We start from the raw sequence: 141,843 nt of genomic DNA, 5'->3' as shown, positions 1-141,843 counted from the left end.
AGCACTTGTCTGAGAGAAGTTAGTGGGTTGTTCCTTCCATTTGACTCCAGGGTCCCTTCCAAACCATGCATTAATGGTGATTGCATTCTAACTCCACCTGTGCCACCACCTGTCTCTACCTCTGTTGCTGTCGCTTGGAGAATTGTCGCACTGGTCACTCTCACAGTGACTCCTTAGGTCAACAGGTATATATTATACCAAGTCTTCTCAAAATATGTCCCCCCTGATGCCCAGCTGGGCTCCTCTGGTGTTCAGAGAGCAGTTACACTGGGAGAAACTGAGGAGCTGAAATTGACCTTGGCAATTATACTTTCTATTTCCATCTTCTTCTTCCGTGGCCCCTAGAGCACTGGCTGCAGTGAGTCTTGGGACTCCAGGCTGTCAGGCGCAGGAGAAGGCAGAATGCTTCAGGTCACTTGTTCCCTGGGGTGAGGGCCAGAGACGCCTGCAGTGCCAGCTCCCCTCCACCATCCTGGTCCCCTGTGGCCTTCCTACCATTGACAGCAGAGGCAACTCTCAAGCTGGAGATTTCAGTAGTTGCCCAGGGATGGCCTCCTTCCCCTCACCCCACATACTCTGCCCTGTAGGCTGGGAGTCAGAAACAGATGGGGTGGGTGAGAGGACAGGAAATTGCAGCCAAAGCCACAAGGTAGAGACGGAAAGGCAGAAGAGGAAATCTCCCCATACCCTGTGCCAGGAAAGGTGGGCCCTGAGGCCAGGGAAGAGGCCAGGCTGGCCCACCTAATAAAAGTAAAACAACCCAAACAATTGAATTGGAGAAGTGAAGCAACCATCTTCACACTCGAGAAGAGAAACAGAGTTCATACCAGTGAAAGGAGTGTGTAGAGTATAAATGTATTTTTAAAAACAAAGTAATAATCTTTTTATTGAGGTGATATTCACATGATGTGAAAATACTAATGATAGTTTTGTTTGTATAAATTTTTGGAGGATGAGATGAAGAGGAAACTAAAATGACACATGATAAAAGTGAACCAGGAGGCTCCCTCTCGTGGAGGAGAGGGAAAGCGTTGTTGAAAGTTCTAGACCCCATGACAGTGGGGTGAGGATTTGGGAGATGATCTTCGTCCCCAGCACCATGGGCATTGGAGAGAGACGTCCAAGAAAAGACTTTCTATGTTAGGGATGGATGGTGAGTTTTTGTAACATAGTGCCTAGTATCTGACTTAAGCTATTTCCTGTCCTGGAGGACCATTATCTCCTGCTGTCCCCGATACTTGAGTGAAGAGTAGTACACAAAACACACTTGTGTGTAGTGCTGGGACAATGCAGGAAGGAAGTCTTTGTGTCGTACTGGGGGAAAGGACATCAGCTTGCCTCTGACAGTCACCCATCACATCCAGGAAGTCCCCACATATTGTGTTGGGTTGGCAGTTTGGGTTGTCTGTACTTATGAGACATAGGAGATCCAGTTATCTTCTGTGGATATTAAAATTTAAGCAGGATGCAAGGCTGATGGTATGATTTGCACCACAAAACCCAAAATCTACTCTTGTGGTAGATGATGTCAGCCTGGTGTAATATGATTTGAGCTTGTATTACTAAGTTATCCAATTAAAAGAGAAGAGCGCAAGAGAAGAAAGGAACTGAGAAAAAAAACAATAATGAGAAAACAATTAACAAAATGTTAGAAAGCACATAGCTATCAATAATTGTTTATAATGTAAATGGACTAAACACTCCAAGAAAATGATATAAGGTGGCTGAATGGATTTAAAAAAACAACTCATATATATGCTACCTACACAGACTCATTTCAGACCTAAAGATACACAGAGAATAAAAGTCAGGGGATGGAAAAAGATATTCCAGGCAAATTAATCTATGTGATACAGCACATTAACTAAATAAAAGATAAAAACCATATGATCACTGCAACAGATGCAGAAAAAGGTTTTGACAAATTTCAACATCCATTCGTGACAGAAAAATAAAACCTCTTAACAAAGTGGGCGCAGACTGAACATGCCTTAACATAACAAAGGACAAACCCACACCTAGTAGCTCAGTCAGTAATGATAGTTGAAACCCTCTAAGGCCAGGAACTAGACAAAGACGCCCACTCGGGCCACTTTATTCACAGCACTATTCAAAGTCCTAGCTGGAGCAGTCAGAAATGGAAAAGACGTGAAAGGCCTCCAAACTGGAAAGGAAGAAGTGAGACTGTCACTGTCTGCAGGCAATGTACCGTAATAAATAACTCTATAGACTCCACCAAAAGAACTATTACAATGAATAAATGAATTCCGTAAAGCTGCCTGAGACAAAGTTAATATGCAGTAACCTGGAGATTTCTATACATTCATAGGACTCTATCCAAAAGAAAAAATTTCAACTCCCATTTACAATTGCATCAAAAAGAATAAAATACCTCAGAATAAATTTCACGAAGGAGGAGAAAGACCTGTAGTCTGAAATCTATAAGATACTCATGAAAGAAATTTAAAAAGGGAACAAAGAAATGGAAAAATATACCATGCTCATGGATTGAAAGAATTAATATTCTTGAAATGTCCATTTTACCCAAAGCAATCTGCAGATTCAATGCAATCCCTATTGAAATATCCATGGCATTTTGCACAAAACGAGAACAAATAATCCTCAAGTTTGTATGAAACCAACAGCGCCCAGAAGAGCCAAAGCAATCTTGAGAAAGAAGAACAAAGCTGGATGTATCAGATTCCCTAATTTCAGACTATACTACAAAGCTACAGTAATCAAATATACGCAATAATACAGCAATCATTTTATATGGTTACTACGCTTATCATGCCGATCATGTTGTAATGTACTTGGTGTCGGATCACTCTGTTGCACACCTGAAACTAACATAACTGTGTGTGTCATCTGTACTTCAATTTTGAAAAGCTATTGATAGACGCAAAGATTTCTTAATTAGACAGGAAGACCACCGCACATACGTGAAAAGAATGACAAGGGTATTTCAATTATTTTTTCACACTCCAGCAAAAAAGAGAGAGAGAGAGGAGGAGGGGAAGGATGGTCATAATTTAAAGGGCACATAGCCAGAATAAAGACCTCAAAAAATCAATAATAAGAAAACGTACACTTTTTATTTTTAAATGGGCACGAGTCAAAAGAGGCATTTTACCAAAGAAGACAGTCAGGGGGCTAAATGTCGTTACTCATCAGGGAAACGCAAGTTTAAAAGGCAATGAAAGACTGCAGCAAACGGATTGCAGTGTTGAAAACTGAACATGCAGGTGATACAAGCACTGCCAGGGTGAAGAGAGATCAGAACTCCCACATGTGACGGTGGGATGTAAATTTATTTGATTGCTCAGGAGAACTCTGTTGGTACCTTCTAGAGCTAAACAGATGCCTACCTTATGATGAAGCAGTTCCATACCCACCAGGGAAAAAGTGCTCACTCTCCTGTTTTTTGAAATCACGAAATTCACATTAAAATTATCTTGAAAAGCCAAAAATTGGAAACAAATGCAATGTTATCATATTTTAGAGCAGATACAAAACTGGAAGTACATTCACACATAAAATACTATGTTAAAGGCAAAAACGATACCAAAACCAAAACTGAATTCTCGATACATGTAAAATAATGGATAATCTGAAAAACATAACATTGAGAGGAAACAAAAAAGTTGGCTCTATAGGGACAGAAAATGTACAGCCTGGCACTCAGGGCGCCATCATACCTGACCCTGTGTTCTCATCCACCATTATCACGTTCTGTCGCTCCTGGTCCTCCTTGCCCAGGTGCAGACATTGGTGCCTTTCCCCTCACCTTCCAGGCTGTCTCACTTCTTAGCACATCCCCATCTGAGCCGCCCACCTCGTTCTCCTTGACATGAGATGTGAGAACTGCTCCTCACTCTTCCAACCCCAGCCCAGCCCCCTTCTTTCTGATAGCGTGGCCTGACCAGGGGTAGGTGGGAAGAATCCATCTGTTGACTTGATAGTAGAAGCGGGGTGTGTACATGTGTAAGCATTCATCTAATTGTACTCTTTAGATTTGCATATTCTGCTCAATTTCAGTCTGGCATCAAAAAAAGATGACTAAACCAGAAGTTGAACCCGACCAACCAAAAATAATGCCAGATGAAGATATAATTTGTTCTGCAAACTCCTACAGAGACAGTAAATGACAAGATTGATTTTTTAGTATTATTATATTGCTTAGAAACATTTAAATAATGAAATGTGACATTTTATACTATTTATTATGAGGTCAGTAACTATTTTTTAGTATTTTAAAAATTCATTCATTAATTTTTTTTTATGGCGGTCCTGGAAATAGAACCCAGGACCTCGTGCATGCTAAGCACATGCTCTACCCCTGAGCTATTACCCTCCCCCACTGAGGTTAGTAACTTTAAACCAAAAAAGAAAAGCTGTGTTCCTGACTCTAGTGTGTGTGGATGTCCACGTTGATAGGGAAGTTTTGGGGACCAGAAACTTGAGTGTGAAACAGGTAACTTCTGGGTGATGAGAAAATAAGCCTCAAGATTCCCTTTGCAGAGCTAGGGATGGAGGGAGAGAAACAGGGCGGGAAGGCAGGGTGTAACAGGACCAAGAGCAGAGGCAGAGCGGCAGGCTGGCCATGGCACTGCAGAAACAATGCAGCAGGCAGTCGGGGTGTGTATGCGATAACCGTGTTTTATTTTCTGTCTCTTAGGATGTTTTGACATCTTAAAAAACTTGCTGGCCTGGGAAGGACACTGCCTCCCAGGGTCAGCCAAGTCTTCCAGACAGAAAAACTCTGCTGGGAGCTCATTTTCTCAAATGCAAACCGACCAGTTTCTACCCCATAATCCCCAACCCCCCCCCCATTATCTACCCCTCACACGACAAAGCCACTACTTCCCCGACCCAAAGTCATCCATGAACAGGTAACAGGCTATTTAACACCACCCCTATAGCCCAAAGCCCACCAGAATTATTCAAGCTAGCAGATCCTAAAGTATTTCCCTGCCCAGCATCGCCGTTCCCATGGAAACCCCAAGAAAGGCTCTGGCTGAGCCTTCCCTGCAGGAGCTCCTGCTTCCTGAACCTGGCGCTTCCTGCTTGGCCCTACCCCGCGTGACGTGACAGCCACTCTGGGAAAATGTCACTAATAACAGTCTCCTTTCAGTGGTATTGACGCTCTGTGTTGTCACGCAGTCACCTCCACAAATTAAAATCTCGTGGGTACAAATGAGACAGGGTTGGAGTGGAGAGTTTCCAGGGAGAAGCTGACGGCGATGTCCCCGTGTCTGTCCTCCGGACTCCGGGTCCACACCTCAGTCCCGTCTTGAGAAGGAAGGAGGCTCAGTCACACCTCTCAGCCCTGCTCCCTAGTGGCCTCCACACCTGCAGAACCAACACGGTCTCAGGTCAGAGAGTTGGGCACTTCAGCTCCAGGCAGAACAGGACAGCTCAGCGCCACCTAGAACTCGGGAGCTAGTCACCAGAATTCCCTGGAGGGGGACAGGCATGCTCACCTGGTGTAGTATATCCAGGTGAGGCCGTAGGTGAGGAGGAAGCCAGCCCCCATGAGGGCTCCTCGGATCAGGGTGAGGACCAGGGGCCAGGAGCCCTGCTGCTCCTCACACACACAGCTGCAGGAGGGGGCATTTTCTGGGGAAGGGGAGAGGCGGGTAAAGTTCTGTCCCCAGACCCTCCCATAGCCCAAACACCTGACCAGGCTGCTTGCCCCCAGCACCTGTCCTGCAACTCACTCCACGCAGAGAGGCTGATGGAGACATGCCGGGAGCCCAGCACGTTCTGAGCTTGGCAGGTAAATTCTCCTCCATCTGCAGCCCCCACATGGGGCAGCTCCAGGACGCCGGGTGCTGAGGGCTGGGAGGGACTCAGGGCTTTTCCATCTTGGAGCCAGCTCAGCACAGCAGGAGGGTTGCTGTCAGCCACACAGATAAGGCGCAGGAACTGACCCTCCAGGACCGGGAGGGAGGTGCCATCGCTCAAGCTCTTCAGGTCTGGGTGAGACAGACACAGCCATGTGGGTGGAGCTGCGAGGGCTGTCTCTCCCTCACGCTCCCTGCAGAGCCGGGAGGAGAAAGGCGGGCCATGGGACAAGTCCCAGGGATGGCTTATTTGAGGCTAAAGAGGCAAAGACCCTGGTGGTCAGGCTACCAGAAAAAAAAGAGAGCTGGTCTGAGGTTGGCAGGATAAGAAGTGGGTGAGCAGCCTAGATGAAGATGTTCCAACAGTAGAGACCACGTGGAAGATGAGGGGAAAGGTATCTGTGCCTGCATCTTGGCAGGGAGGACCAGGAGCAGCAAAGACACCATAACAGTGGCAGAGAAGGCAGGGTCAGATATGCTGGGGCCTTGAGTGGCAGGCTGAGGGCATCGGGCTCTTCTCTGGGGTTACTGGAAATGTGAGTAGGGGAAATACAGAATCAACACCAAGTCGAGGAAGACCCTGCTGGGGCCAAGTGGGACCTGAATGGGAGAGACTCGACAGGAGGCAGATAGGCTGAGGAGGAGACTGAGGCAATGGTCCAGGGTCCAACAAGACTGGAGCTGTGTCTGAGGCCAAGGGCAAGGAAAGAGGGAAGTGATTTGAAGTGAAGCTCTTGAGACTCACTGACTCATGGGAGCAGCTGGTGAGAAAGGGCGATGTGTAGTGATGTCCAGACCACAACCGGGTTCAGTGGGGGATGGGAGCCCAGCTGAGAGGCACCAGCAAGGGATGACTAAGTGTGCAGATTGCTGCCTGATGTATAAAGTAGTGGGAGGCATCAGGACAGGGTCAGGATGGGGATGGGATTGCAGGTGGAGACTCAGGATGGGATAAGTCCGCCCAGGAAAGTGGGGAGATGTTGGAACGGGCTCCAGGGCGGGAGTGAGAACACAAAACGCTCCTGGAAAAGAATGATGAGGTCAGAGGTGAGCATGGGCGACTATCCTAGGAGGCGAGGACAGACAGAGATTCAAGAAAGGGGAGCAGAACCTGGAGTAGTCCACATTGCAGACACGGAATGTGAAGTGCTGGTTTGCAGGGGCTGGAGGGGGAGGGGTGGGGAGGTCGTGTCAGCTGCGTGTGCAGTTTTGGTTCTGCAAGATGGGAAGAGCTCTGCGGATTGGGTCCTTCATCCTGCTGAGCTGTGCCCTTATAAATGGTGAAGATGGCAAATTTCACTTTATGTGAGTTTTACCACAATTAAAAATAAAATAAAAAACTAAAGAAAAGGAAAGGGAGCAGCCAAAAGTAATACTGGATCCGTGGGAGTGAGATGTTGCTGGGAGGGTGGGTGGATGGCGCGCCCAGAGCCAGGGGGCTGAGGAGTGAGGGACGGTCTCATCTCCAAGCCCTGAGCCCCAGGCTGGCTGGGACCCACTCCCATCACAGCCCCAGGGAAGAGACACCTTTCTTACCCGTGGAGTTCCCCTGGAGTAGTCTGATGGTCATCAGCTGTGGAGCATCTGGGAAGGAAAAATGGGGCGAAGGGCAGGGAGGGCATTAGTCCTTTACCCCAGGAAGGGATGGGGCTTTACTTACCCCAGTCTCCTCTGGGAAACGGATGCCAGGACCGGACCCTCCTCTTGCCACCAGTGCCCTCAGGGACCCGGCCGTCCCTCCACACTCACAGGAGACATTGAGCTGGACGGTCCTCTCCAGTGTGGTCCCCTGACCTCCTTGGAGTTTCACCTGACAGGTCAGGTTGGTGCCATGGTCCTGGGGCCTCGGCGTGAGGGTGAGCACCGAGCTGTGGAGCGTCTCTGGGTCCACTGCATCAAGGGTGTCCCCCGCCCAGGAGAACCAGAGAAATCTTGCCCCATCGCAGACGACTGGCAGGCTGCAGGTCAGACTCGTGGGGCGGCCAGACTGCAGAGGCTCCAGAAAGTGGATGTTGGGTTTCTCTGTCAGGGCTGAGGAGGAGAGAGGGAGATGCCTGGGCCCCAGGGGGTGGGGACCCAGAGTGTGACCCTAAGAGGGACCAGTGCCTCGGGGCCCAAGCTCCCCCCGGGGCCTGTGCCTCCTCTGAACCCTCAAACCCCAAGACTCCAAGCACGGGGTCTTCCTGTGTCCTGTTCCTGTTCTAACAGGGGCGCGGGCGGGGGTCTCCACGGCCCACGGTCCTCACTGGGCGCCCTGCCATACCTGTCACCTGCAAGTTCAGCGTATTTCGGTAAGTGTATTTCTGAGGATGACTTCCTTCCACTCGGAAGAAGTAGGTTCCCGAGTCGCTCATCCTGGCGTCTCTGATGCTCAGGGAGCAGTCGTCCCTGCGGTTCCCGAGGAGGTGGAATCGGCCCTTGGTCTCTGCCTTCGCTGGTCTTCTCGGGTCGTTTGTGGCCACAGGAGCACTAAAGTGTACGTTGTCCCCTTGGCGAAACCAGTAGATGAAGGGGGCGAACCACTCGCTCCCCGGGAAGGAGAAGGAGCAGGTCACGTTGGCGCCCAGGCACTCCTGCACCGTCACCGACTCCTGCACTTGGAGGCCGTACCCTGGAGGCTGCTGCAGGGACCCTGGGGGGACACAGAGGCTCAGCCGCAGTCCCCGCCCCTCCGCCCCCCGTGTCGCCCCCCGCCCCGGGCCACTCACCCCCCCACAGCAGGGGCGGCAGCAGCAGCAGCAGGGGCCCCATGTCCGCCTCGGCCAGGGCAGAGCCCGGGCGCAGGTTCCTCTGCCAGGGGAGGAGACGCCCCGAGGAGGAGGCCCCAACAGGAAGCCGGCGGGTGACGGAGAGAGGGAACTCTTACTATCCATGGAAGGGGAACTGAGAAATCATCCTGTTCCCCTTTCTCTGCGGTTTGCAGCTTCAGACTGTGAGCAACTGAAATGTGAAAGCTTGTCGAGTTCTTAAGGTCGCATGGCTGCAGCCCTGTCCCCATGCACCGCTATCTACACGGGGAAGAGAGCCTCACCTGGCCAGCTCCCTGTGGATCAGAACCTCTGGGCCCTCCGGCAGATCACAGAGCAAATCCATTATCACGTGATGGGAGGAGCCCAGGCTGAGGGTCCAGTCGGTGGAGGCCTGCCACCTCCCCCCCACCCCCATCAGGAGAGGAGGACCGTTCTCAGGGGCAAATGTGTCGGGTGGACATGACTTGGTCCACAGTGGTCACGAGAGATGTGGTCCCCACCAGTGACCCTGGAGCCTCCTGACCCCTTGGGTTTGAGTCCCGGTTCCCATCACTGTCCGCATCCCAGGTAGGCTCAGACTCTGGCCCTGGCATTGATTCCCAAAGCAGACCTGAGAGCTGGGGGTTTGGAATGTGGAAGTTGAGAGCATGGCGTGCCTGGCTTGGCAACAGACGCCCACCTCCCTACCACCTCACCTGTCACCTGTTCAACTTTACCACAGTTAGTTAGTCTCTCTGTGCCTCAGTTTACTCATCTGAAAAAACAGAGACACTACCAGAAATGCAGTGTGAGAACTAAATGAGATCCTATATGTTAAACGTTCAGGACTGAGCCTGGCACTGAGACTCATTCATTTGATTAACGCTTCGTGGACACCTGCTGTGTGCCACACCCCGACGTAGGGGCTGGAGAGACAGCACATGATGAGCTCTTAGGATGGAAACCGTGGACCCAAAATCCGAGCAGGAAGACCAATATTTAATAAGAAAGTTAAGCTACACAATCTCTTGGAGAACGATTTAGTCTAAGGGAAAAAAAAGGAAAGCAAAGAATTGTTGAGGACAGCTGAAATTTTTTAAAATGTGAATTGGGGCAGGCCTCCTGGAGAAGGTGACTTCTGAGTAAAGACATGAAAGAAGGAAGAGAATGACTCCTGTCGATATCTAGGCAAAATTCATCCCAGAGGAACAGTGCATTCACAAGTCTCAAGGTGGACATGAAGCTGTACACCAGGAATTTGACACATTGTAACTGACTATGCTTCCATTAAAAAAATCAAGTCATGAACCTGAAAGAGATCACAAAGGGTGTGAGTTTAAATGAAAAAGAGATTGAGGACCATCTCCAGGGGTTCTGTGAGCTGGATATCAGCCCCAGCTCCCTGCTGAAAATAACTAAAAATACAATAATAAGTAAAAATACACTAATAACTAAAAGTACAATTTCATTTTAAAATGAAAAATCATTGTAACTCTTTTTTTAGTTGAAGTATAGTTGATTAACAATGTTGTGTTAGTTTCTGGTGTACAGCACAGTGATTCAGTTCTATATACATATATTCTTTTTTAAATTCTCTTTCATTATAGGTTATTACAAGATGTTGAGTATAGTTCCCTGTGCTCTACAGCAGGACCTTGTTTATCTGTCTTGTATATAGTAGTTTGCATCTGTTCATTCCAAACTCCCAGTTTGTCCCTTCCCCTACCTTTCCCCTCTGGTAACCACAAATTTGTCTTCTAAGTCTGTGAGTCTGTAACTCTTCTTAAGACAATTGAAAGGCTGACTAGGGAAAAGAATTTGCAGTCCAAAATCTAGGAGAGGATGGAAACCCAGAGAGGGAAGCAGAGAACAAAAGTCACACGTGCCCTGGGGGAATTTTGATCATGGAAACTTGAATTTGGGGGTTTGTGGACCTGAGGATCAAAGTCAGGCTAGATGTCACAGAAGGGAAAAGCTAGGGGCTCAGGGTGACACGTATTTTCTGCGTGGTTTCAAGCCATGTCTAGGGGCACAGAGAGTAGAGCAGAGCCAGCCCTTCCCTCCCCCACCCCCACCCCCACCCCCACCCCCACTTTGGGGTTACACAGTCATTAGCACAACATGCAGACAGAAGGACCCTGATCGAGCAGAAAAGGAAGTCCTCCCGTCACATCTCCATAGTAGAAAGAGGCTGGGCTGAACAACCTCAAAGCCGAGAGCCTGCCCGGGAACGAAGCCAGCTACAGGGTTAACAGAATTCTTTTTAAAAAGGATTTTGGCATCGCTTCTCGGCCTTTTGGCTAAGATCAAGTGTAAAAAGGATTTTGGCGACACAACATTGTAAACTGACTATACTTCAATAAAAATACGTTAAAATTTTTAAATTTTTTAATTAAAGAAAAAGAAAAAAAGATTTTGGTGACACTGACCAAGCTCCAGAACCCTCTGTGCCTGAAGCCAGTGTACTTCAGAACTTTTTAAGCTACGTGAGTCAACACATTGGTTATGTTTTCTCCATCAGGCCAACTTGAGGTGGAAAGATCTCGTGTGGGTCAAACACGACCTCATCCCAACCACCAGGCTCACCTTCCTTACCTACGCAGCATCTGAAGCTTCTGAGAACCTCCCCATGAAACTTGAGACTTCAGCTTCGCCATTCACAACGCTTCCATGGACTTCTGGGAAACACACCGACATATGTTGGTTGGTTTTTAGCAACTCCCTTTTTGATGCTGGGTTTTTAGCAACTCCCTTTTTGATGCCTGTTAATACAAAGTGAAAATGACCAAAACCTGCTGTAGAAATAAACCAAGATCTATGTCTTAGTCAGTTCAGGCTGCCATACCGAAATACCAAAGATGATTGAGCCACTTGAACAAAAGGAAATTATTTATGACAGTTCTGGAGCCTGGAAAGTCCAAGATCAAGGTGCTGGCTGATTCAGTTCCCTGATGAAGGCTCATTTCCTGGCTTGCAGATGGCCACCTTCTCACTGTGTCTTCTAGGAACAGGGAGAGAGAGAGACAGAGAGAGAACACTGGTCTTTCTTGTTATTATTCTAAGAACACTAATTTCATCATGGGGGCTCTACCCTCATGACCTCATCCAACCCTAATTACCTCCCAAAGGCCTTACCCCCAAATACCATCACATTATGAATTTGGGGGAGGACAAAAACATTCAACCAACCAAATGCAAACAAGCAGGGGCTACATGGAGCTTGCTGTGACAAGGGAGCCGGCCACCATCACTTTTGTTTCGTCAGAGACTCAAAGGCAGGCAGAAGCGTGGGAAAGGTTCCTAGAGGAGAAAAGAGAAGGCTTCAGGTGTGCTCTGCCTGGGGGCTGTCAGCCTGGGGAAGCTGGCGGTGGGCTGCGTGGACGTGGAGCATCCCACGTGATTGGTTGGGTTGTGTATTTGGCTTCCTCTGAGCCGTACTGAATTGGGAGCAGAGACGAAAACTAGGGGAGCTGTGAGTTATTATTCGAGTCCTGTCCTTCTGGGGCTGATTGATATAGGGGTTCTTGTTTGGTTTTCTGAATAGATTGCCAGGGGGATGTTCTGATGTGCTTCTAAGTCTGACTTGTCAATAGCAAGCCAGCATCCTGGGCTGGTTTCTGCAGACAGTAGGTTGGTTTTCTGGGCTTGATGCTGCAGAGTGTGGGTGAAAATTTTTACACATGGTCTGAGATCCTCTGTTTGCACATTCAGTCTCTCACAGTGTCATAGAACAATCTCCACATTCAGAGGAAAAACCACAAAAATCATCTCAGGGAGAGGATCTATAGACCTGTTTTCGAAAACAAATCAATTACCTTCTGGAATGTCTAAACAGAAGGCCTGGGACTAGTCTGGGGGTTGAGCTAAAAAAATAGGCTAAAATTTCTGTGCCTAACAGAATCACGTGAATTCTAAAATTGTGGCTTCGGGAAACAAAGACTGCATTGATCTCAGTGGAAGCGGAGGTCCACTGAGGGAGTGGGACCTGGTCTTCTGCCACGACAGCTGAGGTGCCAGCAGCATGATGGCAAGAGAAATACAGCTGTTTTGAGGCTGCATGGGGTGGAGATTGACCACGGAGATTAATATCCTACTTAGGTTGCTTCCTTTTTTGTGGGTCCATTCCCGGCTGCCATCCCCAAACATTTAATATGTTACATATTACACCACTGGATTAATAGTGCTGGGGAAGGCAAGAAAGAAGTTTTTGTTCCCATACTAGGGGAAAGGACATGACCACAAATGACAATTAGGAAAATGTCATCACCTATAGAAACCCTCTCAAATATGCAGGGTTGGCAGTTCTGGATTTCCTATATTTTTCTGGCATGGGAACTTCAGATGTATTCTCCAGATATTAAAGTCGTGGAGGGCTGCGAGATTTGGGGGACCTCCGTTTGTACCACGCATGATGCCAAAATCCCTGACAATATCAATCTGCCTATTAGGACAATGTGGACATAACTGAGGGTGGAGCCAAGATCAAAGGCGTAACCACTGTCTGAGGTCGCGGGACAACGTCGTGAAGCTGAAGTATGAGGAGGAAATAGTGTAGGGCTCCAGCTAGCATGAGTGCCAACCCTAGGAAAGATGGCAGCCACACATGAGCAGCAGTGGGACAACCAGACGCCTGTGAACATTTGGCTTCCCCTTGATTTGGCCTCCAACAGGCTAGGTCTAGCTCGTACTTTGTGTTTTGTTTGGCTGAAGCAGTTTGGAGATATTTTAATTGATACAATATTCAGGTATTAGGCGATATCTCACAATAACGTGCGAGCCTTCTTGAAAAAATTGGAAGGCCTGGCATTCTTACAGAGCAGCAATCCGCTGGGGCGAAATGAGAACAGACCTTCTTTACTCAGCTGTACTCCCCACCAGGCGCTATCATCTCCCTCCACAAAAGCCAAATCCAGGTACTGTTGGTCAGAACACTTGCCCAGTTGTCTTCCTCACACCGGTCTGCTTCACTCATTTACCGTAACTGCCTTGTCTATTTAAGGATTTGATTTCAGAGGCCCTGAACCTATCAAAAAAGAAAAAAATCCCACAAGCTATAGGCGGTCTATAATTGGATTTAGCCAAGGTCAAGTAAGCCTTGAGAAAGAGAAAGAAACCGAAGTTCAAGCCCTCCCCCGCTGGATGTGGTGAACTTGTCATTTTAAACATATTTTAGAGGTTAAGTTTACAGAAACCATGTCACACAGTGTAGATGTGCAAGGCCCAGCCTCTAACAAAAATACGCAAAAGAAAAAAAAAGAAAGAAAATTAAAATGACGTAGTAAGAGACTTCTGATTTCAGCCCTGACATTCAAAATTCAAGTGTCATTCTCATTATTACAATGAGAAAAGGCTGAACAAATTGGGAATCAATGACTTTTCTTAGACCCATCGGAGAATTTAGATCACAGAGCAAGCCACTACCCCAAAATCTACAGAGACTGGCAAATTCAGAAAGTTACAACCGAGATCTCTTTCTCTCTCCCCCTGAACTTTCTGCTCAATTTTACTGTGAGCCTAAAACTGCTGTAAAAAAAGAAAGTCTATTAAAACAACAACACTACTACTAGAGTCTGAAGAGACAAACCAAGTGCAGAGCAAGGTTTTTGACATGACATAGATGCTGGAATCATCACACAAGTAATTTAAAATAGCCGTGATAACTATGTTAAAAGTTCTAAAGGAAAAAGTAGGCAACATGCAAAAATAGACGGTGATATAACAGAGAGACGGAAGCTCTGAGATGGATTCAAAATGAAATACTAGAAATCCAAAACTCTGTAACAGAAATGAAGAATGTCTGGTCTGCCTGACCAATAGAAAGCGCCCTCCTTCTCTCCTGGACACTGAGATGAGTCCAGGAGGGTAAAGCTCTCAGTGCCTAGGGTCTGGGCTCAGAGAAGTATTGACTTTTTAAAAATATTGAATATTCTAACTCATGAACATAATACATCTTTTATTTAGGACTTCTTTAATTTGTCTCAGCAACATTTTCCAGTTTTCAGCGTAGAGGTCTTGAAACTATCTTGTTAGTCTTACTTTTAGAACTATTAGGGGGGTGCTTTTTTCAAAGTATTGTACTTTTACTCTTAAAACAAATGAGACGAATGAACTTATTTACAAAACAAAAACAGACTCACAAACACAGAAAACAAACTTGTGGAAACCAGGGGGAAAGGGAGGGGTGAAAAAGGAAAATATATATGTATAACTGAATCATTATGCTGTACACCAGAAAGTAACACAACATTGTAAACTGCTCTACTTCAATTTTAAAAAATTACATTATTGTACTTTTAATTTAATGTTCTGATTTTGCTAATATAAATATAGAAGTTATTTCTGTATGTTGATTTTAGATACAGCTACTCTGCTAAATTACATACTGATTCCAATAGTTCGCTTGTATATTTTATATTTCCTATGTGCACCACCCTGTCATTGGAAACAGTGTTGTTTCACTTCCTCCTTTCCAATTGCTATGCCCGTTATTCCTTTTCCTGCCGCACTCTAGTAATTTCGTTACAATATTGAGTTGAAGTGGTTGGACTAGACATCCTTGTCTTTTCTTGACCTTAAGGGGAAAGTATTCAGTATTTCACTATTTAGTATAACTAGAAGCCCATGCTACAAAAGTGCGGTGAATCCAGGGCTACTACCAAAAAATTTCTAGAGCGTAGTTTGTATTTGGTTTATATACAGGTTTTAAAACCATTTTTAATTCATCCATCACAAGTTAACATTTGGAAATATCTCATAGCAGTTTGTTTGGGTTTTTTTTAATTCTAACAAAAAATGTGTTTTATTTTAAAATGAAGTATGGTCAGTTTACAGTGTGTCGATTTCTGGTGTACAGCGTAAGGTTGCAGTCATACGTATATACCTTTTCATATTCTTTTTCACTACAGGTTACTACAAGATATTGAGTATAATTCCCTGTGCTATAGAAACTTGTTTATCTAACAGCGTGGGGGGTTGTTTTTGGTTTTTGTTTGTTTGTTTTAGAGGGTAATTAGGTTTGTTGGTTTGTTTGTATAAGGAGCTGAGACTTGAACCCAGGACCTCTCGCATGCTGAGCATGTGCTCTGCCACTGAGCTATTTCCCTCCACCCCCAACCCCCACAGCAATTTGAATGGCTGAGTTCTCCTGAAAATTTTTGAATGTCTGGCATTCCCATGTGAGAGAAATCAGCTGCGGCTGAGCGGGAACTGCCGGGCTTTATTTTGCCACATTCTCCCACCACGTGCTATGTATGGTCTCCTCTGCACTGATGCCAAAGCTCAGGTAGCATTTGTCAGTATTCCTGCCCCGTTGTTTTCCTTACCCCAGGCCTCCTACACTCATTTTCTATACCTGCTTTTCCACTGTCGGGGCTTGATTTTATATTTCCTGGGAAAATAGATGCAGCCCCACCAGGCAAAAATTCCCCCGGCCAGAGATTCACGCTCTTCTTTTCTCACGGGTGGATTTCCTCAAACCGAGGCAGGAAGACAATCAAAGTCCAAGTCCGCCCCCTGCTGGACAAGGCGCACTCAGCATGCTTGACTGCTAAATCAAGGAGAGACCCAAGGTCTCCAATTCCTTCCAACATATTTTGACAAATAATAAAATGGAAAAGAAATATAGCATGAAAAATTATAAAGAACATTTTAATTGATTAACTGTAGGAATCAAAAAATAGTGGACCGTAGAAGCTTCCCACTTATTGGAAATTAAAGAAAATTTTCTTTTTGGATGTAAGCAATGATAAGACAACAAAATCAAAATGGAACTAGAAAATCATGGGGAAATAATTAAGGAACAAATAATGACAATTAAAAATTAAAATAACTTCTCCACCATCCTACGTGCGATTGAGTTTGGTCCTCGCCATGTCTTCTCACAAGACTTTCAGGATCAAGTGATGCCTGGCCAAGGAACCAAAGCAGAATCGTCCCATTCCCCAGTGGATTCGAATGAAAACTAGTGATAAAATCAGGCACAACTCCAAGAGAAGACATTGGAGAAGAACCCAGCTGGGGCTATAAGGAGCCGCACATGAGGTGGCACACATACGCTGTGTCAAGGTCACGTGCATCTTTCCGTATCACTCTGAAGACAGTGCTACTGTCTGAACAGCTGGGTGTGTTTCGGGACATGATTTTTCTCTTTGTGCCAGTGTTTCTGCCCTGTTGCTTTGGCCAAGCAATAAATATGTGGGACGTTTTGTTGGAAAAAAATTAAATAGACGTAAGAGCATAAAATACAATACTCGGCATACAGAAAATAAAAACCAGTGGTATAGAGTCCAGGGTTGAGATATTCAACCAGGATGCAGGGGAAAGAGCCAAGTGTGAAAATGATGAGTGGGAAGAGGGTAGCTCTGGGAAAACCTAATTACTTACAGAATCCTTTGTTCAATTCATTACTAATAAATTCTGGTTTTTTAAGTGAAAAAAAGTGAATGAAGGGCCACAAATAGCCAATTATCCTTCTTTGTTATGGGTGAGTTGTATTCCATTACATAATGCTTGCTGCATCTCCGTTATCTATTCAACGATTGATGTGCACTTAGGGTGCTTCCATATCTTGGCCATTATAAGTAATGTTGCTGCTAATAGCAGGGTGCATGTATCTTTTTGAATTAATTCTTATTTTGTGGCTGGCTTTATTTCTTTGATAACTATGTAAGTTTAAAAATCTAAAGCTCTAAATGTTCTTAGAAACAATGAATAGTACATATATGTAAATTTAAAAATACATGTGCAGTGAAAAAAATGAGCTATCAAGCTATGAAAGACATAGAAGAAACTTAAAAGATATATTACTAAATGAAAGAAGCCAGTCTGAAAAAGCTGCAAACTGTACAATTCCAACCAAATGACATTCTGGAAAAGGCACAGCTACAGCAACAAGAAAAAATTGTGGTTTCCAGGGATTTGGGGAAAAGGAGGGAGGGAAGAATGAATAGATGGAGCACAAGGGATTTTTAGGGCAATGAAGTTATTCTGTATGATACTGTAGTGGTGGCTACATCTCATTATGCATTTCTCAAAACCCATAGAATGTACAACATCAAGAGTGAATCCTAAAGTAAACTATGGACTTTGGTTGATAATAATGTGCCCATGTTGGTTCATCAATTGCACCAAATACACCACACTAATGAGGGATGTTGAGGGTAGGGGAGTATATATGTGTGGGTGGGGAGGGCTATGTGCGAACTCTCTGTATTTTCTGCTCAATTCTGCTGTGAGCCTGAAACTGCTCTAAAAAAAACCGTCTATTAAAAAAAAGATTCAGTCAAGGTGCATTACAAAATTCATTACTAATAACTAGAAAATTTGGGATAAATGGATGATTTTTTCAGGAACATGAAAATAACAAAAATAATAAGAAGAGATAAACATCTTAAATAGATTAGTAATTATAAAATAAACTGACAAGCTTATATTAAATTTTTTCAAACTATCTACAGACAGACAAACGCTGATTCAATGTAAACTAAAGATAATAATGAAAAGCTCCCCAGTGACCTGTATGATAGAGCCAGCATCACATAACATAAAAGTGTAACAAGGTAGCACAAAGAATTTTCAACTATAGATAATTCTCCCCATTGATAGGAAAATTCCAAATAGATAACTAGCAGTAGAAATCTCCAGTAGATTAAAAATCTATTCCATGGCCAAATGGACATTATCTAAGAATATGGACAGACATGATTGAATATTAGAATACCTGTTAAAGTAAATCTTCATTTTATTAAAATAAAATTGTATTTATTAAAATGAATCTCCATAGGACTATGCATATCACTTCGTTACCTGCTAAAAGGGCACTCTTAAAATTCAGGTATTATTTGCAACAAAAGTCTCCTTATATAGGATTATTTCCTTAATCTAGAATTCTATTTACCTATTTATCTATCAGGTCACATAAAATCAAAGACAAGTTAAATGCTTCCACACTGGCCTACCCCAGGATGTCTCTTTGCCATTTTTACTCATTTCCAAAGCAATCTCATCTAGTCCAAAAGCTTTAAATATTGTCAAAGATTGATAACTTATATCTTCATCCTGGTCCTCTTTCCAGAACTCCAAACTCATAAATTTAATTGCCTGCTTGGGGATCTAGCAGGCAAGTAACTCATCATATCCAACCTTTACTCTGGATTTCCACTCCAAGGATGCTTTTCTCAAAGTCTTCCCCGTCTCAGTAGATTTTCCATTTTCCAGCTGCCCAGGCTGAAGATCTCAGAGTTGTCTTTGTTTCTTTTCCATCTCTTACACCCTACATCCAGTTGGAAATCCTCAGTTCTACATTCAAAACAGATTCAGAACTTGTCTCCTTCTCCCTCCCTCCCATCCTTTCTCTTCCTCTTTTGATCAGTAGAGCTCAGGTGTGGCCGAGCAAGACGGCAGCCTGTGCAGAGTGGTGGCCTGGAACCGGGGTGTCTCAAACAGACTGAGGAGGGTGTCTACCCAAGAATATCAGAACCTCATTTAGGTGAGGAGAGCGCTCAGGGTGGGGTGGGGACATTCCCAGCTGGGGAAACAGAGTCGAACAGGATGAGAACCATCACACTAGGAAGAAACAGTGGTTGAAATGGGGAACTAGTTACACTTAGGGGAACTAATCAAATAGGTAAATACATTGTGGATCATGGATTACAGGTTTCCCTTTCTCAGAGAAAGGGTTTACACATATGAGAAGGCAGAAAACCTGAATGACCCAAGTGATATTGAGTTGGAACTAGAGATAAAGGAGTGAACTCATGAACTGCAGTGTTTTATGAATGAATTAATGAATGGGTTCAGATGAGAGACTATTTCCAACCAAGTCAAGAATGAGACAATTGATGCCTGCTACTGTTACCTTGTCCAGGCTCATACTGCTCACTCCACAACAGACCAATAAATCGACAGACGAGTTGTTGGGGCAAGGAATAGTGACTTTATTCAGAAAGCCAGCAGATAGAGAAGATGGTGGACTAGTGTCCCAAAGAACCATCTTGCCCGAGTTAGAATTCAGGCTTCTTTTATACTAAAAGAGGAGGGAGTAAAGTCAAACATTTCTTGTTTCACATCAGCCCCGGAGGGGATGCATTAATTTCTCCCTTCCTGCAGTCATTCACAGGGAAGCCTGGTCATGATGTTTCCTGTGAGCTAAACAAAGGTATTTTACGCTCATTACCTGGAAGGCAGTGCTCCCAGCGATGGGCTGTTATGTACAATTTAAGCTTACAGGCAACATTCCTTGATTGTGATTAACTTGTAGTGAAAGCAACAGAATACAAAGGTTATAGTAGATGAAACAAATCCAATATGAGTCGGGTTTGTTCTTCCCTATTACACGGTCACAATTATTATTTAACATTCTAACAGTGGGGATCTTGGTTGCGAAGGAAACCAATTTGGGTTAACTTAAGCAAAAAAGAAATTCATTCATAAGACATTGGGCAGCTGACAGATTGGATGAGAAAGTTAAAATACCAAGTTTAGAAAATGGGTCAGAACTCAAGGAAACAATGAAAGGAGAATCGTTGCCAAGTTTGCCGAAGGACAGCCTGGGTCAGTGCCAGGGCCATCAAAGTGAGCACTGGACCTTTCTTGATGTCTTTATAAAGTCTCAGTATGAGTCCGGTCAGACACCTGCACACTAGCCACTAGGCTTCAGGGAAAGCAAGAATCTAACTTTTAGGTCCATAGTGGTAGGAAGTGGAACCTCACCCAGGGGTGGAATTTCCAAACCAAGAAATACAATTCAACTCCTCAGTGCAAAAATTGTTCTGAGAGTGCTAGCTGAATGCAAGTATAAAATAGAACCAAATAAGGGATATAAATACTAAGAAGGCTGTATCCTTATTATTTGCAATTACTGTGATTGTACATATAGGACATTCAAAAGTAACTGGAAATCTACTAGAAGCAATATGATAACTCACTAAGGTGTCAAGTCACACCACAGTTTTTCAATTTTAATGCTACTGACACTTGGAACTGGACAATCCCTTATTCTGGAGAGAGAGGAAAGATGTCCTGTAGGATGCTTTGCCACATCTCCATCCTCCACCCTAGGCAACCCTTACTAATACACCCATCCTCCAAGGTTGCAGCACTCACTGGCTTCGGGCACCATCCTTCCCTTCCTTCCCCCATCAGATCTGGGGGAGGAGGGGGCAATGGCTTCCCAATGTTGGGTCCTTGGAAGCCATTGGGTCCTTTACCATCCCTTGTACTTAGGTCTCTCGCCGTCCTTTATTGGACCTCTTAATCCTGCTGCACCTCTGTCACTAGTCCCTCCATTAGTCTATGTTTAACGAGGTCCCTGACAGTGGCATTAGTTTTCTATTGAGATCCTGACTGATACATCTGCCCACTGAACCGTTTTCTTGCCCCTGTCTCTCAGGGATCAGTTTCCTTCTGCAGGTGAAGGACCTTATTTCAGAGAGGGTTTACATTTGCTCTTCCATTTGGCATGGTGCCACTTTCATTTCTCTCCCCCCACCCCTATCCAGGAGTCAGCTGAATACCTCAGCTCATTTTATAATCAGAGATAAGTAAATGCTCACTGGTCAAAAGCAGCTTGGAACGCTCTGCTTACTTCTCTGAGTTCTAAACTTCAACTGGGAAATTCCTCACTAGATTGTCATAGCTTTCATGATCTTGTGAAGACTGTGTTTTAGTATTTTATCCAGCACTTTTTTTATACTGAATATTTTTAAAATTTTTTAAAATATTTTTCTTGAAGTACAGTTAGTTTACAGTGTTGTGTCAATTCCTGGTGTACAGCACAATGCTTCAGTCACATAGGAACATACATATATTCGTTTTCATATTCTTTTTAACCATAAGTTGCTACAAGATATTGAGTATAGTTCCCTATGCTGTACAGTATAAACTTGTTGTTTACTGGATTTTGTGAGAATCCTCCTGTATTTCAAAATGAGAAACACTCTGCCAGAGCTCAGTGGGTGTTTTGTGTGAGTCGATGGGTTTGTAGATGTAATTCTTGGTGTATTTGTGGGAGAGGGCGAGCTGTGAGTCTCTATTCCGCCATCTTGGCTCTGCCCTCTTATTCAGCACTTTTTGTTTTCAGCAGTAAAGTTGATCTAAATAACCTAGCCCACCATTATCAAAAATGAGAAAGCCCTGGTGGGGTGTATAGCTCAGTGGTAGAGTGCATGCTTAGCATGCACAGGTCCTGGGTTCAATCCCCAAGACCTCCATTAAATACATACATACATACATACATACATAGAAATTAAGGACCACCCCCTCCAAATGTCTAAAAGCAAAAAAGAGAGAGAAAAGGCCTGTCCTCTCTTGTGGATTTTTTCCTCAAGATCTTTGCATGCACTGCTGTTTTGCATAATCACTTGGGAAGAATCTGTTCTTAGGTCTTGAATAAGAAATATGAAGATGGAGCAAGGCCATTGACTTTCAAGATATCATTGTTGTATCAGTTATCTCTTGCTCCATAACAAATCACCCCCAAACTAAGCTTCTTAAAACAACATACATTTGTTATCTCATAGTTTCTCTGGGCCAGGAATTTGAGCACAGCTTATCTTGGTCTTCTTCTCGGTTTCACAGTTTCTCACTAGGCTGCAATGAAGGTGTTGATCCAAAGCCTGTCTCATCTGCAGGCTCTGCTTGGGAATGACTCATTCATTGGTTCCATGCAACATTCAGTTTCTCACAAGATGTTGAAGTGAGGGTCTCAGCTTCTTGCCAGCTGTTGCCCAGGGGATTCCTTCAGTTTCTTGCTACATGGGCTTTCCAAAATGGTAGCTCACACTATAACCACTTACATCACTGCTACATGAAAGTCAAGAAGGCAACAGGGATGGGGGAAGGTATAGCTCAAGTGGTAGAGCGCATTCTTAGCATGCATGAGGTCATGGGTTCAATCCCCAATACTTCCTCTAAAAATAAATAAATAAGTAAAACTAATTACCCACCCCCAACAACAAAAAAATAAAAGAAGAAGGAGAAGAAGGCAATAGGGAGCATTTGCTAGTAAGACAGAAATCCAGGTCCTCTGTAACCTAATCTTAGAAATGAAATGGCATCTCCTTCCTTTCCCCATATTCTACGGGTTATAAGCAAGTCACCAGGTCCAGCCCACACTCAAGGGGAGTTAGATTAAATGAGGACCTGAATATCAGGAAGTAGAGGTCACTGGGAGCCAGTTTTGAAGGCTGCTTACACTGTAGAAATAATGTCTGAATTTCCATCCCTGTCTCAGCTTCCAGTGGTGGTAGTTACACACCAATTTCAGCACCTTGGTAGGAGCGGAATGATAGCAAAGTTTTTTTTTTATATCGTGTGAAATACTTCCACTCTCAAAACACATTGGTTTGGCTCCTTCAGTAAGTTCATCAAATAAACCAGTTTCTCTATAAACGACTCTCGACTCTCAATAATTCCTAATATGTTAGTATTGTCTTCTGCAGTATATCTTGTTTTTTTTTTGTTCAAGTACCACTTCGTTATTTTTGTTTTTATAGAAATATAGTTGATTTACAATGTTGTTAGTTTCAGTGATTCAGTTATAGATGTATGTGTATATATCTAGATTCTTTTTTCAATTTGTTTCTATTATAATATATTATGAGTTATTGAGTATAGTTCCCTGTGCTATAGAGTCAATCCTTATTATTTATCTATTTTATATGTACCAGTGTGCATCTGTTAATCCCATACTCCCAATTTATCCCTCCCCCATTTCCCCTTTGGTAGCCATAAGTTTGTTTTCTATGTCTGTAAGTCTGCTGTTTTATAAATAAGTTCATTTGTACCATTCTTTAAGATTCTACATATAAGTGATATATGATATTTATCTTTCTCTGTCTGACTTACTTCACTTAGTATGATAGTCTCTAGTCCCACTAATGATGCCACAAATGGCATTATTTCATTCTTTTTTTCCTTTTTCAGTTTTATTAGGTAGAATTATTACAGTTTTATTTCATTCTTCTTTAATAGCTGAGTAGTATTCCATTGTACATATATACCACATCTTCTTTATCCAGTCATCTGTCGATGGACACTTCAAATGCTTCCATGTCTTGGCTATTGTAAACAGTGCTGCTATGAACATTGGGATGCAGGTGTCTTTTTGAACTAGAGTTATCTCTGGATATATGCCTAAGTAAATATTTATGCCTTTAATACTCATGCCAACACTCACTCTATTTCCTGATTTGTATAACTATTTGGAAGTTTTCAAAAGTTGTTCTGGGATGTAAAAGGCATAGTGTAGTGGACAGATTTCCCCCGCCCCCAAGACTGAAGCATTCGTTCCTTCAGCTGCTGGGAGTGTTGAGGGCTTGGAGCTGAGTGTCCCCTCCCCCAGAGACTGCCTTCAGTGGCAGGAAGCCACCTGGATGGTCACTGTCCCCTTCCTGGGGGCTGCCCATATCCAAGGACTAGTAAGTGTGTAAGGTAAAGGTCCAATTCTCTTGCCAATTCAAGACATGTCTTTGGGGCCATCCAGGTGCAGTGCTCCTGTGGGATCGGCTGAGACCTCCGTTATGACTGCATGATAGTTCAACTTCTCTTGCTGCCTCGTGCTGCTTCCTTCATCCCCTTACAAGTGTTAAGCCTGAGAGCATGCCCCAAATAATTTCTTGAACTCTAAGTTTGTCTCAGACTCCTTTTCCTGAACACCCAATCTGCAGCCCACAGCCTCTCACCATCATCATTAATTATTTCCTCCTCTTACTCCTGTAATTATATAATTACACACATACACACAGAGTTATGTTTCACCTGACAAAATCTTACCCTTGAATGCACACACAACCTTTTCACTCCAAGTTATGCTAGGATGCTTAAATCTAAAAGTGACCATTAAGATCTCAACGTAAGATAGGAACAATCGGACTTGCTCAATATGACGGAGGTTATGACGCTGATTAGGTGCGATGGTAATCCAATAGATCACACATTCATCGCGCCCACCCAAGTTCAGGGCTGCCAGAAATGACCTTCACGTCGGCGTTCAGTGTCTCAGCCTTCAAGAAAGAGTGAGATGGGGCTGCAGGCCCATAGAAAAGTCTGAACAGTTACCAAGGCTGAAGCTCAACTTAAATGTGAACCAGATATGTGTATATTCATGTGTGTGTTTACTTAAGCATAAACTAAAGGACGAAAAGATGTTAATGTGGATACTATATTGCTTTCCTAGGAATTCCATAACAAATTACCACAAACCACGTGGCTTAAAACAACAGAAATCAATTCTCTTACAGCTGTGGGGGCAGAAGTCAGAAATCAAGGTGTCAGCTCCCTTGAAGACTCCTTCCTTGCCCCTTCTGGCTTCTGGTGGTTGCCAGCAATCCTAGGCTTGGAGATGCACCGCCCTGGTCTCTGGCTCCATCACCACATGGCCTTCTCACCTGTGTGTCTCCTCTTTGCATTCAAACCTCTCTCTCCTTACGAGGATACTGGTCATTAGGTTTAAGGCCCACCTCAACCCAGTATGACCTCATCTTAACTTGATTATATCTGCAAAGACCCCCCCCCCAAGGTCACATTCACAGGTTCTGGGGATTAGGACTTCAACACATCTTTTATGGGGAATGCAACTCAACCCACAACAGATACCATACACGATTTAGGGTAGAGAGGCATCAGGGAGTCAAGAAAAGGCAATCAAAGGGAAAAGGCTGGGAGGGAGAGGGGAGAAAGAATGTAGTAAATATATCTCTGTAAGAATAAATTTTCTTGTTTATGTAAAATTCTGTGCATGGACAAGAAGAAATTAGAATAAAGAGCCAGCTCTCATTTTTTGTAGGAATAATAACAATAGATAATCCTTTTTTTGTGGTTTACTATGTACCAGATGCTGTTTTAAGCACTTCACATTTATTAATTCCTTAAATCCTCATTTCTCAACTCTGTGCTGTAGATATGATTATTATCATACCCATTTCACAGATGACAAAACTGAGGCAGAAAGAGACCTAGTCCATAAAATAACTGAGCCAAGATTCAAACTTAGGCTTCAAAGTCTATGCTCTTAAACACCTTGCTAGACGTACAATAGAATTCTGTTCTTGGAAACCAAGAGTAGTCAATGTGCATACAAATACTTGCATGTTTTAAAAGATATTAAATAAAGTGTCAAGATGAAAAATGAAATCTTAGATTTTAATCAGCTCAGTGGGGGGTATCACAAATGAACGAATGCTCTGATTGGCCTGGATTGGGTCACACGCTTAGGCTACGTGTTTTGGGGGAGGGAGAAAGGAAGGGCATTAGTGCTAGAACATTCTTATTAGAGTCACCAAGAGTGAGTTTCTCACAGGAAAGAGGCTCTAATACCAGACGAAGGGAAAGTGGAGGGCAACTGATGAGCTTGAAAAAAGGACACCCACCCCCTCTCCGGTCTCCTTGGACCTCAGAGCCACCTTCCCTCCCTCCTGCTGAGATGATGAGAACAGAGGAGCTGAAAGCCCTTTACCGTTCAGCTGAACAGAAGGCGTGGCCCCAAGGGGAAGAGAAGGCTGTGGAGAAACCCTCCTTCAAAAATTACACCAGCCCCCGCATCCAGGAAAGGGTTAATAGCGGGACTACAACTTGTCATCTTCTTCCCACCCACCAGCACCACGCACACAGAAAAGGTGCCCTGTCCCCATTTCCTGCAAGTCCACCAGGGGCAAGTTGCCTTTTGGGATTATTTAATGGCCCAACAGGAGCATCTGTTGCATTTGGATCATCTGGTCTTTTGGATGCTCTGCCAGTCTAAGGATTATCGCACCTGTGGGGATTAAGTGGTGCCGTAGGATGATTGTAAGTTTGGAGTTCATTGACACAACATTGTAAAACTATTATAAATCAATAAAAATTGTTTTAAAAAAAAGTTTGGAGTTCAACCCCCACATGGAAGGATTCTCTGACAGTGCTGTAGGATAATCCAGGGCCTGGGTTTGATCCCTCACATGGAAAGATTCTCTGCTGTCTGAAGTTCCTCCTTATCTGGCGCCTTCTTTTCTACAGCATTGATAAGGGAGTCCTTGACTGAGACCTACTTCCAGGCAAGTTGAAGTGTCCTCCTTGCTCACAGTTCTTGTCCCAGGAACTTGGGGATGGGCCTGTGAAGGGCAGGATGTTTCTATTTTCCACTGGCATGCTCTTCTGAGGGATAATAAGAAAGGCGGAACTCGTGTCTCAGGAGTTGATGGGAAAGGTGGTCCCTGTATCTTAAGGGCATGGGAATTATGGATGTTGAGTATCAAGGACTGACAAGAACGTTGCACTGACAAGGACTGACAAAAACGTGTGCCGATATCTGATAAAGAACGGTGGAGCCTGAGTCTCAGGGATTTGTGGGAACTGCAGCAGCTAAGTCTTAGGTGCCAAGGGATTATTTACCCTGTATATCAAAGAATGTTGGAAACAGTGTTTCCTGTGAGTCACTAACCAATGGTAATGAAGGCTTTACGTTTCAGGAACTAAGGGGAATTAGGTTCTTTTATCACAGAGGCTTAAGCAAGTCCCAGCCTAACCCATAAACCATTTGTTATTCATCCATCCCTCCATTCATTCGTTTAGCAAACATTCTCCTGAGCCCTTGCTCTGAGCCACACCTTATGCTGAGTGATACTGAGGACACAGAGATGACTCAGACCTTGACAGTGCCCTCAGTGAATTCCCAGAGACAGAACCAGACATGGAGAGTCACAACCCAGCGGGATCAGGGCCAGGACAAGGAGACAGCAGGGTGGTGCAGTTACTGTCCTGACCTGACTGCAGGGCATCTGGGGTGAATGTAGACTGACAAGTAACTCTGGATACCAAGTCAAGGCGCAGGGCCTGACAAAAGGTCCTTTTATCAGATGTGAACTTGTGTGCATAACAAGTCTAACCAGTGCTGGGTCACAATCCCAGGTAAGTTGCACATTTTCACAGAGGCAGCCCACTTCCAAAGAAAGGGCATTGAACTTACAGCCAGAGAGTCCTGGGTTCGAATCCTGTCTGCCATTCACTTTGTGGGCCTGGGAAGTCATTATTCACAACCTCAGTTCCCTCATCCTTGCGTGGAGGTAAAAGAGTTCCTAACAATAAGATTGCTGTGTTGACTGAATAATATAATGTGTAACAAATACCTAGTACAGGGCCTGTCCCGAAGTAGACAAGCAATAAAGGGTATGGCTGTCATTATTATTATTGTATCATTAGCACTTAATGACAAAATTTAAAGAACCTAGAAGTAAGGATTTATCAAATATTTGGGTTCAGAGGCTTAAAGGCATTGGGAGAAATCAGCAAAACCAAAAAACAAATAAACAGTAATTTGTATATTCATAATCATTAGTTTCTTTATGTTAAAAAACCCCTCCCAATTGACTGAATAAGTATGGATGAATAAATTTATACAGTGGAATACTATACAGCCACTAAAATGAATGAGGGAGCTCTATGAGCACAAATATAGGATTGTCAGGATTTGCTGTTAAAAAGTAAAGTAATAGGATCCCACGTGGGGACCAAAAATGGGGAGGTGGTATAATACTTGTGCATAGGTGTAGGGAGCTCCTCTGTAAAAAGAAATTGGTAAGCATAAGCTGGACCCCCCCACCCCGGGGCAGGCGCGCAGGGGGCAAGGACAGGGTGGGAGGAAACTGCATTTTTCACTGTTGGTGCCCCAGAACCATGTACCCATCATTGCCTGAATGTCTTCCCTAAATGTTCCCCGACACCTAATGTCCAGTTGGTTCCAAGCTGCACACAGCATCTTCCCTCTCCTGTACCCTCTTCTTCCTCCTAGTTCGACTTCAGGAAAAACTCTGGTCCTCTCAGTGTCTGGGCAAGACTTCTGGCTGTTCTATCTCCTCCACTTCCTCCATCCCCATCACCCACCTACAACCTGTCAGTCCCCATCCCTCACATTCTCTGCCCCACCCACCTCTTCTCTGTCCCCAGGGTCCCAGCCCCTGCTCAGGCATCCTCCTCCCCAGCCTCCCAGCCGCCAGCAGTCTCTCCCCCTCAACTCCTGCCCCACGGCCCCAGAGGAGCTTTCTGACACCCAGATCTAACCATGCCCCTCCCCTGGCTCACCACTCTCCCCGGCCGCGGGTCACCCTCAGGAGAAAGTTCCTAGCCTGGCCTTCCCAGCGCTAGGGGACCTAGCCCCGCCCACCACCTCAGCCTCGCCTTCCAGGCTCCTTGGCTCGCGTCCTCTAAGGCTCCGGTAAGACTTGACGGCTGTGCTGTTCTCCCAGAATCGCCCCCTGGTTTCCTGCCTTTGGGCCTCTGCTGAAGCTGTGCCCTCTGGCTGGAACGCCCTTACTGCTCTCGCGCCCGCCCTCTCTCTCTCTCTCTGCCTCTCGGTTCTGGGAGGTCATGCCACAACCACCGCCTTCTCCGGGGGTCCTTTCGGCTGTCTCCAGCGGAAAGGATTCCTTCCACCCCTGGGCTCCCACAGCCGCTGGTCCCTCCGTCTGTCATACCCCGATCGCCCTGGATTGGAACTGTCTGCGTCTGGGTCTGTCTCCTCCATCAGATTGTGAGCTCCGTCTGCAAGGGCAGATATGGGTCTGATTCACCTTTCTGTCCCCTGTGGGTGGGTGGGTGGAGAGACCCAAACGGAGGGAGGGGAAGGAGGCTGGGAGAGCAGAAAGGGGGAGAGAGAGGTGGGGGGGAGCAGACCCTGATGGGGTGGTGGTGGTGGGGGTGATGTAAGGAGAAAGAAAGGGACGCGGAGACAGAGAGAGAGGAGAACGCACACGGCCAGAAGGAGGCAGGCGGGCAGAGAGAAGGAAAGGGAGGAGAGGTGGAGGGGACGAGAGAAAGCGGAGAGCGGAGAGAGAAGCGGCCCCGGCCGAGGGAGGAGGGAGGGAGGGAGGAGTGGGAGCGCCGCCGGCCCAGCCGCCTCCCGGCCCCTTTTGTCCCTTCCCTCCTCCCTGCGTCACGCTCCCCGGCCCGGCCTCCCCTCCCCGCTCCCTCCCCCGCCCCGCTCCTCCTCCCCGGGGCTGGATGGAATTTTTTCCCCTGGACCGGGGCCAGCTCCGGGGCAGGGGGGAAGCCAGGCCGGACTGGGCCGGGCAGTGGGGAGGGGCTGGGGCGGGGGCCCCCTGGGGAGGGGGCTGGTCCGGCGGGGTCCCGGGCGGGGGAGCCGGGCCCGCAGAGCCGGGAGGAGGCGCAGGCCGGAGGGAATCGGGGAGGAGGGAAGGAGGATGGCGGAGACGCCGGGAGGAAGGGGAGAGGCCGTCGGGCGGCAGAGGCGGGGAGAGGATGGAGAGCTGTCGGCGGCGGCGGAGCCTGGCTCAGCCCGGCCCGGGGGCTGCCCACGGAGATCCCTTCCCCCTCGACGCGGGAGCGGCGGAGCCGTGAGTCTGCAGAGAGGGAGGGGGTTGGGGCCCGGGGCCCGGACTCCAGGGTCCCTAGGGGAGGAGGCGGCCGGAGGCCTGGATTTCTAGCTTCTAGGAGGAGGAGGGGGCTGGGAACCCAGACTCCTGAATCCTTGGAGGAGGGGACTGGGGGCCTGGATTCCGGGGTCCAGGAGGAGGAGCGGGCAGGGACCACCTCCTGGATTCCACTGGGAGGAGGGAGATGGGGCCGGGGTAGCTAGGTTCGGAGCTGGAGGAGACTAGGGCTAGATGCCCTCCCGAGCCCTCAGGGAAGGTGGCGGGAGAGAGTCTGGCACTGGAGGTGCCTCTGGCAGCGGAAGGGTTAACGTCTGGCTGGAGGGGAGGGGGAGGGGCAGGGAAGGGGCTGCGGGGCTTTGAGGGGTCAAGGGTGAGCCGTGCAAGTGGGAGGGGGCCGCAGAGGAGGGAGGGAGGTTGTCTGGGCTGCCAGACGGGCCAGGGTCAGCGGCGGGGGCAGGGGATGTCTGGCGGAGGAGAGGCCCAGCATCCAGGCTCCCTTGGGGACCCGGGATTCCAGGCCCCAGCCCCCTCCTCCCTTAGACTTGGGAGTCCGCAACCCAGCCCCCTCCCTCAGAATTCCAGAATCCGAACCCGTAGTCCCCTTTACCCCAGGATCCAAGAGTCTGGGCCTCCAGCCTCTTCTTCCCTCAAACCTGGGGGGGGTCCACATTCCAGCCCCGACTTCACGAAACCCTAGAGTTTGGGGCCCCAGCCCCTGCCTCCCCTGAACCCAGGAGTCCCCACCTCCTCCTTAGCCCCAGCTGGAGTCCAGCCCTCTGGGGGTTAAGGGGGCGGGGCCAGCTGGTTGCCATAGTGCCAGACTGTTTGGGTTTGCTCTCTGACCCTTGGGGGCTCCCCAGGGTCTGTGGAGAGGGGGAGGGGGACCCAGACCTGGGGGAAGTCCAGCGCCAACCTTTTCCCCAAATCGGGCCTCTGGGCCCGGGGAGTTCGCGTCTCCACCAAGGCCTTGCCCAGTGACCTTGAACAAGTCCTGACCCATCTCTGTGGGCCTCAGTTTCCCCAAGGAGAAATTTGTTGGAGGAGTGGGGAGATGCTCAGGTCCTACAAATCTTTAAGATTCTCCGCTTCCCCTCTCTTCTCACCCCCCTCCTCAGGCCCCAGGCAGCCCCGGGGCATGCTGGGAACCTAGGCCTGGGCTCTGGGCCAGGTTGTTGTGGGGGGGGCGGGGGCAGCCTCCTCCCTTCCCCTTCCTCCCCACCTTGGCCTGACTCTCGCCCCCGCCTGAGGGTCTGGGAGGTTGGGAAGGAGGGACGGGGGATGCGAGCTAGGCCCGTAGACCCGTCTCTGGCCCCCTCCTCCCCCTTTCCTCCTCCGCCCCCTTCCCGCCTCTCCTCCCCCTCCTCAGCAGGTCGCTACCCCAGCCCTGGGCCCCTTCTCGAACCACCCCCACCCCACCCCCAGCTCCAGACCTGGCTCTGAGCTGCTGCGAGGGGGAGGGAGAGAGGGAAGGAGAAAGAGGGAGAGGAGGGGGGGAGGGAAGGGAGGAGAGAGACCTAGGAGGGAGGGAAGGAGAGAGGGAGAGAAAAGGAGAGAGACAGAGACGGAAGGAGAGAAGGAGACCGAGAGATGGAGAGAAGAGGAGGAGAGGGAGGGAGCCGGGCAGAAACAAGGGAGTGGGGAGGAGAGGGAGACAGGGAAATTGAGGGAGAGAGAGGAGGAGAGGGACAAAGACCGAGGGAGGGGGGAGGAGAAGGCGAGGGTGAAAGACAGAAGAGAAAGGAAAAGAACGAGAAAAGAGAGAGGAGAGAAGGGAGAGAACCAGGAGGGGAGAGAGGAGAGAGACGGACTGAGAAAAGGCCCTGGGAGGAGAAGGAGGAGAAGGCAAAGCGGAGGGGGAGGATGGGAAGGGCAGAGCCAGGGAGAAGCACACGGAGGCAGGAGGAGATGGAGACCAGGTAACATCGGAGCCGAGAGTGGGACCGAGCTGCGAGCGGCAGCAGAAAGGGACCGCGGGACGTTGAGAGAGAACCAGAAAGGTGGACATGGTGCGGGAGACAGTGAGAGCAGCACAGATCGAGCCCTGGACAGGGGCGTAGGCTCTCAGGTGCACAGGCTCAGCCCAGGGATGGGGAGGGCGGGTGCTGGTCCCGCCGCCTGGCAGGCCTGGCCCCTCCCACTTACCGGCCGGCTGTAGCCAAGCCCCTTCCTTACCCCTCTCTGGAGCTCAGCCTTCCCACCTGCAAAATGGGGGTGCTCAGGGCACCGAGTGCGCCTGCCTACAAGGTGACAGGGGCCTGGGGCGGAATCAGCGCTCAGGGCTGGTAGCTGTCAGTGTTGTAAATGATGAGAGGCCAAAAGAAGGGACGAGAGTAGGGGAGAAAATATCCAGAAAGACTTTGAAGGTTTTCTATACCGTGGGCAGCCTCCACCCTGGTCTTGGATTGCCATATCTGACAGGTAGGTGGGGAGCCATGTTGCCCAAGGGGCCAGACTCCAAAACAGGTGAGGTTCCCTCTGACCCGGCCTCCAGGAAGCCAGGCTGTGCCTTCTCCAAGGAGGCAGGCCTAGCTGGACTCCCGGGTTTGAGGGAGGGGGCTGGGGGCCTGGCCTCCTGGGTCCCCTGGGGAGAACGGGTCTGTGGACTTGGACTTCTGAGTCTGAGGGAGGAGGGAGCCTGGATTCCAGGGACCTTTGGGGAGGAAGGGTCCAGGGGCCTGAACTCTTGGGTCCGTAGTGAGGAAGAGGCCGAGGGACTGATTCCTGGGTTCCTTGGGGAGGAGGGGGCCGGGGGCCCGGAATCCTGGGTCCTGGCACCCACCCGTAGAACCGACCTTGCGGGGCCTTCGCCGCACACAAGCTCGTGTCTGTGGGTCCGTGTCGGGGGCTCACCATCGCGGCTGGGGCCTCCCCGGCCCTCCCCGCCCTCCCTGGCCCTCCGGGTCCCCGTCTGTCCGTCCATCCGTCTGTCTGTCCACCTGCCGCGCCCCCCGGGCTGAGGTAGGAGGTTGTATAGTTGAGGAGGACACCCACGGAGATCACTATACGGCCTCCTAGCTTTCCCCAGGCTGCGCCCTGCACGGGACGGCCGGGCGGGGACCCCCGACCCGGCTGCCCAACCCGCCGGGCTCAGGGGGCTGCTGCAGGGACCCAGGGAGGAGGAGCTGGGCTGCCCCTCCTGTCCTCTCCCCTGCATTCTTTCCTCCCTCTTCCCTCAAAGAGTTTCTCTCCCATCAAGAAATCTCTGTTTTGCTTTCTCGCTCTGTCTCTCCATCCTCCGTGGAGTCTGCACTGTGGCCTCTCAGGCTCTGCCTCCATCCGCCTCTCACTGTGCTTTCTGGGTCTCGGACCCTCCCGATTTCTCTCTGTGGCTCACTTTCTGTCTTTCGGGCGCTCGAGGTGTCTCTGTGTCATGTCCATTTCCACCACACCCCCTTGCTCCACCCCAGGGCCTGGCGGGCCCCCCTGCACACCGCACTGCCGGCCTCTGGGTCCCTGAGACCCTTTAACCTGTGAGGACGTCCAGGGTCACAGGTGAGGTTCTTGGGAGCCTGGCGTCCGGCCCAACCACAAGCCTGGGGATTGCTGGCCTAACCCCTGACCCCTGACCCCGCACATCCTTCCCCCTTCCTCCCTCAAAACCCTGAACCTGACATCTGATAGGCAACTGAAACCCGACCTCTGACCCCGTATCATGAGCCCCTCCCCCACCCTGTGGTGACCTCACAAAAGTCACCAGCTTCTCCCCAGGCCAAGACCCTCCGCTATGGCCCTGCTGGTCCCAGCAAGCTCTGTCCTGTCTGCCCTAGTGGCCCTGACGGTCTTCAGGGCCTCCGCCTGGGCCTGTCTCCTCTGCTTCACGTCCTACAATGAGCGCCTCCAAATCTGCCAGATCTTCGCAGGCCTGGAGAGCCCCAACCTCGGGAAGTGTGAGGAGGCCTTCACGGACGCCTTTAAGGGCCTCCTGGACACAGAAATCAGTGAGGAGACCCCCACCATCCTCCAGGGCTCCGAGGGGGTTGGCGGAGGGAAGGACCAGAGAAGCTAGGGGAGCCTGAGGGGGACAGAGACTCAGAGACAGGAGGATGTAGATAGGGGGGGACAGGGACTCAGGGGAGGTGAGAGACCAGTGAGGACAGAGATTGAGAAAGAGAAAGGAAAATGTTTACACTGGGGACATGGTATGGGGGGAGCTGCTTCCCCCAAGCTGCTGCCTCCCACCCCCAGACTACGATGAGCGAGGCCACTTGCACGATGCCTTCACCCAGATGACCCACTTCCTCCAGGAGATGGCCACCGCCCAGGGTGAGTGGGGCAGGGATGGCAGCGGTGGGAGGTGTGGGTTTGGAGCCCCCAGGAGACAGATGTTTGTGCGCAGAAGGCCTGGAACTTGGCAGTGGTCTCTGGGGAGGTGGCGCTGGGAAGCCCAGTGAGCTGGGCTACCTTGTCGGGGAGGAGCAGGGGCTGGTGGGGGGGCGAGGGGACACTGCAGAAGTACCTTAGAGTGTGAAGCCCGCTGGGATCAGGGAGATGTAAGCTCTGACCTCACTGGGTGGCTTGCCCTCTTTCTGGCTGTGAGATTCTGGACCTGTCACTGCCCCACCCCCACCCACCACCCTGGGCCTCAACCTACCCACCTGTAAGATGGGACAGCCTCCTTGCCTCCCAGGACAACCTTGGAACTCAGTGAGAGGCAGGGACCCCTGATGAGACAGACTTCAGGGAGGAGCTCTTCCTTTAGTATAAAATGCACATATTGCCTAGAGTTAACAAAGGGATTCCACATTTTTGACATGTGAGGCTATTAGTGGGAAGGGAGACAGGTGGAAACAGGGGGAGAGAGGATCATTCAGGTGACAACCGTGCAGGGAGTCAGGCACCCAGGACAGCCCTGGAGTGGGTGAGACCCACGCGTGCAGCTCTGGAGAGATGTGGGCATGTGGTGGTGGGAAGGGACCTCAGGGCTGGGGCAGCCCTCATGGCCCAGCGGCAGCATGAGCCATAATCACACCAGGCCACCATGATCACATGACACAGGATCCCCCTGGTGTGTTGGAGACTGGAACTGTCAGGGGTGGGCATGTGGGAAGGAGACCTGACTGCTGGCTCTTGTGCAGTATCACCGGCCACCTCAGTGGTCCGGGGCTCTGGACTTACCACAGCACCCTTGTTTTATCACTCCTTTTGCTTCCTGATCTTGCCCACCAAGCTTTTGGACAAAGCTCCCCAAGGATGAGGAAGTTCCCACCTCCTCCCCGGGAAGGGCACTCCAAGGGGCCAGCATGGGGAAGACTTTAGCTTCCGATCCCCGTCCCCAAAGTGAGAGCTGAGGAACTCAGGGCTGCCAGTCAGGGAAGGGGGACTCAAGACTCCAGGAGAGGCCCTTTTTCCCCCACAGAGACCAGCTTGTCACAGAAGGTTTTGAAAAGAGTGAGAACAAGTCCAGCTCCGGGGGTCAAAGACCCTCTTGGGCTGTGTGGGGGACAGACTGGAGCAGGGGAAAGAGCGGAGGCTGGGAGGCCCGGATGGAGGCTGTGGTGACGGAGGCCTGAGCTGGGACAGGGATTATAAAGGTGAACATCTGAAAGGCAGCAGATCCATGAGTCCAGAGTTCAGCTGGGAGTCAAGGGAGAGTTGAGACTCTGTCCTGAAGGAGCTGGGCCGTGAGCTGGGGAAGATGAGGTCAGCTCTGCATGTAGAAAGTTCCTCTGGTGCCCATATGGAGGACGGACTGGAGGGAGAGACTGGAGGCCGGGAGAAGCTGGTGCAATACATTCCATAGATATTTATTGAATGGGCCACATTCAGGGGACACAGCTGTGACCAAAACTGCGTACCACCTGCCCTGAGGTTGCTTATATGGGGGGGGGCAGTGAGGGGGAAACAGAAGAGGAAGGAAATGGGGTGATCATTTTAAATAGGTTGATCAGGGGAGGTGCAGATGAGAAGGTCCAATTTGAACAAAGACCTGTACTGGCTGACAGTGAGAGCTTGGCAGATGATCTGGGGAGAGAGCTTCCAGGCAGAGGGAAGAGCCAGTGCAAAGGTCCTGGGGCCAGTGAGGCTAGAGTGGACCTTGCAGGGCAGTAGTTCTGCAGCCTCACAGTATATGGCATAATCCCCTGGGAGCTTATTAAAATGATAAAAATGCAGACTCCTGGGCCCCACCCTCCGGTTTCTGACCAGTAGTTCTGAGGTGGGACCCAGAATGGACATTTCTAATGCATTCCCAGCCGATGCTGCTGCTGGTCTGGGAAGACAGTTTGAGAACTGCTGTTGTGGGTCCTTAGACTGAATTCAGACAAGGTGCTCCCTCTTTCCAGCTATATCTGGTGAGCATTAGTTCAGCCAGTCTCTTCGGCTTTTGCTCACGATACGGGGAAGCCCTTGGAGGATTTTACGGACAGAGAGATGGGGAGGATCAGACTAAGGCCATGTGGGTCAGGGCAGAAGCAGAGAGACCAGTGAGGAGACAGTCAGTGATGGTTTGGTCCTGTTGTGGTAGTTCAGGTAGACCAAGATGAAGCTGCCCCCTACATAGAAGACGCTGTGTCTGCAGACTTATTTATGTTAATTATCCTCCTAAAGAATATCTTTGTACCAGCCCTGCGAGGTGGGGGTTTATAGCCCCATTCTCCAGATGGGGACGTTGGGGCTCAGCTGGACAGTGGGGACAGACTCAGAGATATCTGGACCAGTCCTATGTGGAATGAGGGAGATGGACGATTCCTGGGTCTTTCTCAGATGGAGGACCCGAGAGATGGATGTGCTGACTCAGAGCAGCTCCTGGTGGTGGCCGGTGATACTGTTAGTGTAGGTAAGGCATGGAGTGGAGAGGGTGGTGTAGGGAGAGGGCAGTGTACCACAGGTAATGGTCACAAGTGGACCGCCTGGGTTCCAATCTAGCTGGGTGTCCTTGGGCCCCCTTCCTTGATTTCCCCATCTCAAACCTGGGGATGGTGATACCAGATACCAGTTATAATATGTCAATTTTTGGTGTACAGCACAATGTCCCAGTCATGCATATACATACGTATATTTGTTTTCATATTCTTTTCCTTTAAAGATATTGAATATAGTTCCCTGTGTTATACAGAAGAAATTTTTAATCTATTTTTACATATAGTGGTTAACATCTGCAAATCTTAAACTCCCAAATTTATTCCTTCTGTCCCCCTTTCCCCTGGTAACCATAAGATTGTTTACTTTGTCTGCAAGTCTGTTTCTTTTGTAGATGAGTTCATTAGTGTCCTCTTTTTCCTTTTCTTTTTATTTTTTATTTTTTTTAGATTTCACATGAGTGATATCATATGGTATTTTTCTTTCTCTTTCTGGCTTACTTCACTTAGAATGACAATCTCCAGGCCCATCCATGTTGCTGCAAATAGCATTGTTTTATTCTTTTTTTAATCACTGAGTAGTATTGCATTGTATAAATATACCACGACTTCTTTATCCAATCACCAGGCACCATTCTAAGTGCTTAGAGACATTATCCTATGCAATCATTAAGTGGTACTGGGCCACATAGTTTGTGAGGGGGATGCTTTTACATTGTATGACATAAGTTCTCCCCACCGGCCCTGTGAGGTTGATACCAATATTGTCCCCATTTTATGAATAAGGAGACTGAGGATCAGGATGGTTAGATACTTGGCCAAGGTCACATAGGGAGGAGGACTTGTGATGCATACCTCAGGTGTGAGACAGGTGTACTCATAGAGAACTCAAACTCAGATGATCAGAAACAGTTGAAGTTCCTAATCTTTGGGGGAGACTTTATAACATCCACCTGCGCCCCCTTGTGGTTCACTTAGCATCCCCCCCCCCCCCCGCCCCTTGGCCTCTCTGGGTATTTCACTCCATCCCTAGTTTACTACTATGCTTCACTAGATATATGACATTCTCCCCTGCCCCATGGCTAGCTTGGTATATCCCACACACCCTCCCCATGAGTCATTTGGTTTGGCCCATAGATATTCCTTGGATGCCTTCCCAACATCCTGGCCACTCATTTGAGCACCCCACTCTGACCACATCCTCCTTACCAGGCTGCCATCTCCAGACCACATGCCTGCCTTGTGGCCAAAGAGAGACCTCTAAGTCTGTGACCCCTCGTTTTGAACCTGCTCCCTTGCTTCAGTGCCCCCTCCCTCCAGCTTACACCCAATGACCATCACTTCAGCCAGTCTCCTCAATTCCCTCCCTTTTTGTATGGTTTTAAGTGGCAGAGGAACCTGCAATGGCTTAAACAAGCTAGAAGTTCATTTCTCCCATATAAAATAAGTCTTGAGGTTGGCCCTCAAGGCTAGCATGGCAGCTCCATTTTCTCTGGGACCTAAGCTTCCAGATTTCTGCTTTACCATCCTAGGGTATACCCCTTTTATCTTCATGGTCCTATGTAACTGCTAGAGCTCCAGCCCTCAAACCCAAGTTTCAGGCAGCAAGATGGAAGAAAGGGAAAGGATCAATAAAATGGCATCATTTCTCTTTTAGGGATACTTCCTGTAACTCACACATGACCCTTGCACTTATATTACAGTGATCAGAACTTGGTCATAGGACCACCCTCCCATCTAGGTCACGTGACCATGGTTGGAAGGGAGGCTTTTAGCTGGGGTGGGGAGTGGGGCAGGGCGGGGTGCTTTCCTAGCTGAAAATCAGTGTCATGTTACTAAAAAGAAAGTAGACACCTTGAGGCAACTGGCAATCTCTGTGTATTAGTTTGCTCAGGCTGCTGTAACAAAATACCATAGACTGGGTGGCTTAAATAACAAATTTGTTTGTTCACCATTCTGGAAGCTAGAAGTCCAAGATCAAGGTGTCAGTGTTGGCAGGGTTGGTTTCTTCTGAGGCCTGGCTCCTTGGCTTGTAGATGACTGTCTTCCTTCTGTGTGTGTCTGTGTCCAGATTTTCCTCCTCTTCTAAGGAAATCAGTCATGTTGGATTAAGGCCCACCATAATGATCTCATTTTGACTTAATTACCTCCTTAAGACTCTATCCCTAACTATTACATTCTGAAGGCCTGGGGGTTAGGACTTCAACATCTGAATTTGGGAGGGACACAGTTCAGCCCATAACAACACCCTGTCCCATTTCTGACTGCTAAAACCATCTCCACCAGTAAATCATTCCAGCCATCCGCTTGGAAAAAGCCAAAAAACCTTATAGTGTGGAGGCCATTATGATGGTCAAAACTCAAACAGCCATAAGGACAGAGAATATAAAGGGAGTGAAAGAGGAGTGGAAATGAAGAGGCTAGGGATCCTGAAAAAGTGGTGGGTGTGTGCCCTCTCTAAAGGGGCTGGCTGCTACTAAGCTCCAGCTAATGCGCCTCATGGAAATAGTCTGTGTTACAGCTCTTCCAAATTCTTTAAAGGGATGCCAAACATTTTATTTGACTTCCCCAAATTTTATATGATGGCAACTGGTTCATTTTGAAAAATACTTACCAGGCCAAATATAACACATCCAAAGTCTGGACTGGGGCCACAGGCCTCCAGTTGTGGTCTCCATTCCAGTTGGATCCTGGAATTCATTCTTCACATACCAATTGAGCACTTTCTAAGACTCGGGGCCCTCTCCTGGGTTCTGAGAACACAGTGCTAAAGAAGGACAGGTTTGCTTACTTAAGAGACAGGCTTAGCAGGGAGGTATAGCTCAGTGGTAGAGTGAGTGCCTAGCATGCATCAAGGACCTGGGTTCAATCCCCAGTACCTCCATTATAAATAAAATAAATAAATAAAATAAATAAAAACCTAAATACTTCCTCCCACCCAATTTTGTTTTTTTAATTTTTAAAGGCTTAAATGATCACTATATATATATACAGAAATATTTGGAAACTGGTGAGAGCTCTGAAGGGGGCACTGGTAGAGACAAAAATAGGGTACTGGATTCAATTAGATCTGTGGTCAGGGAAAACCTCTAAAGAGGTGACATGAGGTCTGACATGGAAGATGAAAAGTAGTGGGGGGAAAGATGTGCTATGTACAGAAGCCAGCATGTGCAAAGGCCCTGGGGTGCTAGACAATATGGTTCTTTTCATATTAGGGGTAATGAAAGGTGGGTAATAGGGATGGAGTAGAGAGGGAGAGGAGACTAGGCCTAGTGGGCCTTGGAAGAAATTTGATCTTCATGCTCCCCTTTCCCCTCAACAAGATAAAGTCAGATGATGCAGAAGGGTTCCATCAGAGAGATAGTCCAGAGGCAGCAGAAGGTAGGAGACTTGGGGACTTGTCAGCCTTCTGGCTAGACAGGGTAGGAGGAGCTGAGAAGAGGGATGTGGTATATACCAGAGACCCGCGGGTGGAGAGGGACTGGGGAAGGGGCACAAACACCATGACGACAAGTTCTACAAGTTCAGCCAGCCTTGGGGAAGTGTGTGTACTACAAGGACTCCCTCCACCCTCCAGGGTCCTTTCGGGTCGCCTTCCCTGATGCCGCAAAGAAAATGCAAAAGGTTATATTACAGCTTAAAGAAGGTAAAATAGACCATCTCCGTCCCCTAGGCACAAACACCACTCCCGCGAACCCCATCCGCTTCCTTCAGACCAGTCCCCCGGCCCGATCTCGTCCCTTGGTGGGTCACTCCTGACGCCTCTTTCCCTGCTTGGACTTCTCTGGGTCCGGCCCCACCCCTCTAGCTAGGACCGCTTCTTAAGACAGTCCTGTCCCAGATTAGCCTGGACTTCTTCCTGGATCTGTGTCTGGCCCTGTGTGCTCGGTGAAAAGTTTCCTTTCCAATTTGGCCTCTAGTGGGCTGCTTTTAGTCCGGCCACACCTCTAGCTAACTCCCCTAATTAAACCCTGATCCCTCAGAGGATCGCCGAGGATCTAGGCCTGCCTCGGTGGAATACACCAGGACTGGCCTTGTCTCCTTAGTGCCAGCAGCAGACCTGCCGCCCTTGTCCCCACACCTGGCCTTAGATGCTCGCAGCAGGCCTGTGCCTGACCTCTTAGCGGAATGTTGCAGGCCCCGCCCCGCCTACAGGTGGAATGCTGCAGGTTTGACCCCGCCCCCTAGGTGGACCGCGGCAGGCCTGACTCAGTCCCCTCGGAGGAATGCACCCGGCCCAGTAACAGTTACTGTAGGGAAGCTTCAGGTGGGCACCTCCTGCGACTTACAGGGTAGTAATTCTTCCTCTCTCTCCACAGCCCAAGCCTGCATCCCTCCCTGTGGTAAGCACTTCATTCAAAGCTCGGAATTGCTGGGGGAGGTGGTAGGGGCCGCTATAGGGGACTGGGAGGAGTGGGAGAGCACAGGTGGGTCTCTGATCCGAAGGGGGCCAATAAGAACCCTGGAGAAAAGTAAGTACACCCGGTATTGTTCACACCTCATAAAAGGAGGGCCCGAAAACTAAGGCAAACCAATAGGAACCCGAGAAGCCGGAGACTGGCGTGAGGTAGCAAATGTGCGCAGGGAAGGCGGGGCTCAGATTCGGTCTGGAGAGTAGAACCCAGGGAGATATTTAGACCTTAAGGTGGCCGAAGGGACCCGGGCTGGGGAAGGCAGATGGAGCCCAGACCCAGCTTTCCCGTTCCGTAGGACTCCAGGAGGTCGCCCGGCGTTTCCGCTGCCGCGGGTGCTACTCCACGGTCTGCGACCTCCCGCTGGACTGCCCAGGTGAGGGGCGTGGCCTTGAAGGGCAAGGAACCTGACAAACTGGAGGAGGGAGCTGAGCTAGGAGGTAGCTGAGCTAGGAGGGGCGTGGTGCGGGGCGGGGCCTTGACGCTACCCTGTCTTCAGTTAAGGACGTGACAGTGACTCGGGGTCAACAGGCTATGTTCTCTTGCACTGTGAACTTCCAGCTGCCGAAGGAAGAGATCACCTATTCCTGGAAGTTCGCAGGAGGTGTGAGTCAGGGCGGGACCAGCGCAAAGGGTCTAGGGGGCGGGTTATACTTCCCTGGAGGTTGCGGAGTCTGGACGCAGCGGGTGGACAAGCTCTAGGGTCTCGGTCCAGATTCAGACTTCGTGCAAGGGGAGGGTTCTGGCATTTAGGGGAAGAGTCAAAGCTCACAATGCAGAACCAGAAATCGGGTAGTTATCCGTAAGGGTTTGGGGCAGGATTGCAAATATTAGGCCTATGGGGCGGAGTCAAGACTTAGAAGGCGGGGCTATGCGTGAAGAATCGCGCCGAAGAGCTGAGGGTGGGGCCGGGGCTCGGGAAGGCGTGGCCTGGTTCGGGGGCGGGCCTTGTACCTAGCGGCTGGGCGAGCCGGGCGGAGGGAGTGTCTCCTGTGCTTGGGGCGGCGTCCCGCTGCGCGCGCCGCGTCAGCCCTAGCGTCCCGCAGATCCGGACTCAGGACCTGTCCTATTTCCGGGAGATTCCGCGGGCCCAAGGATACCTGGCGCGGATCCGGCCAGTGCAGCCCACGCACGGCGGGACCTTCTCTTGCGTGATCACGCACGACCAGCGACCCCTGGCGCGGCTCTACTTCTTTCTTAACGGTGCGGGCGGGGCGGGGCTGAGCGACGAGAGGGCGGGGCTACGGGGGTGGGGCGCGCGCCCGGCTGACGTGCGCGCCCCCGCAGTGACGGGGCCGCCGCCTCGCGGGGAGACGGAACTCCAGGTCTCTTTTCGGGAAGTGTTGCGCTGGGCGCCTCGGGAGGCGGAGATGATCGAACCCTGGAGACCGAGCCTGGGCGAGCTGCTGGCCAGTCCCGAGGCTCTGACGCCGGGCAACCAGTGCCTGCTCGCGGCCGCTGTGGCGTTAGCATCAGCCGGTGTGACCGTGCTGGCGTGGTGAGTCCCCCGGGACCCCGGAGTCCCACATCCGGTTCTCTCCTTCCTCAGACCCGGGAGTCTGGGTTCCCAGCCCCCTCCTACTCAAGAGTCCAGGCCCCCACCCCTCTCCTTCCTCAGACCAGGAGTCCTAGCCCTGTCACCCACCTTTGGGTCCCAGGCTCCAGGACGCAGATTTCTGGCACCCGGCCTCTCTCCCTCCACACATAGACAAACACTTTGTTTCCCAGGATGTTCTTTCTTTTTTTTTTTTCACTTTTTTTTTTTAATGGAGGTGCTGAACCTAGGACCTCATACATGCTAAGCATGCGCTCTACCACTGAGCTTTCTATCTCCCCCTGCAGGATATTCTTTCGATGGTACTTAAGCAGCAGCTAACAAAGGTATATTTTTCTTCCTTATCCGATTTCCATCCCTAAAATAAAGAATATATTTCAGCTCTCTAGATTCTTTCATCTTTGAAGGCGGTCATATCCCAAATACGCCTAGGTGAGCAGGCCGCCACCATGACAATAATATACACGGCTGTCACAGTTCGAGCCCAGACCCCTCCCCAGATTTCTGGCAGGATCCTGGACATTTCCACCTGCAGGCATCACCCTCAAGTAGAGTCCTTGATGTCACCCTGAAAGCTGCTTCCTCCTCAAGACTTTCCTGCTGTCATAAAGGGCACCACCATCCACCCAGCTGCCCAACGAGAAACTAAGCTGCATTTAATTCTTCCTCCACTTCCAGTCTTCCAAGTCTCAGCCTTCTCAATTCCTGACTCTCTCGTGGAGTTGTCTTCTCTCTGTGTGGTCCCAGTCACCAACATCTTTTTCCGGGAACAGTGTAGTAGTGTCCCCATTGGCCTCCCTGGCTCCTCTTGGCCTTGTCCCACCTCAGTCCATTGCCCACAAAACAGCCAGAGTAATATTTTGAAGTTTGTCAAATTGGGTCACTCCTCTTACCAGAACCCTTCAGTGCCCCTCCCCCCCCCAATTGCCATTGGAACAAAATCCAGTTCCTAGTCAAGGCCTTCAAAGTTCCCCAAGGTTCTGGCTAACCTTGGCTTGCCCCACTCTTTGCCCTTGATCTTTCTACACAGTATAAATGGCCTTTGCTCATTTCTTGTATTCATCCAAATTCTTCTTATTCTCTGCAGGACCTGGGTCCATGCTGTTTTCTGCCTAGATTAATATTTCTTCCCTTTTTGGTCTAGTTAAGTCAGTTAGGATTTCCCTTGAACGGCCTTTACATGCATTAACCCATTTATTCCCCACGACAGCTCTCTGTGGGCTGGCACTGTATTTATGGGCCTGACTCTACCTCCCTCTCATCCCCCTCTTAGCCCCACTGGCCTTCTTTTTTTTGGCCCTTCAACATGCAAAGCTCAGTCCTGTCTCTGGGCCTTTGCACATGCTGTTTGTCATACTTGAAATGACTTTACTCTGAACCTCACAAAGCCACCTCCCTCTCACTGCACAGGTCCCAGCTCTAGTGTCACCTTCTCTGACAACTCCCCTCACCCCATAACTGACCTCCCCTTCTTTTACCTTGTGCATAGCATTCCTTCAGGCCTAATGTAAACTTCTTTTTTAATTTGGTTTCATGCCTTCCCCACTTGAAAGGTAAGCTCCTTCACATCCTTATTCACTGATGTGTTCCCCTTCACTGATTCATTCAATCAGCAAACAGTTACTGAGCGTTTACTATGTGCCATGCATTTTCAAGGCCCTGTAGAGACAGCAATGAAAAAATCAGAAGAGACAAAAATCTGCACCTTCAAAATGAGGGAGACGATTAATAGATACAAACTGTTATGTATAAAATAAATAAGCTACAAGGATATATTAAACAGCACAGGGAATACAGCCAGTATTTTATAATAACTTTATTTGGGGGGTTGTAGGTTTATTTATTTATTTTTTAATGGAGGTACTGGGGATTGAACCTAGGACCTCATGCATGCTAAGCACACACTCTACTACTGAGCTATACCCTCCTCCTATAATAACTTTAAATGGAGTGTAGTCTATACAAATATTGAATCACTATGTTGTACACTAAGTTGAAACTTATATAGCATTGTAAATCAACTATACTTCAATTTTTTAAAAAATCTGCACCCTTGTGGAGTTGAGATTCTCGCTGATGGTCAAAAAATAAACAAAAAAATTAAGCAAAAATACACATCAAGTCATATGATAATGGGTGTGATGGAGAAAATAAAGCAGAGAAGCAGAGATAGGGGGTGTTGGGGGAAGAAGGGTAACAATAGGATCTTTGGACAAGGTCTCACTGACAGTGACACCATGATAAACTTACTTACAAAACAGAAACAGGCTCACAAATAAAAAAAAAAAAGAAGGAAAGAAACAGACTCTCAGACAGAGAAAACAAACTTATGGTTACCAAAGGGAAAGGGGAGTTGGGGATAAATTAGGAGTTTGGGATTTGCAGATACACACTACTATGTGTAGAATAGAAAAACACACTATGCTGTACACCAGAAACTGTCAGAGCATGGTCAACAGTACTTCAATTTAAAAAAAAGAAAAGGACTTACAGGGACGGTGTAGCTCAGTGGTAGAGCGATGCTTAGCGTGCACCAGGTCCTGGGTTCAATCCCTAGTACCTCCATTAAATAAGTAAATAGACCTGATTATCTCCCCGCCTCCAAAAAAATTAAGTAGGTAATGAAAACATTTTAAAAAGGACTTGAAGGGGATGAGGTACAAGCCATGTGGATATTTGTGTCAAGAGCTCTCCAGGCAAAAGAAACAGCAGGGGCAAAAGCCCTGGGGCAGGAGTTTGCCTGGTGTGCGGAGGAGTAGCCAGGAGGTCAGTATACCAGAGCAAGGCTTTAGGAAATGAGTACGCCATGAGGTCAGAGGGAGCACAGGGGACCAGTTCACGCAGGACCTTGGCCACTGTAAGGTCTGCATTTTCCTCTGTATGAGATCATAGTGGGTTTTGAGCCAAGGAAGGTCATAGTGGTATTAGACTGGACTTACTCAGCTCCTGCATGGATGACAGACTGTAGCAGGGGCAGGGGTAGAAGCAGGGATCACTGCGGGTGCTGCGATCATCCAGGCAAGAGATAGCAACTTTTTACATTTAATTTGGGGGGCGGTAGGTAATAAGGTTTATTTATTTATTTATTATTACTTTTGGTGGAGGTACAGGGATTGAACCCACGACCTCATGCATGCTAGGCACACACTCTACCACTGAGCTATACCCTCCCCCTGAGATAGCAACTTAATAATTGAGGGAAGAGTTGTGGCTCGGGGACAGAGTGGTGACAGGGAAGGTGAGGAGCAGTTGTTCTAGATCTGTCTTGAAGGTAGAGCCATTGGGATTTGCTGATGCATCAGCATGTTGGGTGTGAAAGAGAAGGGTCAAGGATCCTTTGTCTGGACAGCAGCAACGTCCAGGAGAACCCTCTGACATAGGGGACTGTTCTAGATCTGCCCTGTCCAGAATGGCAGCCACCAACCCCATGTGGCCACAAAGCACGTGAATTATGGCCAGTGCAATTGAGAAAGTGAATTTATAATCTTTTATAACTTGATGACATAAATCTAAATCATCCTTCTGTGACAGTAAAAGTCATTGGAGGCTGTGTCCATGGATCTTTAATTCTGGGTCACACCCTCTTTGTTTATTTGACTGAGAGCTCCTGGAAGGCAGGCTCTGCCTCTTGTTTTTGTATTTTCGAACCTGGCGAAATGTGTGGAATTCAGTAGGAATTTAAATGTTTTTGTGACAGATTGACTGAGTCAAAGAATGAAAGAACTGAAAAAAGAACTTAATTTAGTCCCACATGGTGATGGCCACTGTTGTGAACAGTGCAGCTGTAGCATTTGGGGGCCTGAGCAGCTGGAAGGATGGAGTTCTGTTTCTTGAGATAAGGGAGACTGTTGGAGGAGCAGATTGCATGGGGATTGAGGAGGATAGATTGGGAGCTGGGTCTAGTATTAGGTATCCAACTGGAAACATTTTGGAGGCAGTTGGGTACACAATTTAGGGACGAGATCTCCTCTGAAGATGGAAGTTTCAGAGTCCCGTCCCCAGACATGGAGCATGGATGAGGCATTCATGTACAAAAGAAATAAGTGTAGGTGGATGAAAGAGGTGGGTGAGAGGTTTCTTTTTAATAAGTCAGCAACATGAAGAGGAACCCACAAGGAAAACAGGGATGGCAGGGCAGCTGTGGCATTCCGGAAGCCATGTGAAGAAAGCATTTCAAGGAGAGAGTGATCAACTGTCTCAGAGGCTGGATCATAAAGCCTATTTCATGAAGCAAAGGAGATTAGTGTTAATTTTTTTTTAATCTGGTTTTTGGTTGCTGCCTGTACTTCATGTTTTCTTCCGTAAAGAGCTTTGAAGTTTTGATCTGTGCTGTTGTTATGCCAGCAACCGTGTGTGTTAGATGTGTGATGCATTTTCTCTTCTCCATTTGTGTTATGTCCTTTAACAGAAGGCACAGCTGAGTCCCAGCTAACTGGAGTCACTTTGCTGTTCTGCTGCTTGTTGCATGCACGTAGGAATGGGCAGCGAGCTCCTTTCCCCTTCCCCAGAGCCGTTTGATCTCTCCCAAAATACACCAGCAGCCTGCTTACTACTAAACTCAATCCAAAAGGCCTTTAAAAATACAGTGGATATCTTTTTTTTTTTTTGGACTAACCAGCTTACTGACATTATTTGAAACTTTTGAAACATAAACGGAGAGGCTTTTTGTTGAGACACTGTCAAAACAATTTTTTGAAATGTTCCTGAAACTCACATGGATTTGAAGATGAAAGGATGTTACTACCATCCTTATTAGTCGTTGGGAGGAGGAAAAATATGACTTTATTCCACCTGAAAAATATATACAGGCTTATATCTTTTATTGTCTAAAACAATAAGCTAAAATGAATTTCTATAATTTTAATTTGAAGATTGAATAAATATTTTTCATAAAGATAAAAAAAACTATCTCAGAGGCTAATGACTAGGAAACAGGAAGCCTGAGAATTGGCCCTCAGTTTTATCCACATGGATATCATTGATGAAACTGATGAGCAATTTTCATGGAGCAGTATCTTGTAGTAACCTATAATGAAAAAATATGAAAAGAAATATATGTATGTGTGTGGTTGACTGGACCGTTATGCTGTACACCAGAAACTGACACAACATGGTAAACTGACTCTACTTCAAAAAAAATTTTTTAAATATATAGTATTTATTCACTACTGAAAAAAAAAAGGACTCAGTGAGAGTCAAAATCATCTGTCATTAGAGAAACACCAATCAAAACCACAAGATACCACTTCACACCCACTAGGGTGGCTATAGTCAGAAAGTCAGGAAATAACATGTCAGGTGTAGGATGGAGAGAATTCAGAACCCTCATATTTTGCCAATGGGAATGCAAAGTGGTGCAGCCGCTGTGGAAAACCATCTGGCAGTTCCTCAATACGTTAACCATACAATTACCGTACGACCCAGCAATTCCATTCCTAAAGAATTCCATCTAAGAAACTTAAACCTACGTCCACACAAAAATCTGTACATGAGTGTTCATAGCATTATTCACAGTAGTCAAAAATGAAACTATCCCAAATGTCCATCAGCTGATAAGAGGATAAACAAAAGGTGATACATCCCTACAGTGGAATATTATTTGGCAATAAAAAGGCATCAGTGATACACACAGCAACATGCTTGAACCTTGAAAAAGTGCTAAATAAAATCTGTCAGAAAAGAACACATGTCACATGAATCCATTTATATGGGATGTCCAGGATAAACAAATCTGTTGAGACAAAGTAGGCCATGGTTGCCTAGGGCGTAGGGATGGGGGAGGAGAGGGATGAGGAGAGTGCCTGCCAATGAGTATGGGGTTCCTTTTGGGGGGATGATGAAAATGTACTAAAATTAGACCATGGTGATGGCTGTACAAATCTATGAACTTACTAAAGCCCATTGAATTAGACGCTTTCCATGGGTGAACTCTGGAGGAGAGAAACTAGAGACAAATATAGACAGCTCTCAGGGAGATTTGCTGTTAGAAAGAGCAATGTGACTGTCGCTCAAGGAGAAACTGAGGCCAAGACAGGGTGTCTTAAAAATCAGAATAACAGCACGTTTGGATGCTGATGGAAAAGATACCGTAGGGAGGGAAGAATTGATGTTGGAGGAGCAGGTGGGAAGAACCTCTGGAGGGAGATCTTGGAGTAAACCAGAGGTGTGAGGTCTAGTGTCAAGTGGAAGGGGTTGGCACTGGCTCGGAGCACAGATCGTGCGCCCTCTGTAATGGGGGAAGGTGGCCTGCGTGGGCACAGTTGCAGATGAGTGAGAAGATGCAGAAATGGGGACCCTGCATTTTCTTCTTGTCACCTCTGTTTTCTCAGGGAGCCAGGACGGAGGTTCAGGGTGAAGTGATGGGGAGGGAGGGTGTTGAGGCGAGACCATGTGTTACCTTTCTTAAGGAATAAGGGACTAGATGACTGGATGGATCAGGAAAACTCCATCACTGTGCCTAACAGTTTCGGGCAGGTAGTAGGGGCTCCGTAAGTTTCTGAAGGAACAGTGGAGAAATTCCACCCTCACAACAACCCTGATCCCAGGGATTCATCTCTCTATTTTCTGAAGAGGGAATCGAAGCTCCAAGGAGGGAGGGTATCTTGTCTAGTTTCAAACAGCTGGCACCCAAGACTAATCCGAGTGCCCAGTTCTCGACCATGCAGTCCCCTTTGTTCTCAGAAAAAGGCGGGGGGGAGGCTCTGTAGAAAATAAATAAAATTCTTTATTATGATCCTAATCACATAGTACAAATGGAGATTAAATAAGAACGGAGAGAAATCAGGAGTCCCAGGACAGCATGGGGACCCCTTTCTCCCTGCCCTTAAGCATCCACATGTACCCTGAGCAATAAATACCCGTCCCCAGAGACCCGGAAGTCCCAGCCCCCCCGCCCCCAAGAGTCCAGGCTGAAGAGTCTTGAGTCGACCCCTTCGCTTCACAGAGGACCACCCCGCACGTTCGTGGCTCCGCGGGTGGGGAGGGACACCCCCGAGGCAGGGCTCTCCCCGCTCCTTGAGCCCCCACCCCGAGCGGGCACCCCGCCGGCCCGGCCTCACACTTGGACGCGGTAGCCCCCCGCCCGCCGCCGGCAGAGCCGCCGCACGCCCACCCAGTAGAAGGTCAGCATGACCACCCAGTAGCCCACGTAGGCGCCGGCCCCCGCGGCCAGGTGGCGGGCCTCGGCCGCGCGGGACGGGCCGCTCCAGTCGGCGCGGGCCTCGTGCGCCACGCTGCGGACCAGGCCCCCGAGCAGCAGCAGCGCCCAGAGGGCCAGCGGCAGCAGCGGGACGTAGTTGGCGGCCAGCTGGCGGCGGCCCGACGTGCCCCAGCCGCTCTGGTTCATGGTGGCCAGCGCCAGGAACTTGGCGGGCAGGAGGCCGCCCATGTAGAGGGGCGCGTAGAGCGAGAGCAGCAGCATCCGCGCGCAGCCCCGCAGCCAGGCGGCGAAGGCCGCCTTGGCCAGCGCCACGCCCTGCACGCACAGCAGCACCCAGAGCAGCGCCCACGGGCGGCCGGCGTAGAAGAGCCGCAGCACCGTGGCCGCCACGAAGAAGGGGAAGAGGCCCGAGACCACCGCCTCGTAGGTCATCCACGCATGGTGCCGGTGCCACCACAGCGCGTTGTACAGCCACTCGCGGAAGTACGACTTGGACCAGCGCGTCTGCTGGCTCAGCCAGCGCAGGAAGGATGACGGCGTCTCCGAGTAGCAGCGGGACCGCGACGTGTACCTGGGCGGGTGGGAGGAGACACGGCCGTCAGCAGGAATCGCAGGCAGGAATGGCCCCTGGGGCGAGTTTTCGCAACCTGTCTGGGCCTCAGGGTTCTGCATAACAAATGGGGTCCTTGGGCTGTGTAATCCAGAGAAAGAGGCCAGAGGAGGAATTCAGGCAAGGCTTTACTGGGACTCCTGCTGCTGCAGCAGGTGGGGGCAAACACAAGTGACAGCTTCACTTCCCCACCCCCCAGGGAGGGAGCCAGCGGGCCCCTTAAATGGGGTGACGGTGGGGGCCATTCAGTGGGTCAGGGCAGTGAGGGAGCGGTGGCTTAGGTGGGCTGCACGCCCCCGTTGTAGAGCTGTGCACAGGGATCATGCTTAGTGCCCTGTCTTTGCTCCCCTCGACGTCGCAGTTGAGTTTGGGGCTTTTTTTTAAAATGGAGGTACTGGGGATTGAACCCATGACCTCATGCATGATAAGCATGGGCTCTACCACTGAGCTCTACCCACTCCCTGGTTTGGCTCTTTTGTATCTTCTTGTTCCTCATTTGCCCCAGCTGCGCATGCGTGCACTTATTTTTCGTTCCTTACAGTTTCTTTGTATTCTGTTGCTGGAGGAGATGCTTGCCTAGGTGCAAGCACTGGGTAAAGGGTCCCAAGTCCCAGCCTATCTCATTCTCATATGTAAAATGGGGTAAATAATGGTTCCTACCTAATAGGTCATAATTGAATGAGGATTAAATGCCAAGTGCTTAGAACCAGCATATAGTAATTGCTACTTGAGGTAGCTACTACTATGACTAATGCAACTATTGGCATTACTAATATCATTGTGGTGACTGACACTATTACTAATACTATCACTAATCTATTAGGAATCTGTTATTAGCAGGCCCCATGGTGAGGGACACGCCAGGCATGTTTCCTACCTAGGGTAGCCCCTGTGTTAGAGTTTCTCAAGGGAACCATTAAGCTCCTTTCCTGTGGCCCTGGCAGACATTACTAATCAATCCCTCCCAGGTTCTTAGCCAAGTCCACACAAAGCTAGAATCCCTGTATGGAACGTCATCAGCTGGCCTCTGGCAGTCAGTGTCTTTGGAAGGGTCAAACTGTTCTATCCCCACGGGCATTACTTGACACTGTCTATTCTTCTTCCCCTATGTCACTTGGCATCCTCAGTGACCTCCCTGCTAACCCTCTTCCTCCCTGCAGTCTGTACTCAAAACAGCTGGGAAGGATCCTGTTAAAGCAACATGCCACCCCTCTGCTCAAACCTCCCCCCCCATGGCTCCCTCATCTTAGTTCACAGTTCTTTCTGCAGCCCACAAGCCTATCATGCGTGGACCCCCCGATTAATTCTCCATCCTCTCTCCCATTATTGCTCCACCTGCACTATTTTCAGCTTCCATCCCTCTCTTACCTCAGGCACCTTAATTTCACACTTCACTCCCTCCCTGGAAACTGCCTATCCCCCTTCCCTGGCTTTATTTATCTCCATAGCAGGTATCATTACCTAAATACTATATGTTCTACTTACATATCTTAATTTATTGCCCCTCCATCAATGTAGGCTTGAATTTACATCTCTTTTATTTGCTTCTGCATCCCGAGCCTAAAACATTGCAGGCACTTAAAGAACACCTGTCAAGTGAATGAATGCGTGGGCTTCCTTGGTAGACCCCAAGTTCACTTTGGTGCTTTCACTGGGTATAACTTTATAGAAATCACTTTCCCCTGAACTTCACCTGCTCTAGCCCATACTCCCCTGAGTCCCATTGAATTATATCTTTTCCTCCTGAAGCCCTTTACTGGAGCTTAGATGTTCCCCATCTCTCCTGCTTGATTCTTCTCACTCACTCTCTCACTAGTTAGATCCCACTCTATCTCTTTCTCTTCCCCTCTCACTTGGAGTAATTCATGCTCTCCCTGGTAAAGCCATCAAGCCCCACCTCATGTTGTGTCTTCTAGCTGTAGTTCCCACCCTCACGTTGCCCTACTTGGTAGAGTCCACTGTGTCACATGGGTCGATGCAAATATCACCCCGCCCCTATGATATCTTCCACTCTTCCTTAAGGTCTCACATGGTATAGCTCACTGATTCAGTGCTAATGCTCCCTCTCTGTTCCTGATGGTTTCTTTCTGTCTCCTCTAAAGTCTCACTTGATGGAACCCACTGTCCTATAATTTACTTCAGGTTTGGAGAATTCCAAACACACACACACACACACACAGATTTGCTGGGATACTCATTGGCCTCTGCACACACCCAGCCACTCAGTCCCTTCAGCTTACTTGGTGGCATAGCCCATGCTGAGCATGCGGTTGGTGAGATGACGGTCATCCCCAAAGGTGCAGTGGGTGCCTAGGAACTTCTGGTTGTACCAGGCCTCAAGGAACTGCTGCAGGAGGTTGTTCCTATATAGACCTAGGGTGGGGAGGGGATGTACAGGAGCATCAGCCTCTGCTTTTGCCAATAGTGTCCCCAATCCTACCTCAACCCTCCCCAGTCCTCTCTCCAACCCCGCTCATCTCCAATTCCAACCCCATCCTTAACCATCTCAGTCCTATTCTCAGCCCTCTCTCCGATGACAATTCCAGCCCCAATCCTGTTCACAACCTCAAATCCTTCCTCAACCCCACACCCATCCCAAACTGTCCAGTCCTGTCACTGACGCACACTCACTTTGAATGCCCCAATCTCAATCCATTCTCAGCCCCACCCCCTACACATCCTCATCTAAAAATCCATCCCCACCCCCAAACCTAGCACCAACACTGTCCTTGACTCCAAACCCATGTCATCCCCTTCCCCAAACCCTCCCCCACCCCAGTCCCAATCCCCATCCATACCCTTTCTCCAACCCATCCCCAACACCAGACACCATCCCCACCTCCAGCTTCCAGTCTTATCCCTCTTCCCAAGTCCTGCCCCAGCCCCATCTCTGTCCCCAGTCTCAATCCCATCTTCAACCCATTCTGGGTCCCCTTCTCCCTTCCTTTCCACCCCATCCATTGCCCTCCCAAGCCCTGCTCACCCAGGGGACCACTGATGCAGGACACACAGTGGAAGTAGCTCTGACAAGCCCGCTCCACGTTGAAGGCCACCCAGTACCGCAGGCTGCTCAGGAAGCTGACCCAGGAGTCCAGAGGGTTAAGGATCCGCACATCACCCCCTACAGCCCCTACCCGCGGGTCCTCGTCCAGAACCCGCACCAGCTCCAGCAGTGCCATGGGGTCCAGCCTCGTGTCTGAGTCACAGACCTGTCAGATAGAAGAGGCCAGGATCAGGCCATATCCTTGTGCAGGGCTGGTAACTGAAGGGAGGGTACCGAGGGATGGGGAGCAGCTGGGACACTCTGCAGCCAGTCTGAACATAACTTTGAATTTTTTAGTCATTTTTAATGTCTAGTCACATTTTAAGATGACACCCCTCCCCCCTAACACCCATGCTCTTGTATAATACCCTCCTCTGTTGGATGGGCAAGATCTGCAACTTGCTTCTAACCAACAGAATATGGCAAAAGTGGTGACATATAACTCCCATGATTATATTACCTTCTATGGAAATGGTGAAGGAGTTTTGCAATATAATTAAGGTCTCTAATCTGTTGGCTTTAAGTTAATCAAAGGGAGGTTATCCTGGGTGGGCCTGATCTAATCAGGTGAGCCCTTTAAAAGAAGGTCTAGAAATCAGAGACTTTCTCTTGCTGGTCTATAAGAGGCAAGCTACCATGAATTCTATGACTGCAAAAAAACAAAGTCTGCCAACAAACACATGAGCTTGGAAGAGGCCCCTGAGCCTTAGATAAGACCCAGCTACAGCTGACATCATGACTACAGCCTAATGACACCCTGAACAGAGAATCCAGTTAAGCTTTGCCCAGACTTCTGGACCACGGAAACTATGAGATAATAAACATGTTTTGTTTCAAGCTGCCAAATGTGTGGCAATTTGTTATGCAGCAATAGGAAACTAATGCAATGCATTAATGAATGAATCTCTACATTGAGTGGATGAACAAATGACTAAATGAACAAATGAATCTCTATAATGAATAGATAGGTAAATGGACAAATAAATGAACAAGAGACTCTGACAGGGTGAAGGAAGAAACGAAGGAAAAGAAGGACCCAGTCTCTACATTTAATGAATACGTGAATGAATAAATGAATGAATGATCACCATATTGGATGGATAAATGAATGCATAAATGAATGAGTGAAGGAAAGAATTTCTACACTGGATGAGGAAAGGATCTCATTGAATCTACATTGAATAAATGAATAAATAAATGGATGATCTCTATATTGGATGAATAGATGAATGAATGAGTAAAGAAAAGACTACACTGAAAGAAGAAAGGGAAGGAAGGGGGAAATTCTATACTGAATGGATGAATGAAACTTTATATTGAAAAGCTGGAGGGATGAATGAATGCGTGAGTTCAGGAAAGAGTCTCTGCATCAAACGGATGAATGAATGAAGAAAGGAAGGAAAGAAGGAAGAAATCTCTCCACTGAATGGATGAATGAATAAAGGGAGGGTGTCATTCCAACTTTAGATTGAATGAAGGACCCCAGGGAGGTGGGATTCGGGGTGCCAGGGTGACGGATGGGGGTGGGGGCGCCTTCCACGCACCTGCACGTAGTCCACCGAGTCGCCCAGGGCCTTGAAGGCGGTGTACATGACCTCGCGCTTGCCGCCCCAGCGCTGCGCCACACACACGCATCTGCGCGTCCTCACCAGCGCCTCCACCGCCAGCCGCCCGGGATCCTCGGCCTCCACCTCCCGGTAGGCGCCCTCGCCCGCCGCGCCCGCCGCCGCGGGTTCCCAGGGCTGGTGGTAGTTGCCGTCCCACACGTAGGTGGCGGGGTCCTCGTCGGCGAAGACCTCGCGGAACATGTCGACCATGTAGAGGTCCTCGGCGCGGTTGCCGTCCACCACCATGAGGACGCGCAGCCGCGCGCGCGGGTACAGCAGGGCGCGGGCGGACACCAGGCACTGGCGCAGGTACGCCGGGTCCTCCTGGTACGCGGAGATGGTCAGCGCCACGCTGCGCGCCGTGGCCGCGTCCGGGGGGCCCCGCGCCGCCGCCCGCCGCGCCGCCGCCGCCACCCGCCGGTGCTCCAGGTACGCGAAGAGACTCTGCGCCACCAGGTGCGCCGAGAGGAAGGCCCCGTAGAGGCCGAAGGCCAGGAGGCCGTAGCGATCGGAGGCCAGCGGCACGCCGGCAGCGTAGGCCCAGGTTATGAGGCCCAGGATGAGCAGCGCGAAGGCGATGGTCAGCACCCGCCGGGCCAGGCCGGAGCAGTGGCGGGCCGCCGGGCTGGGCTTGGGGACGTCCTGCTGCGAGAGGAGACAGGAAGAGGAAGGAGTGCTGAAATGCCCTTCGGGAAGGGAAGCCCTCCTGGATTTTGTTCTCAAGACATTGATAACATTCTCTTTTTGTAAAGAAAATCCACTAGGTACTGCAAAGTTATTTTCATTAATAAAAATATATGTGGAGGGGGAGGGTATAGCTCAGTGGTAGAGTGCATGCCTAGCATGCACGAGGTCCTGGGTTCCAGTACCTCCATTACACAAATAGATGAATAAACCTAATTACCTCCCCCTCAAAAAAAATTAATTTTAAAATAAATAAATATATATATATGGCAAACAGTTATCTAGGCTTGAATGCCTGCTTATATTGATTCTAATACTATTTATTTCCACATTTTTTAACAGCTCTTAAATCCATGTGGATTACACTCAGTGGAATATCACAATTTAATCGACAGGTGTTTCCCTCCCTCCTCCTTAGTGGTACAGGAAAATAATAATTCATCTCACAATTAAAGGTTTCTTAGTGTTGAGATAATAATAGACTGAAACATGATAGCCAGGCATTGCTTTAGGCCTTTTATAGGAACTAACTTTTTTTTTTCAATTGAAGTATAGTCGGTATACAATGTTGTGTCTATTTCTGATGTACAGTATAATGTTTCAATGATATATATACATATATTCCTTTCCATATTCTTTTCCATTACAGGTTATTACAAGGTATGGAATCTGGTTCCCTGTGCTGTACAGTAGGACCTTATTGTTTATCTATTTTATATATAGTAGGAACTAACTTATTTTAATCCTTGAATCAGCCCTATGAGGGAGGTACTTTTATTGTCATCCCCATTTTACAGATGAGGCAACTGAGTCACACAGAGGTATACCAACCTGCCCAAGGGTCTGCCTGGAAAGCACAGAAGCCAAGATCTGAACCTTGAGAATCCAGTTACTAAACCACAACCTTGTACACTGGCTTTACTCCTCAGGAGCAGCCCCAGGGGACAGACAATGTTTACTGCCACCACCATACAGATGGCAAAACCAAGGACTGATAAGCCAGGAGGAGTGGCTGAGAGGGCCAGGTGCCCAGTACATGTTGTTGGAAGAGCTTAGAATTGGGGGGGGGGCTCAGTTTTCCCATCTGTATGGGGTTTTAGCCCCTTCCACGGGCCAAGCACTGCTCCATGTGAGGAAGGTACTGTTACTCCCTTCTGTTACAGATGAGAAAATGGAGGCACAGGGAAGTGGATTCTCTTGCCTAAAGTCACGCAGGCTTCATCGTCTGGCCCCATCGTCCTCTACACTAAACTGTCATCAGTTTCCACCTCTTGGGCTGATTATGAGCTATATGAATCCCTAAATTATGGGTCTGCACCGTCCAACACGGGAGCCCCCTGCCACATGTGTCTACAAAGCCCTGAAATGCAGCCAGTACGACTAGCTGAATTTTTAATTTTATTTAGTTGAAATGTTTCAATTGAGAAACTGGTACTTGACTTACTTATCAAAAAGCTGTTAAGCATGTTTGGGACAAATAGGGTCTGGGAAGCTCCTTTTTCAACTGTAAGTTTTATGAAATCTAAAAATACAAATCAAAAAGAAAGCCACTTAAAGAAACAAGTAGAATGTCTATCGCTGAATTGTACTTTTATAGGTGGTTAAAATGATCAATATTATACTATGTATTTTATCACAATAAAAATGTACACAAAGAACTATCTCCAATGAAAATATAGCACCTGCGTGACATGTGCTGCACATCTGGATTGCGAAGCCTGAGTGTAGAAAAAAGAAGGTAAAATATCTCATTAATATTTTTGTGTCGATGCTGTACACCAGAAATCGACACAATGTAAACTGACTGTACTTCAGTAAAAGTATATTAAAAAATATTTTTGTGTCGACTGTATACAAAAATGATAATATTTTTGTTATATAGCAGGGTCGGCACACTACAGCTCCTTGGGCCGAATGCCTGCTGCCTTTTTCACTACAGCCCCACAAGCTAAAATTACTGTTTACATTTTTAGACATTGAAAAATGTCAAAAGAAGAAGAATATTTTGTGGCACATGAAAATTATATGAAAACAATAAGATCCTACTGTATAGCACAGGGAACTATATTCAATATCTTGTAATAACCTATAATGGAAAAGAATATATATAGAGAGAACTGAATCACTAGGCTGTACATCAGAAACCAACACAACATTGTCAATTGACTGTAGTTTAATTTAAAAAATAATCATAGGAGGGAGGGTATAGCTCAGTGGTAGAGCACATGCTTAGCATGCAGGAGTCCTGGGTTCAGTCCCCAGTACTTCCTCTAAGAATAAATAAATAAGTAAACCTAATTACCTCGCCCCACCAGAAACAAATAAATAATGATAATAAAAAAGAAAAGCCCTAAAATAAAAAAAGAAAATTATATGAAACTCAATTACATGGAAGGTTGGCCCCCTTCCATCATTTTATTGGCACGTCACATTCATCTGGTTACCTATTGACCATGGCTGATTTCACACAGTGTCAAAGTTGAGACTTTACAACAGAGACGGTATGGCCCTTGAAACCGCAAATACAGACTGTCTGACCTGGTATGGAAAATGTTTGCTGACTCCTGATACACTGGGTTCAGTAAAATGTTATTATGAAAATGAACTGCACCTGTTTCTTTTTCTTTTTTTATTTTTAATATGGCTACTAGAAAATTTTAAATTGTCTGTGGTTCATGCCACGTCTCTCTAGGGCAGAGCTAAGGTACGGCTTTGAGCCTGAAGCTCGTAATCGGCCAGTATTGACAATTATTATTATTTCTTCCGGAATCTTCCTTCTCTGTCCCTTTGCCCCAAAATTAGCCCTGCCTGAATTTTTAGGGGTGGCCCAATTCACGGGGGATCACAGAGACGGGAGGACATCTAGAGGGTTCTAATCCTGACAACAGTCAGGGTCACGCGGATGGGTTGTGGTCACGCAACCCCACACGTGTGCTCGGAAAACCCTCAGGTTCCGGCAGATAACCCCAGGCACCTGCTCTTAGAAGTCTGTGATCCTAAGACACTCCCCTACCCACTCAATTAACAGCCACACAGGTGAGGTTCGGGACACACGCCCTTAAGCAGGAAAAAGCAACAACACGAAGAGATGCCCACGCAGCAACAAACACACAGAAGACCCCCACCCCTGGGTCTGGAGCAACGAGTTGCTGAAGAAATAGCAACCGTTGAGATTGAACCATCTGAAATTGCCATGTTTACAAGTCAGAAGTGCCCAGACTTCGGCGATTTCATCTGGTTCGCCTTCATAGCTGCTGAACACAGGAAAGTAGCAATTCAGCTCCACGGGCCAAGCAAACGCAGCTCTCCTCTCCTCTCCGCTCCCCGGGCACACAGACATCCAGGAGTTATAAGCCAGGTGAGCATGGCCATGTCACATCTCCCATGCGCACCGGCGGGATGGCACGCAGACTCACACGGTCACTGTCCCCGCACGGGAGCGCACAGGTGAACTCCCCAGGACTCGCGGCTCCCCGCACACGCGTGGCCACACGTGTGCTGCAGCGCCCCCCGCCCCCCGCACGGCTGCAGACAGACCGACAGACGCACACACACACCTGTCTCATCGCTGTGGGTCCGGCGGGCCTCTCTGCTCTCCTCTCCTCGCTTCTCCCCAAGTCTCTGCGGCCCGAGAGCTGGGGGGGTGATTTGAAGAGCAGCGCAGGCGGGGGCGAGAGGAGGAGCTGACGTCAGGGCTGAGCTGGGCCAGGGGCTCTGAGGTCACGGCCGTCGGGCAGCCCCACCCGCTTCCCGCCATCAGCCCCCACCCCCCAGCACCAGACGGGCCTCCCTCCCCAGCCCCCCGTCATCGCAGCCCTTCCCTCTCTCCTGAGGCCCCCATTGCACCCCTTCTTTCCTCACCTCTCCTCTTTATTTCTTCTCCTCTCTCTGCCCTCTTCTCTCCCTCCGTTTCTGTATTTCTCTCCATCCTTTCATTTCTCCCTGACTCTCTCCCCACTTCTCTTTCCTCCTCTCTCCCCCATTTCTCTCTTCCCCCATCCTCAGCTCTTCTGGCCTCCCCTCAACCCCCCACCCGCCTCAGCCCGTCTCCCTAACCCCAGTGTCCCCACACACGGCTCCTCCCCTCCTATCCTCAGAATCCTTCCCGGTTGGCTTCCCCAGGGACTGTCCCGGCCACTGGCAGATGGAATAAAATGCACACGTGCGTGCTTGTGGGTGTGACTCGTGTGCGCGCTGGCCTGGGAGGCCGGCTGTCTGGAACTGGAGCTGGGAGTGAACGTCTGTCCGTTCAGTGCCTCATTGACTTGGGTCGCGTGTGCCCGCATGTGCGCCCACAGATGTGCCAGGGTCCGGGGAGGGGGCTGGGGCACTGGGATTTGTCCTCGCAGGCATCGAGGGTGAACGCAAAGTCGTTGGTTCCCAGCCCCACAGGACAGGAAGGCTCAGTGACAAATGACATTATTTCCATGCCCTTTCTTTTCATGATTAAAAAAAAAAACAAAAAACCTCTGTATCTAATTCTATCTTTCTGCTCCCCTTACTATGAACTGATTTTGTCTGTCCCTCCGCCTGCTTCTCCATGTCTGTGACTCTGATTATTGTGTATCCCTGCCTGTGCCGACCTCCTTCTCTCTTCATCTGTGTCTCTCTTTGAGTCTATGATTTTGTCCCGGTCTCCCTGGCTCTGTTTCTCTGTCCATCTGTCTGGTTGTCTGTGTCTGTGTGTTCCAGTCTCTCTCCATGCCTCCCTATCTCTGGCTCTTTCTGTCTCTGTCTCTCTCTCCCTTGGTGTGTCCATTTCTATCTGCTCCCCTCTGGGTTTGAGTCTGTCTGTCTCTAAATTTCTGACTCTCCATCTCTCTGACTTTCTCATCCTCTCTCTCTTTCCCCCTTCCTCCCTCTCTATGTTTCTCTGCCTGGGTCTCTGTGTACATCACTCTTCTTCTCTCTGGTTCTATCTGTATCCTTATCTTTTTTTTTTTTTATCTCCCAGGTTTTGCTTCTCTGCCTGTTTCTCCCTATTCCTCTCAGTGTTTGACTGTTTCTCTTTCCTCTGCCTCTGTCTGTCTCTCAGTCTCTGTCATCCCTGGGTCTCTGCATCTCTGTGTATCGCTGAGGCCCTATCTCTGTGGGTTTCTCTGACTCACTCTCTCTCTCACTGTTTCTCTCTGTTTTTCTGTCTCCAAGTCCTTATTTCTCCCTGCTGCTCCATCACTTCCAGCCGGTCCCCTGCAAGATGCCAAGTTCTCACTCCCTGGGTTTCCCCAGAGGGGCAGGGTGGGGAGGGGCCATCGCCAGGTTGGGCCTTTGCCTGAGCCTGGTTGTCAGGGAGAAGAGGGCTGGTTCAGGACCCAAGTGAGGGGCACCGCGCCCACCTCACCAGGGCAGGGCTGTTTCTGAGTCTCTGACGCTGCTGCCGGGAGTCTGGGCCGCCGCTTGGTGTCCAGCTGTGTCAGGATGATGGGTTCTCCTGTGGGAGCCAAGCCCAGAACAGGAGGGGAGGGTGATTCCTCTACTCTGGGGTGGGGGTGGGGGGGCAGCCCAGGCTCCACTCAGAAGCCGGGCATCTGGCTGCCCAGCCCCCACCCCGCCCTGCCCGGGTGGAGCAGCTGTATAAAACCCGATGTTTCTAAAACCAGAGTGTGGACGAGGGAGGAGGGACCTGGACTTTAAACTCCAATGGTTTCCTCCTCCAGGACCCTGGAGTCCAGGCCCCGGGCCCCTCCTCTCCCAGGACCCTCTATCTCCAACCCCCTCCTCCCTCAGACCCTGAGTCTGGGCCCCCAGTCCCCTCCTCCCTCAGACCCAGATGTCCAATCTCCCAGAATTCCTTGCAGGGAGAGATGAACAAGGCTGGAAACAGCCAAGACAGGAGCTGAAAGACAAGGACAGGTGAAGCCGGACACTCCCACGGGAGGCAGGGACTGGTGTGCGGGACCACTTCCCACTCCCCTCACTAACAGCCATCTCTCCAGAACCCTCCACTCCAATGGTGGCTGATCTCGGGTCCCTGCCCTGAGTCTACAGTGGCCTTGCAAAGATATCAATCATCATCACAAAACCTCAGGGTGTGGTTTACAGAACAAAGGACAGAAGGAGCGAAATGGACAGGGAAGATGATTGGGCAGAAATAGAGAAAAAGCAGGGGAAAGAACACTGGTTCACTGTATGAACATCTCCTGCACCGCCGGTGGGCTGGGCTGTCAGCTGGGCGATGCCGGGCACATAGAAATGACTCAGACCCAGGCCCTGCCCTGGAGGAGATGCCAATCTGGTGGAGAAGACAGCTGTGTAAACAGAGGACCACAGACCAGTGTGAGGCTGCATGAACCCACAGGAGGGCTTCCTGGAGGAGGTGATATCTTGGAGGTGCTGAGTCCTGACTGATGAGAAGTTAGAAAGGGGAAGGGCGGCAGGGGTGGGGCTGGGGGTTGAAAGGTGGAACTGGAAGGGCATCTAAGGCAAGGAATGTCCTGGCCAGTCAGGAAAGTACTGGGGAGTTGTGGAAGCTTCAAGGGTGGGGTGCATAGCAGGGTCCACCCCAGGCAGGGTTTTGAATGCCAAATTCAGAGACTGGGACTTTGTCCTGGGTGCTGGGGAGCCATGAGAGGGCTGGGAGCAGGGGAGGGACAGGCAGTTCTGGGTGCCTCTGGGCAGTTAGCCATCTTCAGGATTATTTGCTTCCTGGGGAACTAGGGAGGGTGAGAGGCCCGGGGAGGGGAAGCAACTTGAAGAAGGCTGTTTTGTGAAATTCTTGAGTCTAGGCAAATGATTTCTCTGCAAGGTGGGAGGGAAGTACTTTGGGAGAATCTGGGCAATAAGAGTCAGAGGGGAGAGGAAGAGAGGGAAGAGGGGAGGGAGGAGAGAGGAGGGGAGGAGAGGAAGGGAGGAGGGAGGTGGAGAAGAGGAGGGAGGGAAGAGGAGAGGTGGGAGGGGAGGAGGCTCACCTGATCACCTGTTTAATATGGAAACATGCCCCACCCTGGGACTCCTGACCCCCTCTCCCTTCCCCTACTTTTACTTTTTCCCATAGAATTTGTCATCTTCGTATGGAAAGTATAACTTGCCCATGGAGAATCTTTTCTGTATGATGTATGTCTCCCCTGTGAGACTGCAAGCGCTACACAGGCAGGGGTCTTTGCCAGTTTCCTCTGGATCTGGACCTATGCCTGGTACACAGTAGGTGCTCAATAAATATGTGGCAAATGAATGAGTGAGATTGGGATGGAGAGTCAGAATGGTAGACAGAGACAGGAAAGAGAAAGAAGAGGAGGAAAAGGGGGGATGGGAAGGGAGGGAAGGAGGGAATAGGAAGGGGAAGGGGGAGGAGAGATGGATAAGGAGGAGGAGGAGGAGGGAGAGAGAAGTAAGGATGGGGAGGGGGAGGGACAGGGAGAAAGACAGAGAAGTGGGAGGGAGCAAGCCCAGAGCTAGAATCCCCCACCCCCACCCAGCAGCTCAGAGGGATGGGGTGTGGAGTTCCCAGGGAGGCCGGACCCTAGGCAAGGCTTCTCAGGATCCGCAAAGATCCAAAATCCCTAAGTAGAGCATGTGCCCCTGAACTTCCAGGAATTCCAGGGCTTGGGTCCTGGTGCTCTGAGCTGAGCCCTGGATGGGCAGCGGTACATTGGTTACAAAGGAGGCTGTTCCTCCCACACATCCATGTTCTGGGAAACACCTCGACCTCCAAATTCTGCTGAAATTCTGAGAGGGGGGGAGGCGATGACTGTACATCCACCTTCTGCCTCGGAGAAAGTTGGGGGACTTCTGAGGCCAGAAGGAGAGGGACAGTTCTGACTGGTCAGGACACCATCCCTCCAGCTGAAGAACATCTCCGCCCCATTTCCTCTCTGCTCTCACCCTTTTCCCCAGAGGGAACTAGAGACAGAAGGAGCCAGAGAGACTTCTCTTTCAGCAGCTCTCTCCTCTCCCAAGGAAGCAAGAGACGAGTCTCATTTTCCAGAGAGGGAAACTGAGGCCTGGGAAGAGCTGTTTCCTGGCCAGAGTGATGCAGTCTGGGGGCAGCAGAGCCATGTAAGAAGGTCACTACGGGAGGAGGGGGCTGGGGACTGGACTCCTGGGTCTGAGGGAGGAGGGGCCCAGGATCCACACCCCTGTGTACTGAAGAGGAGGCCTGGCTCCCGGACCCCCAGGTCCGTCACCTTCGGAGCTCTGACAAAAGTTTTTGAGGCCCAGGTTACTCTTGAATACATGGCTTTAGCTCTGTGTCGCCCCAGCTCCCTTCCTGGAGCTCCCACTGTCCACCTTGAGTCCTGGGTCCGCCCCCAGCACAGACCAGGGCCTGAAGAGCCTCTGGGGGAGGAACACAGCAGTCTGAGTCAGAAGATGGGGAGCCGGAGGGGCAGGCTGGGGCCACCTGGGTAGGAGTCAGTTCCTTGCGTGTTTTTTTTTTTTAATTTGCATTCATTTATTTATTTTTGTGGGGGAAGTTTGTATCCACTGCCAGAGACCCTCACTGTCTTTATTTTTTAACTTCTTTTTTATTGAGGTATAGTCATTTTACAATGTTGTGTCAAATTCCAGTGTAGAGCACAATTTTTCAGTTATACATGAACATATATATATTCATTGTCACAGTTTTTTCACTGTGAGCTACCATAAGATCTTGTATATATTCCCCTGTGCTATACAGTATAATCTTGTTTATCCATTCTACACTTTGAAATCCCAGTCTGTCCCTTCCCACCCCTCACCCCCCGCCCCCTTGGCAACCACAAGTTTGTATTCTATGTCTATGAGTCTGTTTCTGTTTTGTATTTCTGTTTTGTTTTTTTAGATTCCACATATGAGCGATCTTATATGGTATTTTTCTTTCTCTTTCTGGCTTACTTCACTTAGAATGACATTCTCCAGGAACATCCATGTTGTGCAAATGGCACTATGTTGTCGGTTTTTATGGCTGAGTAGTATTCCATTGTATAAATATACCACTTCTTCTTTATCCAGTCATCTGCTGATGGACATTTAGGCTGTTTCCATGTCTTGGCTATTGTAAATAGTGCTGCTATGAACATTGGGGTGCAGGTGTTATTTTGAAGTAGGGTTCCTTCTGGATATATGCCCAGGAGTGGGATTCCTGGGTCATACGGTAAGTCTATTCCTAGTCTTTTGGGGAATCTCCATACTGTTTTCCACAGTGGCTGCACCAAACTGCATTCCCACCAGCAGTGTAGGAGGGTTCCCTTTTCTCCACAGCCTCTCCAGCATTTGTCATTTGTGGACTTTTGAATGATGGCCATTCTGACTGGTGTGAGGTGACACCTTATTATAGTTTTGATTTGCATTTCTCTGATAATTAGTGATATTGAGCATTTTTTCATGTGCCTATCGATCATTTGTATTTCTTCCTTGGAGAATTGCTTGTTTAGATCTTCTGCCCATTTTTGGATTGGGCTGTTTGTTTCTTTTTTGTTAAGTCGTATGAGCTGCTTATATATTCTGAAGGTCAAGACTTTGTTGGTTTCATTTGCAAAAATTTTCTCCCATTCTGTAGGTTGTCTTTTTGTTTTACTTATGGTTTCCTTGCTGTGCAGAAGCTTGTAAGTTTAATTAGGTCCCATTTGTTTATTCTTGCTTTTATTTCTATTGCTTGGGTAGATCCTTGCGTGTTCTTAAGTATCTCTTTCCTTACCTGTAAAATCGGAATGTCTCAAGTTGTCCCTCAGCAGGTAGCCCTTCAGATTAAGAGAGAGCATCTGCCTGGCACAGTAGAATCTGAGGTGAGTTTTAGCTGTTCCTGAACCAATGGCAGCTGAAGGTCTGCACCACTGACCCAGGCAGCAACAGGGGGACCCTTCACCCTCCCTGGTGACATCAGCTCCAACCCGGGGTGTCTGTGTCCAACTTTCCCTTCTTCGTACAGACACCCAGTCCTATTGGATTGGGGCCCACCTGCTTCAGTACTGTCATCCAACCAAACTTGGCCTGCTCGCCCTGTGCATAAAGCCCAGCTACTGACCGCAGGTTGTGGTGAAGGAGAGTGCAGGGCTGGTTGCAGGGCCCTCAGCAAGGAGTCCAAGTAGCTAGTGCTTAGAAGATCTGAACTCCCCAAAAGTCTTTCAGGGTAAGGTTTTTAAAGACAGGATGAGGGAGAGGGGCTGTGGGGGTGGGTGATCCACTCTTGGACGTTCTTCTGAGTGGTTGGTGGTGAGGATGTTGGGAGTCAACATCATCAGCCTTCTGGTTCCAACAGGTCTGGGGTCCACATGCTTATGGGCAGCACATAGTTAACTTCTTCCACCTGGTGGGGGTTTCAATGTCTGCAACACAGCGCAAAGGATAGGGCTCAGAATACTATCTATAGCCCTTAAGGAGGAGATAAAGGTCCTTGTTTTTGTTTAACGACTAAAGTGTTATTCTTTTGTCTTGTTTGAGTGTTTTCCTTCCTTTCTGCATTTTCTCACTTCGGTGATTAAATGTACCCTTTTGAACTCGGGAAGCCTAGGAGGCTGAAGTTTTTCTACAGACAACAGGCAGGCAGAGGACATGGGGGAGGAGGGTGTCAGTTCCAGGAAGGCCCCATAGAGTCCTGCCTGGTTACAGTATGATCTCATCTTAACTTAAATAATGACGCATGCAACAATGCAATATCCCAATAAGGGCCATTCAGAGGTTCTGGGGGGTTAGGCCTTCAGTTTAGGAATTTGGGGAGGGAGTGGGCACAATCTAATCCAGAACACCAAGAATGGCCAGCAACCTCCAGAAACTAGGAGGAAGCACAGAACCGACCTCCCTGAGAGCCTCCAGAAGGAACCCTCTCGATACCTTGATTTCAGACTCCCAGCGTCCAGAACTGTGAGAGAAGACATTTCTGTGGTTTTAAGCCACCCAGTTTGTGGTGATGAGTTATAGCAGCCCAAGCAGACTAGCACATCGGCCCAGTGCCCGACACACGCAGCATGCAATGGGCCAGCTGCTGGGCTCTGCCCTGGAGCCCTCCTCCCTCCTCTTCTAGGGCGCAAGGGACCAGAATGGGTCACAAGGAAGGTGGTCCCTTCCCCTCCCTCCCCAGGTCCAAGAATTCGGAGTAAAATCTGCTGAAAGGTTCCCCAAGGTGTTGATTGCCAAAGAGAGGGGCAGTGAGGAAGGAGGACTGTGAGGACGGGAGGGAAGGGCCACGTCCCTGTCCTCTGGGTCTCAGAGAAAGCAGAGAGCAGGCCAGTCTCCACAAGTGCAAGGAGCCATCATGCTGGTAGTGGCTGTGGCATCTACCAAGTCTTGGGCTGCCCACTTCGTATGCATTAGCTCCCACCCGAAGGTCTCTCTCAGAGCTTTATTATAACTCCTGTGCTCAAGAAGAGAAAACTGAGGTTGAAAAAAAGGAAGTGACATCCAGCAATCCCACTCCTGAGCATATATCCAGAGAAAACTCTTAATTTGAAAAGATACATGGACCCCAATGTTCATAGCAGCTCTATATACAATCGCCAAGACATGGAAACAACCTAAATGTACATCAACAGATGACTGGATAAAGAAGTTGTGGTATATAGATATACATATATATATATGCATACAGACAATTGACTACTACTCAGCCTCAAAAAAGAATGAAATAATACCATTTGCAGCAACATGGATGGACCTTGGAGATGGTTATACATGAAGTAAGCCAGAAAGAGAAGGAAAAATATCATATAATGTCACTTATACGTGGAATCTAAAAACAAGGACACAATGAACTTATTTACAAAACAGGGACAGAGTCACAGACATAGAAAGCAAACTTACGGTTTTCAGGAGGGAAAGGGGGTGGGGAGGGATAAATTAGGAGTTTGGGATTTGCAGATACTAACTACTGTATATAAAATAGATAAACAACAAGGTCCTACTGTATAGCACAGGGAACCATATTCAAAACCTTGTAATAGCCTATAATGAAACAGAATATGAAAAGGAATGAATATTTGTGTATGTATAACTGAATTGCTAAGCTGTAATCAGAAATTAACACAACATTGCAAATTGACTATACCTCAGTTAAAAAAACAAAATAGGGAAGTGACTTCTCTAAGGTCCCACAAGTAGTGACAGAGTCAGAATTTGAACACAGCTCTTACAGAATCCCAAGCACATGTGCTTTCTGCATTGTGGTGTGCTGGCAAATATTTAACAGCTAGCTCTAGGCGGGGAAAAGGGTATCTGTATATAAACACATATGTTTGCAATCAGTTTTACTGAGTGTAAATGATATGTAGCACAGTTTACAAATAATAGTGCAATACATGATACTCTTTGCTGTAAAGTCCATGCAGCTACAGTTTCAGGGCAACTTGCTATTTCTTCCAAAATCCAGCACCAGTTTTTATAATTCTGCCTCCAAGTAATGTTGCAAAATCAGCCTATAAATAAATGTTTGATTACTCTCCAGTCCAGCAAAGAAATAGCTCACATGAATGATGCCATCCTACAATTCAGTTCTGACGCTGTCTACCCAGGGATAGCATCAGATCCCGAAAGTTAAGGGCTCAGGCCCAGCAGACGCCACCTCCCACTTCAGACGCCAGTTCCAAGTCCAGGTTGTCACTTGTGCTTCTGACCGACCGATGACAAATCATGGGTTCCTGTGACCTCCCCATTTTGGGTTTGATTAATTTGCAAGAGCGGCTCACGGAACTCAGGAAGCCCACTTATTCACTACATTACTGGTTTATTACAAAGGAGATTAAAGGAGATGAATCAACAGCCAGAGATACACAGGGTGAGGTCCTGAACAAAGGATCTTCTGTGCTGTTAAACAGCAAAAATTCAATTGAGTAATTTAAAGGTCAGATTGGCTTTATTGAACGATTCATGCTTCAGGCAGCACCCCATCTAGCAAACTGAAAGGAGCTCCCATGAGCTGCAGGAAAAGAAGGGTGTTTAAAGGCAGAGGGGTGGGGGCGATTATTAGCAAAGGATGCATTGTCTCAGGCAAGGTCACCCCCCACAAAGGGGAACGGAAGGGGTCCATCAGCAGATTACCTCCCGGTCCTGGGCAGGAAATTCCAGGTTGGCTCATAAAGGTCACATTTCTGCAGGACTGAAACTGCAGTTGGTTAGGTATTAAGTCTCGGTTTGTTGGCAGAGTTGACTCCATCTTGGACCCGCTGTCTCCTTTTTAACAGAACCCATGGAGTTTGGGCTCGCCACAGTGATACGTGGAAGTGTTCTGGCTTTTCCCCAACCTGGAAGCTCTCTAAACCCCACCCTTTTGAGTTTTCACGGAGGCTTAATTAAATCATTGGCTGTTGGTGATGGGGCCCAATTTCCAGCCCCCCCCAGAGATCCGAGGATGCATTCTCACTCCTAGAAATGCTTTTTAGTTCCAGCCCTCTAATTACAGGATTGGTTCCTTCTGTCCTTAGGGGTGTGCCAGAAGCTATCTTATTAACACAACAAAAGATCTTTACTGCTCTCACCACTGGGAATTTCAAGGGTTTTGGGAGATCTATGTCAGGAATAGGGATGAAGTTCAAATATATATTCCATGTTATCATCACAGTATCACAGATGCTCCCACAATTGCTAACGTGCAAGTCATCTACCAGGTAGGTTACTTAACTAAAGAAGATATGGTTCTTGCCTTTCAAGAGAATATACTGGGCAAATGGCATATAGAGAAAATAGGGACTCCAACAAAAACTTGTTCGCAGTGTGGGCTAAGAATGCCACCTGCCGTGTAAGTAAACAAAGGATGCTGCAGCCATCAAGTCATCAGCCACTACCTGCACTGAAAAAGATGGCAGTCTTTCTGAAATTTTAAGAAATTTAAAGAAAGTATCATCTGAGGGTATCAGGGTGACATGGGGAAATATAGAAAAAGAGAAAGAGGTAAAAACAGTCACCCTAAAAACGTTATTCCCAAGGTCTTGTATCAATTAGGCTGCTTTCAATCATACGCAGTTTGCAGTTTACAATTACACCTAACAATGGCTTAAACTAAGGCAACATTTATGGTTTACTTTACAAGAGTTTTGGAGATGGGTAGTAGTAGGTTCAGTTCTGTCTGAACAATATCATCAAAACCACATTTATTTTCATCCTTCCTCTTTATCATCCCTAATATGATGGTCTTTTTCCTGGAAATTGCTACCTCATGGCTGCCAGTTAGCTGCCAGAGCTCCGGACTTCACACATGACAGCATCCCAAGCCAGGACGATGTGGATGAAATGAGGAATCACTATCAAATTTGTGTTTTATGTCAAAAATATCTTTGGGATCACACATAAAAGACACATTATAGAAGGCTCCCAAGGGAGGAAGGATTACAAGGGTGGATGTGACCAGGAGTTGAATAAAACCCAAAGTGTTTGGGGGAATTCAAATGAAGAGAATGGCAAAGGGTACTACAATGCATGGGGAAGGGCCCAGATGCTGAGAAGAAACCAAAGATACAGGACCCCACAGAGAGTAACTGCCAGACAAATGTCCAGATCTTCAGAAGTCTGGCTGTTCTTTCTGAAACTGGGCTTCTTGTCACGACCCTGGCATGTTTCCCATAAGCCCTCTTTACAAAGGCATAAGCAGGGTTTTTCCCCTTGCTAACAAATGTCCCATGATTAACTAGAATCTGCAAAAATGGACAGAGGCAAAGTGACTAGGGTGAGGAACAGAAGTCTCAAAAAGACTCCCACTCCTTAGTGGCCCCATTGCCTGATCTGGATAAGACAAGGAGGCAATGACATTGGGGTTGACCTGGGTAAGGCAAGTTCTTGCCTGTGCTGCACAAATCCCTGACTCCTGGCAGCTGATGTCTGAAATGGCCTTTGTGAACCCTCCTACACTGTTGGTGGGAATGTAAATTGGTGCAGCTATTATGGAAAACATGGAGAGTCCTTAAAAAACTGAAAATAGACTTGCCCTATGATCCAGCAATCGCACTCCCAGGCATATATCCAGAGGAAACTCCAATTTGAAGATTCGTACACCCCAATGTTCATAGCAGCACTACTTACAATAGCCAAGACATGGAAGCAACCCAAATGCCCATCGACAGAGGACTGGATAAAGAAGTTGTGGGGTGTGTGTGTGTGTGTGTGTGTGTGTGTGTAATGGAATACTACTCAGCCATAAAAATAATATAATGCCATTTGCAACAACTTGGATGGACTTGGAGATTGTCATACTAAGTGAAGTAAGCCAGAAGAGAAAGAGAAATGCCACCCCATTGTTCTTACTCAATCACCCTCCTCTCCCTTTCCCTCATGTCATCCCTAAAGTTTTTGCATTTCCAGTGCAGGGAAGTCTACCCATTTCATTTGCATTCTCACTCCTAGAAATGCTTTTTAGTTCCCAAAGAAATGTACATTCTTCAATGCTCAATGAAGGTATGAGGATAGAAAATAAAGAACAACTAATAAAGGCAAGAGGGCAAAGCCAGGAGCCGTGAAGGATGGTGTACATCCTCTAGATAGGAGAACCAGTGCTTCCAAATGGGATTCTTAAGAAATCTGGTCCCCCTCCCACCCCGCTCTGCCAGGGTAGGAAACTCTTACTATTCCTGCCCACTGGCCTTGGGTAATTGCAACAAAAGAGTGCCTACTATATCCTCTCCATTTTTCTGTTCTTCATTGGAAGTTTTCATTGCGGATGCTCAGTTCTCATTGCACTACTGTATATTGGGTCTCTGGGAGCTAAGGGTTCTTTTTAAGTTTATGGAATGCTCACCACAAACACTTCTAGATCGGATTGAGTCGAAGATGCCAAAATAAAACTTTGGGGCTGTGTCACACTTGGGAAGGATGGGACTACTTCTGTTTGGGGAGAAGAGTATACAGGGATGCTGAGGAGACAAATGAGTAGGATGTGGCAGAGACGGCCAGCTTCCTTCTCAGTTCATTCCCCTTCTTCCAGTGGACTGGACCATTCATACACCTAAAACAATACTGTCCTCAGCCATCCTTCCAGCCAGAGGAGAGTAAATTCTAAGCAATGAGATGCAACGGTTGTAATCATGAGTACACAGTCAGGAAGGGGAGAGCTGAGGGGTCAAAAAGCAGCAGCAGTAGTGGGGAGGGTATAGCTCAGTGGTAGAGTGCTTGCCTAGCATGCAGGAGGTCTGGGTTCAATCCCCAGTATCACCAATAAGATAAATAAATAAACCTAGTTACCTCCCCCCACCCCCCCAAAAAGAACAACTTGAAATAGCAGCAGCAGTGAACAATCCTGGTGTGACTGGCTTTGGTGTCATTCAGGTTGTACAAGTGCTAATGAAAACTAACTCCTTAGAAGCTGAGCTCCACCTTGTGGCAGCTGAAACACAAAGGAAACTGAGGTCCTGCCTCGTCCTCAGCCATCTGACCTCATTTGGAAGAGAACCTCTAGGAGACCTTGATTATTTTCCCCGTGAGCTTCCCCCAGAGTGAATTTCTAAGTGCATCTGAACAATCTTTGTTTTTCAAGTCCAGGAAGTCCCCTTCATTCCAGAACGTACATTCCAGAGACAGGAGAGTCTGGAGAGCTCTCTCCTATCTCACCCCACCCTATGAGTTACCACTGCTACCAGATAAAAGAAAATCGGTGTAAATGTTGCATAATCTGGGCAGGCTGTGGATTGTTCAACTGTGTTCTTTCCTCACATTTCTATCTAACGCCTCTCCTAGCTCCAAATGCCATCTAGGTAACTGTTTCCCAAATGTTGACCTACAACTGATGCTGTTCCATCAGAATCACTTGGGGAGGTTTTTGGGTTTTTTTTTTAATTGAAGTATAAGTGATTTACAGTATTGTGTTAATTTCTGGGGGAGGTATTTTAAAAAAAAAGTGTTAGGTCACTGCAGCATCAAGGCATCTGATTAATAAAATCTACTGCGGATGCAGGAATCTGTATTTATTCACAAAACTCCCTGGTAATGGTGTTTCTCTCTCTTTCTATCTCTCTCTCTCTTTTTTTTTTTTCCTCCCTCGTAACTGTAATGGGCAACCAAATTCCTCTGATTATTAGCAGTTGAATAAATACTCTCTTTTCAAGAGAACAGAGTAAGAACCAGCAGTAGATCTTGGGAACACAGATGTATCTTCATAGTCCACACCCAAGAACAAACGGCCATCTTTATCTAGGTCTAGTGAGGCAGTTATCAGGACGGCGATGTGGGCAGAAGTTCAATGAGCAAAATACATCTTTGACAGAAAAGCTGTTGTCCCCAACATCTGGTTCAAAGCCCTCTGGAGCTATTTAGGTCTTGAAGTGGCAGATGTGGGCAAGTTAGGCTGTTAATATTGTGTTCTTCTGAAAGGAGAGGTTCTCAGAAACAGTTAAAAGAATTACTAATTAATCAGGAAAAAGTCTTTCCTACTCTTTCCACCTCCAAATTCTCAGCTTCCATAATCATGTGAGTCAATATCTTGTAATAAATCATATACACATACACTAATGGTTTTGTTTCTTTGGAGAATCCTACTATATTAGAGAATTATTGTTAAGTTGTTGTGTATAATGATATGGTGTCTATTGTCTTTTTAAAATCTGTTACGGATACATATTATTTAAGGAGAAATTATATGAGATGATATTTGATTAGAAATATTCCCAAGAGTGGGGAGGGTATAGCTCAGTGCTACCGTGCGTGCTTCATATGCACAAGGTCCTGGATTCAATTCCCAGTACCTCTGTTGAAAAATAGATAAATAAAAATAAATAAACCTAATTAAACCCACTCTCCCCCCAAAAAAGAAATATCCCCAAGGAGGTAGAAAAAGGAAAGGCAAGCAATGAAATCAACAAAATGTTTAAAAATTTTTAAAGCTTTCCACAACATTGTAAATCAACTATATTTCAATTAAAAAGAAATTTTGAAGCTTTCTACTCTCGCATGTTTACATTTTCCATTTTAAAGTCTTCTGGATAAACAAGTCTTCCCTACTGTATAGCACAGGGAACCAAGTTCAATATCATGTAATAACCTATAATGAAAAAATATAACTGAATCACTATGCTGCACACCAGAAACTGATATGACATTGTAAATCAACTATACTTCAATTTTTAAAAAATATAGATCGTTCTGCACAAATTTATGTACGGTTTTAATGTGACACCAGACAAAATTACACAGTACATCTACTTGATGGAATACTTAAAAGTAATTTTTTAAATTAGTAATGTAGGGATGTGTATATGTTAAACTCAAGTGATAAGAAATCATTCAATTAATTATAACTTTTCAAAAAGCATAAGAAGCCTAAAATAAGGAACCCACTTTTTAACAAGTGTCATCTCCAGGCAGCATATTTTGGGGGAAACCTGCTTATTTCTCACTATCTGCGTCATGATCAACCAGAAAGGAAATACTCAGGTGAAGTATACAAAAACCTTAGAGATAAAAAAGGCAGAAGCCACACCTTTCATAACATATATTATTGCAGATTAATTTACTCCAATCACTTTAAAGTATTCTCATTTTTCAGAGAAAAAGTCGGAAGAGAAGACGACCTGGGGTTAAAGGAGAATTGAAAACAGGCTTTGAGTAGGAGATTGGATACGACGAAACAAACTGCGTGTCAGCTGTGAGAATTACGCCCCCAGACAACTTATTCCCATTATCCGAGGCGGTGAACTCAAATTACTGAACATCCCCCTCTTCCACCTGCCCATCAAGACTTCCCCCAATTCACTTTAGTTCTCAGACCTACGCACAAACCCGACAAGCTACTCAATCACAAACACAAATGAACCTGTCCGACCACTCACGCCCAAGTGGTGTCTCATCCTCAACCAAGTCACCCCATTCGTGGACACACCATACTGAAGTTATCAATGACTCACACTGCCCGTCAGGTTTCTCAAACACTGACTCCCAAGTCTCCAAGGAGTAATCCTTAGCCCCCGCTGGCCCATGCCCCAAACAGATCCCCAAAGCTGACCCACTCTCTTGATTCTGCCACTCACTCACACCCAAGCCTCCTCTCCGATAACTCATCACAGTCAGAGCCTCCAGCCAACTGCCATGCGCCCCGAGGCTGCCTTCAGCAATTATGCACCCTACCATCCTCCCTCGGCATTTTCTTCAACACAGCAACTGTATCCAAGCAGCTAGAATCCTCCTCAGCGCGCCACAGGTTTAAAAGGATGCCACACCCCACTTCCGCTTCCGGCCCCGGCCCCTTTCTAGCTCACTCAGGGTAGTTTGACGTAAAGGGCCGCATCCACCCAAAGAGCAGATCTGCGCACCGCGGATGCCTGGTGAGCAACATGGCCGCCCCCATCAAGCGACTTCACAACGGGAGCGGCCATCTTGAAGTACGTGCCGCCTCCCTTCTGCGGAAGAACGCGGCCGGCTAGGGGCGCTACGCATGCTCAGTAGCATATCAGACGCCGTCTATCCCTACCCCAGGACCACTGGAACGCCGGCCCTTCTATAACGGCCATAACCGTCGTACCGCTTTGGACAACGGAAGTTAGGGGCACCTCGCAGCGACCCCGGGCATCGTGGGCCAGGCGAGAACTGTGGTTGCTGGTACTGCAGGGAATGCGTTCTCTAGTCAGGGAAGGACGTCCGGGAAGACTTCTGATAAAAGGCAGCGTGCTCTGCGGGGGACACGGTAGACACACGCATAGCAGAGAAGTAATGCTAGGATATTTGGAAGCAGAGGTCCTGGAAGAGGAAAAGGAAGCGGAAGCCCTGGGGCCAGTAGGAGGGAGGCACCAACAGTAAGGACATGCTTTCTTTGTATTAAGAAGTCCAGACGCGATGGGCTCGAAGTTCGCAGAGAAACGGAGCCAGTTTTGGCGGCAGGCCAGCGACAGGGGGCCGGGGCAAATACCTGGAACCCACTTATCCTCTCCTTAGGATGGGAACTGTTGAGGCTCCTAAACTCAGAAAAAGTAGACACCGTCACCAACGCGGGCCCTTGGACTCTAACAGAAATTGGTAAGAGGCTAAAGGAGAATTTCAGGCAAGGATTTACTGGGGCTCCTGCTGAAGCAGGAGGGGACAAAAACAAGTACCTTTCCTGGCTCCAGGAGCGCTGCTTGGGTCCTTAAAACAGGTAACAACGGGTTGATCTGTGGGTCGGGCAGAAGGGGTAGCTTAGGTGGTCTGTCCACCCCCTTGGTGGAGTTGTGTGCAGGGATCATGCGCAGCGCCCTGCTTTTCTCTTGACACCTCAGAAGTGGCCGTTGGCGTGTTGCCTTTTTTGTCCATCATTACTCCAGCTGAGCAAGTGTGCAGCTTTTACTCCCTTATAGTTTTTTGGTTTTGATTTTTTTTATTCTGTTGCTCCAGGGGACGTCTGTCCAGGTGCAAGCACTCTGGTAAGCGTCCCAGATCCCAGCCTGTCTTAATACAAGGTCCTGTAGTTTTGAAAGCATCAGGTGGGCTCCATAGATCAAACCAACCAGCCATACTCCAAACTCTAGCCTGCTACACATGCTGGGAAATCAAAGTGACTAAAGTCAGTTGATCAGAGAAAGTTACTCTTTACCTGAATGCCTCCACCGGTGGGTTGGTGTTGTCACATGAAGTGTTTTAAGCTTCTCTTCACAGAGGGGTAGTTTGTGATTCCCCAGTGACAAAGTGGAGATCCAGGCTCAGTCATGTTAATGTGACCTGCCTGTTGTCTGCCTGCAGCAAATTCTGGCGTGTATGTTGAAAACCTAGATTACTGAGCCCCACCATAGGACCTCTCTGAATCTGGGGGAGGGGGGCAATAATATGTATTCCCAATGGGTTACTCAGTTGATACGCAGACCATGGTCTGGAAAAATGTGTTTTGAGAACCATCTGTACTGAGGGATCCTGCCTTGCAGGGTGTGTGCTGGTGCAATGGACTAGTTTGTAGCATAGAGATCCTGAAATACTTGGAATTTCCTAAGTAATGAGTCTTAAAAGTGTCTTTTGTTAATCATAACAAGCCCCTTTGAACCACACCTGGCTTTATATTGACGGGGTGACTTCAAAGCCAAAAGTAGTGGGGGTCTGCACAGAGGGTGGTTGCCAGGGGAACCAGCCACATGATGAGAGATATGGAACTTTCAGTCCTCCCCACTCTGGGAGGAGATGTAGGCAAGAGGCTGTCAGTCCCCAGTGGCCGATGAATTAATAAGTCATCTGTGTGTGTGTCTGTACATGTGTAATGAAGCCTTCATAAAAACCCCAAAGGAAAGGGTCTGGAGCACTTCTGAGTCTGTGAACACATGCACATTTGAGGAGAATGGTGTGCCCAGAAAGAGCATGGAAGTATGGAAGTTCCTCACAACGCTTTCCACATACCTGCCCTAAGCATCTCTTGATTTTCCTGAGTTATATTTTTTTACAGTAAACCAGTAATCCAGCAAGTAAACTGTTTTCCTGAGTTCTGTGAGCCACTCCAGAAAGTTAATCCAGTCTTAAAAGGAAGGGGGTCATGGAAAACTCCAATTTATAGCTGATAACAACCTGGACTTATAATTGACCTCTGAATTTGTTGTTCACATTTTCTACTTTTTCTAGGAATTTGTTATTTGTTATTTCATCTCAACTTTCAAATGTACTGAAACGAACCAGTTAAAATACCAGAAAGAAACAATCAGATAAATCCAAAATGGGGAATGTTTTATGAGATCATTGCCAAGTCTTTTCAAAAAACTGAATGTCATTAAAAAAAGTGGAGGTAACATACCAGATGAAAAGGAGGCTGAAGATATCAACATATGATCCAATAATTCCACTCCTGAGCATATGTCCCAAGGAAACTCTAATTCAGAAAGATACATGCATCCCAATGTTCACCAGCCTAAATGTCCACTGACAGATGACTGGATAAAAAAGTTGTGAGATATAGACATATATACATATATACACACAATGGAATATTACTCAGTAGTAAAAAGGAATGAAATAATTCCATTTGCAGCAACCTGGATGGGTCTAGAGATTATCATACTAAGTGAAGTAAGCCAAAAAAATAAATAACATAGGATAACACTTATATGTGGAATCTAAAGTGACACAAATGAACTTATTTACAAAACAGAAACAGACAGACATAGAAAACAAACTTATGGGGCGAGAGGCAGGATAAATTGAGAGTTTGGGATTTGTAGATGCTAAATACTATATATATATACTATAATGTATAAAACGGATAACCAACAAGGGCCTGCTGTATAGCACAGGGAACTATATTCAGTATCTTAAAAAATGTAAGTGTTCCCAATACTGTATTATGAATACGACTGTAACACTGTAGTCCATAAATATTTTCTAACAATGTATTCATTAGTGTATAGGCTAGCTATCATGAGGCAATCATATTGCTGATTCTTTTTTATCAATGCATGAGATGATTCATCTTATAAACAGCTGATGTAAACTTGCAGTGTTAATAAATACAGTGCAGTACTTTAAATAATTTTTTTCTTTTTCTTGGGGGTGGGGTGGGGTAATTAGGTTTATTTATTTCTTTTCACAGAGGTCCTGGGGATTGAACCCAGGACCCTGTGCATGCTAAGCAGGTGCTCTACCACTGAACTGTGCCCTCCCAACTAGGGCAGTACTGTAAACATATTTTCTCTTCCTTATGACTTTCTTAATAACATTTTCCTTTCTCTAGCTTTATTGTAAGAAGAGAGTATATAATACATAAAACATGCAAAATATGTGTTAAGCAGCTGTTTGTTACACTTTCTATAAATACAGAGCAATGTGACAGGATCAGAATTTTCATTATGAAACTGTTTCTATGTGAACCACCTTTCCTACCATCATTATACTATAGTAGTCCTTAATAAATATCTGCTGTACAGTAAGTTTGGACTTCATGCCAGAGGCATCCTTTATCACAAGTCTCAGTCATCTGTGTTCTTTGGTATGAAAACTCAACTGTTTGGAAGGCGTTCACAACATTTGTGAGACTTTTCCTCATGAAAACTGACTACTTTATGATGGCCTATAAGAAACATTTGTTGTACTCAAAAGGTTCCATTTTGGTGTGATGTATAATGGGATTTCTTTTCTCAAGAAATGATTTCAACTTTTCAACTCAATATTGCCTTTTTCTAAGGGAATATTAGGCTACATTGGTAGTAGACAATTTTCCTATATTCACTGCATTTAAAAGATTTCTGGGTAAGTTTTCTGAAACTTAACAAAGACCAAAATTAATGGAAAAGTACCCTTTCTCTGCCCTCATCGGGTGACTTGTGAGAATTCTCTTGTATTCAGTGAGATCTGGCATCTCATGAAAGTCTTTCTGTCGCTCACTGTGTTCCTGAGATTTCTTTCAGGTATGGATTTCCTCATGTGAAGTGACAAAGAACTGGACAGAGGAAGTTTTCCCACACTCACTACACTGATAAGGTTTCTGCCCTGCATGACTTCTGTGATGGACACTGAGGTATGATTTCTCAAAAAACGCCTTCCCACACTGAGAACACTGATATAGCTTCTCTCCCATGTGACGTCTCTGATGTCTAATGAGCTGTGACTTCTGGTTGAAGATTTGACCGCATGGAATGCATCCATAGGGTTTCTCTCCAGTATGGCATCGCTGATGGATAGTAAGATGGCTTTTTTGGCGGAAAGCTTTCCCGCATTCATTGCATCCGTGGGGTTTCTCTCCCGTATGAATCAAGTGATGTCTGCTGAGCATTGCCATACTGCTAAAGGCTTTTTGGCATTCGAGACATACAAAGGGTTTCTCTCCTGTATGTGTCCTCTGATGGACAATGAGCATTGCCTTTCGTATGAAGGCTTTTCCACACTCACTGCATTCGTAGGGCCTCTCTCCTGTATGAGTTCTCTGATGGACAATGAGATGTGATTTGTCTATAAAAGCTTTTCCACATTCACCACATTCGTAAGGTTTCTCTCCTGTATGAATCCTCTGATGCGTTATGAGGGATGACTTTTTATTAAAGGCTTTTCCACATTCCTGGCACTCATAAGGCTTCTCTCCTGTATGAGTTCTTCTATGAGCAATAAGCTGTGACTTGTCTATAAAGGCTTTCCCACATTCACTGCATTCATAAGGCTTCTCTCCTGTGTGAATTCTCTGATGGGTTATGAAGTGTGACTTTTTATTAAAAGCTTTCCCACACTCCTTGCACTCATAAGGTTTTCTTCCTGTATGGGTTCTCTGATGTAGAATGAGCTGTGATGTGTGTACAAAAGCTTTTCCACATTCACTGCATTCATAAGGTTTCTCTCCCATATGAATCTTCTGATGCATTATGAGGTGTGAGTTTTTACTGAACGCTTTCCCACATTCCCTACATTCACAGGACTTTTCTCCCGTGTGAATTCGCTGGTGAACCACAAGCTGAGACTTACTACAGAAGGCCTTCCCACATTCTTCACATCCATAGGGTTTCTCTCCTGTATGGGTTCTTTGATGGGTAGTCAGGTTTGACTTCTGCATAAAACCTTTCCCACAATCGGTACACTCAAACGGTTTCTCCCCTGTATGTGTTCTGTAATGTAACCTGAGCTTCGCCTTTTCCCTGTAAGCTCTTCCACACTCTTTGCATTCGTAGGGTTTCTCTCCTGTGTGGGTCCTATGGTGTAGAATGAGATGATATTTTGTTCTAAAGGATTTCTGACACTCGATACAGTCATACGGTTTCTCTCCTGTGTGAGTTCTCTGGTGCAGCGTGAGATGACATTTTGTACTGAAACCTCTCTGACATTCACTGCATCTGTGCGGCTTCTCTCCCGTATGAGTTCTCTGGTGTATTATGAGCTTTGACTTATACCTGAAGGATCTGGGGCATTCACTGCATTCATAAGGTTTCCCTTCTGTGTGAATTCTGTGACGTCTTTTAAGATTTGTTACTGTGCTGAAAGACCTCACACGTAAATTATGTTCATGGCACTGGGCTTGAATGTGGGCGGTTTCATGCAGATTATGGAAAAATGACTTCCCATGACCATTTAACTCATCAGAGTTCATTTTTGCATAGTTTCTACTCTGAAAACTTGAATCTGAATTTTGTTTCAAACTTATTCCTCTTGAGACACATTTAGGGGGTCTTTCTATAAATGGAACAATGTTTTCGCTCAAAGAAAATATTTTCCCCCATGTACTGTTTTCATGATCTCTCTCTAGAGGTCCGTCCTTCTTATTATCTTCCTGAGGCCAATCACAAACTTGCCACATTACTTCTAGGAAAAAAAAAAAAATCAATACTCCCAGAATCATGAAATGGAGAGGGATGAAATCTCAAAGTCAGATTTCCTGTAACTTGTGAAGGGGACACAACTCAAGTGGCTTCAAGTTTTTATGTGATTCAAAGTGCCTGTATTTGCATTGTATCACTGCATCTTCAATTATAAGAAAAAATTAATTTTGAGTTGTTTTCATCATTACTAATTGTTTATCTGGAGCTGCATATAAAATAGTGTTATTTTCCACCAAAAATTTACATATCCAAAGAGATGGAGAAACTATGAAAAAGAATACGAAAATGAATATATGCCTGTATATGCATGACTGGGTCATTGTGCTGTACACCAGAAATTGATACATTGTAACTGACTATACGTCAATGAAAACAAAAAACAAACAAAAAAACCCCCCAAAGAGATGGAGAAAGTGATACAGCAGGTGCACAATATTAAGTCTGAGAGATCCAATACAAGAAACTAAGAAGTAACGAACTGAAGGACATGAGTGTCATTAAACACTGGAACATAATAGAAGAGGTCTATGAATATGGATAAAAGGTAAAGGAGGCTGGTTGTGTCTATCAGGCTGCAACAGAAGCACAACCAAGCAAAAAAGGAGGGACCAAGTGAAACAGGCACAGATTTGACCTAGGTAGATAAAAGGAGGTAAATCTCGGTGGCTGGCACAAGAGAGCCACATGTGGAAGTGTGGCAAGGGAGGAAGCAAGCACCTTTTGCACTGAAGACCTCTTTTCACTCACAGTCACCTCTAAAGGTTCACAGACTATGAAAAAAATATTAAAATAAGTTAACAGGGGTCCCAGCTCAACAATGACCAGCTGCTACTTTGCTTGCGTGAATTCCCACAGCACTGGTTGCACTCACCCAGCCTGCACTGGCTTGGGAATTCCCTCTCCACTATTCCTTGTTCTCTTCCTTCCTCCAAGGGCACCAGTGCTTCTGGCTTGCTAACTTGATAACCTGTCAAGGAGGGGTAATGACAGAGAACCTGAGCAGTGTCAGGGCCTGTGAGGAAAAGTTCTGTTTCAGGGAATGTATAGTTTAAATCTCAGCAAAATGCAAACATTTCACTTGGAGAATGAAATTAAGCACAGTCACTGTATGATAATAAATAAGCTCTGTTACCCACCTACACTAGGCCAAGTCCAAAATCACTGAGAGTATCAGGGTACCCATAAATTGTAGCAGCGGGGAAAAGACAGCCGATTAATAGGCATATGCTGAGATACTGAGGAAAGCTGTCCTTACCCAATGACAGCAGGTTGCTATAGTTTTCCAACATCACATCCCGGTAGAGGTTCTTCTGAACAGTGTCTAGTAGCTGCCACTCTTCCCGGGTGAAATCCACAGCCACGTCACTGAATGACAGTGAGCCCTGTGATAACATAATCCTTTTTAATCTGGAGTCAATATAACAGAATAAAATAGCAAAGATCTAAAGGATACTGTTCTGATTATTTTTAGTATGAAAATATATAAGTGATATTTTTGTTCGTAGCTTTGATTTACATTTTGTGGGCTAAATTCATTAAAACTATCCTTTCTTTGTGCATTCTTCATTCACTTCTTCACTCGTTCACCCAATGTAAAATATCATGCAAATTCTAAACTACCTAAAAACCATCTGCAACCTACCTTACAAGCATTGAATGTTACTATAAAGTTTGCAATAAAAAAGGAAATAAAGCATGATCCTGCTGTCAAATGCTTTCTGATCTATTTGAGTTCAAGGAACTGCATGTAGTTCAATGAGACAGGCCAAGAGGCTGGAGAGGACAGATGCCCAGGTGACAGGCAGGTACAGGTCTTGGAGCAAGTGTGCACATTTCCTGCAGACACTGGGTAGCCACTGCAGTGTTTTTCATATACAAAAGGGTGCTATGCTCAGAACTGCCTATTAGAAATTGTACTATATATTAAATCAGGATACTAAAAAGAAAGACAGAGCGCTCACTATGTGCTACGCATCATTCTAAACATCTTACAAACAACAGTAATCTGCACAATAACCTTCCTGTAAGCACTATTATTATCTTCTTTTTATAGATAAAGAGATTTTTTAAAGTCTTCTAGCTGTATCCGTTACATCTCCCACATTTCCTCAGGAAGATGACTTTTCACTTGGTCCACCATCTGGATGAGAAACAAGGGTGAAGACCCATCTTCACGCTCAATGTCCAAGAAATATTTACTGATCTCAAGGGATTCATGTGCTTCCTCCTTATATACAAAGTAAACCTTGTAACATGTTTTTATTCTTTTGTGATGGTTTCCAGTATTACCGGAGAAATGTGTGCAACTCATTTCTGGATCCTGTTGCTTACATGGCAATGTTCTAATTATTAGCACCTTTCAGGACCCTAAGACATGAAGATACATCTCCCTTCCTGATAGGCTATTCAGCATCATTTATTCTGTCTCCCAGTCTAAGCACATCCCTCCCAGCCATGGTATATTTATATATATATATATATATATAGTTCTCTTTGATTGTACAGAGCTTTATAAACTTCTGAAAATCTAAAATGGAAAACAAACTGGGAAAAAACAAGCAAGCAGCTCACCTGGGACTTGGTCATTTTTAACAGTTTTTAGGAAATAGTCACCACTTTTAGGATCTGTCCTGAAATCCTCGTAATGGTGTCTCATCAATGGTATCCTTCAGCAAGGATGAATTTCTGGGCTTGAGCTCTACTTTGTTTCCCCCTCTTTATAGGAGTGGACTCATTCTAGGAAGCCAGCATCTATGGATTCAAGAAAAGATTTGTCTGGCATCAAAATAATGATAAAAACAAGCTCCTATACAAGCAAGGAACTACTTTAAGCATGTTCTTTTCTCACATGACCCTCACAACAATCCTATAAGGTACAAATGATAATTATTCCATTTTAGAAAAAAGCAAGAGAGGAAAGGTCTAGCACCTCGCTAAAACCCAACAGCTAGTAACTGGTGGAGCAAGAACAAAAACACAAACCCTCAGAGTCAGTAAGTCCTCTGATTCCCAGGAGAACTACCAGAATTATGCTTTCACCTTAACCAACCAAAAAAAAAAATTAGGAAAAATATCTAGAACAACTATCTTAAGAGCCAGAAGTCAAAGAAAAAGGTAAACAAGGTGAGACCTTTGTGTGCTGCAGCTCAAAGCCCGGTGAGACTTTCCAGGCTATAGCACAGGGAGAAGGAACCCCCAAAGAGCCCAGCAGTCTTGCTGAGTTCATGACACAGAATTCAAAGTCTGAGGAAGCAAAGGTGGCTAGAGTTTGCCAGGCAGCACACCAGAAAAAGAGAGAGAGAGAAAACACACTCTGTAGATGTGCAGAGGGCTTCTTTGAGTCTCTGGCAAAGGATTGATGAACTGTAGAAAACACAAAGCCATTTGAAAGGAGCAGGTGGAACAATTCCTAGAACTTAACACAAGATCAGGACTAGTTCGTGTTCCCACTAGCTTGGGTGGAAAGACCTTCTAATATAAAGGGACTTCAAATGAAGTCCTCAGAAGAGTGCTGCCTCAGTAACAGGGACAAAGTAATCCTAGACAAAAGACTGATCTGGCCCCACCTAACAAAGTTTAAAAGGAGGTCTCTGAAGAATCAAACCATTTCAAAGTAACCTGACCACATCCCAGAACAAACCTCAAAAGTATTTAAAAGAAAAGAAAGTCCTGTAAATAACAATGTAAAACTGACAATAATCTGACAGCCAATCAACAATTACTAGACACTGAACAACAAGGTCCTACTGTATAGGCACAGGGAATGATATTTAATATCTTGTAATAACCTATGACAGAAAAGAATATGAAAAAGAATATATATATACATATAATATACTGAATCACTATGCTGTACACCAGAAACTAACACATTGTAAATAAAATACACGTCAACAAAAACAAATCACTAGACAGGCAAAGAAGAAGAGAAGAAGAAAAAAAAAAGACCCATAGGGGAAAAATTCAAGCTAGAGAGACAAAAATAACAAAAGGGATAGAACTGGCAGGCTAGGACATTTACACACACACACACACACACACACACACACACGTGGAATGTATTACACATTCCACATATTCAACAAGAGAAAAGCATGAGCATGAGAGAAAAAAAATTAACAAATGCCATTGAAACAATAGGCTATTCATGTTTGCCTCAAACCAAAATTAACTCAAAATGGATTACCAATGTAAGAGATAAAACTATAAAACTTTTAGAAGAAACGAAAGAAAAATTTTAAGTGAGGCTAACGTTTCTTAAATAGGGTATAAAAAAAGCAGAATAAAAGGAAAAGTTGCTAAATTAGACTTCCTCAATTTTAATAATTCTTGATATTCAAAAGACACTTCTAAAAAATGAAGAATCAAGCCAGAGGCTACAGTAAAATATTAACAAAGCATGTACCCGACTAAAAAATATATATCTGAAAAGTATGAAGAACTTTTCCAACTTAATAAAAGAAACAATCCAGTAAAAAAGGAACAAAAGCTTCAAACAGACATTTTACCAAAAAAAAAGATGGCAAAAAAGCATATGAAAGATTGCTTTAAGTTATATGATAAAAGCAAATTAAAACCTAAATGAAATATTCCTACCAACCTGCTAGGATGGCTATAACTTAAAAGACTGAAAATTCTAAGTACTGACAAGGATGTGAAGAAAAAAAAACTCCATGCATTGCAAGTGAAAATACAAAACGACAAAATGGTACAGTCATTTTGACTTGAACATCAGTGTACACTGCAGCTTCATCCATAATATCCAAAATGTACTCCCCCAAATCCAAAATATCCATCAACTTGGAAATAGGTAATATTGTGACTCATCTGCACTGCTGAACATTAACTCAGCGGCAGAAAGGAATGAATTAATGATACATACAAAACCATGGCTGACTCTCAAAAACATTATTCTAAGTGAAAGTCAATGACTACCTACTGTAATTCAATTGTATGAAGTATTAGAATATACAAAACTATAGAAAGCACAGAAGTGATTGTGAGCGAACAGAGGATGGGGGGTGTGGTCTCAATATACAGAGGCACAGGGGACTTTTGGGGTTGATGGGAAAGTTCTATGTATTGATTACAGCGGTAGTTACACAATGGTACACCTTTGGGAAACTCATCGAATTGCACCTGAAGAACTGGTGAATGTTATTGTATGTAAATTACACTTCAATTAAGCTAACCTCTTGCCTAAGAAAAGCAAAACAAATACAGGCTGTCTACTTCTGAAGACGAAATCCATGTCCTTAAACTGCAACGAAGCCTCAACTGAAATCTCAAATTCACGTCTCTCGTTTTGAAACTTCATCTTCACGCAAAATCCCAGCTGGGTCTCTTGGCTACTCTAACCAGTGTTGACTGTTAAAGAATTAACTCTGGTTATAAAAAATTAATTTAACACTGAGAATAATGTAGAGATGCCAGGACACCCTATAAATATAATAACACAGCTTAAATACTCTCAATATTACATTGCTGAGAACACTGAAGGACAGTGCAACTCTGTCTTAGGCCGGATATAACAGAACTAAAACAGATCTGGATTTCAAGGACAATATGTCAAAGAAATTTATAGGCCAACCTCATAAAAATCCTAAATAAAATACTAGGAAACCATATTCACTGCCATATAGGAAGAATACTAAGAAACTGAACATAGGAAGAATTATACAATTTACAGATAGCTTTTTTTTTTACAGGAACGTAATAGTGTAATAGAACTATTTAATTATCTCAATAGATGAAGACATGTAATAAGATACCATAGCCAATCACAATTTTAAAAAATCCTATGAACTAGAAATAGACAAGAACTTTGTTAACTTGATAGAGTATCTACCAAAAAAAAAAATCCACAGCATTTCTTAAAACTTAGGAACACAACAAGGATAACCACTCTGAGAACCTTTAGTCAGATCAAACCCTGAACAGTAAAACAGGAAAAATGGAAGGAATGAAGATTGGAAAAGAAGAAACAAAACCGTCACTAAGCAACTGTTTTAAGATCAATAGAAACATTCATTGCAGTTTCATACTCAAACAACAAGATTTAAAGGGGGAAAAACACTATTTACAATGCCAACAAAATGTATACGGTACCCAGACGGGCTCCTTGCTCACTGGCTCTTCCAACGCCCCGCTGCACCGCCTACGGGGGCGATCCGGGGTCGACCTGTCACTGCCAACGGTTCCATGTGTTGATTAGATGGGGAAGGGTCTCTCGATTCTTCCTCAGCCCACTCCCTCACACTGATGCCGGCCCAAGTCGCCCACAACGCCCCCCAAACTACCAGGCCGCCTTAAAGAACAATCCTGCAGGAGCACCCATCACAAACCACATCTCAAGTCACCGAACTCCCACCACGCGAGATTCTTAAAGCAGCTCGCAGAAATTTAGCTTTACCACAAATGCCAATTCTCTGACCTTACGTTCCGGGAAGCCAAGCTTCGGACGCCACTTCCGTTTCCACTGACGTAAGCGGCGGGTCCCTGCCGTTACTCAGATTCAAGGCCACTTTGGAAGTGAGCGGTGGATTCTGGGGCCTGGAGGCGTTATTGCCGTGCAATATGGCCGCGCCAACTTCGTTACCTTACGTTACGTTGGGAGCGGCCATCTTGGACCGTGCGCCGGAATCTTGGACCGTGCGCCGCCATCTTGGGTCGTGCGCAGGGCAGAGAGCGACATGGCCAGTCTCGCCGACCAAGCGAAAAAGCTGCAAATCCAACCTTGAGGAATTCTCTTCAGGATTTCTCACCTTTGTTTTTTTTCCCCCATGTTTTCAGCGGCTGCCAGCACAGTAACGCACGTTTAGTCGAATTTCAGCGTCTTGCTTACAGTCTTCCGACCGGACCGGAGCGCTGAACCAATTCTAGGCCAGGCCTGAGCGGACAGTGGCCGTGCCCACTGTGTCTCGCAGCCCTTCTGAGGCCGCACGAAGCCTGTGGCCGTATTGGAAAGGTTTAGGTCCCTACTGCAGAGAACCGGACAGAGAAATGGCGAGCGTGCACAGACAGGAGAAAGGGATTAGGAGGGGCTAGAGCTGTATCTGAAGGATCCGAAGAGGTACGAGGAGAGCACTCCGGATGTACTTGGGGACGAGACGGAGCGGAGGTAAGGACCGCTTCAGGTAGATAGGTTTCATTCTGCGGGTCAGTGATGGGCTGTAAATGAATTTACCAGAGATGAAGGAGAAGAATAGCAAAGGAGTTTATTAGGTTACACTGCCGTAGACAGCAGCGGGCCACACTGAAGAGAGGTGCTTGTTGCTAGGGTTGTGTATAAGTCAGGGTCACAAGATGCGTGATCCGCTTGTGCGCAAGTCTCTGGTTGTAGGTGAGGTAAGAAATTTAGGGATCCTTGCAGGGCTGTGGGGTTTATGATTCTTATAAGGTGGGCTGAAACAAGCCAGCCTGAGCTTTTGTGAGGTTAGGCATTACCAAGGGCTATTAGTTTATTAGGGCAAACATGTCCAGTAAAGAATGTGCTTTATCTGTTGAGGGATCACAGGGGGACCAATGAGAGCCCAGAAATGGGGGTTGTTGGACTTTGAAGGGTGTCGGTTGGCCTCACAACTTGTATCCCATGATACAAGATAATTCGACGTACATTCAAGAAGGATTAGTCACAGCCTGCCCAGTCATTTGTCTTTGTGAATACTGTGGCCTACTCTGTCTTTTTTGAGGGGGTGGGGAGGGCTTGTGTGTGTGTAATTAAGTTTGTTTGTTTGTCTGTCTGTCTGTCTATCTGAATGGAGGTACTGGGGATTGAACCCAGGACCTCCTGCATGTTGGGCATGCACTCTACCACTGATCTATACCCTTCCCCCTCAATTCCCTTATTAAAGTCAGTCTCTTCGCTGTTTGGCAGTGCCATGTCTATCATAAATCAAGTGTCTGTGTGTGTATGGCTGGTCTAGGACCTTCTGTTCCATTGGTCTGTTGTCTATCCCTAGGCCAATGCTGCTCGTTTTAGCTACAGGATCTTTTCTAAGTCTCAGATGATAAAACAAGGTTGCCTGCCATATTCTTTTACTACAAGAATGTCTTTGTTCTTTTGGCCCTTTACGTTTTTATATAGAATTTTACCTTACCTTGTCAACTTCCACCAAAAAGAAAAAAGTGTCTGGGATTTGTATTGGGACTGCATTCAATCGATAAATCTTTTGAGTAATGACATATTTATTATATGAAGTCTTAAAAGCCATGAACACCATGTATGATTCCATTCATTTAGGTCATCTTTAATGTCTCTGAATAAAGTTGATGTTACTTATAGAAACGTTGTACATTTATATTAGATTCATTTCATGATACTTGAAATTTTTAATGCTTTTGTAAATGGTGTTTCATAATTTCATTAACTTTTTGTTGTTCGTATACAGAAATACAGTTAACTTGTATGTTGATATACCAAGCAAATGCGATAAACTGTCTTATTAATTCTTACAGCTTTTGTGTAGATTGCTGTATTGTAAATTTTAAAAACTTCATATTTCTCCTCTACCTCAACATCCCCACAAACAGGCTCTGCGTATACTGACCAGGCAACCAGGTGCACCAGTGTAATAAGGGCGGTCTTTGCCACCAGTTCCTCTTCCTACCCTCCCCGTACCGTGACCTAGTGTCATTTGAACACACCAGTGAAATCTCCTCCAGTCTGTTCTTGTGTACTCCACCATGACCCCCAGTAAGGGCAGTTGTCCATGGTCCTTGCTCCCACCCCACCTACTTGGTTGCACCTTATCCCTTGGTGCTCTCTCCCATGTGACTTCCTCTCTGCATGCAGTGAGTCTCGTCTCTCAGGACCTCTAAGTGTAATGAACTTTTTTTTTCCCTGTACCTATCCTGTGTCCTTTCTTGTGGTCACAATCTGACTGATTGTCACCTTAAAAACCCACAAAACAATTATTGTAGCTTTTTACAGAAACAGTCATATGACCCTTAAAAAGTGAGTTTTTGTATGACTGAAACATTATGTTATACATCAGAAACTGAAAGAATATTGTAAACTGACTATACTTCAATAAAAGAAAAAAAATGTTAAAAAAAAAAAGACAAAACAGGGAGTTTTCCCCATCGGTCTCAATTTTTAAAACTTTGTTTCTGCCAGCTGCCCCGGTGGGAACTGCAGTCCAGTGCTGAAATAAGTGCTTGCAGCATTCTTGTCTTCTCCCTGATGTCAGAGTTTCTCCTTTAAATATGATGTCTGTCAGAGATTGCTGTAAATTTCCCTGTATCAGATTAAATCATGCCTATGTGATTAGCCTCCATGAAAAACCCATAAACCACAGAGAGCCTCCAGGTGGATGAACACATCCACGTGCCAGGCAGGCGGTGCCCTCCGACTCCACGGTGACAGAAGCGCCTGCGTTTGTCCGCACCTCACCCTTTGGCCAGCTCTAAGCTGAGGATGATGTGTTCACTTAGGGGGCAGTAAGTCTTGGCTGTTATGGAGAAGTTTTAGGGTCTGTACAGCAGAGAACCTCATCCCTGGGCAAGGAGGAGGGCAACTAGCAGGGCAGACTCCAAGGAGGCCTCTGGGGCTTGGGGATTCTAGAGCAGCGTAAGGGAAAGTGCTTCAGGGCTGTCTCGTGGGGGCGGTTGACCATAGAAGAGGGAGGGAGGGCAGTTTACTGGAAGGGCTTCTGGTTTGTGCCATCACTTGACCTAAGTGGTATTACCTAGTTGTTCACACATAGGTATAGACATTTTATGTGAAACTGTGTGTGTGTGTGTGTGTGTGTGTGTGTGTGTGTGTGTGTGTGTGTGTGTGTGTGTGCATGTGCATGCACACGTATGTGATTATTTTTAATATGCTTTTCTGCATGGTATATTTTACAATATGAATGTTTTGATGGTAGCCCATACTCCATCTTTACACAGCTGGCAGTTGGTTAGAATGAATGGCTCTTTAGTTACAGGCAACTATTTTTTTTTCTTTTTATTAGACTTTTTTTTTTACTTTTTTTAATTGAGTTATAGTCATTTTACAATGTTGTGTCAAATTATAGTGTAGAGCACAATTTTTCAGTTATACATGAACATACATACATTCATTGTCACAGTCTCTTTCGCTGTGAGCCACCACAAGATCCTGTGTATATTTCCCTGTGCTACACAGTACAGTCTTGTTTATCTAGTTACAGGCAACTATTGCCTTCACTCCTCTCCTACTCCCTGCTCCTTCCTCCATTCCTTTCTCTTTTTCCCCAATACTATTTGGGTCTTTGGTGGTCACTTCAATAGTTAGTGCTTCTATGAATATTTCATGTGACCCAATAGCTTAAATATCCCAAAGGGAAGCTTGTATTTAGCCAGGCCCAAGTGCTTGGCCTAGGCGCCAAGAAACTCATGCGGAAAGGGCACTATCCTAACATCTACCATTTTTCCTCCTTGTCTTACCTGCTGGGTCTTAAGTGATGAACTCAATTGTTTCAGTCTTTTTACAGAGTCATTAGAGGACTTCAGTCTTAAATTTGGCCAACCTGAAGGACTGTGGCTGTCCGGCCCCAAGACCTGATGACCATATGGAAGCTTATGTAGTTGGGGCCTGATTCTGAACCCTGGTAATATAATTTTTAAATATAATGAAGGCTCTGCTGCTGCCTTGTGTGGTATATTTGGCTTTGTGGCCTTCCTGGATTCAGGAAGTTTCACTGTGGCTTTCTTGCCTGAAACTTTCATTGAAACCAGGTTTCTCTTTTTTCATCTTGCTGGTATTCTCCAGCAAGGGCCTCGTTCTTTCCCAAATACCACACTCTCAAAGGACTGGCATCATGAAGACGTTGTGCTTGTAGGAGAGTATCTTTATTAGGAGATTCAAATTGAGGTATTTGGGGGTGGAGGATCATGATATCTGTAATTTCAAGTATTTCAGTGAAAAGAAGTAAATTGGATAAAAGAGAGAGATGGATAGATAGATGATATGTAGAAGATATATACATAAAACAAATATGGCAAAATTTAATGTTTATTGAATCTGTGTGATGTGTATAAGGGGGGTCCACTGGGCTATTCTTTGAGTTTTTATATATCTATGAATGTTTTTTATAACAAAAAAAAAACTTGCGAGAAACTACTAGTGACTGTCTTGGGATAATATGTAACTGATTCTTAGGTTGCTTGTTTTTTTGTGTGGCAGGAAGGTGGAGAAGAAAGTAGACATCCTCTCCGTCGCATCTCACATCACTGCAGAAATGTTCTTAGCGCTCACTTATCTGATAAGAACTCATTTTGTCCCCATCCCTGGGAAGCACCATGTTCCTTTTTAGTTTCCTGAGATGAAAGCCTGTGAGGAAGGAAATAATTTGATGCTGTTCGGAGTTTGTTGACCTGCTTGTATGTATAGATTGTTTTCATCAGATTAGGAAGTTTGGGATCATTATTTCTTTGCATATTCTCTATGCCCCTTATTCTGTCTCCTCTCCTTCGAGGACTTCTGTTATGCATATGTTGGTGTGCTTGACGGTGTCCCCATCTCTGAGACACTGTTTACTATTTCTTTTTGATTTTTTCCCACTTCACCTGGATAATCTTTATTGACCTGTCTTCATGTTTGCCTGTTCTTTCTTCTGCCAGCTGAAATCTGCTGTGAAGCCCTTCAGGTAAATTCTTTTTTTTTTTTAATCATCTCTCTTTGTTGATATCCTCTATTTGGTAAAACATCATTGTCATATTTTCCTTTATTTCTTCAGAAATAGTTTCTTTTAGTTCCTCAAACATATTTTAATAGCCAATTTAATGTCTTTGTGTAGTAAATCTGACATATGAGACCCCTCAGGAACTGTTTCTATAGGCCGCTTTTTTTTTTCTGTGTATAGATCGTACTTCCCTCATTCTTTGTGTATCACAATTTTTTATTGAAGCTAGACATTGTAGGCAATATAACGTTGCTACCTTGGATGTCAAATTCCCCCTCTCCTCAGAATCTGTTGCTGTGGCTGTAACTGTTGTTGCAGTTTGTTTAGTGACATTCCTGGACTAATTCTGTGAAGTCTGTTCTCCTGTAGTGTGCAGTCACTTAAGTCTCTGCCTGGTTAGCTAATAATTGATCAGAGATTTCCTCAGTTGCCTTGAGTCAGTGAGTCCTCCACCCTTGGCCAAAGGTACTTTGTGTGTGTTGAGGCACTACTTCAGTGCCCAGGCAGTTTACAAGTCTGCCTTAGCCTTCTCGTCCTGCTGCAGGATTTCAAGGTCAGCCAGAGGTTAATTATTGGTGACCTTCAGGTCTTTTCTGGGCAGGCATATATTCCTGTGTACGTGTGTGACCTTTTAGATCCTCAGGAATGTGTCAGAGTGTTTCATAGCTCCTTGGGTCTTAAGTGATGAACTCAATTGTTTCAGTCTTTTTACAGAGTCATTAGAGGACTTCAGTCTTAAATTTGGCCAACCTAAAGGACTGTGGCTGTCCGGCCTTGTGAACATCTTATTCTTATGATACACCTTTTAAGAATTTTGGCCTTGGCTAATGTTTACCCCAACTCGTATTGCAGCCTTAACCTACCACAGTGTTAAACAATTGAAACTGATCCTTTCTGATGAAAGGTTTTCTTGCTACTGTAGCTATGAGGCTGCTGTTTTTCTAGGGCTAGTGCAGAGCTTGGGGAGAAGGAGCTGGGAGTAAACAAAGGTAAAACTCCACAAACCCTACTGTTTTTACTGCTGAGGTTCAAAATTTTTTTCTTGACAAAAAAATGCTCTTCAGATTGTTGTTAGCCTTTGGTTAATTTCTAGAGTTGTAAAAAAGTTGACTTTAGTAATTTTGCCAGTATTTATGTTGCTTTTCTAAAACAGTAGATTTGCACAGCGCCTCACTCTGCTATTTTGGAAGTCTTGCCTCATCACCTCATTTACTTCTGCACAATAACCTAATAGGATACAATTTATTAATTTCATAGGTAAATGCCCTAAGTCTTACAATGATTCAGCTGCTTCCATGAGTTACAGTTGTTGGCATACAAAGCCAGTACTGCTTATCATTATACAATATTGCATCCAATTTAGTATTTGTCCTAATAAACCATTAACATTTCTGTTATGTCCTCAAATTATTCCTGTCCAATTTCAAATTAGTCCTGTCCAATTTCAACTATCATGCTTCCATCAATTATTCCAAAGAAAAACAATCACAAAGCATCACAATAATAGTAACCCTTATGCGGTATTGTATTTATTTGACTGTTGTCTGCCTTCTGAGTGAAGCTGGAAACTTCCACATGGCTAAGTCAATGTCATACAAATCTTTGCATCATCAGTATCTTGGGTGTATGTCTGTCATGTCTAGACATCTGGATGTCCTTGCTTGAATAACCAGATTCTTTGGAGAAAAGAAACCATTGTGAATGGCCCACTAGGAATTTCGGAATTATTCCCCCACCATTTAAAAGCAGAATCTTGGTGCTTGGAGATCTTGAAGCAACAGTATCAGGGGGCTCAGGGTGGGATAACATGCTGCCAAAAACATAGTGGTGTGCTGCACCCAGAGGTGAAAGTTGGAAAAAAACATTATAAATTGTAAGGACGGAATTGGCAAAGTAAAACAAAATGAAGGTGCTTGCTAGAAATAGGATGGTTTGAGTGGCTTTTGCCTCAGGAGAGAATCTATGGGATTTTCTGAGGGTGTGAATATGCTTCACTCTCTAGTGGTGTCTGTATAGGAGAAGGACCATGTAAACACTGGCCCCAATCATAAGTCCCATGAACACAACATCTGGGAAGGTCATTATAAGTGTGTATTTTGTAGTACTAGATGTTTCAGGCTTTTTCGAAGAACACAGCCCATAATCCCGGAGCTTGGTAGAACTGCCAAGATGCTGATGAGCCTCTAAATTGATAAGAACAAAGGTGTTTTATCAGCAGGTTGGAGATCGAACATAGGGAGCAGGAGGAACGGATGTTCTTCCAAGCTGTCTTTGAGCCCCATCGACCCACCAGTTCTGGGGCTGATGGTGATTGCCTGAAAATTGCTCAAGAGGCAAGTGGTGCAGAGGGAAAGGCCTCGGGCTGTTCTGTGGATATAATAGACAAGTTTACACCAAGCGTTGCCCACGATGTTGTGACTCCCCAGATAAATATCATCTGAACGATTCCCTTGAAGAGAAGAACCAGGATGTTGGCCACAGCCTTGTTGGTGAGAACCAAGTGTATGGGCTTCCAGGCGTGGCCAGTGCCGGATGTGGAAGTGTAGGCTGAGAGAAGATAGATATTCCCCAGGACTCCGATACCTCTGGACCAGGAAAAGGAGCTTCAGGATCAAGTCACCAAAAATCATTCTCATGGGATCATGGGAAGAAGCAGTTCAGATAAGAACCTGGAGGTCATGAAGTTAGAACGCAGAGTGACAGCAGCACCAATCACAGATCGGCTCCCTTATTCCCGATTCTGATAGGGACTCTCGGGCCCTCAGTCATTTCCCTTACTGAGGATACAGATTTCAGTCCCGGGGAGGGGATCCAGAGCAGTGAGCTCAAAATTGCTGCTCCAAGTAGCCATCCTGGCATGTTTTCTGTTTATTCCCACACACAGATGCAAGATGGTTCATTATTTAGTCTATTTCCCAAATCCTTCAGTGTATATGTCTAGGGCATAAGCTCCAAGGTATAAAGCTTTATCTTTCATTTTGAAAGCCCTTCTTAAGCATCTCCTATATGCCAGCGCAGGCTGTCAGCTCTCAGAGATACAAAGATTAACTGACTTGGATCACTGTTCCAAAGGGCTAAGAGCCTAGTGTGGGAGACACATACATAAAGTATGATAGAATAAAATATAAATCATGCCAAGAATTAAGGATATAAATGGTATTGTGGAAACGTGTCAGGGATCCCAGCATTTAGCGATTCTGTGATAATTATCGACATTTTAATTTGTATTCATTTAGTAAGTTGTTCTCCCAGAGATTAATATGTATCTGCCACAAGGAATAAACTAATACAGACATATAGAAAGGAAAAAAGTTCATCTGTGCCCTCTGTCTCTCATCTCTAACCTTGCTCCTCTCCTCCCTGAGATAACCATATATCTCAGTTGTGCATTCTTCCACAATTTTCTTACTGTTCTTACAAAATGTGTATGTGTGTGTGTGTGTGCTTTAGCAGTCAGTAATAAATAATAGGGTTAAATGTGCTGCTTATGTTTAGAAATTTAAAGGATTCTTTCTCATAAAACATGGACCAAAGGAAAAAATCATACTGGAAACATGGCATTAAGAAAATAATATATCATGGCCATGTGAGACATACCAGGAAAGCAAGGATAATATTTTATTAATAAAATTCACCCTATATGTCTTGATAGTGTAAAATTCACTTGATATATCTAAAAAGAAAATTCATAGGACTGTCTTCATTGATGCTAAAAAAGCCTTTGACAAAAATCAACATGATTTTTTAAAAAACCACTCAAGGATAAAGAAGTTTATGGATACTTCCTTGGCATGATTACGTATTTATATACTAGCACTTTACTTAAAGGGAAATACTGCAGGAACAAAAAGCAAGGAGGGCCACTATTTCAGTTATTAATGTTGTCCTCTAAGTATTTAGCCAAGAGAAAACAAATAAGCATAAAAATTTAAAAAGAAATAAAATTTGCAGGTGATATGATAGTATAGCAGAGAATCAATGTTAAAACAAACTCAGTTAAAGAATTTAGGAAGGTAGCAAGTTATAAAATTTATGTATAAAAATCATATACACAATTAATAATTGTAATATGTAATGAAAGAGAACATTCTATTTATAAAACTAATCAAAAGTTATCATTTTTAGGAACAAACTTACAAAAAACATAGAAAAGTGTGAAAGTTTCATGCAGAAAAGATTTCAAACACTCCAGTGGGATATCAAAGTCGACCTAGACAAGTGAAGGGACATCCTTGCTTTTGCATTCACCACATGAATAAAGCAATAAAATATGATTGTTAAGCTACATTGGTGGGCCCTACTTAATTCAGTCAGTAAAGAGTAAGTTTTTAAAATGTGGTTATTAGAGAACAGTGTAGGTAATTAGACTAAGTCTGTGTAGACAAGGCCTAGATTTTGTTAGCCCTAATGTGTAGATGCAGTCAGCTTAATTTAAATTTTGGAATCTAAAAAAAAGTATTTTGGAATCTTACGGTTTTTATATAGCTAGGCACTTTATTTCTGTTTCTTGAATTGAAAGCACACTTCCATATAGAGTCATGTAATTGTCCTGAAATAAGGTGCTTATAAATGGAACAGCTATACAGCTAGCCTAGTTTTCCCACAATCTTTAGCACCTAAGATGTTTTTTAAAAGCTTGTAAATGCCTAATATAAAGGGAGATGCTTATAGCCACAACATAAACAAACAAACAAAAATCTAACCATTATAAAGACATCTGTTCTCCACAAGATAATTTAAGAATTTAATGCCAAGTGAAAATAAGAATAAGCTTTTTGCTGGAACCAGATGAGTTGGTGTTTTAAATTACGTGGAAAGAAACATGCAAGATTAGGTAGGAAAAGTATAAAAGAAGTGCTGTGTGCTATGGAGTAGTTCCACAGATATTACAGCAAACTGCAGTCTACACGCCCAAGCGCTGTGCTCGCACACAGACAGGCAAACAGAGCAGCAGAATGGATGAGAGTGAAAGATGCCTCAGTCATTTCAAATGAAACCCTCCATGTAAGTATTAGAAGAAACCAGGAGTGTATCCCTCTGTGACCTAGGGTTAGGGAAGGGCTTCCTAACTCTTACTGAACATCAAGAGGCAATAAAATATTGATACAGTCAACTACATAAAAGTTAAAAAGAAAAAAAAAGTTTTCATGAAATACTAGAAGTAAAAGACAAAGGGCAGTTTCTGCTTCTGGTAATAAGCTGAGTAAATCCTGCTGAAGCAACTCTCCTGCAAATAACCACCACGGACTCTGGACGAAGTATATATACTTCTTAATGACCACCTACAGAGTTAGTTCACCAAAGAGTGAACAGCAGCAGGCAAATCCTGCTTGGCTGACACTTGGAAGACGTGTGGGTTTTCCATTTTTTTAAAATGACTCAGTTCTTGAGGGCAGGCTGTAGCTGGCACCATGCACCCAAAGCCCAGAAAGATCCCCTGCAGTCCTGCTGGTTTAAAGAACCAAAGGACAAAGTTCAGCATAGCCACAGATGCTGCTAAAGTAAAAGGCTGATATAAAAACAGCCACAAAGGTGGTACCACAAATTTTAGATATACCCTCCACCTAAGACGCTGGCTGGTCCCTGAATATGCATGCCTGGGGCAGATACCAAGCAGTCCGCCATAGACTAAAATGATGAAATCAATGTTACTATGTTACCTTGTATCTTCTTTCCCCATTTTGCTCCTGAATTTTAAAAATTTTGTAATTTCTGCGCTGTCATTGTTTGTAGCACTTACATGAGGCTCTGTAACTGAAGTTCCCATCATCTAAAGGCCGATCTGTACAGTTACGTGGATTCCATGCTTACTCGCAGTTCTTTTGCCATTGTTCATCTGTCTCTTACGGGTAAATTCATGTTTTAGTAATTTCTTCAGAAATTTCATGCGTGTTCTTGCATGTTCAGCAGTGTTTGTCTGCCTCTTGGTACTTGACTTACTTATTGGAGGCGGACAGTTGTCTTTGTGATAGTGAACCTTCTCATTTAATGACCAATCCACCTCTTCCTTTATTATGGTGATTTAAAAAATCTTCCAGGGTGGGGCAGGTATAGCTGAGTGGTAGAGTGGATGCTTCACATGCACAAGGTCCTGGGTTCAATTTCCAGTACTTCCATTAAAATAAATATATACAATAAAATAAAATTAATATATGAATAAAACTAATTCCCTCTCCCCCGCAAAACCTTCCAATAAAGTGGTATAAATCTTTCAAATTCTCTCATAATTCCTATTGTGAACTGAGAACTTTTCCAAAGTGTTCTGATTATTGCTGGTGCCTGGCACTCCAGTGAAGTTGCATACTGACCAGAGAATCAGTGAGTAATCAGAGTATCTAGAGAATCCTACTGGACTCTCTCATTCCGCCTGGTTGTCTGTGGCTTCTCCTTCCACAGAGGCACTCACATCATCTGCAAGTAAAGATGTTGTTTCTTCATTTCCAATTTGTAAACTCTTCAGTTGTTACTCACTGTTGCACTGTGCAGGTTAAAGACCTCCAGCAGAGTGTTTAGCAGAAATAGAGGCAACAGACTTGTGTACCATTGGTGAACAACTAGGCAACATCTTCAAAGTCTCTCATCCTTAAATATGATGTCAGCTGTAAAGTTTTGGTAGAAGATAAACTGACACCTGTTTTGCTAAGCAGTTTTTTTTTTCATAAGTAACTTAATTTTTATCTGCATTTTGAGGGCTAAGTTTCTTGCCATGTCGTTCTTTTTAAATATATTTTTATTGGTGTAAAAATGTACAAAATAGAAAATTAACCATTTCAGAGTATATAATTTGGGGGCCATTTCCTACATTCACAATGTTATGCAACCACCACCTCTATCTAGTTCCAAAACATTTTCATCACGCTAAAAGAGAACCCCATACTCATTAATTAGCCAGTCTCTATGCCTCCTCCACCCAGGTCCTGGTAACCACCAATTTGCTTTATGTCTCTATAAAGTTACCTATTCTGCACATTTCATATAAATAGAAACATAATATGTGGTCTTTTGTGTCTGGCTTCTTTCACTTGGCATAATGTTTTTAAGGTTTACTCATGTAATAATATGTATTGATACTTCACTTGTATAGGTGATTAATATTCCATTACACATATGTGTGTGTGTATGTGTAGACATACACCACATTTTGTTTATCCACTAATCCACTGATGGGGATTTGGGTTGTTTCACCTTCTGGCTATTGTGAATAGCGCTATGAATACTCATGTGCAAATATTTAAGGACCTGTTTTCAGTTTTGTTGGGTATACACCCAAGAGTGGAATTCCTGGGTCATATAGTCATTCTATGTTTAACTGTTTAGAAGGGCCACCAAATTGGTTTCCATAGCAATAGAACCATTTTTACACTCCAGCAATGTTCAGGAGTTCCAATTCTGCAGTGTTTTCTTAATATTAGCAAAATACCAGGCATTTTAGGAAAGGCTGAGAGGGAACTGTTCGTAGTGCCCAAGGACGTATTATAATAATGACTCTAAAGTTCCATTGTGACCCAGCACTGGAAACATATCCACATGAACTCACCACGTGTAATCCCATCTTTTTCCCTCCTTCAGTCTCATGTGCTGCTTTGTTTTATTATTTATTGTAAATCTTTTATCATCTTTGGATATTTAAAAAATAAGGCTCTAGAAAAATGTATGCTTCGAGAAGTGATGGCTCATCACAGTTGGCAGGTATATTACAAAAGACAATAAAAACAAAAGTAAGGAAAACAAACCCATGTGGGATATGACTTCATGAGTCAAATTACATATTACAAGGCATTTTAATTGATAAGGAAATAGAACAGTTCTATTTATATTAGATTATATTACTCACCACTCTGTGCCTATGCTGAGAATTTATTAAACCCTAAAAATTACATTCCTTCCTGTAAATTCCAAAAATAAAAATTAAATTAAGTACATAAAGTCCATGTTATGTAGTGTAGTCCACAACATAACCACGACAAACCTTGGTTGACACTCATCTGATCCTGTTCTGATTGTTTTTGTATATTCAAACAGTATTGTATTTGTAGTGAAAATGCCTAATATTTATAGTAGAATATTCTCTAAAACAATTATGCTAAGCCCTTATAAAATTATTTCATTCTATATATAGTTTCCAAGTTTACTTAATGACTCAAATCTAGAACACCATCACTTGTAGAAAAGCCCTTAATGAAATGATGACATTCCATCAACTGTAACATGTGTCACAATTTAAGATACGTTCAGATATGAAGAAATAAATCTATGAAATACAAAAATAAATGATCATTTACCATTGATGCTTTTTGCCACATTTTTGCCAAGTTTTAAGAGCTTATGAGCACAGAGAACTATACTGAATACCTTGTGATAGCCTATAATGAAAAAATATGAAAAGGAGTGTGTGTGTGTGTGTATGTATATATGTGTATATATATATATATATAACTGAAACACTGTGTACACCAGAAATTAACGCATTATAAACCAACTATACTTCAATACAAAAAATTCCTTTATAAAGAGCCTATGGCGGTTAATGATATCCAGTCTTCCACAGATCGTGACTATAATCACAGTATTTCTGTGATATATGAGTTCACTGAAGTAGAAGAAAGATATGATTCCTTAAGGATTTTATACCTTCACTGAATCTAGAAATTATCCCCTTGTCTGCGAATAGGGTCTTTCTACTTTGTGAGTTAGTGGGCAATTAAGGAGTTATGTGAACTGTAAGTAAACCATTTTAAACAATCACTGCAGCTCGTGGCGTTTCTTTCTTGTTGTGCAGTGAGTTTTGTGGCCAAAGGAAGACTTCAATTATAGCCATTGGGGTTTCTCCTGAATTAAGTACCTGCTGTTCAATATGTCACTTTCAAAAGTGTTCCTCATTCCGTTTCAAAAAGATTTACCTGTTACATGAGTTTGTGGATGATCTGTGACATCCAGATGAAGGATAGATATACTTCATTTACTAGGGCTTTCCTCCTGCGTGAGTTTGCTGATGTAAGGAAGATATGCATTAACTGGCAAGATTCTGTCACATTCACTGCATCTAATGGATCTCTCTCCCCTATACAAGATGTTCAAAGAGTTTTAACTTTCTAGGGAATGCTCCACATTCCTGAAGTTTTTATTTTTATGTACAATGAGATGTAATTTCCCCCAGCTTGATGGCATTCACTGCAACTGTAGGGTCCCTCTCTGGGATGAATACCCTAATGCATAACAAACATGACTTGAAAAATAATAATTTCCCACCTTCCCTGCATCCGCAGGTTGTCACCTCCTAAATGCATAGCCTGTGCCTTTCAAGTAAAGTCTTTCGACAACTGCATGTATGTTTCTTTTTTGGTGAGATCCCTAAGGTATAATGAGAGGATGTCTTCAGATGGAAGACATACAACTTTCATTCCACATCTAAGGTTTCCTTCCTACAAGAGTCTACTGTAATTACAACACACATAGCATTTCTGTTCTGTATGAATTCTCTGAGCAGGTAAGATTAATCAAAAGAGCTTTCTTACATTCCCACAATCATCAAGTAGAGGATTTTCCCGGGTGCTGCGTTTGCTGATGACTAACTAGGGCTGACTTCCGAAGGAAGGCTTTTGGACATTCACTGCATCCATAGGGCCTCTCTCCTGTGTGAGTTCTCCGGTGACCAATCAGAGTTGACAGAGTCGCAAATGCTTTCTTGCAATCACAGCATTCGTACGGTTTCTCTCCTGTGTGGATTCTCTGATGTACAGTGAGGTAGGATTTAGCTGTGAAGGCTTTATCACACACACTGCACTTGAACGGTCTCTCGCCTGTGTGGGTTCTCTGATGAATCACCAGAGTCGACTTACACGACAGAACCTTCCCGCATTCACGGCATCCATACGATTTCACTCGGGCATGACAATTCTGCAGATGGTTGGTGAGACCCGACTTCTGGATGAAGGCTTGCTGACACTCATCACACCCATACGGCCTCTCACCTGTGTGAATTCGCTGATGGATCATGAGATGTGCCTTAGTGGAGAAGGCTTTCTCACAATTCAAGCATCCATAGGGTCTCTCTCCTGTGTGAGTTCTCTCATGTACAATGAGGTGTGCCTTTGATGTGAAGGCTTTATCACATACACTGCATCTGAAGGGTCTCTCGCCTGTATGGGTTCTCTGATGTATAGTGAGTGTTGACTTTGAGGACAAAACCTTCCCACATTCACTGCATTCATGGGATTTCCATTCTGCATGATGAGTTTTCTTATGATTACTGAGATCTGACTTCTGGATGAAGGCCTGTTGACATTCACTGCATCCATAGGGTCTCTCTCCTGTGTGAAGTCGCTGATGAATCAAGAGCTGAGCCTTTTTTGCAAAGGCTTTCTCACAGCCTGAGCATTCGTATGGTTTCTCTCCTGTGTGAGTTCTCTGATGTGCAGTGAGATGCGTCCTAACCATGAAGGCTTTATCACATGCTCTGCATCTGAAAGGTCTCTCTCCTGAGTGAGTCCTCTGGTGTAAAATGAGTTTTGACTTCCAAGGAAAAGTTTTCCCACATTTACTGCATCCATAGGATTTCCCTTCTCTGTGTTGGGTTTTCTGATGATAGGTGAGAGCTGACTTTGTAATGAAGGCTCTCTGACATTCACTGCATCCATAGGGTCTCTCTCCTGTGTGAAGTCGCTGATGAATCAGGAGCTGAGCCTTTTTTGAGAAGGCTTTCCCACAATCTGAGCATTCATATGGTTTCTCTCCTGTGTGAGTTCTCTGATGTGCAGTGAGATGCGTCCTAACCATGAAGGCTTTATCACATGCTCTGCATCTGAAAGGTCTCTCTCCTGAATGAGTCTTCTGATGTAAAATGAGTTTTGACTTCCAAAGAAAAGCTTTCCCACATTTACTGCATCTGTAGGATTTCCCTTCTCTGTGACAGGTTTTCTGATGATAGGTGAGCGCTGACTCTGTAACGAAGGCTCTCTGACATTCACTGCATCTGTAGGGTCTCTCTCCTGTGTGAGTTTCCTGATGAGTAATTAGCTTTAACTTACTGGGAAAGGCTCTCTTACAATCTCGGCATTCATGGGATGTCTTTCCTGCTTGAGTTCTCCGAGGCATGGTCTTAAGTGGTTTCCAAGCATTCATCGCACTTTCATTGTATGCATGTGGTTTCTCACCTAAAGGAGTTGAGTCATAATTAGCGAGCTCTGACTGCTAGATGAAAGCCAGAGTTGCCCACGACAGAAAGAGCAAGACAACAAGGAGAGGTCCAGAAAAGGGTTTTTTCTCTCTCATTTACTATAAAAAATATTAGAGAGACAATCAGTAAAACTTGAGTAAGCTCTGTAGATTGGATGACAGTTCTGTGTCAATATCAATATCCTGATTTTGATAATCTGTATTCTATTTATGTTTTTAAAATGACTGTATTTCTAGAAAATACACACATAAGTATTTAGGGGTAAAAATCTCAGAAAAACAATGTATGTGTGTGTGTGTGTGTGTGTGTGTGTGTGTAACGACAGAGTAGGCAGACTATGATAAAGCAAATGTGGTAAAATATTACCACTTACGGAAATCTGCAAAAACAATGTGCATGAAATTTGTATATAGTTTTGGGATTTCACACTAAGACTAAACTGTTTAGAAATAAACATTTTCAAAGGGAAAAAAACAGAAAGTAAAGGAAGACATTTATATAAAGCTATGAAGGTGCACTACTCATAATGGCCTGAATGCAGAATGAATTGTTTTATTTTCACACAACAGCATCCTGCACGGTGCTGTGGTGTATGTGTATGTATGTATATGTGTATGTGCATGTATGTGTGTGTGTGTGTGTGTGTTTTGGTGTGGGGGTTATTTATTTATTTTTAATGGAGATACTGGGGATTGAACCCAGGACCTCGTGCATGCTAAGCTTGTGCTCTACCACTGAGCTATAGCTTCCCCTCTGTGCTCTGGTATTATGATCTAGATGCTGGTTACACAGTGTGCTGATTGCAGAAATTAACTGAGCAGTATACTTTTATCTGTATACTTTCCTGTGTTATACTTCAAAGAAAGAAGTAAACAAAAATGCAGGCAGGAGTCAGGAAATGCTCACATGCAGGAGAATCCTGGAAGGAATTTGGGTATTATATTAATAATAACCAGATGCCATTCAAAATAACAGTAGGAGGGAGATGACATGTCCCAGTTTTCACTTTAGAACTGTCATCCTTTGTGTACGTGTATCAGTCATCACACGGACCAGGTTTTAAATATTGTGACACAGATGCTGTTTTTAGGCTTGTGGACTATGGTTATGAAAATTGGTAATGATCTGCTATGTCTTATAGCATTCTTCTTACTTTTTTTGGTATGGATTTGTTTTTAATTTAAAATTGTTTCTGCAATAGTGTAACACTTAAAAAGAAAAAATTCAAACATACACAAATGGAGAGATGGTATAGTGAACCCCCCATATACTCACCACCCAAATTAAATCACTTAGATTATACTTTAGCTCTTTCCCTCCACCCTCCAACTCAGAAGACTGCTCTTTCTATATGATGGTTTCCCTTCCATATACCTTTTTTTCTGCCCAGGTAACAGTCAAAACCTTATCTCTTTAAAAATCCAGATGTTTCTGAAGTTTATCTTTATGGTCATGACCTTTGTGGGTGAGGAGCTGGAAACACTGAGTTTCCTTAGTTACTGTTTATGAAAAAATACAAGTAGTACAATTAAAAAAATCAGCTGGCTATTATGTGGAGAACAGAGAGAAGCAAGATTAAAGAAGTAAGAGTATTTTCAAGAAAGCTGTAATAATTTTGGCAAAAAATAATGGACATTTGACGCTTGAGTGAAAACAATAGTTACAGAAAAGAGTGGAGACCCTCAGGACGTGATAAGGACACAGACTAGACTTGCTGATGGATTGTATCTGTGGTGGGAGTGAAAAGAGGAACCAAAAGTGACATGAAGTCTGAGGTAGCTGTTAGCTCTCCAAGTGAAGAAATGAAATATCCAGGTGACTGTATGAGGATAAGAGAAGGTCTGGCCTGTAGACAGAAATTTGGGTCATCAGTATATAAACAGTATTGTTAAGGCCATGAAATTTAATGAAATCACACTGGGAACAAATGATAGAAATAGGCAGGGATGCAGCTTCATCCTTTCCAACTCTGAAGACTTTAAAAGATGCCCAGAGAATGGAGAAAACCCATCCATCAGGCACAAATAATGAGGACAAAGAAACGATGCCGAGTTAAGTCTTGAATGAATATCTAGGGGAGGCAGGTTAGAATGAAGGACCCTCTGCTTCTCAGTTCAAGATAAGCATAGTTAACCGCTCTTACTGATTCTTTCTTCTCTAATTAATTCTGCAAGAACAGACAATGAACTTTCCCGAAGCTCTACTATTGTATTTAGAGACCACCACTGTGGTCAGCGTTCCCACCTACTAGCTTGCTTGGATTCATTCTCACCTGGCCCACAGAAGTCCACCTGGACAGTGGACCAGATATCCTTACCCCAGGATAAAAGGTGCTGCTGTATTAACCGGAAGACTTGTTACATTATTTGATCAGGTAAAAGAGGTAAAAACAGGAGACGTGGAGAAAACAGGAAGTGACACTGCCGAAGAGGAAGCAGAGGAAAAGGAAGAAGTCTGGATGCTGACAAGAAAACGTTCTACTGAATAATGAATCAATCTGAAAGAGAGAGAAAGGCACTTTTTTCTTGAAACAGCAAGCAGGAGAGCCTCACCAAGAATTCAGGTATTGGTAATGACCTTTCAAGTTTTAGCCTTGTTAAACACATTTGGAAGGGTCAACTCTTCTTGGCCAACTGCTTTACTTCCAAGGTCTCCCATCTTGCTGCTCCTTGGTTGCTCATTCACCTGAGAAGCACTGACACTGCATTTCATCTGCTACTCTCCATGGCTCCTTGCCATGCTTGAAATTAAGGATCATATCTGGTTTGGAAGCTTGACAGCCGGTTCATGGGAAACGACAAAGACCTGGACACTTATCACGGACTTGGTGGGGGTTGTCTAGGAAGAGCACAGAACGTCTGAACTGACACACTAGCACCTGGGCAGATTAAAGATCTAATGAAGGAGAAAGCACATTAAGTTCCATCTGGGAGCAGAAGAGGGACTAAGTAAGCATCTATCATCTAGAAGCTCAAGTCCAGGATCTTGAAGCTCTTTGGAAGCCAGGGGAACTAGAAAGGGGAAGCCTACTGGCTCTCTGAGTGACACAGGGCAGTCATCCTTAACTGGTGTCACAGGCTGCTGTAATTCTCCGACATCACGTCCTGGTAGCTGCCGCTCCTCCTAGGTAAAGTCCACCGACACATCCTCGAGTGACATTAATCCCTGCAATTACCACACATTCTTCCTCAATTTGTGATGATCATTTCTGATGAGAAAAAGACCTACAGATACACCTTCTGACTGTTTTCACCATTAGTTACAAAGACTATATCTCTGTGTAACAGTTTTCATTGGAAGGAAGTAAAGTGCCATTAAATCTATCTGGCAACTGAACACCTAATCCAGTAAAATTAGAAGTTTTTGTAAGGCATACTGATTAAATTCTACATGTAGGACATCCCTAAGATAGTAATCTCTGAAAACCATTTTTGACGTCTGTTTAAAAGGTAGAGAACTAAGTGCTAACATATAAACACAGCAAAATCTGTCCTCAAAGAGCTTTTATCTTGAACATTTTCCAACAGATAGAACAAAGAATAGACTCAGATATGAAATGACTACACGTGCAGGAACTATCAGCACTGAACATTAATAGGAATATTCAATATAAGTATTTAATATATTGAGAAATAAGCTATCTTAAATATGGAGAAGGAATAAGGTATTATTGAAATGACCACTTAGATGTATATAAACCAGAAGAAAATTTTAAAAATAGTCAATCCTCATTATTTATGGATCTATTGGGAATTCACCACCGACTAAAATTCCTCTGTAACCCAAAATCAATAGTCGCAGCACGTCTGTGACCATCTGCAGACACACAGACACAATTCTAAAGATGCCCCTCCAGATTCCTGTCCCTTAATTGGTCAAACAAACATTAATTTTGGAAGTGCTGTGAAGGGAGTCTGGAGATGTGATTAAGGTTACTAATAACCTGACCACAGGATAGGGAGATTAACCTGAATTATCAGTGGGCCCAGTGCAGTCACATACTAGTTTAAAGGAAGAGACAGTCAGATATGTGTCAGAAAGGGAAGCTGAAGAGATCTGAAGTACAAGAGGAACTCAAACGCCTGCTCGAGGGGGATCACATGGAAAGCGTCAACAGGAAAGCAGGCAGTCTCTAGGAGAAAAGATCGACCCCCCAGCTGACAGACAGCGAAGAAACAATGATCTCAGTCTTACAGTCACAAGAGAATGGGTTCTACCTACAACCTGCATAAGCTTGGAAGTGGATTCTCACCAGCACTTTGTTGGCCCATACTGTGATTTCAATCTCAAGAAAAAGGGAGCAGGGAAACCAGCCATGCCCACTCAAACTTCTGATTTAAGGGACTGTGAAATAATACATTGGCAGTGTTTTAAGATGCTAAGAGTTGGTGAGAATTTGTTTCAGCACCAACAGAAAATTAACACATTATTGATACCAAAAACATTAAAAACGTTTTTCTTTTAATGGAGGTACTGGGGATTGAACCCAGGACCTTGCATATGCTAAGCATGCACCCTACCACTGAGGTATACTTCCACCCCTCAAAAACAACTTGTAATTCAATTTAAATACATCATAAATTCTTACACATATATTCACCAGTATTCCTTTTATTTGAACACTATGGCCTACATTTCCCCATTCTACCTTTGTCCTAATCTCAATTTGATGGTTTTTTTTTTCTCAAATTCTGAATTTAGTAACATGCATGTTTCCATTTAATAGTTATTTTTACAAGCCTCTGTAAATTCAGGAGGAAGAAAGGCAAAATAGAGAAACAGAGAAAAACTCACCAGGGCCTTCCTTAGTCGTTTTCTCCCATTCTTAGAAAATGACCAACATTTCTAGGGTATGGTCTACTCTGTTGTCTTTTTGGATTCTGAACATCTGACAGAAGATCTCTGATCAAGGGTAAAGGAGACATTTCAGAGAAGGGCCTGGCTTTTAGAATTTTAACAATTACTCAACTCCTCTTTTTCGATGAAGGACAAATTCTTAAAAGCACAAGGCTGGGACTGGCAAAAGGAGCCCCAGAGATCAGATGAATCAGCCCATATACAACCTATGAATTTCTAGTCTCTACCTCCACCCCTAAGCATAGACACAAAGAGAGAGCCAGCTGCTCCCCTGAACAAGATCAGCACTGGGCAACTTGTGGTGGAGTGGCTGACTCTCTATTTCTCTGAGGTCTAGAAGGTTCTAGAATCTAGAAGCCCAAGTTCTAGCCTGGAAATCAAGACAAAGTGGGTGCAGCGACATGGATGGACCTAGAGATTATCATACTAAGTGAAGTATGTCAGACAGAAAAAGACAAATACCATATTGATATCACTTACATGTGGAATCTAAAAAAATGACACAAATGAACTTACTTATTAAAAAAAAAAAACCAGACTCACAGACATAGAAAACAAAGTTGTGGTTACCAGGGGGGAAAGGTGCTGGGGGGGAGGGATAAATCGGGAGTTGGGGGATTGACAGACTAACTACTATAGATAAAACAGATAAATAACAAGGTCCTACCATATAGCACAGGGACCTATAATTCAACACCTTGTAATAACTTATAATGAAGAAAATGTGAAAAGGAATCTATATACATATATACACATGTATAGCTGAAACGCTATGCTGTACACCAGAAATTAACACAACACTGTAAACGGACTATATATACATCAATATCAAAAAAAAAAGACAAAGTGGGTGGAATCTGTAAATCTTAAAACTAGGGTTGTAGGTTCTAAAGTATGCAAATCAAATTTCTTTTGTCCTAAATCATCTTCCCATTCATAATAATAATACTATTTAAAAGTTGTTCACTTAGTCCTCAAGGCACTGCATGGCAGAGAGTGTTCTAGAAGTTTTCTGTTCCTGGTAACAGAGCTGGTAAGAAGAGGCTATAGGACTGGACATCCCATAGGACACACTAAAATTCCCCTCCCAGGTCCCCAACACAGGATCCACCTGGCCCCCTAGAGCAGGAGGGATGAAGGTGGAAGGAGGAGGATGTCCCACACAGCAAAGGAGTTCCTGGAGCCATCACTCACCCAGGCCACACAGCAGGGTAGACCCACAAGCTCTGACCTGGCCGGAGCGGAGCACTAGGTGGGCTCAGAATCCACCCAGGCAAGACCAACTCCCTCACACGGCGCAGACAGAAACTGCAGCAGCCTTCAGTTGGGGTTCTGGCAGGTACCCTCCTTCAACCACCACTGTACCCGAGTAGAATTCACTCATGTAGGGAAAAATGGCAGGAGATGCACGGTGTGTCCCAGAAACCACCACGGTGACCAAACATCCAAGGCGCACCAGCCCCTAACTAGGACGGTAACGTACCCTAAACCGTGCCTCCCAGACACAGCAGCGCAGCACAGGCGCCAGCCCCCAGGGAAAGGAGGGGGCGAGTCAAGGCCGAACGACACTCCACCAGTCCGGCTGCGCTCGGTTCTCCTCATGGGACCGGGTCCTCACTTGCAGCAGCAGCTTCCTTCTGGTCCCTTCCCGGGAGGCTGAACACCCTGGGGACAGGGGCTCCGGCACCTGGAATGGCCTCATCTGCCCCTCTCTTGTGGGGAGAGAGCCTCACAGTAAATTCTACTTTTTATAATCCCCTTGATGTAACCTTTCTGAGCATACAGAGTATTTACAGTAACGTTTTAACACCGTTTTGTACTAATTCTATCCCCTGTGCCATTTCTGCGTCTCTGTTGACTTTCCTTCATATGTATGGGTCCTGTTTTCCTGCTGCTTTGCATACCTGAGTAGGTTTTGATTAGATGCCAGATGCTTTGAATTTTACATGACTGGTTGATGGACTGCTTCCTATTCCTTTGACTACTGCTGGGTTTTGTTCTGGGAAGCAGTTAAGTTACTTAGAAAGTTTGGTTCTTTCAGTGGTTTGCATCAGTGGTTTGGAAGGACGGTTCAGAGCAGCCTTTAGTCTAGATCCAACGGAAGCCACCCACTGAGGCAACACTCTTCTCAAGTTCTGCTGTGATTCTCCGGGTGGTAGGTGTTTCCATTCCAGCTGGTGGAAACACAGACGATTCTCAACTCTGTGCAAGCTCCGAGGATGGCTCTGCCTGTCTGTTTCCAGCGGTTCTTTCTCCAGGCTGGGGAGTTTCCTCACATATATGTGATTGCAACTTAAAAACTTGGTGGGGAACTCTACAGAACTCTGGAACCCACTCACTCCGGATACAGCTCTCTCCTTTCCTGTCATCTGTCCCATGGACTGGAGCCACCTTGAATTCTCCAAATTCAAAACCCTGTCTGAATTCAGGGAGACTGCTGAGATCTTTTGGGGTTCCCCCGCTTTTGGGGTTCCCCCTCCCTATGCGGCAGAACAGAAGGTCTCCAGGCAGTAAGCTGGAGGCAACCACAAGGCTCACTTCATTTGTGTTCTCTCTCTCACAGACAGCTGTTCTGAGCTCCCTCCTACCCAACACCTGAAAACAGTCCATTCACACATTTTGTCTATTTTATTTTTTTTTCAGTTATTGAAGGTGGGAGGATATATGTTATCCTGTTGAAGAAAAAGGAGTTGTTAGAATTGGCTGTGAAAACACTGGTCAGTATTTAGGTGCATCGTGATATACACAAATATATAAATCTATACAGTTTCATAGTTAGATGCAAACGTTGTCTGGCAGCAGTTCCAAGCAGCATAAATCTCATGTTCCTTTAGGACATTTAAGGGTTCTTTTCCTGTGCTGATAATCTGATTTATACATTTCAAGAACATTGTGCAGTGTTCATATCTAACACTCGGTGTAGGGTTCTCTGATTAAAGAAAAAATGTTAATGTATTTAGTTCATAATTACTTTAGATAATTCTTTCTCCGGAAACATGCTTCCCCAAATTTATTTAAGGGCTACGTAGGAATTTATCGAAGTGTAAATTCTCTGAAGTCTTATGTTTTTGTGGTAGGCGAAATAATGTCAAGTCCAAAGATGTTTATGTCCTAATTGTCAGAATCTGTATGTCACACTGCATGGTAAAGGGGAATTAAGGTAGAAGAGGGAACTAAGTATGTTAGGACCATATAAGTTGTTTCTTATATGAAGAGTTTTAGAGGTTCAGAGAGAGAAGTTGTGCCTCGGGATGGATTATACCCAAAGCCTCACCGATACTTGACCTAGATGATGAGATTGCGCGCTGCCGAGCTGATGAATTTTAGGTGAGACTTTGGACTCTGGGTTGGGGCTGTAATGGGTTGAGCCATTCAGAGATATTGGGACAGGGTGAATGCATTGGGCACGTGGGATGGAAACAGATCACTGGGTGCCAAAGGGTGGTCTCCGGTAGGCAGAATAATGGCCTCCCAAAGATGTCTACATCCCAGTCTCCAGGACCTGTTAAATTATAAGGCAAAGAGGATACAAGGTAGCAGATGGAGTTAAAGCTGCTAATTAGCTGATTTTAAGATAGGGAGATTATCCTGGATTATGTGGGTAGGTCCACTATAATCACAAGGGTCCTTGAGTGTGGATGAAAGAAGTCGAAAAATGACTGTTAGACTGATGAAAGATTTGACCTGCAATTGATGGCTTTGAGGAAGGAAAGGGGCCACAAACCATGGAATCTGGGCAGCTTCTAGAAGCTGGAAAAGCAAAGAAAAAGGTTCTCCTCGAGAGCCTCCAAAAAGAAATGCAGCCCTGCCAACAGCCTTGCTTTTAGACCAGTGAGGTGCACTTTGGACTTCAGACTCCAGAATAATACACTGTGTTGTTCTGAGACACCATATTTGTGGTAATTTGTTGCAGCATCCATAAGAAACTAATACAGCTGTACTTCTATATTCATTATATTCTCAGGTTTCTACTACATCATGCAATTCCTGGTGTCCAAGATGATTTCCTTTATTAGAGAAGTCTTTCCCACTTTCTCAAGGTAAAACGGTGATACAAGAATTCGTTTAGTGATAGATGTTTCTTTTTTCTTTTTGCATTCAGTGGGTTTCTCTTTTCTACGAGTTCTTCCACGTTGGTGAACACGTGTTCCACATCTAGTGCCTCTAGAGTCGTCTTTCTGTGCTTCTCTGACGAGTGATAAGGTACAACTTATCACTGAAAGAGATCGCATTCCTTCCTAAGGTTGTGGTCCTGTGAGAATTCTGTGGTAGCAACCGCGATGCCACCTCCAGGCAAAGGCTTCCCCCAATGGCTGCATTTCTGGGCAACGTGATCTCACAGGTACTTACCAAGTCTGACCCTCGTGGGGCATCCTCCGCCACCACTGCATCCACGGCATTTCTGTCCTAAGTGAGCCGACACATAACAGATGTGGGGCGGATTCACGCTAAAGGCTTTTCCACGCTTCCGGTACCGGAGAATTGTTTTTTTCCTATGCAGTATCTGTGACATATAAGACATACTTTATTACTGAAGGGGTTGTCACATTCATTGCATCTGCAGGGTTCGCTCCCTGTGTAAATTCCCGATTAGCTACTGAGGCTGGACTTCGTGGACAAGGCTGCTGCACAATCACTACGTTTCTGGCCCCAAGGAGCTCGCCGATGTTTAACGAGGGCTGAGTTCCCAAAGAAGACATTTCTGCAGGCACTGTGTTCATAGCCTTTTGCTCCTGGACCAGGTCACTCATGTATAAAGAGCTATGACTCCCCGAGGAAGGTTTCTCCACCTTCAATGAATTGAGAGCTTTCTCTCGCGTATGAGTTTTCTTATGTTTGATGAGGACGGACATGTGGGCAAAGGCTTTGCCACATTCACTGCAGGCATACGGTCTCTCTCCGGTGTGAGTTCGCTGATGCTGAATGAGCTTGGACTTGCTTCGGAAGGCTTTTTCACAGTCACTGCATTCGTAAGGTTTCTCTCCCGTATGAATTCTCTGATGCTTGGTCAGGTCTGACTTAAAAAAGAAGGTTCTCCCACATTCACTGCATTCATAAGGCTTCTCTCCTGTGTGAAGTCTCTGATGTGCAATGAGGTAGGCCTTCTGGGAAAAGGCTTTCCCACACACACTGCATCCGTAGAGCTTCTCTCCAGTGTGAGATCGCTGATGTCTACTGAGCCGGCACTTCCGGCTGAAGGCTTTCCCACATTCGCCGCACTCATAGGGTTTCTCTCCCGTGTGAGTTCTCTGATGTACCATGAGCTGTGACTTTCTGGAAAAGGCTTTTCCACAGTCGGCACATTCGTGGGGTTTCTCTCCCGTATGAGTTCTCTGATGTTCAGTGAGCTGAATCTTCCTCATGAACGTTTTCCCACATTCATTGCATCTGTGGGGTTTCTCTCCTCTTTCAGTTCTCTGATGTCTAACGAGCTGTGCCTTCCTGGAAAAAGCTTTCCCGCACCCACTGCACTGATGTGGTTTCTTTCCTGGATAAGTTTTTTGATGGTCACTGAGCTGTGATTTAGTGCTACTGGGTTTAACACAACCGTGGTATTTAATACTGGTAAGAGTTTTATCATGCTGGACGTAGTGAGATGATTTCCCATATCCGCTAAACTCATCAGAATTCTTTCCTGTGTGTCTTCTATTCTCAGTAACAAAACCTAAATGTGATTTCAAATGTTTACAATGTGAGCCAAACTTATTGTGTCTTTGTGTTAAAGGAACCAGACTTTTGCATACATTGACATTACTTCCAAGTGCATAACTTTGCTGATATCTGTCCACAGTTTTAATCCCGTTTTGGTTTTCTGGGTGCCACTGCATATGGTCAAGCTCCCACATTTCTTCTAGGAAAAAGAACAACGAAAATACTCATGATAATTTTAGGGGGGAAAAGGTACAAAAATGCCGTGGTTTGGGCTATCTCTTTAAGATCTCAGTCTAAGAGAAACGTACCCTATAGGAATGGATCCTATGCTCTGTGAAAAGGTTGACAATACTGTAAAATAGCTACTTTAGAAATAATGATGGATAGCCTACAATGAAGAAATATAACCTGGACTTCTTTCCAAAGAGGACCGTGCAAAATGGGGACAGAAACAGACACAGAACCACACTGTGACTGGAATACAACAAAAGAAGGCAGAGGGGATGGATTCATTCATCCAACAAACACTGAATCAGTTGGTGTTTGGGAAGATGTCACACTATCATATTAGAATATCAGAATTAGTATGTCACTGGAGTGTGACCGATATATTCTATCTCCATGGAGCTGCCATTCTAGCAACAAGAGAGAGGCAGCAACAACCAAGAGGTAAGCAAAGAAGGAAGAAAATGACAGATCGTGAAAAGTGGGATGAAGGAGGCGACGGAGCAGTGGCAATTCAGTCTTAGATAAAGCAGTCATCCTCAAGAGGAAAGAAGTTAAGCTGACATCATAGGATAAGAGGGAGCAACGTTGTGCAAATAACTAGATGAAGACTCCTCCACAAAGAGGGACCAACCAATGCAAAAACCCAAAGGCAGCAAAAACTTCAGCATGATCAGGAAACGTAAGGGAGGCTGGTGTATCTGGGACCATCCTGAGCTTAAAGGAAGTAGAGATAGTTAAGTTTAGAAAGGCAGGTAGAATTGAGAGCATATAGATCTTATAGAAAGACTTTGTCATAAATCGGATTTTATGCTAAGAACCAAGCCACCAAAACTTTTTTTGGCAGGAATACAACCAGTTTTGAATGGATATTTCCAAAAGGTCACACGACTCCTATGGAGGATGGCTTGGAGAAATGAAATTGTTGAGAAAACACACAGGAGGCTACAGCAGAGTGCAGGCAAGAGGTAACAGTAGCTTCAGCCTGGATGACTGCCATGGAGATGGAAAAAATGTACAAAATCAAAGCTCCTAGGATGGAAGCGGAAAGGCCAAGCGTAGCGGAGGGAAAGACAAGACTCACCAGCAGGACCAATGCTGGAGGCAGAAGAGAGAAGAATCAAGAATTATCCTCAATATGTGGCTTAAGCATCCATCTAGAAGCTGGTGCCATTTAATAAATGGGGAAGAGTAAAGACACCGGTGTGGCGTTTGTGGGGAATCAAGTGTTCCATTTTGAGGTGGACGTCATGTTTGGGATGACTAATACATTCAAGAGAGAGTATGATGTACTCAGTTGGATCTATGAGTGTGGAGAAAGTTCTAGACTCTAGGTAACAATTTTAAGTCACGTGTTTATACATATTACTTAAATATGTGGACTGCATGAAACTATATGAGATAATGTAAGAATGAATAGAGAAAGAGGAAGGCCCAGGACAAATGGCTTCATGCACTCCCAAGTTTTAGAGTTTGGGGAGAGGGATGTGCAGGGACTATGAAAAGCCTGTCTAGAGACATCAAACCATATCTATGCTGATCAAACAATTGACATGGGTTTTAGTAACAAAGGGATGGAGCTGGAATGTAGGATCATACTGAACCGGAACGTAGGATCCACGGCATCTAATGCCAAGATTACTGAGCTAAAATACTCAATAATCGCCTTGTCACTAAATCTTTCCCCTCTCATGCCAACTACACACCAAAATTAAACTTTCCTAAAACACCCATCACCTAGTTAATTGTAATTCTCCAGTTAATACTCCAACTGTCTATATGGGTATGATACAACTTCAGAGGACCCAATACATCCAAACGCACATGTATCCATCTGAAATTTTAAAAGAAGTCCCTGGGCCATCTACTCATGTCCTGTGTACCAACTGGTGGAAACAGCACTTTCTTTAATCATATTGCAACTGTATATGGAGCTGTTCAATAAAACTTTCTGCAGTGATGGAAATGTTCTATATCTGTGTTTTCCAATATGGTAGCCATGTGTATGGCTGTTGAGCACTTAAAGTAACTGCAGAAATAATTTGTACTTTTACTTAATGTTAATTAAATTTAAATTTAAGTAGCCCACCTGTGGGTCATAGCTCTTTATACATGATCCTTTATACAGGAGCAAATGTCTTCTTCGGGACCTCAGCCCTTATTAAATATCAGCAAGCTTCACATTTTCTCATCAAGTTCCACTGCCTGCACGCCCTCCACCCACAGAGAAATACAACCATAACCTCAAAAGGAGCTAAAAGTAAAAAACTGGAATCAGCCAACAGATGCAGCAACTGGGGCAAAACAAGTCTGTATTATAGTGGCCTCCTTGGAAGGCGGGAATTGATTGTGGAATCTCCAAAAGGCCTTTGCAAAACAACAAAATTTGACAGGAACAGCACAGACCTTTAGAAATAACACGGCAGAGTGAAAGGAGAGACTCGAGGCAACCGGAAGGTGACCAGGCACCAGGGTGTAGAGCCGTATGGCAAAACCTCAATAAAAGGCACGGGGAGTAAAAGGATTCACTGGGAGGACAATGACCTCCTTCATGAGGCTGAAGGAACAAGGATTTCATAGGACAATTATCTCAGGTGCCAGCAAAATACAAGTTTAGAGGGCAGATTTGACTGTAAAAAGAGAGCTGTTAACTTGGGGATGCCTGTCAGCGTGCAGGAAGCCTACATCTTTGGTATCTATAGAAACACACTACAATGGTGAAGACGGTATCTGGGAGGAAGGAGGGTCCGGTTTCACACACAGGAAGAAGGACATCACAGGGCATCACAGCGGCCCTGGTGGCTGGTAACACGCAGAGGATTAGAGGGCAGATTAGACATTAGTAGCTGGGGTCAATCTGGGGCTCTCCAGCAGAGAACAGAAAGTTTAGGCCTTGAGAATGAATTAAACTTTCAACAGAAGATTAAAAAAAAAAAAAAAACACAGACACAGAACTGAAAGCTGGGGAAACAGAGGGTGAGTTAGGAGAGGTGCCCTGAGAGACGAGGCACATGTGGTTCTCAGATGCACGAGGGTGAAGTGGATCATCAGCCTTTTCACAAGGGGCAGGGCTGTCACAGAAGGAAGGAGCGGTGCTGAGTGCACTGTGATCTGTGTGGGTCGTGAGGGGTTATCTCAGAGCAAGTCAGGTGGAGAACACGAAGTGAGAAGAAGAAAAAGGAGAAGGCATAAGTGAGCCTGCTGGGAGGAATGGAACCGGGTAAGACAGCAGGTGCCGGATGAGACAAACTACAGTCAGAGCCAGAAAATTTAAAAAAGGAAAACAAGGTGGGGAGGGTATAGCTTAGGGGGTAGAGTGTGTACTTAGCATGCATGAGGTCCTGGGTTCAATCCCCAGTACATCCATTAAAATACATAAGTAAATAAATAAACCTAATTACCCCACCCCCAATAAAAAGGGGAAGACACCATGCTTTATTTAACAGCAGGCAAAGAAGAACAGCCCTAATAGAGAACATGCAGGAAGGTGTTAGGTTTCTGGGTCACCAGTGGGTGGAAGGGAAGTTCTCCAGGCAACATTCTGAGAGTGTCAGCCCTCCACTGGTGCACTGGAAGTTTAGTGTCCTTTCTCCCCATTTCCTCGGTTTTCACTCACTCACCTGGACAGGTGTGCCTAGGGGCTGCTCCCTCTGCTCTCCACGGTGGTTGTCCGCGCTCCCACTGAAACAGTGAATCTGGTTTGGTAGCTTGATGTCCTGTAAATGGGAAGTCATGGAACACTTGGCATTGAGCATCTGAGCCTGGGGAACCCATGAGAAAGCTGGAGAAAGTTATCTTTCAGGGACGACATCATTTGTACTTTGGTAAATAAAACCCTTTAACTAGGAAAGGGAGAGCACACACCCTAGGACCTATGGTGCTTTTAGTCCAGCTCATGAAATATTCCAGGGGCCCTACACATTTCACTGAGTGAGAAAAGAAAAAGCATCTGACAGTGACGCTGCCTGTCGGGCTGCACCCAGCAGACCTACAAGCCCTGTACTGGCCCAGCTTGAAGACCAAAGAAAGAGCCCAGAGTCAGTGACAGCGACATCAGTGGTTTAATGGATTAGGGGACCTTACACATCTGAAGCAAGGTCCTGGAGCGAGACCCTCACCGTGTGCGGTGGACGGTAGGCAGGACATGGCGGCAGTTGCGAGGGTACCAGTTATAGGGGGAACTGACATCAGGTTGGCTCACTGGTTACCAGGGAAACCAGGAGAGGGGCACGCCCCTCACCGCCCATTTGATAAGCCATCACAGTGGAGATGTTCTGATCCGAAGTTAGAACAGTCATCAGCTGGGGGAGGGGCAAGTATGCAGGAAGGTCAGTCAGGTGAGTAGGGTGCAGGGGAGCAGGCACAGTCGAGCAGGGGATGCTCAGGGAGCAAGAGAACAGCCATCTTGGGTGGCCTGACCCTGCCCTCTCCTTACCTACTGACACGAGGTTGTGGTAGTTCTCCAACATGACATCCCTGTACAGGTCCTTCTGGGATGCATCCAGTAGCTGCCACTCCTCCCAGGTGAAACCCACAGCCACGTCCTCGAATGACAACGATCCCTGTGATGACAAACCCCGGTGTAATCGGAGTCAGGACAGATGATGGGGGAAGGATGGACAGGGACACATTCGGACCATTCTCTCCCGGATAAACAGCGCACGCGGTGACTAGTTCACGTACCACGGACCGTGTGTCTTAGTCCACCCTGGTTGTTACAAGAAAATACCACAGATCAGGTGGTTTATGAAAACAAATTTACTTCTCACCGCTGTGGAGGCTGGGAAGTCGGAGATCAAGGCATGGCCGCGTTCTGGTGAGGGCCTGCTTCCTGGCTCAGTGGGCACCTTCTCACTGTTCTCACGTGGACGGGTGACAGACGTGCATTCTCTCCTTTTCAATGAAGGTACTGGGGATTGAACCCAGGACCTCGTGCATGTCAAGCACGGGCTCTACCACTGAGCTACAGCCACCCCCTACACCCGCCATGTATTCTCTTTTATAAGAACACTAATCCCATTCACGAAGGCCTCACCCTCATGACCTACACACCTCCCAAAGGCCCCATGTCCTAATGCCATCAGCTTTGGGGGTTCAGATTCAACACCTGAATTTGGGAGGCACACAAACATCCAAACCACAGCCCTGTGGAAGTCTACCAGCTAGTCCCTCTCTGCCTAAAAAAGTGCTAAAATAATATTTACACAGATGTAAAAAGCACTGTGCAGTAAGAATGTCTTTGCTTATAACAGTCAAAAATCTATCAGTAATTTAAATGTTTGCCATAAGCAGACAGGGTGTGCTGTATCTCTATGCTATGAAAAACTGTGCAAACATTAAAATCAATGAGGTAGATTTAAACGTACTGGTATCAGTGATCTTCAAGGCATTCTCTTTTTTTTAGGGGGGGATTGGATTTTTATTTATTTATTTTTAGAGGAGGTACTGGGGATTGAACCCTGGACCTTGTGCATGCTAAGCATATGCTCTACTATTTGATCTACACCCTTCCCCCAAGGCATTCTCTTAAATGAAAAAAAAAATCAAGTCCCCAAATTGTATATACAGTATGAGACCAGAAATGTGAGAAATCTTCATAATATATATATAATATATAATATACATAAAAATCTTAATAATATAGTCTAAGTATACATATGTATACATATATAAATGTATATGTAAATTAATGTAAATGTAAATATAGATATATTTTACCACTTGTCAATTATAGAGAGAGAATGGTGGGAGACCCAAACTATTAACATTTGTTACCCTTTGGGTGGGAGTTCAGCAAGAAAAAGGTAATAGGGGATATCCTCTTTTGGTGCCAAGACTTCTGTTTTCTTCAATATCTTGGAAATACTTACTAGAAAACAAGTTTAGGCTATAATCTTAAAATCAAGGCAAATTCGGAAGCAAGATATGCAGGCTCCAGGGGTCATACAAAGTTCTTTTTTTTTAAATAATGATATTTATTTTTATTATATTTTGTTTTTGCTTTTTAAAAAACTTTTTTTTAATGTTAAATTTAATTTAATTTTTTCTTTTTCTTAACAGGGCACTGGGGGTTGGACCCAGGACCTCATGCATGCCACGCACACATGCTCTACCACTGAGCTCTACCCGCCACCCGCTCGTACCGTTCTTAAGACTGGAGCCTAGGTAAGTGACTATTTAAGACCCTGTGGGTTGCCGTAACTTGAATATCTTGCATGCACATGTAACCATGTATCATCAGAGTAATTAAAAACACAAGAATAATTGGCTCCGGCCTCATGTTTTGGACTGGGGTTGGGAAGGCATATCTGCACCCTGAGCTGCTCTCAAAAAATGGAATTTTAGCTGTCTCCTGCAAATCAGTCCCACAAATCTGGTTGAGAGAATTCTTCATGGAGGACCACTCGAAGGTCAGGCAGCCCATCCATTCCACTGGATAGAAAAGGCGTTTTCTTGGGTAAAGTCAGACTCCCAGAAGGCTCCAAGTCAAGGCGTTCTCCTTTCAGAGAAACTTACTCAGCTGAGTTCTGCTTTGGTGTGACCCGCGTGGCCCACCCTGGGGAGCCCAGTAAGGAAAGGCCCAAGGACATCGTATGCCTTTGTTGCAAGGCTGACAATGAGGACACTGTCTACCACAAAGCCTCTCTGAAGAACTAGCAAAAGAAATTTAAAAAAATTTTTTTTATTGAGTGTGGTTGATTTACATCATAGTTTCAGGTGTACAGCAAAGGGATTCAGTTATACATATACATACATATGTATATTTTCTTTTCTGATTCTTTCCCATTAGGTGTTATTACAAGAAATGGAACACAGTTCCCTGTGCTATACAGGAGGTCCTTGTTGTTTATCTATTTTATATACACTAATGTGTGTGTGTTAATCCCCACCCCCTAACTTATCCCTCCCCAACCGTTCCCCTTTGGTAACTATAAAAGAAATTTCTTAAGATCCAAGAGCAATGAAATGTTTTCTTCCCCTGAAGACTGCTTTGCAATCACAGACAATGCAAATCACGTAACGTCTCACGTGCTTCCTGCTATAATGGCTGCCAAGAAAAGCAGACTCAGGCTCAGAGCTTCGGCACCCCACAGGGTCTTACACAGCCACTTACCTGGGCTCCAGCCTTAAGAACTTCGTACGGACCCTAGAGCCTACATATCTCGTTTCTGAATTTGCCGTGATTTTAACAGTATAGCCTAAATTTATTTTCCAACAGATCCTGATTTCTGTCAGTATACACTGTCTCCTTTCAGCAGACTGTTTTTTAGAAGCTTCCAGCAATCCACTGGGAAACAAAAGACAAAAAAGATTAAAACAAACCTCACCTGGACTTTGGTCATTTTCTCCAGTTCTTAAGAAAGGGCTAGCAACTCTAAGGTGTGCTCTGTCTTCTATCTCTCCGGGCCTGCCCCGAAGTTGTGGTCAGATATCTCAGGTCAGGCTGCTTCCGGAACGATGATCTCCCAAGCAAGGAACCCTCTCCTTCTATTGCAGAAAATGTCTTGTTCCCGCAGGATGGAACCTCTGGATGCAAGAGCAAATTCAGCTATGAGAGCCTGGGACCACAGCTCTCTCTTGCCATACGGACTCACTCTAACAGAAGGCCCCACATCTCCGGAATAAAATAGGTATTTTTTTAACAAAGGGGAAATGGATGCCTGGTTGGCGGCCAAGAGTAGCTAATAAATAATAGGTTAGACGAGGAAAGCCTACATTGATATTGAAAAACCAGTTCGTAAAACTTGGTATTGCTTTTGTTTTAAACCCGTAATAGGCTTGGAATAGTGGCAAAGTGAGCAAAAACGTATGTAAGGTACACAAAATATATGTTTAGGTCCACTAATGCAAGATTCACTGAATGAGCAGCTATAATCCATCTCATGGAATACTACATGATAAGTTCATATTTTAACAAACTTAAGTAAAAAATGGCCATAATATACAACTCAGTGGACAAGGCACATTTCTACTCATTATGTATAATACAATTCTATATTTCTGCAAAAGCAAAGCAACACACCTGTATCTGTGAGTACATGTGTGAGTGTGTATACACACTCTCACAAAAGAAAATACAGCAATGTTAATAATTATTATGGCTGGTCCGATATATTAGGATGTGAATTTTACAGCTTTTTCAATAAGCACAGGATATTTTCAATTACAACTGGAAGTTTACATTTTTAAATTTTAAATTAAAAAAAAACTCCAACTAAAGTTAAATTAAAGGTGTTGCCAAGTCACTGTACATCAATAGCCATGTTTGCTTTTGGAAGGAATATTTATTTATAAATGTTATTTATCTATTTAAATAAAATATTTAAATTTATTTTGTTATTTTAAATTAAATACACATTCAATCAACTATATCTCAGTTAAAAATGCAATTCGAACACTTCCACTGTAATTTTTTTTTTTGATTCATGGGTTATTTAGAGGTATATGAGATACTTGCCAAACAATTGGGGATATTCTATGTACTGTTTTGGCATTGCTTCAGAGCTTAATTCCACTGTAGTTAGAGAAAACAGCCTGTATGATTTCGATCATTTGAAATTTGTTTAGACTTGCTTTATGGTCTGCCATATAACTTTTTATCAATGTCCTATGGGCATGTGAGAAAACCTGTTGGGTGGAGTGTTTTATATTGGTCAAGTTTGTTAATCATGTTTGTTCATCTTTCAAGGGTCAGCACTATGGTGGGCTGGTGACCTGTTTTTGTAAATAATGTTTTACTGGAACACAGGCACACCCATCTGTTTATGTATTCTCTATACTACTTTCATGTTATGGTGGCAGAGATGAGCAGGCACAGAAAGAGACCACTGGGCTCATAGAGCTTAAAATATTTACTATTTACTTCTTTACAGAAAGGCCAGAAAAAGTCTGCTGGCTCCTGTAAATCTACAGCCTTCTAGCTTTTTGTCTCCTTGGTCTCCATTACGGAGAGAGGCACGTTAAGAAGGATTCCCACTGTGACTGAGCATTTGTTATTTCTCCTCATATCTAGCATACTTTACACTTCAGGAATTCCGCTAAGTGTATACCCAACAGCAGCAAGATGCGTTACAAACTGTTCATTTAAGCATTATTCATAATAGCCCCAAGCCAGTAACAACCCAAATGTCTATTAACAGCAGAATGGGTAAGTAAACTGGGGTATAATCATACAACAGAACACTACACAGCAATGAAAAACCCATCTACTGCTATTTGCAATAACTTAGATAAATTTCACAACAGAATGTTGAACCAAAGAAATCAGATACAAAAGAACACATACTGTATGATTCCATTTATATAAAGTTAACAATCTGGCAAATTTAATATGTTTTTAGGATAATAATTGCCTCTGGAGAGGAGAGAGGAGATGAGGATGAGGTTAGGGCTACCAGGGTATTGTAATTTTTTTTTTTTAATTTTTAGTGTTATATTTGAAAAAAACTTTTAAAGAAAAGTATAGATCAGTTTTGCTTATAAATTTTCACCAAAAAACTTTAAAATTCTTAATATGAAAAATGTCAAGCAAAAGAAGGAACAGTATAATTAAACCTCACGCACACACACGAAAAAGAGCAGTATAAAATCATACTCCATGTATCTAATATGTGACTTCGGTAATTATCAACTCAAATCTAATTTTGTTTTATCTACACTACCACTCACTCCCCCTTCACCACTGGATTTTTTTCTTTTTCTTTTTCTTTTTAAGGGGAGGAAGTAATTAGGTTTATTTCAGTGGAGGTCCTGGGGACTGAACCCAGACCTCTGTGCATGCTAGGCAGGTACTCTACCACTGAGCTATCCTCTCCCTCTACACCACTGGATTATTCTGAAGCAAATCCAAGACATCTTTTCCTTCCTAGATGCACAAATATTAAATAAAATATCAGCAAACATAATCCAGCCCTATCTTAAAAGAACAAGTAAGGTTTCTTCCAAGAATACAAGACAGTGGGAAATCTAGCAACATAAATCAAAGAAAACTTTGAAGAGACAGAAAGAAATTATAAATGAAAATGAAATTAAAAAGCCTTTGAGGGGAATCTAATGTACAGCATAGTGATTATGGTTAATAACACTGTATTATATACTGGAAAGTTGATAAAAAGAGTACATCTTCAATGTTCTCATCACAAAAAAGAAATGGTAATTATGTGACACGATGTAAATGCAATATGTAAATGTATCAAATCAACAGGTTGTACACCTTAAATTTACAGACTGTTATATGTCAATTACATCTTACTAATGGGGTTGGGGGAAGTCTCTGAAAAAGAATAATTTGATAAAGTGCAGCTACCATTTATTCAAACTATACTATGTGTCAGGCACTACATGTTGTACTTAAATGACAACATTTGCTCATTTAATCTTCCTAACAACTATGTTAAGGAAATTATGAAAACTTTTTTCACAACGGAGAAGCCTGACTCAGAGATTAACCTACCCAAGTCGGAGGCAGAAGCAGCTCCTTCTTACTCCAGTCCACACACCTGCTGGCTGGCCAGAACTGTTGGCAGATGACAAAAATGCTCAACTAGAAAACATAAAGAAATCAATATGAAGCTACTAAGTAGCATGAGGTGAGACAATAAATATATCTTTTAAATTTTTGCTCTTGTGAATTACATAAAATTAGAAGAAACAAAAAAGAGGGAGTAAGGTTACATGGGGGAAAAACATCATTTACAATTAGAAAAAAAGTGTAAACTATTCACAAATAAACATCATAAAACACGTCCAAGACACATACAAAAAAAATCATAGCTGGTCAAAGAAATAACAAAAAACTTGAGTTAAAGGAAATCTACTGCACGTTCCTGAAAGTGTAGTGCCTACATCAGTGGGTAGGGTATAGCTCAGTGGCAGCCGGCGTGCTTAGCATGCACGAGGTCCTGGGTTCAATATCCCCAGTACCTCCGTTAATAAACAAATAAACAAACCTAATTCCTTCTCTCCCCACTCCCCCCCAAAAAACAGACCTACATCAGTCTTACCGAAATTAAAACATTCACTTGATGGAACATAACTGCAGCAGTTAAAAAAAGAAATAAAGAAACCTTCCAAAGAGTTTGTAATATGGAAATGGTATAACAGGATGTTAGATTAAAAATGCATAAAATTGTAAGAATACCTACACAACTGATCCCAATACTAAAAAATGAAATATACTAATTTTAACGAGTCGTTTTCTGGAGGAGTATTAGGAGGATGGAGGTGTCATTACTTGGGTCGGGATAAACCCGAAAACGTGTTTCAATAGGAACATACAGTAAACATGGAACACAAGAGGACCAGAAACCCCATTTCTAAAATTAAACATGTGGTAAGCGCCCCAAATGGTGCCCCCAACGCGGAGACGACTTCCAACTCCCCCAACCACAGACTTTCCAGACGCTACTCTGCAAAAAGACCTCCCAAGTGTTCGCCCCAACAAGGAATCCCGTGAGCTCTCCCCCAACGCGGGGGAACTCTGAGCACGCATCCCCGGTCGGATCCCCCAACATGCATCACCGAGCGAGGACTACCGCTCGCTTGCCCCAACACCGACCACTACGCAGGCTGGGACAACCGCCACAAAACACCCCAACGCACTTTCCCTGGCCCAGAAACACGCTTGGAACCCGATACTGACCTGACGGATGACCTCCGTCTTCACCGCTGGACCAAACCACGGAACCACAGTTCTACACACTTTGCTTTAGAGTCCGTAGCCCGGCGATCAACCCCCGCAGGCGTTAGGACCCTCGGAAGCTGGAAGGATGGCGGCCGACGAGAGCCAATAGACCTTCGTCCAGAGCCGCGGAATCTGGTTCCTCGCAGTCCCTCTGTGACGTAGTATTGCCGCGCCCGGTTCGAGGATCTTGACCGGGAGCCGCCATTTTCTCAGGTATTGCCGTACGGCGGGCAAGGTCTTGCTCTTTCTGCCTTTCGCGGGAAGGTACAAAACGGTGATTTTCAAAAGCTATTGAAAAATGACCTGTATCAACCCATTTCCAGGCCACTTGACCCACCGGGCCCCGACTTTGCAACATTCGCCAGGGGCGCTACACAAACGCTTAGCTTCTCAGAAACTCAGACCTGCCCTGATCTCTCTGCGGCGTGGGCAGAGATGTCGCAGGCGTTTAGGCGTTTTGATTTAAAGGACAGAGAGAAGCTAAGTGAGTGCGACCGTCTCAAGGGGACGTTCAGCAGGGAGGGAACCCGAGCCGAACCAAGCTGCAGTTGGAGAACCGACAAGTGTCCTAGGAATGCTGACTGGGGTGGGAGGTGGGGGCGGGGCTTGGAAGCCGCTGTAGGGTTTGGAGAACCGCTAAGGAAGGCACTGGTCTGAGAGTGGATAAAACGGCAGGATTATACAGCTCTCGTTATGACGGGTGTGGAAAGCGGGAACACGGTTCATCAGAGATTGGCAAAAGGGGCAAAGCCAACGGAGAAGGGTGGTTTCACCTCCAATGTGGGTGGGAGGAGCCCCAGGTAGGGCAAGGTTTCCTTCTACAAAGATGGGAAATACTTTTGAATCAAGGGCTGAGTGGGGAGGGAGCGTTTAGCATGTATGAGGTCCTGGGTTCAATCCTCAGTACCCCCATTAAAATAAATCTAATTACTGTCCTCCCCACCCCAAGCTCATAAAAAGGGAAGAGATTCCGTTCAATGTTGCAGCCCAACTGATTAAACTGAGAGCTCCTAGTGCACACCGCACTCCCTGTAATTATACAGCCAGGCTCAGAGAGCCTTCGAACTAAAGGGGTTAATTATTTATTCACCGAGCAGATGTTTATGAAATGCCTACTATGTGGCAAACTTTTCTGCTTGCTGGAAATACAGAAGATAGAAACGCAGACAAAAACATCTTTCTTCGTGAAGCCGTACATTCTACTGGTGTAGAGAATGTAAAAGTAAAGTTGCTGGTTTGATTCTCTCATTACAACGAAGTGTTATGAATCCCACCAACAATGTAACCTACAAGTAAGGAGTGGGTATAGCTCAGTGATAGAGCCCGTGTTTAACACGCACGAGATCCTGAATTCAAACCCCAGTACCCCCACTTAAAAAAGATGAAAAAAATTACCTCCCCCCTCGCAAAAAAATTAAAAATAAAATGAATAAATTCAAATTACCATTGAACCAAAGACGATTAGTCTCAAGCCTTAAGATCTAAGAGCTAGCTGTACACTAGTAATTGACATAACATTGCAGACTGAATATACTTCAATTAAAAAAATCTAGTAAAATTTGTTTCTCTAGGTTTTGGATTTGCTTGGCAACTGTCACTTTTTTTCCCTTATGATTGCTTTTAGAATGAGAAGGTCTATCCTACCCATGTCCCACCATAGTGTTTTGGAAGCATGTAACTTACCTGGTTTCATGGGTTCAAAGCTGGAGAGGAATTTTGCCTCCAGGTGAATTGTACCTCAAGTCTCACCCAGATCTGATTTAGATGAGAGTATGGACTGTAGACTTTGGAGTTAATGTTGGAATGAGTTAAGATTCTGGGGGCTGTTGGGATGGAATGCATGTATTTTCCATGCAAGGTCATGAATTGGGCAGGGGAGAGGGGGAAAGAATGGGGCCAGTAGTGGAAAATTACAGACTGAATGTTTGTTATCTCCTCAGGTTCCCATGTTGAAGCCCTAAAACCCAGTGTGCCTGTAGTTGGAGATGGGGTTCCTAAGGTAAGTAATTAAGATTCAGTGAGGCTGTAAGGGTAGGGCTCTGATCCAGTAAGTTTAGTGTCCTTGTAAGAGAAACCAGAAAACCCTGTGTCACCAGAAACTATCTGCTGGAACTTGATCTGGGGCTTGCAGCTCCTGGGATTGAGACAATTTCTGTTGTTTAAGCCACCCGCTCCGTGGTATTTTGTTGTGGCAGCCAAAGCAGTCTGATACAGTGACTTACACTGCTTGTAAAATTTGCTGGGGGAGGGCAGAACTCTATGGCAGATCGCGTGCTTAGCATGCACAAGGTCCTGGGTTCAATCCCCAGTACCTCCATTAAAAAAAAAAATTAGACAAATTTTAACCTACGTTGCATTCTTTGGATAAACCCAGTGTAGTCATGGAGTGTTTATCTTTCTCATGTATTGTTTATGTGTTCAGTAGAAACCTGGGAAATATTCGTGGCATTGTGATGGAAGGACTATAATTCTGGATCAAGCAAATTTAATAATATGGGCTTACTATGAATTGATTCTGGCTTAAATGGGTGAGCTCAATTAGAGTGGCTCTCACAGTTTGCTTGGTTAGTTGACTGACATCTGACTCAAAGGTGGCCTACACTAAAATTTCAATGCCAGAAATTCTTACATAAATTCAGAGTCAAAGAAATGTGACCACTAATCATCATATAATTCCATATGCATACCTTTGGATACTTTACACTATTATCATATGATATTGGGTTGGTATTGAAGGTAATTTTTTAAAAAAGAAAAGAAAAAGGATCCACAACTGGGAGAAGTGAATATAGTGTGATAAACCAGTGATGCAGGGTGGACTATCTCCTTTAAATTATGGATTCATTAGCATAGTGACTAGGAATGTGGTTTGAGGCTTCCTCTCCAGAAATGTACATCAGGTGGGCTATGTAATGTGTAATGAAGTGAGAAATGGTAACAAAGCCCTCAAATATTCCTCATTTTCACAGGCCTTTGCTTCAAAAGAACTTTAATATTTTGTTAAAGGCTTTCCAGTTAGTGTGTTCACAGTGCTAGTTTTATATGATTTCACCAGCTAGTAGATGAGGCACTGAGAACCCTGCCCCGTTCACTGCCTTCCAACAGTTTCTCCCCAGTATGTAATGACACCTGTTGAGGGCAAGGACTTTCCCTCCCACTTTCATTATATTTCTACTCACTGTGAGTGCACCGATGATGGCTGATGGGAGACACGGCCTATCTTCCAAAACACAGCCTCCCTAAGCTCCTCACTCACAGGCTTTCAGTGTACACATCACCGTATCATCAGGTAGACATTGTTGCTCAAGGCTTTTCCAAACAATGCACCAGTGTTTTCCTGTGTGTTTTTTGTGACATAAAATGTGATTGACCACTGAAGGCATAACCACATTCACTGCATTCATAAGGTTTCTCTCCTGCACACACACACTGTCTCCTGAGGATGCACATTTGGCATCGGCTGGCCCCCAAGGACTACATTCCTATCTGCTAGGAGCCCCCTGAGGGGTCACAGAAGGCATCTATACAGTCACCGTACTAACAGGGTCTTCCTCCTGCATGAGTTCACTGGAATCTAAAAGCTGTGACCCTTTGTGGAAGGACATTACACCTTCACTAAATCTACATGTTGCTCTCTTGTGTGTGTCCTCTTATGCTTAACCAGGTAGGATATGTTAGAGAAAGCCTTCCCACACTCGGTGCATCCATAGGGTCTCTCTCCTGTGTGAGTTCTGTGATGGACAATCAGCGTTGTCCTTGTCGTGAAGGCTTTCCCACAGTCACTGCACCCATAGGGCTTCTCTCCTGTGTGAATTCTCTGATGTTTAATGAGTCCTGATTTCTGCGAACAGGATTTTCCGCAGTCGGTACAGACAAAGGGAGTCCTTCCTGTATGAAATCGCTGATGTGCGACGAGGCAGGCCTTCTGGCTGAAGGCCTTTCCACACTCAGTGCATCCATAGGGCTTCTCTCCAGTGTGAGTTCGCTGATGGATATTAAGATTACCCTTCTGGATGAAACCTTTTCCACATTCACTGCATGTGTAAGGCTTCTCTCCTGTGTGAGTTTTCTGATGCAGAATGAGCTGCGTTTTTGTGGAAAAAGCCTTCCCACACTCACTGCACCCGTGGGGTTTCTCTCCTCTTTCGTTTCTCTGATGTACAATGAGTTCTCGCTTCCTGCAGAAGGCTTTGCCACAATTAGTACATTCATAAGGCTTCTCTCCTGTGTGAGTTCTCTGGTGCTCAATTAGCTTGGACTTTCTGTAGAATGCCTTCCCACATACACCGCACACGTGGGGTTTATTTCCCGTATGAGTCTTCTGGTGTTCCGTAAGCTGAAATTTCCTGAGGAAGGCTTTTCCACACTCACCACACTCATGGGGTTTCTCTCCTTTGTGAGATCGCTCATGTTCAGTGAGCTTGAACTTCTTGGAGAAAGCTTTCCCACACACACCACATCCGTGGGGTTTCTTTCCTGTATGAATTCTCTTATGTTCGTTGAGCCGACACTTCTTGAGGAAGGCTTTTCCACATTCAGCACATTCATAGGTGTTCTCTATTTTGTGTATTTGCTGATGTTCAAGTTCAGGATGAGTTTGCTCACGATTAGCGTGAAGCAAGGCTCTTCCCTCTCCAGTAAGCTCAGCAGGCTCTTCTGGGTCAAAGCGACTACTCTGGTTGATTACATCTAAATATGGTTTCAAAGTTTTTCCATGTAAATCAAATACATCATGATTTGGCTTTAAAGGAAAACAATTTTTGCTCCAATGAATACTATTCCCAAATGCATCCTGTCCATAACACTGTTCCATCCTCTGCGGCATATTTTGGTTTTGCCAGTGCAGCTGCACAAGACCAGCCACTTTCTCAATTTCTAGGAAAGAGAACAATGAACCCTTCCATGAACATCACATGGAATAAAACTACTTCAAAAAATCTTGGGGTGAGCTGGCTCTTTAGTGGAAAACCTACGATAGCAAATATAAAAAATACTCCAGGTATAAATGTGCCTCATCTCTCTTTTTTAAAAAAGCTTATAAAAGTTATAAATATATATGATAAATATTACCATTTTAACAATTTGAGTGTACAGTTCTCTGGCATTCAGTAGGTCCACACTGCTGTGCAGCTGTCACCACCATTCATCTCTAGAACTTTTGCATCTTCCCCAACTGAAAAACTCCATCCATTAAGCACTAACTCTTATCTCTTGGAAATGGTTAAAAACACAGTAATGCAACTGAGGGGGAAACAGAAACTAAGAATTTGGAGGATGAAGAGAAAGACGATCCTATGGAAGAATGGGGTTCTGAAATGAGAGCTGCAGAGAAGGAACTGGAAGAGCTAAAAATTGAGGAAGAAAAGTGTCAAAGGTTACCTTCAATTTGAGTGTTAGAAAATCTGCCACACTTCACATGGCTAAATGACTTCCCACCTCCAGGAACTGACAAGGTTGAGGACGTAAGTGGCCTTCACATGGCCAATTTTAGGCCAGTCTTGACAGTCTTGTACATGGCCTTGCACAGTTCTAGTTTCTTGCCACGTTTCCTCATCATCTTCATAATTCAGAAACCCACTTGTATCTCCTGCACACAGTGCTTAAGGACATAGTCATTCTCCATTCTCTCTTTACCACTTTAGGCTACTTACAAGTTTCTAAAATAGGCCCTATATTTACGATTCACAGTGAACTTTGCACAGTGTTCAGTTAGAGCAAAAACATTTCACACGTTCAAAAGCTTAATTTGTAAATATTACACGAACATTTGTCCTAGCTTTGCTCATAAAAATCTTTGCTCTGAAAAAAAAAAAACCAAAAAACAAACCTTTGCTTTGAAATTGTTTCCCACTAAACTCTGTCTCTTCTACCAAAAATTCTTAGCATCATCTTCCACCCTTTTTTTCCCTTTAACATTCCATCTTGGGGTTTGATTATGTCTTCCAAAGAGATATGTTTAAATCCTAACCCCAATAAACAACAAGGTCCTACTGTATAGCACAAGGAACTACATTCAATACCTTGTAATGGCCTATAATGAAAAAGACTATGACAAGGAATATATATATATATATATATATATATATATATATATATATATATATATATATGTAAATGAATCACTATGCTGTACACCAGAAATTAACACAACATTGTAAATTGACTATACTTACATTAAAACACACACACACACACACACACACACTCACTCGTCATGTAAAATGAATGAATATTGATAGCCAAATGTCTATCTTGGCTTTGAATTAGTGTCCAGATTGAGAACACATGATGATCAGTTCATAGTTAAAGCAATATAATATTTTTAAAGGATTTTATAATCTTTTTCAATAGTTATTAAACTAATTAGTTACATTAAGCTTAAGAAATAAATACTATTTAATAAAGATCAATTGTGAAGCTTAAAAAAAAAATCCAAACCCCTCGTAGCTATGAATGGGACCTGATTTGGAAACAGTGTCTTTGTATGTGTAATCAGTTAAGATGAGGCCACAGTGGATTAGAGTGATCCCTAATCCAATGACTGGTGTCCTTGTAAGGAGAGGGAGATCTGGCTACAGACACACAGAGACATGCAGGGAGAAGGCCATGTGATGACAGAGATCAAAGACTGGAATGATGTGTCTACAGTCTCAGGAACATCAAAGATTTCTGGCTGCTCCCAGAAGTGAGGAAGAGACAAGAAGGATTCTTTCCTAAACCTTTGAAAGGGAGCGTGGCCCCACCAACACCTTGATTTCCAAATTCCAACACCTACAATTGTGAGAGAGTACATTTCTGCTGTTTAAAGTCACCCAGTTTGGGGTAATCTGTTACAGTTGCCCAAAGAAACTGAGATACCCCATATCTAGTTCAATGGCAAATTCAATCAGCCTTTATTCATCCAGAACCTTCCAGTACTCTCTTCAAGCCGGGCTGCAGTCATCAAGAACCAGGTCTCCCATCTAACTTTCTGCGTCAACACCTGCCTATTCGTCTATTCTCTACCCATAGCCAGAGTGATACTCTGAAACATAAATTATATCATGTCACTGCCACACTTAACCTTCTAAAGGTTTCTCAATCCATTAGGAGTGAAACCAAGTCCTTGAAATAGATGATAGGACCCTACACTACCAACTGACCTATCGACAGCCCCCAGCTAAGACCCCACTGACCTCATCTGCTGTCATTTTCTATCTTGCTCACTCTGCTCTGTCTACATGGGCTTCCTTGATGTTCCTCTAACATGCTCTTGTCTTTGCTGTGAACGTCCCATTCTCTCCACTCTTCACCCAGGAAACCTCATAATGACTCATCTCTCTGCTCAAAGGCACCTAGATTATACAGGGATTCCTACTCCTAAGAGAGGGGCCCCAGCCTCACCACCCACTCTAACACATGCTGATGAATTGCTGTTTACAACCCTTTTCACCACCAGATATAGCATGTGTGTACTTTTTCCCATTTATACTCAGTGTGATAAAATACACATAATGCAAAATTTACCATCTTAATCATTTCTGAGTGCATAGTTCAGTAGTATTAAATGCATTCATAATGTTGTGTAATGATCACCACTGTCTGTCTCCATTAACTCTTTCCATCTTGTAAAATTGAAAATCTGTATTTGTTTTGCTAAATTTCTGTCTCCTCCTCTTTGAGAATAGGGACTTAAGTCTTTCACAGTAGAGAAGTTTCTCTGTCATAGTAATATGGTCACTTGGGACTTAATGTCATCAGAAAGGAATTCAGCAACAAAATCTACAGTTGAACTAAAAGAATGATTAGAGTTAACAAATACACAAAGGTGGGCATGAAGCTTTATGATTCTGTTCAGGCTAGGAATTGAGAATGAGAAATTTTATAAAGGTTTTTCCTAGTTAAACGAAGAACAGGAACACCAAAGACCTTAAACACAGGAGCTCAGGGAGTAGAGATAATTCAAGGTAATGCCAGGATGGGCAAGATTTATGATGCACAGAAGTACAAGAGTCAGGGAGGGAAACAGCTCAGTGGTAGACACAGGCTTAACATGCATGAGGTCCTGGGTTCAGGTCCCAGTACCTCCACTGAAAAAAAAAAAGGGAAGTACAAGAGAATCTGAATTTCAAAAAGGACGATGAAAAGGGATTTTCTTGGAGGGAAGATAATCGAGTTCCTCACACAAAAAGTAGGAACTCATAAGGAGGTGCCATGGAGATGTGAAATATATGGTACCAGCATGTGTATTAGACAGTGTTAAGGACGTGTCAACTGAGAGTCTCCACAGAGAATAAGAGCTCAACACATCTGAAGGAAGTAAGGTTTTACAGCCTATGAGCCAGAGCAGAGGATGAAAACATAACTCTAAAGATGCTTAGAGTAAAGAAAAAGAAAAGTTGAGCAAGCAGATAAATGTACATTAAGAGACCAGTTACCACGAGAGTAAGACATCCGAGGTATGGCTGGATGTCATAAAAGGAAATAAACATTTCCCAAAGGGGCAGGAAGGTGTATTAGTGAGAAGATAACGATGAAGTCAAACTTTTCTCTTAGAAAGACACAGAAGGAGGAATTTCATAGCAAGTGACGTGAAAGGAACCCAAAATCATACTCTGATGATTTGAAAATCCAAGCAAGAATAATCCTAGGGGGGAAAGCTGACATCTAAGAGGAAATAAACAAGAATTTGTTCGAAGAAGAGATAAAGGGGTGTTTTCCTCTAAATTCCCACACAGCAAGAGTCTCGTACGGGAGGAGGGATACACAGAGGCTATTTCTGTATCCTTAGACCCCCTCACCACAGTGGTGCCTTCTCTAAAGGACCAAAGTGATTTCCGCAGCCTTGCCCCTCCTGCAGGTTCTCTCTCACTGACCTGGATGGGGCTGATTATGAATTTCGTGTTCTAAAGTCCATGGCGGTTCTGCCTGTTCCAGCTTGGAAAGTGTATCTAGGTTGCGAACTTGGTACACTGTTCGTGGGAGATGACGGAAGACTTACTAGGCCTACCAGACGGCACTAGGGATCTGTGACCCTGAGAATGGTACGCTTTAGCGACTGCACGATTTGCATGTTTGCAAATTAAAGGCTTTCCACTAAAATGAGGGGAGATTAAACCTTCTCATCTGGGGCCAGGCTGTGGACTGAAAATCTACTTCAGAGCATCACAGACACAACGAAGTGTTTAGAAGCTGAGAAAGGAAAGGCGCTGTCCAAGGGACACAGGGAGCGTTCTCACCCACGGACACCAGGTGGCTGTAGTTCTGCAGCATCACCTCCCGATACAGGGCCTTCTGGGCAGGGGTCAGGAGCTGCCACTCCTCCCGTGTGAAGTCCACGGCCACATCCTTCAGGGTCAGCGATCCCTGTAACAACACAGTCCTGTTTAGTATGAATGTGTCTCTAGTTATTGAAATGGAAGGTGTGAGATAATAGAAAATATACTTAAGGGCCTGTCCCTGATTCCCAGTACAGAGCTTCTAAAACCCTCGCAGTTTCTTAAGTGATAAGAACACTAGGAGCATCTTTTGTTCTAATAGTTATTTGGTTCCTGACGCAAGGCTCCTGAAATGCTTGTCAATTCCTATGTGGTAAGTATTGGGTTCAGAAAACTTCTGGGTTGCCGAGCACGTGGAGGTGCTGGGGGTGTCGCACCCCATGGAGGGCATGGAAGCTCCGTGTCCCTTCCCACATACCTTCCCCTGGGCACCTCTTCCATCTGAATGTTCATCCATATCCTTCACATCTTTTACAGTAAACTAGTAAATGTAAGTAAGTGTTTCCCTGAGTTCTGTCAACCATTCTTAACAAGTTAACTGAACCCAAGGAGGGGGTTACGGGAACCTCCGATTTGTAGCCAAGTTGGACAGAAGTTGCAAGTAACCTGGGACTTAACTATTTTCGGTTGGCATCTGAAGTGGAGAACAGTCTAATGGGCTGAACCCTTAGCCTGTGGGACCTGATGCAACCTCCAGGTAGACAGTGTCTGGATTGAGTTAAATTGTAGGATGCACAGTGGGTGTCAGAGAATTGCTTGGTGGGAGAAAACTCCCACACAGCTAGTGTCAGAAGTGCTGTGAGTGTGGTAGTGGCATGTGAGCAACGCAGAGACCCAAGGGGAAGGACCGGGTTTCTCCCTATTCAAAAGGAAGGTGAAGGAAGTTGTTCTGCTCATTTTCACCACCTATATTCCTGTTTTTCCAATATATTGTGAAAGAAGCGAAGTCCTATTAAAATATTCAGTCATCTATTCATTTCAGCAACTCACAAAGTTCTGTAATGTGTGGCCATGAAATCCTCTTGCTCACCTGAGGTTGTCTGCACGCTTTTCAGCACCTACTTGTTGATCACTGAGCTATATGCTTGTGACATCAGAACAATGTACTGAGTCTACTCGTGTAAAAAAGGTCAATTAAACATGTAAAATCATGTGTGTGTGTGTGTGTGTGTGTGTGTTTTACATGTAAAACATTACCAAAAAACATTTGGTAATGATGTGCTAGCAGATGAGGTAAAAGTATGGGGTGGGGAAGGAAGATTTGTTTTCTCACTATGGATACTATATAATTTGAGTCTTTTACATTGAAAAAGTATCCAGAAGTCTGGGCTTTTTTTCTGACACCAAGTACGTGGTATCTTTTCCAGTACCAACTCTCCAGCTCTCTTAATGCCCTGACACCAAATGGATGGCCTACAATTCAATCCTGTTCTGACACCAACAACTCAGAGTTAGCATCAGGCTCCCCAGGTGTAAGGGCTCAGTCCCACAAGACTGCCTTCACTTCACACACCAGACTGAAGTCCCAGGTTCCCAGCACTTGTGTCCAGCTTGGCAGCAACTCCAGGGATTCCTGCAGCCTCCCCACTTAGGCTTCATAATCTGCCGGAACTCACAAACTCAGGAAAATGTTAAACTTACTGGCATAGTTTATTATAAAGGATACAAATGAACAGCCACGTGAAGAGGTCCAGGGGCCTCTGTCCCAGCGGAGCTGGGATGCACCACCCTCCCAGCAGGTGGCTGTGCTTGCCCACTTGGAAGCTCTCTGAACCCCTCCGGGCTCTGTTGATGGATTAAATCGCTGGCTACTAGGGCTCGAGCTCAGTCTCCAGCCCCTCTCCTGTCCATGAAAGTCAGAGCAGAGCTGCAAGTAACCCTCTAATCAAGGCTTGGTCTTCCTAGAGATCAGCCCCCATCCCGAAGCTGTCTAGGGGCCCACCCTGCGTCACCTCATTGGCATAAACTCACGTGTGGCTCAAAGGGGCTTGTTATGAATAAAAAGAGACACTGCTACCACTCAGGGAATTACAAAGGTTTTAGGTACTCTGTGCCAGGGACCAGAGACAAAGGCCGAATATATATAATACCTTTTACTGTGCCACAGTGAGTTATTTGTGTAATTAAAATAAAGGCGACGAGGAGGTAGGAGGTAATAACTACATTTAGAGGGTATTCTCTTTCAGTTGTCAAAATTTTATAAGCAATTGAACTTTTTCTGGTTAATTTTTCTTTATTACTTGATCAGTGATTTCATTTTTAACAGCTTTATCAACTTGGAATTTCAAATTTAGTGTCAATACAATAACCATCCTCACTCAAAAATAATGATACCTCTTTGAATGGGACAATAGCCACACCAGGATCAGATGTCACTGCTTCAAAGGTTAATATTTAAACTGACCAAACATCACATTGATGATTATGTATTATTTTGCTAGTTTCAATATTTAGATGAGTTCTTTTCAATGTAGTTCACTAACTGTATTTCAAATAAATATAACAATATCTGACTCTTTCCTATCTACACAAATACTTAATGTTTTGGTCATGAAAAGTATAGTCATGACCAGATTTTGAACAGGGAAGGACCCTGTATTTTCTGAGATAAGGTGAAGTTCTAAAGTACACTGTGGATCTCAGCAACCCAAGACATTACCGAACAATAGAACTTGACTCCCTGTGGCCAAGTCTGTACTCAAGCACCAGTTCAGCAATCTGTGCACAGATGACCTTAAGAAACCATGCAAATCTTCCATTTTCCTGGACACTTTAGGTTTTATTCAGAGATAAACCCAGCCAGAAACAAGTGTGGGTACGTAAGTCACCAGGCTGTGGTCTTCTGAAAACCTGTGTCCACTGAATTCTACTTGGTCTAGTCCCTCATGGCACTCAGAATAATCATATAAGAACCATACACAGCCTGTTTGTACATCTATTAGGAGAATGCTATGAACACAGAGTCCACCACATCACCTCTAGAAAGAAATCATCGAAGATATTTCCTAAGACTTAAGTACCATGAGACATGACATCACCCGAGGAACTGATGTGCCTTCTCCCAGGGTCAGTGCATATCACATAACTCATCATGAGTCTGTGGGTGTGGCCGGCAGCTGACCAACAAGGTCCTACGGAGCCACACATTACATTCCAACGCTGGTCACGCGGTACGAACTCTAGGAACAATATATTCCCGATTGTACTTTGTCCTGGTTTTGAAGGTACAGCCTAAGTTTATTTCTCCCCAGAACTCATTCTTCCCAATGTACACTTTTCATTTAAATGAACTGATTTTTTTTCAGGCCTCCACAAATTCACAAGGGAATCAAACATAAAACAAACCAAAAGTCACCTGGGCCTTCGTCATTTTCTTCCGATTTGGAAAATGCCCAGTAACTGGGATGTTATGTTTATAGTTTCTTCTGGATCTGCCCTAAATCTCTGTTCAGAAATCTGTCTCAGGTGAAGGATGTCCCACGAAATGACCATGTGCAACTCCAGGAACCTCCTCCTTGTCCTTTACTTGATCTCTCCTGCTCCTGGGAAGCCAGGACCTGTGGGAGGAAGAGTAAGTTCATTTGGGGTGATACCTTCCCTCTGGGCCGCTGCTGCTGCTGCTGCTGCTGTGCACCCACCTTATGTCAAGGCCAGCACTTCTAACTGCCCCTTTGTTTGGTGCTCCTGGGGCAATAAAACATACCAGTCTAAGTGGCGGGGGGAGTAGGCCTTTCTTCAGAGAAGTAGAAGTAACAAGACTGAGAAAGGGAAGACGGGAAAGGAAAACCAGCTCAGCACAAAGCCTCAAAGAAGCCAGAAGGCTTCTCACACAGATCGGTTTTGGGAAAGAGGACACCTAGTAGGTGAAGCTCTGGACATTTTTTCCCTTAAAATCATGTGTCCACATACCCCTCTGCAGTGGGTTGAATGGTCACCTCCTAAAAGATATGTCTATATCTTAACCCCCACGAACCTGTGAATGTGATCCTATTTGGAACAAGGGTCTTTGCAGGTATAATTAAGTTAGGGATCCTGAGATGAGACCATCCTGGATTATCCACGTAGGCCCTCAAATCCAGTGAGTGTCCTTATACCAGACACACTGAGAAGAAACACACACGGAAGATGAGACCACGTGAAGACAGAGGCAGACAATGGGGTTATGCTGCCACAAGCCAAGGATGCCTGGAAAATCTGTTAGAAAGGAGGAGGAAGTTAATGGATGTTGGGCAGGTGTGCCGTTGTGGGGGAGGTGGGACCCCAAGACCAGCTGAAAGCCAGTGATAAAAGCACTCAGTAAGAGCAAAGGGGTGTGTGTGTGTGTGCAGTATCATTTTTCACCACAGTTCTGGAAATACTCCCAATACAATTGGATAAAAGAATAAAGTAGAATTCCTAACATTAGAGATGGAGGTCAATTTTAGTAAGCACCAAAAATAAGAGTATTAGGTTAGCTGACCAGTTACACAATCTATATGTAACAGCTGCCAGCACTGTGGAGTGACATCAGCAAAAACGGTGAAGAGACCTCCAGGGGACTCTGCCTCCTCGGGAGCACAAAGAAACCTGGCAGAAGCTGTCAGAATCAGCCTTATTGGAACTCTGGATGATAGTCTATGGTTTACAGAAACAAAGTGAACAGCTGACCAGGTTGAAGGCCACTGAAACCGACTGGGAGAGTTTTACGGCATTCTAAACTAGCCTCGCCCCGCACCACGGCAGACGGGCAGTCCTGAAGATGGCAGCCCGTGTTCCTGATGTGGATGGATACCTGGTCCTGGAAAGAACAGAACCTTGTCCCAAGGAATTAATAAGCTTGTTTGTCTTGACCTGTCTATGGGTTCCCTGAAAGACCGATGAGAGGCCAATATATAAAAGACACACTGAGAAGAACTCTCTGGTGGATCAGCAGGAGCAGGAAGAGAAGCCTAAGGCAGTGTCATAAATGGCCTGGCTAAGTTTGAAGGAGTGACCCAGAGTCAATAAGCAAAAAACTTAAAAATTACTTTTTTTTTTAAACTCAAAGACTTCTACACGAAGACACAAAGTTCAAACTGATGGAGACAGAATCTTTAAAGCAGTAAAAGAGAACCAACTGTCAGATGCAATGAATGTAAGAGGGAAAATTATTAAACTCCTTAGATGAAAACATAGGCATAAATCCACCTGACCTCAGACTTGGCAACAGAGCCTTAGATATGACACCAAAAAATACAGAGATCAAAGAAAATAAGATTTCATCAAAATTAAAAACTACTCTGCATCAATAGGACATTACCTGAGAGCGAAAAGGAAACCCACAGAATGGGAGAAAATATTTGCAAATCATGTAATTGATAAAGGTCTAGTGACAGAATATATAAAGAACTCTTACAATTAAATAACAAAAAGACAACAATGGGCAAAAAGACTTGAACAGACATTTCTCCAAAGAACAAATAAGGATGGCATATAAGAAGATGCTCAGTGCCATTTGTCATTAGAGAAATATAAATCAAAACCACAATGAGGTACCACTTTACCACTTCACACCCATCAGCATGGCTATAAAAATAAATAAATAAAATCATAAGTGTTGGTGAGGATGTGGAGAAACTAGAATCCTCATATACTGCTGGTAGCAACATAAAATGGTGTAGCCACTATGGAGAATGGCTTGGCAGTTACCCAAAAAGTTAGACACAGAATTACTTTATGACTTACCAGTTCTACATCTAGGTATATACCCAGCAGAATTGGAAACAGGGATTCAAACACGACTTGTACTCAAATATTCAGAGCTGCTCTGTTCATGATAGCCAAAAGGTGGGAACACCCAAATGTCTATCAACAGATGAATGAATAAACAAAATGGGAGGGTATCCATAAAATGAAATATTACTCAGCTGTAAAAAGGAATAAAGTACTGATAGATGAATGAGCTTTGAAAACAGCAGGCTAACTGAAAGAAGTCAGGAATAGGCCACATGTTGTATGATTCCAGTAATATGAAATGTCCAGAATAGGCAAATCCATAGAGACAAAAAGGCAGTTAGTGGTTGCCAGGGACTGGGGGGAGACAGGAATGGGAAGTGAGTACTTAATGGAGGCACAGTTTCCATCTGGGATGATTAAAACAGCTCTACTACTAGACAGTGGTGATGTTTGTACAATGCTGTGAATGTACTCAATGTCACTGAATTACACACTTTAAAATGGTTAAAATGATAAATCTTACGTTAAGTGTATTTTACCACAGTAAAGAAATGGATAGAATTGTGTAAAAGAAAACTGATGTCTGTGTGACATGGCAGACCATTTTAGTGGAATATTTTAACACTGTGTACTAATAAAGTTCAACATAGGCATTACTGGTAACCAAAAATTTTACTTCTAGAAGCTTCTACAAAGGAAATAATGGCACAAACATGCAAAGATATATATACACACATACATATATGTATTTATATAGCTACAGATGTATGTATATGCACATATATACAT

At 44.9% G+C, this 141,843-nt stretch overlaps 6 protein-coding genes, 2 long non-coding RNA genes, 1 other non-coding gene and 1 pseudogene across 17 annotated transcripts; 4 read left to right on the top strand and 6 right to left on the bottom strand.

Moving 5' to 3' along the window:
* Positions 1 to 3,112: 3,112 nt before the first annotated feature.
* On the bottom strand, positions 3,113 to 8,653 carry LOC102538151 (sialic acid-binding Ig-like lectin 14). The gene is made up of 7 exons (XM_072968599.1): positions 8,555 to 8,653; positions 8,110 to 8,478; positions 7,596 to 7,877; positions 7,383 to 7,430; positions 5,721 to 5,978; positions 5,484 to 5,619; positions 3,113 to 5,352 (listed from the first exon to the last, which is right to left on the bottom strand). Exons 1-7 carry the CDS (start codon positions 8,595 to 8,597, stop codon positions 5,337 to 5,339), a joined length of 1,152 nt encoding a protein of 383 aa, XP_072824700.1. The 5' UTR covers positions 8,598 to 8,653; the 3' UTR covers positions 3,113 to 5,336.
* Positions 8,654 to 16,444: 7,791 nt separating this feature from the next.
* On the top strand, positions 16,445 to 16,600 carry LOC102532119 (large ribosomal subunit protein eL39-like; annotated as a pseudogene).
* A 16,380-nt stretch (positions 16,601 to 32,980) lies between these two features.
* Positions 32,981 to 59,344, top strand: SPACA6 (sperm acrosome associated 6). Of its 4 annotated transcripts, none has more exons than XM_072968605.1 (9): positions 32,981 to 33,872; positions 34,120 to 34,197; positions 40,309 to 40,377; positions 41,051 to 41,074; positions 41,442 to 41,519; positions 41,643 to 41,749; positions 42,190 to 42,346; positions 42,431 to 42,641; positions 58,830 to 59,344. In XM_072968605.1, the coding sequence occupies exons 1-9, from the start codon at positions 33,659 to 33,661 to the stop codon at positions 58,861 to 58,863; spliced, it is 972 nt and encodes a 323-aa protein (XP_072824706.1). In that variant the 5' UTR covers positions 32,981 to 33,658; the 3' UTR covers positions 58,864 to 59,344. The 4 variants fall into 4 exon arrangements, with proteins under 4 accessions (XP_072824706.1, XP_072824705.1, XP_072824707.1 ...); XM_072968604.1 differs by lacking the exon at positions 58,830 to 59,344 and adding an exon at positions 42,986 to 44,967; XM_072968606.1 differs by lacking the exons at positions 40,309 to 40,377; positions 58,830 to 59,344 and adding an exon at positions 42,986 to 44,967.
* On the bottom strand, positions 49,404 to 74,982 carry HAS1 (hyaluronan synthase 1). 2 transcript variants are annotated; one of them, XM_072968588.1, is made up of 7 exons: positions 74,881 to 74,982; positions 61,138 to 61,232; positions 59,359 to 59,436; positions 55,055 to 55,762; positions 53,451 to 53,676; positions 52,708 to 52,840; positions 49,404 to 50,428 (listed from the first exon to the last, which is right to left on the bottom strand). In XM_072968588.1, exons 3-7 carry the CDS (start codon positions 59,365 to 59,367, stop codon positions 49,753 to 49,755), a joined length of 1,752 nt encoding a protein of 583 aa, XP_072824689.1. In that variant the 5' UTR covers positions 59,368 to 59,436; positions 61,138 to 61,232; positions 74,881 to 74,982; the 3' UTR covers positions 49,404 to 49,752. The 2 variants fall into 2 exon arrangements, with proteins under 2 accessions (XP_072824689.1, XP_031537986.2); XM_031682126.2 differs by having other exon boundaries at positions 55,055 to 55,759.
* A 2,293-nt stretch (positions 74,983 to 77,275) lies between these two features.
* On the bottom strand, positions 77,276 to 87,281 carry LOC102539758 (uncharacterized). The gene is made up of 5 exons (XM_072968562.1): positions 86,971 to 87,281; positions 83,434 to 83,613; positions 82,118 to 82,244; positions 81,734 to 81,874; positions 77,276 to 80,845 (listed from the first exon to the last, which is right to left on the bottom strand). Exons 2-5 carry the CDS (start codon positions 83,446 to 83,448, stop codon positions 78,966 to 78,968), a joined length of 2,163 nt encoding a protein of 720 aa, XP_072824663.1. The 5' UTR covers positions 83,449 to 83,613; positions 86,971 to 87,281; the 3' UTR covers positions 77,276 to 78,965.
* LOC140698375 (uncharacterized) lies at positions 78,871 to 83,124 on the top strand. Its single transcript, XR_012076133.1, has 2 exons — positions 78,871 to 79,079; positions 82,916 to 83,124. It is a non-coding gene; the product is annotated as an uncharacterized lncRNA (long non-coding RNA).
* A 253-nt stretch (positions 87,282 to 87,534) lies between the features above and the next one.
* LOC140698369 (uncharacterized) lies at positions 87,535 to 122,603 on the top strand. Of its 2 annotated transcripts, none has more exons than XR_012076125.1 (3): positions 87,535 to 87,982; positions 120,481 to 120,585; positions 121,938 to 122,603. It is a non-coding gene; the product is annotated as an uncharacterized lncRNA (long non-coding RNA). The 2 variants fall into 2 exon arrangements; XR_012076124.1 differs by lacking the exons at positions 120,481 to 120,585; positions 121,938 to 122,603 and adding exons at positions 91,309 to 91,436; positions 92,012 to 92,345.
* LOC107033945 (uncharacterized) lies at positions 100,273 to 126,327 on the bottom strand. 4 transcript variants are annotated; one of them, XM_031681519.2, is made up of 6 exons: positions 126,062 to 126,322; positions 124,874 to 124,963; positions 121,749 to 121,947; positions 118,856 to 118,982; positions 118,041 to 118,136; positions 100,273 to 103,663 (listed from the first exon to the last, which is right to left on the bottom strand). In XM_031681519.2, exons 3-6 carry the CDS (start codon positions 121,761 to 121,763, stop codon positions 102,039 to 102,041), a joined length of 1,863 nt encoding a protein of 620 aa, XP_031537379.1. In that variant the 5' UTR covers positions 121,764 to 121,947; positions 124,874 to 124,963; positions 126,062 to 126,322; the 3' UTR covers positions 100,273 to 102,038. The 4 variants fall into 4 exon arrangements, with proteins under 4 accessions (XP_031537379.1, XP_072824687.1, XP_031537381.2 ...); XM_031681521.2 differs by lacking the exon at positions 100,273 to 103,663 and adding an exon at positions 111,157 to 114,391 and having other exon boundaries at positions 126,062 to 126,325; XM_015243049.3 differs by lacking the exon at positions 100,273 to 103,663 and adding an exon at positions 111,157 to 114,394 and having other exon boundaries at positions 126,062 to 126,324.
* TRNAV-GAC (transfer RNA valine (anticodon GAC)) lies at positions 119,322 to 119,397 on the bottom strand. The gene has a single exon. It is a non-coding gene; the product is annotated as a tRNA-Val (tRNA).
* A 2,748-nt stretch (positions 126,328 to 129,075) lies between the features above and the next one.
* On the bottom strand, positions 129,076 to 138,855 carry LOC107033944 (uncharacterized). Its single transcript, XM_031681542.2, has 3 exons — positions 138,716 to 138,855; positions 135,322 to 135,448; positions 129,076 to 130,978 (listed from the first exon to the last, which is right to left on the bottom strand). The coding sequence occupies exons 1-3, from the start codon at positions 138,728 to 138,730 to the stop codon at positions 129,708 to 129,710; spliced, it is 1,413 nt and encodes a 470-aa protein (XP_031537402.1). The 5' UTR covers positions 138,731 to 138,855; the 3' UTR covers positions 129,076 to 129,707.
* Between the last annotated feature and the right edge of the window lie 2,988 nt (positions 138,856 to 141,843).

Source organism: Vicugna pacos, chromosome 9, assembly GCF_048564905.1.
Source record: "Vicugna pacos chromosome 9, VicPac4, whole genome shotgun sequence".
Taxonomy (NCBI): domain Eukaryota; kingdom Metazoa; phylum Chordata; class Mammalia; order Artiodactyla; family Camelidae; genus Vicugna; species Vicugna pacos.
This window is presented reverse-complemented; position numbering and strand designations above follow the sequence as displayed.

Excerpts from the sequence above, each read along its gene's own strand:
- LOC102538151 (XM_072968599.1), bottom strand. The coding sequence starts at position 8,597 with ATGGGGCCCCTGCTGCTGCTGCTGCCGCCCCTGCTGTGGGGGG. Across the intron at positions 7,431-7,595 it reads CGTCCAGCTCAATGTCTCCT|ATGCTCCACAGCTGATGACC; the intron begins GTGAGTGTGGAG and ends TTTCCTTCCCAG. Across the intron at positions 5,620-5,720 it reads CATCAGCCTCTCTGCGTGGA|AAAATGCCCCCTCCTGCAGC; the intron begins GTGAGTTGCAGG and ends CCCCTTCCCCAG.
- SPACA6 (XM_072968605.1), top strand. The coding sequence starts at position 33,659 with ATGGCCCTGCTGGTCCCAGCAAGCTCTGTCCTGTCTGCCCTAGTGGCC. Across the intron at positions 33,873-34,119 it reads CCTCCTGGACACAGAAATCA|ACTACGATGAGCGAGGCCAC; the intron begins GTGAGGAGACCC and ends TCCCACCCCCAG. Across the intron at positions 41,075-41,441 it reads AGCCTGCATCCCTCCCTGTG|GACTCCAGGAGGTCGCCCGG; the intron begins GTAAGCACTTCA and ends CCCGTTCCGTAG.
- HAS1 (XM_072968588.1), bottom strand. Across the intron at positions 52,841-53,450 it reads CTGCATCAGTGGTCCCCTGG|GTCTATATAGGAACAACCTC; the intron begins GTGAGCAGGGCT and ends TCCCCACCCTAG. Across the intron at positions 50,429-52,707 it reads AGCATGGGCTATGCCACCAA|GTACACGTCGCGGTCCCGCT; the intron begins GTAAGCTGAAGG and ends CCACCCGCCCAG.
- LOC102539758 (XM_072968562.1), bottom strand. Across the intron at positions 81,875-82,117 it reads TAGCAACCTGCTGTCATTGG|GCCCTGACACTGCTCAGGTT; the intron begins GTAAGGACAGCT and ends TTTTCCTCACAG. Across the intron at positions 80,846-81,733 it reads CCCAAGCCAGTGCAGGCTGG|AAGTAATGTGGCAAGTTTGT; the intron begins GTGAGTGCAACC and ends TTTTTTTCCTAG.
- LOC107033945 (XM_072968586.1), bottom strand. Across the intron at positions 118,137-118,855 it reads CCACAACCTCGTGTCAGTAG|GACATCAAGCTACCAAACCA; the intron begins GTAAGGAGAGGG and ends TCCCATTTACAG. Across the intron at positions 103,664-118,040 it reads CCCTAGGCACACCTGTCCAG|GTGAGAAACCACATGCATAC; the intron begins GTGAGTGAGTGA and ends CAACTCCTTTAG.
- LOC107033944 (XM_031681542.2), bottom strand. Across the intron at positions 130,979-135,321 it reads CAGCCACCTGGTGTCCGTGG|AAATTGAGAAAGTGGCTGGT; the intron begins GTGAGAACGCTC and ends TCTCTTTCCTAG.